The following is a 144,179-nucleotide window of genomic DNA, read 5'->3' as shown; positions in this document are numbered from 1 at the left end:
CAGCTGAAGAACTGCAGAGCAAGGGGGAGAAGAAAATCTTCTAGATATTAAAGACAGACACATTTATATCTATATATGCATATATGTGTATGTGTGTACACGCACATCTAGTCTCCAGCCATCCCAGTCAGCCACCATTAAATGGCCAGAAGGTGCTGCAATTTCTGGGAGAAACGGCATCTTCCTGGTGTGGCTTTTGCTATAAGCTTGTACAGTAGGAGGTAGCCACTTGTTAGGACACGCTAGCCATGGAAAGCCAACACGTGTTCTGGAAATATAGAAGTCATCTGATGTGCCCAAAGAGACTGGTTCTTCAAGCTAAATCCTAATGAACAACAGTTTGATTGGCAGTATTTTGCACTGTAAACATTTGGTTTAGAGCAACAGTGATGTATTTGTGTTTTTAACTGGCAAAAAAACCCCTTGAGGGCATAGTTATGTCATTCCAAAGTCTGAATCTATTAATCTAACAGCAGATGCAACGAGTTCCCACAAGCCACTCTCCAAGCTCTGAAATCTTCCCTCTCCAAGAAGTTGGCAGGGGGGGTGTAAACGTAGATCGATCTCTTATTTAGACTGCACTGACACAGCTATCAGCATGACAGATTAGCTGTTATTTGAACAACTCACACCAACATTCTGCTTTCCTGAAATAAGGAAAAAGCAGAACAAGGTCTGAACCCCCAAGGTTGCTACTGCCCCTATCCAGAAAGCCATCGGAAGCCCGGGAGACCCAATATTCCTGATACACCAAAAATCCTGCTCTGCCCAGGTGTTAGGTGGATGGCAGCGAAGGTCAGAGCAAATATCAATGCATAAACCAAAACGCCTTCTTTTTGAGCTGCGTGAACAGAGAAGGTGTAGCTGTGCAGATGGTAAATCCCAATACCAAATGATGAGTCAATCCACTGAACAGGGTAGTAGCGAGGGGCATATTTTAGACCCCGCGGGGTGCAATAAAGCCAACGTGAGGTTGCCTTGAGGGATCTACTTGCCTTCTGGGGGATGCTGCTCTTGCACTCTTTCCTCTACATCATTCACACCCACACGGCTCCTCTTAGTTTCTGTCTTTGGGATCCAAACAGTAATGCAATCCTGTGATAGGCTAATCACACCATGTCATTAATCATTTATTTCATCAATCATTTCGAGCCATTTCCCTAGGGCCACCCAGCCTTGCCTACAGCTGCCAAACTGCAGGCTCGTTTCATCTCTAACCTAGTTTTAGAGCTGTCTTGTCTCCCTGCCTTTCATGTTTTCAGCTTGTGTTTTACTTGCACATTTGAACTGGCTGTCCCTGATCAGCGACGAGCATGATGAGGGGGGAGAAAAAAGGGGAGCCAGTCTTTTATTATTGTTTTTGCTAAACTCAGTGTCTTGGAACCAGATGGTAACTGACTTGTTTAATTCTACTCTAAAAGTGGACTCCGAAGAGCAAGTAACCACAAACCAGGCAGCACTCCACGCTAGCAAGTATCTACGAGTCTCTAATAATTGCAAAGCATTTGTTCACTGCATCTTCGTGCAACGGCATGTCCTGTGGTTACATTATATGGGATTAGTGCAAGGGAAACTGGCAAAGAGTATTGGCCCATGCTAGGCTCAGCCATTCAGAACATCGTTTACCAACTCTGTAACGAGCAGCTGCAATATTTTTTAACACGTTAGGGGCTGGGGAGGTGTATTTTCAGGACACCAGCAGCACAGCAGTCACATCATACTCTGCACTCACAGGGACAGTAGGTAAGAGATAAGACATTTAGAGAAGGACAAGAGAAAGTGCTTACAAGACTTTCAGCTTAGCCTTTACTGAGCTCTGCCATATGCCATGGGCTGCTAAAGAGTAAATTTCCCATTCTTGGCAAATCACACATATGGGCAAAGAAAGCCTTCGTGCCTGCTTTAGTTGGGAACTGAAAAGCAGCTCTTCCATGTAAACACAGATCTCTTCTGTTTCTCCTTCTCTCTAGAAATAAAGAGGAGGCACAAGCACAAGGAAACCCCCTCCTCTGCCAAATAAGGTCTTGGCTCTGACAGCTCCTAGATGGAAGAAGCCCAGTTCCCTCCACCACTTCACGTACCGGAGCTGCATAAAGGGTGGCACATCTGAGAGCGCTCAAGGTTGGAAAAAACCACTAACACCAGGTCTCGCAGATGTCTTATCCTTAAATTAATAGCAGGACTTGATGCCCTGGCATCAAGTACCCTAGACAAAGAGTCTAGACATGAGTCTTGCAGTTTCTAGACTAGACTCTAGTCTACCCTAGACCTCAGTCTTGCAGTTTCTCTGGTTGCTCAGACGTGCACATTGTGAAGATCACACTCCACTCCTCCAAGCCAGGTTCTTGGGCACATTGGCTTTTGAAGCCCCTGCAAGGCCAGAGCATCATCAGAGCACGGATATAATCACAAAACAGATGGAGTCTCCTGCATTGCCAGCAGCATTCGCGTTCAAACCATGGCAGCCTACCAGCATGTCCCTGTGGAACTCCAGCCCTCTGCTCCAAGTTGCTCTTCTCCAGCAAAGCCAACACTGCAAATGTCAATCGATGACAAGCATGAGCACCACGCTCAGTATCTGTGCTTTTGTTCACAGTGGAACCATGCAACATTTTCAATAAATAGTAAGTTGTCCTAAAAATAGGATTTTTAGGGAAACTAGATTATTGGCAACTTTATGCAGATTTGTTTCAGCCAGAGAGCGATGAGAAATCCAGAAGTGTCAGAATGTAGCCTGTTGTGAACAGGCAGATAGCAACGAAAGTCATTTCATTACGAAATAGTCATAATGAATAGTAATATTAAAGAAGATTCAGTCATGTAATTGGGCAAAAAGCCAAGGCCTAATATTTCAGCTTCAGGCTTTTGTTCCATCCTCTTTCAGTAAGAGAACTAAATCTGTGACACTCTGAACCACGGGCAAACAGCAACAGCACCCAACTGTTCACTTCTGGTCTTTCCCCAAACAGCCCCACTTCAGCAGGTATATTTTCAGGCTTTGGCATGTAAGCTTTCTGGAGAAAAGGCTGTGTTCTGGTTCACTGAATACATTGCAGATGCACACACCCTTTGAAAGAGGCAGGATTCGAATGCTGCTCCTGTTCTTGTGTCAGTCTTTCTCGGTGCAATAACCTCATCTATTTGGAACATTTTCTTTCTGCTAGGAAAAATGGTGTGGGGCCTGGGTTATCTTTTGATACTACCTGTTCCAGAAAACTCACTATCAGGAACCTGTGAATCCTTTAAAAGCATTTAGGAGCTCAAGAAACTGAAAACAGTTCCATGGACAAGTGTTTATTTTGGTTCCTTTCAAGGTGATAAAAAGTTTGCAATGAATAAACCAACAGTTTTTAACCAGCGTAGAAAACCAAACAAGTCAAAGGCTCTTGCAATCAGTTCTAGCATTTCCTATAGCCAGTGCTTCTTCCCCTCAAAATACTCTGCAAGACCATTCCACTAAGCAGGAAAGGTATAAAAATATTCTTTATTAGTCCCTGCATCAGAGACCGTCCCAAGGTTTTCTGTTTTTTTTTTTTTTCCTTCTAGATCTCACAAAGTACCAGGCAAACCTGCTTAATGGAAATTTCTCACTGTTGAACAAGACTGCCTTCAGATTCAAATACCAAAGAAAATCAAAGAGCTTTAAAACACGCACAGAAAAACCAGTTGGGCCTTTGCTGCCCCATCCCAGTAACACACAGGTGTCATGTAGCCCTTTTCTAGAAGCACGATGCTTGCGAGGGCCTCAACAAAACTGTTCACCGCAGTCTCAGAGGTTGTCTGCAACAACCAGCTCTGCACCAGCTGCACTTGTTGAGTGCCGTGCACTCAGCTTGTAATTTTGTCCGTGCCAGTTTTTAAGCTGTGACACTTCTCCACCTTGCATCATGCCTATTTCACTTCTCTACTATTCTCTTCAGGAAGGCCTGTTGGAAGGCTTTAGGGAAGTCTAGATCAAGCCTCTACTTCCCTGAAGCATCCCAAACACCTCTGAGCTTTCCTCTGCAGGAACAGCACTGGCAAGACTCCACTACATTGCTATACTCCAAGCACACTTTCAAAATCATATCAATTGATCTGTTTGGTGTGGACACGAGGCTTACTGCTTTAATATTTCCAGGTTTTAATGCTTCTGACCCCCAGTCCTCTGCATAGCGCCTATTTTTTTATACAGGCTTTTTTTCATTTAAATCAACAGCCTTCAATTTGGGATGCTGTTATTTTTTTCTCCATTATTCATTCCAGATCAGGAGGCTCAGCCAGCAGCAGCACCTCCCCACTGCTCAGCAAAAGAGTCAGTCTCCAAAAGCACATAAGATTCTTTTTAAGTTCTCATTAATCATGGCCTGTAATCTCTGGGATGCTGCCAGGCTCTGAGGTTTTCCTGGTGGTCTCCTTCTTCAACTCCAAGTCTCACAGACAGCTAATGCCCTAAACCAGTTTGGTCTCTAGAGGCCAACAAGAAATCCCAATTTCCTTCTTGCTCTCCGTTTTCTTCCAGCTTCACCTCCCCCTGACTTAATCTGCAATGAACATCTAGACCACTTCCAGGAGCCTGACGCCCTTGAAAGAGTCGAGACCCGTGTTTTAAGCTCCCCTTTCTAATACCAGTCTAACACTGGTTTTCTAGCACAGACCCCCTGCTTGTCACAGAGAACAAGCAATGCCCATGGACACATCACCACCATCTTTTCAGAAGCCTTCGCCACAGGGAGGATTGCCATCTGATGTTACCTGGATTGAAGCTGCTGCCACACGTGTTGACAATCAAGGCAGATGATACACACAGCTGGATCTGGCTTCAATATCAAACTCTGAAAAACAAGCAGTGTCTTGGAAGACAGGGAGGGGCACGTGCCTAGGTACTCCATGATCAACGAATCTGATAGGTCCCCAAGCATTACAGTGCTTGAGGAATCAAACAGGACTAGAGCAATAAACTGAGAAAAAAAAAATAATGGAAAAGTGTTCTCCTAATTCTATTAGCATCCCAGCCTCTCGGTAAAGGATCAACTCCTGGATTGCTTCTTCCTCATGTTAGGAAAAATGTTGTTTGGCTGCTCCTAAAGATTCAGACTTACAGTTCAGTGAGAATGTAGTAACAAAAGATGACTGATGGTACCTTCTTGTTTCACCAAGAAAGCAACACAGAGACAGTATGAAGAAAACCCAAGGTAAGTGGGAAAGGAACGTCACATTCTGGGAAGAGAAGAACCAGCTAAGCCAGAACAAGCACATTCAACAAGTCACCCCACATAGTGCTTTCTTCCATGAGAGATGTTTTGAGCCACCCTTGACTGAGACCATCAGCCAGGAAGACATGTGAGAACATGATAAAGGAGAATGAGCTTTCCCCACCAATGCCACAGGAAGAAAACCACAAGAACATGTCACTTTGGCCAAGAGCCGGCTGGGAGACCTTCTTGGGTCTTCACATGGCAGCTCTGATTGCTGAATTGCCAAATCGCACCAGCAATGTGCATAGGCGCTCGTTCAAGAAAACTGGTCTGAGGTTCCAGTGATCCAATGGTGCTCTGTTCCCTGCAGAGAGTCCCCACTGCACCATGAGACTGAGGCAACAATTTGTCCTGGGAAGAGGGGAAAAAAATAGGATTTTAAAGCCAGCAAAAGGACTGAAAGGAGAAAATGCAGTGACAGCTGTGAAGTGTCAGACAGCAGCAAATTTCATCCTGGTTGTGCAAGCATTAATGAGTGCACCTAATCTTTAGAGCCATTATGATGCCCTTGCTAACGTTAATCACCTGCAGTGAATGAGCTGAGCTCTTGAATAAGAGGAGAAATGGGAGCTAGGAGCAGGGGTGAGAGGAACAGGTAGAAAACTTCAACTATAAAATTAAACCCTCTCTGCAACCAGCATTTCTCTAGTTTTTCTTTTACCAAAGGCACCTTACAGCCTGTAGTCCAAGGCAAGGGGTGACTGGGAAATATGATTAAAAGCCATTTTATCAAAAAGGGTAAGTTTGCCATGCAAGAGGGAGAAAACTCTTCTGTCCCTAGGAGTAAAAAGCAAAACCATCTTTGTGCCTGGAGGAGAATTTGAGCTCTGGGCTCCCACGTGCAAAACAAGCACTCTAACCCGGCCAGGATTTTTTGTCTCAGTCATTTCTCCTCCTCGTCCCCTGTACTCTTCACCATTTAAACAAACAGATCCCCCTTCCCCAAAAGTAATTTTATCGCACAACAGTAGGCCAGAAATCAGAAAGAAAAAAAGAAGAAAAAAAATCAGAATTATTTGAAAACTGGGATCCTGTCTCCCCTGTGCCAGCCCTGCATTTATTCAGTTCTGACACCTAGTGGGCATCACCACCAGCGGGAAGCAGGAGCAGAAGTGACCAGCCACGCTCACGAACGGCCCCAGCAGTAATGCTGATGCTCAGCATTCGCTGCTGACTAACTCTGCCATGAGGGATGTGCTCCGTCCTTAGCACAGCTGTGTCTCCTTACACCCTCCCAAGCCTCCGTGTTGAACTTGCACGTGCCGACGTACTGACAAATGCATGTTCTGCGGTAGAGTCAAGACTGGAAAATGCTCGGGTCCTGATCCCAGCATCTCACTACTCTGAATTAGGACACGGGCTCAGCAATTAAGGCCTATCCTTCATGTCAGAGAGATCATCCAGGAGTCAGTCTGGTTTGTCACCCACCTGAGATTAGGTTGCTGACAGTAGAGTGTATGCCAGGAAATCTTCACATTCCTTCAGGATGAGCAATAACCTTCTTTATAACATGGGCTAGGCTCCATCCAGCTTTCACTCGAGATGATCGCTGCCCTTTGAGAAATTTTTTAGACTAGTTTCACGTAGCACCCTCTTAGTTGCTGATAATTCTACCTGTTCCCAGCCAGCCCACATGAACAATTGCCGTGAGGCTACCAACGCACCAGCACACTTCCCATGGTGGCACAAACCATACCGGTGTCAAGCAATATACGCAACAATTATCACTGAGCATCTACGGCATGATGGCAAAGAGAGGGTTTGGGAAATGAAATACTGTGCCACCCTGGAGCCCAAATACCACCGTGTTTCCCCAAGTGTTGACTGAAGGGCAAGAAGGGAACTGAGCACAGTTTTTCTGCAACACCACGGTATAGTGTTGTCCTTCATCCATACCACATCATGGGAATTCCTGCTCAGACGCTGTCAGCACAAAAAGTACAGAAAAAAAAGAGAAAATGCATATAAAAGGACCGATTCTGCCATGAATGCAGGTTTTACTACCTTTTCACAGAGAATAAAAAGTCAGCAGTTTCCCTGCTTCCACAGGGACAAAGTGAGGTGCTGGAGGTCTGTGTCAGACACGCTCGGTGTGTGCAGGGACGGATCTCCTGACACTGACCCCACCGCAGCAGGCAGTCGCGATTGCTCCTACTCAAATTATTGCATGATTCTCAGACCACAAGCTAAGACTTCTTCTGACTTCAGGTTTAGCACTCCAAGCAAATTAAACAACAAAGCAACTTAAGATGTATTTGGGAAGGGAGAAAAGTCCAAACCAATGCAAGTCCTCGCTTCTTTCCTCATCCTACAATTACTGCAGATGCTCTGCGTTGAAAGGGTGACTGTATTTTTACCTTCTGCTGAGGCAAGGCTCAAACAAACTGCCACAAAATCCCTGTATGGAGCAAGCCCCAGTCTAATACCTCATGGTTTTGCTGTCTCCCTTCAGACATAGCTCCCTTTTTTGCTGTCTCAGAGCTTCTGAACAAACTCAAAGTCCGCAAGAGGAGAATTTCTACTCTGCACATTCCTTCCACTGCAAGTAGTGTCTCTAAGCAGTGCGGGGAAAGCTCCCTCCCTGTCCCTGCTGCTGCATAAATCTTCACTCTCCAAGCAAAACCCAACAACAATACTAGTGCACTGCTTACACAGAGCCTGTCTCCTCCTTGGTGTACTTTGCTCTGCACCTTGCCCTTTGCAGCATTCCTCCTTCCTATGCTAAGCACAGAATGCTGATGTCCCTTGTACAACATAGAAGAAAGGCAGTATCTTATCTAACAAACCTCTTGTTCTCACTTAGCAAAGCTACTGTAAGTAATAGCTTGGGGAGGGTGGCCATGGAGAACATAGCATGCAAATGGACAAGTCAAAATATTCCTTGGTGCGGGAGTGCAGAAAGACCTGGATGATAAAGTTCTCCATTTGAGCTTGCTTCCTCCGAGGGAGGTAGTTTTGGAGCCTACCAGTGTACTTGGAAGCTGGGAGTCCACAAGCGTGAGGACGTGGCTGAATACAAACAGAACCAGTACCCCGGTAGGATTTCAGGCTTCAGTCACGGCGAGGAGAGATTCACTTTTGGACGCGGTGGCGGTAATTCAGCCAAACACTCAGACATGGGAGTTGGGAGGGAACATCCGTAGCAACTATCTTCAGTATGTTGGAGCAACAAGTGCTTGAATCAGTGATTTGAGACCATGAAAGACTTGAGTAATGCAGACAAAGAAAACATTACTCCCCAGCGCCAGATAAACATCTGCACAGCAGATGCCACATCAGCTTCTAGGTGTGAAGGTATTTGCATACACGCAGTAAGGAGCTTAAAGTATGTAATCCATTTTGCTGGGGGAGGGGGAAAGTGTTTTCTTTCCTTTTTTTTTTAGAGAAGCGCACATATGATTAGCATATAGGTGTTCCATGCACATTGGAGAGGGCTGTCCTTTCATTGCATCTATCAAACGGAGATGTTTCAGCCCATGCGTGTGCTACAATGGTGCTTGCCTGCAGACAAGCTCCTGCCCTTGTTCCCAAGGGACATGACTGCAAAGCGCTGCCTTCTGAGAAGATTTTGCTCATGGGACACCTGTGTTAGCAATGCTAAGAAATCAGAAGCCCTTTTCTATACAAGAGTCACATCTGGAGGTCAGAGGCAACCTCAGTTTTTGTTCTTTAACAGTAGCAAGATTTTTTAGCTCAGACAATAACTGTGTGTATATAATAATCTAAATGTCCAGACGTTGCCAGTGACAATGTAATGGCAGTGTATCCCATGGGTGATGGAAATCACTGCCACTGAGGCATCTCCGCAGAGGGCAGATAAGGTAAATCAATGATGCTGAAAGTAGCTTCACGAGAAGACAAAGGCCACAATCACTTGAGCTCAGGAGTTTCAGAAAGGAGCTAAGCTGTTTCTTTCCACCAGCTTTTAAATGAAGAGTCATGGTTCTACCCAAAATCAGCACAAAGGCGTGAGGTCACCCCTATCAGAAAGAAAATGCTTAGCAAAAATGACTCAACTGCAGCAGAGAAACAGATTATGCAAGGACTCTGGAGCTGTACGTTCACAACGAAGGAAGGGGTGATGTTCCCAATCCTGTTGACACGGGCAAAGCAAAACCACCACAAGGAAGGAAAACAGCCCTTCCTCTGCTGGGCCTCTACTCTACACCTCATCAGCGCCTTCCACTCCCTTCTACTCCCTGTTGCTGCTACGGGTAATTATCAAGAGCTCCCCTGACTACGTGTTGTCATGTTCATGAGAGAGAAAGCCCTACAAATCAGGCTGCAATCAGCAGCATTAACTGAGAGTCAAACTGGACGGGAGAGTTTCTTTAGAGAGAAAAATCAGTTTATATTGAAAGGAGGAACAGTTGCATAACTGATAAGGAGCCAACGATCAATTCTGCAGCTCCCATGACTGCCACTTACTGAGAAAGACAGCTGAGTACTAGGGACTGCAGCAGCAAAACTGCAAACCAAGCCAATACGCTGCGCGATGGGAGTGAACAGGGATGGAAGTAGATCTTAAAACCCAGCTGATACTTTCTCCTGAAGAAGACAGCTTTATTATATCCACATGTTTTAAAGATTTCTTCGGCACTAAATGGCACTGTTGTATTCCACCAGATATCCAACTAATTTGACTGTTTCTGTCTCAGAAAATTCACCTGTTACTTCGATCTGGTTTGGCACAAAGCCATCCATGAGCATGATAGAAAACACCTAGCTGGATCTCCAGTGCTCAGGCCTCTTCCCTCCCTTACCAGAAAAACAGAGCTGGAAACAGGGAAGGAAAGACATAAAGACAGGGAGAAAAGCACATTCGGTCCCCAAACTGCAAATTCCTCACCTAGTGTATTTCTACTGCAGCCAGGAGCAGTGGAAAGCCACGCTTCACAGAGTACTCGGCAAGCGGAAAAATATTTCACTGGGATCTCGGCATCAGGTAACGCTCATGCAGGGAAGCAAATCGCCCAAAGAGGTTGGCTGCAACAAGTCTCTGGTGTGGTTTGAAGCAGGGTCTGCAGCTTAGTCTGGAGACACTCCCCGCACCGCAGGGCTGCTCAGTCCTTATAATCCTGCATGACCAACCCAGCGCATGGATGAACCTTTGCTGTTACCCCAACGACATATGAAACACCTCTTCAGTACCTTCACTACGCACCAATGACTGCCCTACATGACTGCTTCTGTAGGAACAGCTCCTGTTGCCTATTTACAGACGACTTTCGTATGTCCAGTGCGGTCACACCTGCACTAGGTGAACTGGGTGTGTGTAGAAGCACAGCCCTAATACCAGGCTACACCATAACCAAAGACCAAACTTGGTAGTAAAGCCTTAAAAAACAAAGAAAAACACCCACCCCAAAACTGCACAGCAACCTTTCCCTTCCCAAAGAGCTGGGGATCTGTTGCATGGAGTGGAGAGAAAGGGACAAGACTAAAGACCTGTTTTCCAGGAGAGGAACACATCAAAGGCCTGTTCTAACCTGGCCTTGTTCCAAAAGCCATTGGTACCCAACAGTCACTGTCCTTAGCATCCCTCAGCCCCCCACATTAGTGGTCATTAAAGCTAGATTACTGGACTCTACACTCAACTCACTGCCTTTGGAGTTGTAGCAAGACACCTTGTCCACAACTGTTGTACTCCAGAGAAAAAGGAATTAAGTGCCTTTATTAGTTTGAATGAATCAATAATTAGCTACAAGCACTACAGATAATTACAAGCAACCAGAGAGCAACGCAGAACAAGCAGATGGAATAATGATCTTTTAATAGCACCGTTATGAGATGGTACAACACATACTGGACACAGTTACACTAGGTGTCTGAGGCAGTCCTCCCAGTGAGCTCTAATACATCCGAAGGCAGCTATCGACTGACAAATGCAGGCTTTTAGCATCTCACGAGCTCATCCAATGGTTATTTGACATTACAGCAGAAAGTGAGGTTAGGGAAAGACTGTCACTTCATTGCAGGATAGTTTTCCAGGAAAAAGAAAAGGAAAGGGTATCAGGTTCTTTCTTCACGTGCTGCATCTTTGATTCTTGATTCTTCTCATTCTCCAATCTACTTTAAAAAAAGGGTGGGGGGAGAAATGTTATAACTCAAAATTTGTCTCATACTTCACAGAACTAGCCAAACATCCATAGCCTCGGAAAAAATGCATTCAGCTTCACTGAGTTGTTTATTAATTTGTTTAGCATCAGAATCACACCATGAGGAATCTGTAAAAAGAAACCTGCATATGCAAAACACTTCATGTGCAAAAAATGTCATGTCAATTGCTAATTAGTGAAAAAAAGAGGAAAAAAAAAGAACCAGACTGCTAGAAAAATTAACAGCAGTGAAATAAGTAACACGGGACACAAACCAACACATATTGTAAAGTCTCAAAAGCAGAGATGGTTGAGGCTATAAGCTGGTGTATGGTCTGAGAAATGTATCTGAATTAAGAGCTACAATATGCACAAGAAATTTAGGATATGTTTTTCTAAGAGAGCATGTGACTGCTTCTACAGCAGTGTGTAGCCTACGCTGTATCTTCAGCAAGTTTGTCACCATGGCAACCTGATATTTTTCTGTAAGACAATTTTGTTAGTAGAATTTTAGGGATAGATTTGTTCCAGAAAGGAGTGTCCACACATGTGGTAGTGACAGATATAGTGACCTTCTGAGAGTGGCTTGTCCAGGAGTGCCTGGGTCCTGCCCAGCCCTGGAGATGGGGGATGCAGGCCAAAGACCTGGGACCAGCTGCTATATTCATCACTGGGGACCATGCAACAAGAGAAGAAACAGGAACAAGGGGGAACATGGAAGTTCCAGTGGGTCTAATCCTTCAAAACAGATCTAGAAGGGCAAAGGTAAAAATCGCTGCTGTTCAGAATAGCAACAAGAGATTGCCACAGCGATTCTCTCTGCTGTAACACCTCTGCTTCATTCCCGCACCCTGATCTGACCTGAGCATCAGGAAAGGTCCTGCCTGGGTCTGTTTGAATTCCAGTCCTTCACCTCTGAACAGATGAAAGCCTGCTCTCTTCTCCGCTACAGCATATCACAGATGCCAAGTGACATCAAGGACTTAGCTATCACAGACAGGCTCCAAGGCAGGAGGAATGTAAGGCTAGCCTGTCACTGCCTCCACGTTGCCTAAGCGATAAATTGCTCGAGCTCTCACTCTCAAAGCTGATCCGATACGGAGCTCATGCACTGTGCAACAGATCCCGTTCTGCAGGGATTTTCCTTCCCTCTGATGCTTCAACTTTTTTTTCCCCGGAAAGCAATAAGCTGCTTTCTGAGAACTGTAGAAAGTGGGGTGGGTAAATGGAGAGGAAAAAACAAAGACAGAATATATGAAGCCATAAGAATACAAAATTTGAACTAAAATCAAGCAGCTTCTTAATGAGGACACTGGGGATAAAAGCTCTTCTTTCCATGCCCCAGGAGGGTTATGCACCCTGCTCTGTTATTATTTTTCTCGAAGACAGACAAACAAGCATGCATTTCACTCTGAAGGCTGGATCCTGGATTTCTTGGGTATGAGCAGAAGAGGCTCAATGTTGCCAGGTATTCTTCCAGTGAAAAAACCACAACCCTAATATTCAAGGATGCCAGCCTATTCACTTCCGCTTCTGCAAGGCTCCTAATCAGCTTGTAACAACTGCCATCCCCGCACTCCCCCCAGCAGTGAGCTATGCCAGGCGAGAACTCAGCCAGAGACATTTTAAGAAAATGTAGAAAACTCAATGAGGACATCACAGCCCCTTGCCTTGATGCAGAAGGAATCTGATTGTTGAAAAACCACTTTCCTTGTGTGATTAATGACAGTAAGAGAAAATCAGTGTTCACAATCTACACGTGTATTACAAGCAAAGGCAGGGCCTTTCTTCTTAATTTTCCTGTTCAAGGAAATGAAGCATTGCTGGTGAGACTCCAGACCTAAGTCATAGGTCGGACTCCACCCTGCACAAAAGACAACTGCCTTAAGCAGTTGATTTTGGAAGAGCAGAGTGTTGGGGCCCTTTCCTTTTGCCTTCTGGGGTTCAAGGTATTAGGTGAGCCATTTTTTAGGCTCCTCATTGCGATTCAGAGCCACAAACACCATTAAGAAGATTCCAGCTTAATGGGACCCATAATTCCACATACCTGTGCATGCTCAAAAAGCCTTTCATCATTGTGTGTGCTAAACAGCATCCTTTCAGAGCAGGACTTCCCTCCTCCCCAAGAATTTCAGCAGGGGATTGACTGCATCACTGACATGCCCTTTGCTGACGCTGTGGCAACTGACACAGCTCCAACAAGCTCTGCACATACCTGTCAGGCCAAGCTAACTAATGACCTTAACGCTTGGTGCAGGCTAAGGTTGTTAACCGGTGATCAGCTGTTGTACAGCAGCTGGCTCTCCTGCTGTCACTCGCTCATGTGCCCGAGCTATTTGTTGGAAAGACCGGTCCACAGCATGGCATGTGAATTTTACAATCTCCCCAGTTCCCGAGATGCACTAGGAAACAAATCCAGAAAATCTGATTAGGACGTGTCACTGAAGTAAGCTCATTAATCATTGATGTGGTTCTTTCATATGCAGTTTGCTAACTCCTGCAGGCATCAGCAGACTGGTGCGTCTGAAGACTGCAGACTTGAAAAAGTTCTTCTTTATGTAACAATTGCACTGATTTTTTGCTCTTGAATATTTAGCACATTCTAATAAATAAAAAGAGCCAGAAAGCACCAGTGAGATCATTTAGCCTAGCGTCTTGCATAGAGTCAGGCACAGGATTCCCTTGAAATAATTCCTGTAGCCAAAAAGATAAGAAGATCTAGTTCAGAAAATGTAAAATCCAGCCCGAAAAAACTCTGTCAGCCACTTGCCTTAGTAATTTTTGCGGTAGTCAGTTACCCATACTGTTGGGTAAAAAAAAAGAACCACATTTCATTTCTCACCTGGATTTGTCTAGCTTTGCCTGTCAACAACAGGTTCTTTGAGTAAGAGATGAAAGTCTTCTATTATTAAATTGCTGTTTCACCAGCCTCCCCAAAATATTCTCATCTAAGCTAAGCCAGCTGAGCTACTGCCATCTCAAAACAAAGCACGTATTTCTCATGCCCCACCAAACACTGCCATCACAGTACGGCTTGTAATAGTGCCAGGCATGATCACACGGGTGCCAAAACACAGGGGAAAAAAGCCATGAATAACTTTAGTTGGCCTCAAACACATGAAAGAATTTGGATACATGTGGCTTCAAATTAAACCCACGGATGAAACCCTCTAACTCTGGATACAAGTGAAATTGAGAAGTAAGACTTCCCTCCAGACTTTACAGCTAGTAAGTCAAATCAATTAAAAAAAAAAAAAAAAAGATAAACAAGGAGTTTTGGGGTACTTTGAAAATCTCCCTTAATCTCATGATGTGTCTGCCTCTGAGATGTCCAAAACCTAGGACACTGGTATGAAACATGACTGACACTTGCAACCTATCTTCAAGAGCAAGCAGAAAGTATTAAAACTCAAACTGCGTAAGATTTCAGGAACCATATATTTCTTTCCATTTGTTTCATATTCTCTTTCAAGAAGATTCTACAGCTTGCTTCTGGTTTAGAGATTTATTAGACATTACATCCAGGAACACAAAATATTTGTGATTACTGTATAATGGGGATAGCTCCTCTTAAGAATTAATTTAAGATGCCTGGCATTTTCCAAATGCAAAGAAAAGGACGTCCACCATTTCCAGCACATAGACCTCCTTTCCCACAACTTTTTGGGAAGATGGGTTGAAGAAGGTTCAATTCGTATTCAGCCAGCCAGACTGAGAGAGTTTGGTTCTCAGAAGCCAACCATAGTCAGGCATTTACAAAATTTGTCCCTCTCTTCTCTGGAACAGAAAGTCAACTTTATGCTACCCTTCGGTAAGCCTGTCTTTCCACACCATCTCCTCGGATTAAAGCTACCCAGAAGGACACAGAGCACACACCAGAATGCCACTGCAATATGCTCAAGGAAATTCAAAGATATTTAGAAAAGTTAAGAGACTCTTATGAGGGGAAAGGCAGTGATTAAAACAGCATATCACCTTTACCGGCTCACGGATAAACTAAAATAGCATATGGGTTTAATGAAAGCATTTTTACAAACAAAGACCTGATAGCAGAATGACTGGGCTTTCTTTTCATATCTAGTTTCTAGGAGAGCAGGGAGTATGTCTCCTTCAGCACATATAGGTTTACCACGCATATGCTTATGAGTAACATGTGTTAGCTTTTGGTGAGTCATCGGTACTAAATTACATCTAAAACTGTCTCGTTTCCAATGCAGCAGGCCTGAACTGAGCTCCACACACATGGAGCATTCAGTTCTGGCACTCTCTACAGGGACAGAGACCTGCTAATGATATGTACCCAAGCAAGTGTGGAAACCTTTTTCATCACAAAGACATAGTGCTAAGTAATTTCCTCTTCCCGTTCCCAACTACTTTAAAACTGTTTAGTGTGCCAAAGAATGATCTCTATTCTGTGTTGCTAAAACTCTTTCAGAAACACTTCAGATTAACTCCTAAAATGGCAGGTAAAATATCAGCAGCAGCTAGAGCTGCTCCCACATGGAGCCTCAGAGGTAGGTCAGCAAAGGTGGTTTGTGTAGGATAGGCCTTGCCAGCTCCAATGAATCATCATTGATTTCATTATCATTCCCATTAATTGGGCTCCCAACATCTCCTTCGCCGCTTCTCTGCAACAAACACTCGCCTGGGTAAACTGCATCTCGGTTCTCCCGGATGCCTTACTACCATGTTCTTTTTTTGTTTGCTGAACCGTGCGGCCTCGGGCCCCTGTTGCATTAGATTCATCACAAAGACATGGCCATTCCTCCAAGATTTTGCTATGTAAGTAGACACAACAAGCCATGGGTGGGAGGAGAGCCCCAGCGCAAAGATGGCAGGTGACGTGCTGAAGGACTGGGGCAGAATGGGGCACTCAACAACTCATCTGTGACTTTGCCAATACAGAGCCAGGGCATGTTCCAGATCCCACAGCCAATTAATAAATCCCTGCTAAGGGCAACCACTTTGGATAAGATCCAAAGTATCCGTGAAACGTTAGACAGAAACATGTCTCTGCCAGCCAAGAGAGATGGAGGGAAAAAGGCAGAACTGCAGCTCAACGCTTGAGCCCTATGTTAAACTCAGGCCAGCAGATTGATTTTCTTGCACACCGTGCACACTACCTGCACACCAGGACACTGGTGTTTGCGTGAGCCCATCCAAAATGGGCTCACGCCCAAAAAGTGAGTCCATCCAAATCAGATGGAGTACTCAAGAGTGAGTGAAAGCCTTGAGCTCTGTAGTTGGGATGTCTTCCTAGGAGTGAAGCAACAAGAGGAAAATCAAAAACGTCTTCTGCTGCCTTGACAACGGCTCAGACCCTTGTTCTGTGAGCCCACCCTTAGACACCAGAGATTGCCACCCCATCCACATTTGTCGAGGGTGCTGATAGTGCTGTTTGTACTCCATGTCACTGAATTTCCCCATAAGCAAGTCCTACAAATGCCTAGAGTAACATGGCTTTTAACATGCTCGCAGCCAAGAACCACATTCCCAAAGAGGTCCTTTATCCTGAGCAGTCACTTTCCCACTCTGCTGCAAAACCTGCAGACCTAGGGTGCGTAAAAGTTATGCTTTTGATTGTACTCACCCAATCCATATTATTCAATCTTGTCAGAGCTGAAATAGCTGGGTTTATGCCAGCCTCCACGGATGCCGCCTCTTCCCCTTAAAGGGAAGGCTTCAGGAGCAAATACATCTTTTAAAAAAAACCAAACATGGAGACATACGTGAGTGTTATATGGTTTCAAATACGTGTTCGTTCAGCATTCTGCACAACGTCAGGATAACCTCAAGGATGCCCAAAAGTCCTGGTTATGAGAGCACAAATCTGGCAGTCCAGGAGATGCTTACACAAACCTCAGCGTTGCCCTACTTTGCAGCCTAATGCCCTCACCGCTTTCTCAATGAGACACCCCTCTGCACAGGAAAAAACAGCTGGCCGTGACCTGAGCAAACTACTGGTCTTCCGTACTTTCTTCTCCCTCAGATGGATGACCTTGAGATGGCCTGAACAGATGATCCAAAAGGCAAACCAACATGGGCCAGGACAGTCCAGCATGGCAGAACTGGCTTACCTTCTCTGCGACTGCTGCCTCGCCTGTTGGGGTTCATTATTGGCATACGCATCATCTGTAAATTAAAGACATTTCTTTCAAAAGCTCATCTGTCAAGAAGTCTGCCTCTCCTTCATTTCCTCAGGTACTATGTAATCACTGAAGTAATTCCAAACTTCATTATTAATGTCTCCGAAAACAAGATTTCTGCTGATACTGCTGCAAAGCAGCGATGTTGCTAAGGAAGTCTGCAGTTGCAGGTAGGCTCTCAGATCAACATCTTTCATACTCCATACCTTGCCTGACCTTACCGTGGTGCAGATGCAGCCAGGAGAGCAGAGCCTGGAGAGCAGAGTTAGTCTGTTGCAGTCACACAGAACACCCCTTTGACTCATTTATCCCAAATTACTCTTTTAAAAGCTCTCTATACTCTTCTTTTGTTGGTCTCTATCCCAGTAGTACAATCCCAGCCTCAGCCAGTCACAATTCCTCCTCCTATCCAAATGCCACCAGCAGTATGGGAGCTATACCAACACCATCCATAGTGAACCAGTCTAAGAACCCTTGAACTGAGTTACAGCTCTAGAACAAGAGCTGCCATGCACCTGCTGCAGCCCTCTGCAAAAAGAAATACTTCCCTTTTCATGTGCAATAATTCCTTTTGGCATTTATTCCTTATTAACATTGCAGGAAATATATTCCCCAGCAGGAATATTGGCAGCAGTACTGAATTTTAAGTGATGGTTAAAGAAGACTTGCAGGAAGATCTCTGCTTGTAAAAGCAAGTGTTTACACTGAGTGCCCTATTAAACAAGAGTTATGCTTAACCCACAGAGGACAGACTGAACATCCAAGACTACGTTACATATTTCAGTACTTCACATACAGTCTTTCTGCTCTGCAAATCAAGACTTCCTGTGGTGCATTCATAGCTAGCTCTGAATAGAGATTCTGAACAAAAAATATAAATTACAAGCTAATTTGGCAATTCAAACCAAGAGAAGGTGACACAGAATCCTATTTGCTTTAAGTTATCTATTTAGTCACTTGCACTTCCCAAAAATAAAAACTGTCCATATCCTCTGGCACTTTGCTTGTGAAACTATCTTTGTTCCCTGTATATAACTCTCAAGCACAACACCCACTGTAGATCTGTGTTGTAAGCGCAGGCTCCCAGTTTCAAACGTCAGTTCATGGAAAAAGTGGACACTGGCATGATTTGAAAATAGCTAGCAGGAATGCACAGGTTGAGTCAGCATTTAATCACACCTTAAAAACCAAATAAGAGCTCAAAAAGGGAACACATCTCAGGAGAGCAAATGTTCTTCAGCTATACTGTGATTACATGCTCAGCTGAGAGCTGGGTTTGGTAACAGAGCCAGTCATCGGTATTTGTTTCTGTCTATAAGACGTGCCAATCACTGTTCTCCAGGCACAGGCGTACTCTATATGTCAATGAAGAAAGAGCGCCGGAGTCGGCGGATGTGCCAGACTGCCGCAGAGATTCACGCTCTCCCCAGGCATCCATCAAGCAAGGTCAAACCTCTCAGCTGATGGAAAGTGGAGCATTACAGGAGACAGATGGATTTCAAACCACATTCAGTTTTCTGATCAAAACCTCCAACTGCTACAGGAGTTGCAGTTCACATGATATACACCTGACTTCTCCTTAAAAGAGAACAAGCAGAATTTTCGCTCCCCCAGGCAACAAAAATTGGTTTTCCCCTTCCTTACCTCTTCGCTGCTCATCGATTCAGAGCTGGATGTGCCTCGGTGGCACTGCACAATAACGTTCGAGATCAGCTCACCGGAGACTTCCACAACACTTCTGCAGAACGCAGTTGGCTGTAACGGATCAAAATAGAGCAAATCTCATAGAGCAAAGCTATAGTGCAAACCCTCTCATGGGAGTTTCACTGGGGGGGAAGGAACCTGTACAGGGATTTTAAAATCAAATTCCAAAAGGAAAAAACTCAAGGAAGACTAGGCACCTAACAAATTATTGGAGCAGACTGCGGCCAGCCCAATGCATCCTGGCAGCGTACGACTACAAAAAAGTTGTTGCCCCATTTGCTAATATGCAAGTTACTGCCTATTAGCTGTATGAAGTCTTGAGCCTACTAGAGGCAGAAGAAAATCTCCCAATCCTTTTCATGGCTCTGGCATCACCAATGACAAACAGAAGAGCTGTGCAGGACTATGCTGATGGCAGCTCCAGCTCTAGAAGTTAAACTACCTTTAAAGACGTTATCTCTATGGTTTGACAGAAGCTCCAGCAAAACCTGCCACCCAAGTTTGGAAAACAGAGATCCTCACGCTATCTTTCATACTGTATTGCCTCAGTGAGAAAAGAAAAGGGGTGATGTCTGTTTAGAATACAGTGATAACTTCGCAGCAGCCAACCCTTGTGTCTTTAAAGAAACACTAGCAACAGCCATCAGTTTCATGTTGTCCCATCTACACGCACACACAAGCTGTTAGCTCAAGAGTAGCGATACTCAAAGAGACGATTACCCTCATCTTCACGGAGTAAACTACCTCCTGAGGTAGTAGCATGACTCATGAGGAAAGCCTTTCTGACATCTGTTCAGTGCCTTCCCAGAATCCCTCGTCTTCCCTGTGGAAGACTGTGCTTCAAGGTATTAAAGACTGTGCCCAGGAAGGACAGATAAGTTTGGCAGCCATTCACAGAGGAAAAAGAGGTGAGAAGAGCTCAGCTTGGAGTAGCACGAAGAACCAGAGATAATCTCTGTGGAAGTCTGACACACAGGATGGCATCATTGCACACAGGGACTCAAAAGCTACTCCACGTGCCTTGTAAGATTTGTACAAGGGGTTAGGACACAACCACTCAAAAGCTTGCAAAGGGAGCCATGTTTTGCCAAAAATAACCATGCACAGAGAAGTCCAGATTCAAAGATGATGTATTTACACCAAAGCTGGTCATCTAAGAATCAGAGGGCAGCAAAAGCGATCTCAAGAGCCTGATCCATGTTTATTTCAGGCAGAAAAGAGAGTTGAAAATCTGAAAAAAATAAGCACTGTCAGCACGGAGTGGAAATCTGCACTACATAGGAAGATAAGCCTTTATGTGGTGCCTAGATACGCGATAGACAAAAGCAGGTCAAATGTCAGGTTTTCTACCTTCTTATCTTAGAAAAGAAGCCAATTCCTTCCAGGATTTGGTGCCAAAGCACACACTTTCACTACATGCTGCTCCAAGACACGCACCCTCTCTTTTCAGCTCAGAGCAGTTCCTGTATTCCCCACTGACCAGGCAGAAGAGTTTCCCACTGACCCTTCCCACCTAACACCCACTCCATGCTGTAGGTTGTATTTGTTTGGGTTTGTTTTCGTTGTCAGAAGGCCAGTCATTCTTCCTTCTTCAGCACCAGTAGTGTTTCAACACATCCTGACAACACCCTGCATGGAGCGGAGGGGTTCACATTCACACCAGAGGCACTTACCACAAATGGCCCTATTTTGAAGTCGCACGTGAACGGGTCTCTCCCTGAAACTTTCGTGCACACAGTTTCACGAATGCTGAACTGCAGCTCTAGTCTATAAGCATCACTGTTCCACATGTCAACCTGGTAAAAGGAAGGTCAACACAACATCTAATTAGTGCCTGTCCTTCTATGCCCACTACATGGCAACCTTGCTTCTTTGTCAAGCAGAAGCAAGACATAAGGGCGTTATGGGTCAGTGCCCCGCTTAGAGCAGATTACTGTGTGTGAGAAAGGCTATTTTATTGCACTCAGGAGTTACTCTCTCAGGCAGATTTGGTGACAGCAACGTAGAACAGCTTTCCACAGGGATTTCACTTGAAACTCCACAGCCCATTGCAGGATCCTCCTATTGCTCAGAGTCGGCTGGGGGACTGTCAAAGGTAGATAAGCATAGCATTACCCCTGCATGCTACCCCTTCTTCTGTGGGAACCAGGGTGCTGACAGCTCTGCTTTGGATATCTAGACTGCTGGGAAGTCTATTGCAAATACATGACTTGGAAAGAAAATCACACAACTGCTAGCAATTAAATTAATGCAATTTATAGGGTTGCTCCTTCTCAGGTCAGGTGCCTCAATGGGCAGTGGACATACAACACCACAAGCTTTAGAAAGTTTGGTTGCTTTTGTTGACACACTAGGATTTTCTTTTCTCCTTCTCACAGCCTAATGAACGTTTTAGCTCAAGATGAGAGATTAAAAAAAACCCCAAAACCAAAAACCCAACAAACAACAAAACCCCCACTGCTTTCACCCACTTTTTTTTTTTTTTTTTCCAAACTAGATCAATCCAAAAGTCATCTTGTCATTCATTCTTGCAAAAGACTTGATACATACCATCTATAGAAACAGAACGGTTCTGAGGATGTTCAGGAACATGGATGTGCTAACTTTAAATTAGGAAGCTTTAACTTCTTAACTCTGGGTATCCAATTAGTTCTTCGCAACACAAATTAAAACAGATAAGTGTTTCCTGCCGTTCCCTGCCTGTGTTTAGACACTAGTAGATTTAAACCAGCATTGGTGCATAGAGACAGATGATGTAAACACAGATTGGAGAAAAAAATCCTAAATGTGTTTGTGGTGGCATTTAATTAGCAGTGCAGACGTTCAGCTAAGACCTTCAGATGAATGAGGTTAATTTATGCCCAAAGCAAAGCAGTTAGCTGGAGATATTTAAAAACACCACTTTTGAACAAAATCTTACAAGAGATCCCTCAAAGATTTCTATTCTAGGGGTGGAAAATTTGAACTCCTAATGTATTTTTAGTTACAAACCAACACACAAAGAATATTTAGGTTCCTAAAGCCATAGCTTCAGAAAATAGCTCAAACCCTTCCAAGCAACATCAGAAAACACCAACTAAACCTGTGTTTCCAGGATTGGGTGAAAAAGAGTTTTCCACCACAGCAAAGCATATTCCGGGTAAAGGATCTCCATTGTCTGTGCACTTACTCTTGTGACATGGCTCCTGACAACACCATACAGGTTTGTCCCCCAAGACTGAGAATTGATCCTGGCAATGGAAGCATTGAGAGCCTCTTCTGTGACAGGGAGTTCATAGTCGTACACTGGAAACCCTGAGACAGAGGCAAAGTTCCATTAAAAGTTCAGTGTGGTCTTGTACTTTACCTCCCTAAACCACCATAAGGAAGAGGACGTCGTTCCGTTCTGAGCGACTTACCTGAACATGAGAAAACACTCACTGTGAGGACAAAAATTAAGATTCTCATAGCGTGCCTTTCAAAATCCTCTGGTCCTTTCCCTTTCTGAGCAAGGGTTTCCAGTGCATGTTCCTCTGTCTTTATATAAATGCAGCCTTGATTCTACACATGACCTTCCGGCGTCCAAGCTCTGCTACAAACATTGCACTTTAAACAGGATTGATCCAAGAGTAAATATTTGCTGTCAGCTTTTCTCCATTTAGCAGTAGTTCTCAGATAAGAGTTGGACTGCAGTGCCTCTTTCCCAGGACTGCGAATAAAAGGGGGCACTGAATTCCTGATATCTCCATAGCCAAAGGCAAAACCTAGTTATTTCTTTCACTGTTAGCCATTAGTTATCCATTTAAAGCTGGTGAGTCAACTCACTGACACTGGACCCAGCATCTTTGTGTCTCGGAAGCAACTGACTGCACTCACAAGCTGGCATTCCCCAAGGAGGGGATGATTCCCCAGCACAGAATGGGAGTCCACCTCCATGGACCCGTCCGACACCACCACCCTACAGGCCAAAGCATCCAACAGAAGCCTCCCAGGCACACGGCAGACCCTTGGGAACCCCCAGGTCTGTTCGCCTTGCAAGTTCCTGGGACCTCTGCTATTTGGCACGTGCCAGAAGAGCTCCCACATTGCTCTCACTCACTGAGCCCAGCTAACCAAAAAGTGAGTGGCTGTGGACACTTGGTTTCCCTGTCAGATCCCCCTGATGCACAGGCTTCAGTTTCAGCAAAGAAATTAATGGGATTTTTGGAAAATTATGGCCTGACTTCAGGACTGAAAACACCATAAGGAATTACAGGGATGAGCTGGACACGACATCTCAGCTTTTAGCTAACTGGAGCCAGACTGCAACGGGGCAAGGTGTTCGCTATACCCCCTCCAACACACAGCACTTGCTAGTCTTGCTTTCCAGATACAGGCAACGTATCTTATCCCTCTACCACAACTACCCCACAACAGAGCCTCTGAAACACTTCTAGTAAGATTCAGAGACGCACCTGGGTTTTAAGTGCTTGAAAGCTGTCCATGGGAGTTGGGAGGGAAGCGGCTGCCTTCAAACAAGTTCACCCATTGCTGACTGTTCACAAGGCAGAGATGTGTCTAACCATGTTCCTTTTGAAGATCCCATGTGTGAAATTCCTCCATTAACCTTCAAATCACAGTTCCGCTTGAATTATGCGGCACAGGGTCATTTTTAAAACTTCTCAAGTGACAAGCGCTCAAGGGAAGACAAGGGAGCATGCAAAGTACCAAGGCTCAGATTTAATAAGGAAAAGGATGAAGTTGCTTCTGGTTGTTAGGTTTGTCAGACTGCAGGATGGCAGCCGATCACAAGGTTGCACACTGGGGGGATCTGACTCCTCGGGTGACAGATGGAGTCTGGTAAGCATCACTCACGCTGAAAGTACTTGAAGGCAAAGACCCATAAAGGCAATGCACTTCTAAGACACAATAGGAACCACTGCCCAGGTGCGGACCTTGATGGTCACTGGATTCATTCCCCATCGTTGCTGTGAGATTCTAGAAAAGGAACCCGTTGAGCTGTGGTACACCCCAGGAAAGAGTTTTTGTGCCGGTTGCTAGAGCTGCACATGAGCACAGAGACTGCGCTAGGAACAAGCCGTGCCTGGGGGGGGGGACAAGCAGACACAGCACCAAACAGAAGCCTCACCGGGGCCACGTAACTGGCTAGTGCCACATCATGTGTGTGCCATCCCACCCAAGCACTGCTTTGAGAGAGGTGGGCGTGGGCACATATTCCAAAAAGGGGTGGGCATTTTTTACCAGCCAACTTGGATTTCAGCATTGGGAACAGGATCAAAAACACCGATTGAAACTTTGCCCAGTCAAAAGCCAGAGTCTCTTCTGTACATCCATTCTCCTTGTTCACTGCAGCTGAAGACGCTCTCTCCCAGCTCTTGGACACGCTCATCTGTAGCAGGGTCTGCCCTTCCTGCTTCCCAGTTCTCCTTAACTGCTGGCCGTGCCACGGGGAGGCAGGTAATATTCTTCTGTGGCTGCAGCCATGCCAGAGCACCATGACGCAGAGGATTTAAACTGAGCTGGAGATTCTCAAGAACAGAGTCTGTTGCTCTATGCTCAAAACTTTTCTGCAACCAGAGCCAAGACCACGCTCCGTCAGATCAAGGAGGAAACCTTCCCATACACTCTTTGACCTGCTTCTGCAGTGGTTCCTCTGCAATCGGTCATGCTGCTGCCGCGGTAATGAAACACAAGAACGAGATAGCTCCAGCCACTTGAATGGAAAGAGCTTGGCATTCAGAGCCCCAGCGTCCTTAATCTTTTCCAGCACGCTTCACCACCAACTTGCTGCGGTAGTTTGGATAACGTTTAGCTTTCAACTTCATCCCTAAAAAAAGGAACCACCTGCCTTTTGTATGCCGGGACCGGTTAATATTCCGCCAGAACCTGAATACGTAAAACTGCTTCCTAACTGCCGAGCCACAGCATTGTTAGCCAGTCCAGTAGTAATTTAACTATTGAACAGGGTTTAAAGATCTTCCTCTTAGAGTACCTACTAGGAAATGCTGCCAGCAGGATTGTAGTAATGCTGAGTGTGGCTCGAAAATAAAATTGTTTAATGAAACGAATGTTCTTCTGTAGAGCTCTGGCTTTGCTTTGCAGCATACAGAGAATGGCAATGTTTGCTATTCCACGTCTCTGAATCCTGGCTCATTAAGTCTGTAATGAACTTGGTAAATATTTCTCCTATCTCTCCACAGATACATTATACACTCCAGTAGATTCATATTACAGCAAAATTGGTTTCATCCACTGTCCGTGTCAGAGGCGCATTTGAGTTGAGGATGCTCAACCCAAACAGAGATAGGAGCTGGAGAAGAGGGGGAAACTGGGGGTGGGCAGGATGGGAATGGGGAGAAGAGGAAGTCTGTGGGGAGAACAGGCTCAGGCATGTGCTGGTGGGAGGGAAGGCAAGTCTGAGCAGGGCGCAGCATTGTCCCCACTCACAGGTGGGGGGCATCTCCACAGATACCACCTGCCTAGTGCTGATGGGCCAGGCACAGCCAACAGGAGAAGGATGGGGTATTTTCCTTTGGGGCAGGGGGTTGAAAAGAAGCGTTCTTGGGAAACCTCTGCTTTCAGTAGATTTAAGCAATGGAACCAATTTTACATTTTCAGACTCGAAGTGCCCCAAGTTCTGGGTTTCTGAGGAGGTCTGAGGTTTTCACTTTGGACTGAAGACTGTAACTGAAGCTTCAGGTTAGGAAACACCACTAAATTTGTGAAGAGAAACTGGAATTCAACACTTCGTAGAAGGCCTCCAAGGTCAAATTCCTGAACCCAAGAGACTCTTACATTTACTGGCACATTCAGAACAGAAAGTTGTTGTTTCACTTATACTAAGGAAACAACAGGCATGGCCACGCAGACCAAGGACGACATGCTCTTGAAAGAGCAAAGCATCATTCCCTTCCTCTAGAGACCGGCTCCTGGCATTTGCCAATAAGGACCCTGTCACGAATTACTAGGTACTACAAGCCGTTTTGGTGAACGGTGCTGTGGCACATGGAGAAATGATGAAAGATGAAGCCTTTGCCTCTAACCAAAACCAGGGCAGAACAAAATGAAGAAGGCGCAAAAAATGAGACAATAAGTGTTTCCGATGTGTTGCCTGCTGCCTTCCACATACCCGGGACTTATATAGGCTTTCACGGGAAGACGACCCAGACACCACACAGCACTGGGGAGAAGCCACAAATTTCGTTTGTAGCTTTATGAAGGCCTTATGAAGGCTTCTGGCTGCAGCAGCAGCAACAGATAACGTCTCTGATCAGGATAACACTTTTTTCCCCTGATTAACCAGACTGAAGAAGTTTGAGAAGACTTTTAGAGAGGGCTTGCAGAGCAGACAGAAAAAGCATATGGACACATGCATCTGCATCTTTTTAGAAAGGACAGATGTTACAGTTAAAGCCCCAAAAATGCAAAACTTCTTGAAACTTGAGAAGGGGAGAGATGGAGAAAGACTCTTCAGAATTTAAGGACTAAACTTTGACTCTACTACCAGCAAGTTCCACATGCCAAGCACCTTGGGGCAGAGGGAGGGGGTTGTATCCAATTTAATCTACACAGCGAACAGATATGCACTATTTAAGAAGAGAGGAAATTAAAGAGCTTCTCTTAGATGACTATTTTCAGACCACTTTCACTCCCAGCAATCAAGTCAGCTCTGTTCCCAGACAACTGGGAGAACAATAATTTCTCTTTGTGAGTGAAATTTCGATAATTACAAGATGCGCTTTCATTTAAAATGTAAGTCATCCAGCATCATCACATGCCTGTAGGCTGAAAACAGTCTAAACAGCATCCCAGGCACTGAGAAGCTATTCCTGACCGCTTGTTTCCTGGACATTCAGATGACAGATGAAAGTTCATGATGTCCCTTCAGATAAAAGAAAACCTGACTAAATGCAAAACAACATGTTGGTCGTCGTCCCCCCCCCCCCCCCAATAGCTCTCGCATCATGGCATTAGCAAAACCAAAAGGCTCCCTGAAATTTCTTTTCCGTGAGTAACTTCTTCCTCACACATGCAGAAGACTGTTGTGTTGACATCAGCTAATAGAGATAGGAGAAAGGCTTCTAGATTTTGCTCACACTAACAGAAGCTCTGAGCCCTGATCCGTAATTCGTAGACACCAACAGAGACTCAGCTTTGATTCCCTCCAGATCTTGTCTGCACGTCCCTTGAGAAACTAGCATTCGATCGTACAGCCAGTGCAGACGCTGCCTGTGGGCTGCTGAACGTTCTCCAGCCTTTGACCACCTGGGATGGAGAATAAGTGTTTGTTCTTCCGATTTCTCTAGTTGCTTTCACGCTCTCATAAGACGGCAGCCTCTGCCATGCCGGCTGCATTTCTCAACCCCACATACAGCTTTCCACTGTAAAGCACTTGAAGATTTGGTGCTCAAAAGGAGAGTAAAGGGAAGACGAGTGAATATAGTGACACCTCAGCTTCCCACACCTACAGTATCAAGGATGAAACCAGATGCATTTCATAAGTTTGGAGTTTATACCATGGCAGTCTGATACTCTGCAAGGGTGGCTGACGCACCGGGAGAACTCACTGAGTTGCACTATGTCAAGACTGAAAACCACTGGAAGTAACGTCTTCACAGTAATTTTACAAAGATGAAAGGAAACATTTCAGTAAGCGTGTAGAGGCAGTGCCTAACCCCTTTTGAGGAGTAACCCCTCCAAGGTGCCCCACACATGCTGGTCTAACGAATGCAACCTAAACCTACAGAGTTTCAACTGCTGTTGCTGGAAGCGGACTTTGAGAGTGAAGCAACAGAAAACACACATTACAGCAAACGAAGCCCCAATCACACACACTGGATGACTGTTCCAAAACATCACAGGCTGCAGCAGAATCTCAGAGGTCTCACTTCGTTACTTTGAGCCTTTGAAACTTTAAATATTTATATTTCCTGTGCCTGCCAGGTCAGCAGTAATAGCTCTTACGGGGTCACTGGCACAACGTTGTAGCTGATGCAAGGCAAACATTACCTCCAGACCTAAAGATTGTTACCTGAAAAGCCAAAGAGCTATATCTGGTTTTAATTTATTTTTATTTTTAAACTTCTGCTGACAGTACCGATAATTTTCAAGGTTTTCTCCCTATCCCTAGGGCACGTTCTCAGATAGTTCTGCTGTTTCATCCTTTTGCATTCTTAGTGAAAGCTACTTGCAAGCACCGCTCAAACCAAGCCCTGGTAAAACTTGAAATCCTAGGTGAAACCAGGCAAAACATTCACCTCCAAATTCTGAAGCCCTTGACTTCCAAGTCCAGCCACCCAGACACCCAGTGTCATACCCTGTCCCTTGTGAGCCTCATGCTGCCATTTATCGAAAGTGGTTTGCACTGCTGAACACCTTTCTGGTATTTCAGTCCATTACCAGCATTTCCTTTTAATGTTATTTCAACCTCAGCCCTCAGCATCGGTGTAATTCAACACACAAAGGGTTGTTTCGGGCTGCAAGTCATGAGAAGGTATGTATTCAGAGGAACACGAGTCATTAATTTTTAGCGTGAATTAAAAAAAAAATGTTATTTCTTCAAATCACAATCTTTCGATAAAAAAATTCAGTATATTTTTGTAATTTCCCAGAGGCGTTAAGATCTATAATCAGAAAAATCCCAAGTCCAAACAAACTTCTATGATTCTTAAATACTAAAGCTGTCATTTTCACCTCTGATTTTTAGAGTCTCTCAGCAGTTACACAAGGTTTTAGACATTAGATAAAAAGTCACTGGCGGTGAGCTCAAGCTTTAAATCAGCATATATTTTAGATAATTACTTTAGTCATGAGCAGCAAAACCAAGAATTAGCCAAACAGGCAATTCCAGGCACTGTTTTGTCTCATGTCCTGCACAGCAGCAGCCTGGCATTTAGCAGGGGATGCAAAAGTCTCAGGGTACACATGAAACCAGAAGGACTTTCAGATGCTGAAAGGGACCAGTCTGGTTCCTGAGGTTGGACTGTACGAGGGTACGCTCAAAATACATGGGCTTCTAAAGGCTGGATGGACGTGCCACATCCCACTGGAAACTCCTAGTCTTAGTTCTGGGAGACTAGAAAATTCAACTTTAACCGGCTGATATTTTCAAGTTAGCTTGAAATCTGGGGAGTAAAGGTGGATTAGTCCAATTCTTCCCCAAGCTGAGAACAAAACTATGATTCTACTCAAGTTCTCAGCTGCTGTGCCAACATCGCAGCATCACAGGAGGTTTAAGACTCCAATTTAGCCTTATATAGCCATAACACCAACTGCTCAAACCCAAGGTCAGCATCTTTATGCCACTGGACGCCCTGGAATTGGTGCAAGTTCCTGGTTCTGACATTAGACAGTCCATAAGCAGTAAAACTGGCACTGTCAGAGCCAGAGGCTCTCTCTTTTGCTGAAGGAAGCCACGGATAAAGGCATGACTGCGACAAGTAGCGTCTTCTGTGGGCACCTCAGCACAGAGCGAGCCTAAGACAAGGAGTTCTTAGCAATTCCGTGCTGCAGAAAATGCTGCCATTACAAAGCAACCTTTGGCCACAGCTGTCCCAGGGCTGCTGCTGTGTCCTGGCAGCTTAAAGCCTTCATCCAGAACTGCTGCATACCCATGATTTCCAGGACGGGTGATCCATACCACAGGATCTTCACTACCTCTTCAGACCAAACCCTGGCTGTGAGGTTGGAGCCCCCTACAACAGGGAAGGAAATCAAACTCTACAAAGTTCAATTTCCATGAAGTACACATCTGGAGTGCTGTGTCCAGTTCTGGGCTCCCCAGTTCAAGAAGGACAGGGAACTGCTGGAAAGAGTACAGCAAAGGGCTATGAAGATGATTAGGGGACTGGAACATCTTTCTTAGGAGGCAAGGCTGAGGGACTCGGGTCTTTTTAGTCTGGAGAAGAGAAAACTATGGGGGGATCTTACCAATGCTTATCAATACTTCAGGGGTGGGTGCCAGGAGGATGGGGCCCGTCTTTTTTCAGTGGTGCCCAGTGACAGGACGAGAGGTAACGGGCACAAACTCGGTCATAGGAAGTTCCACCTAAACATGAGGAGGAGCTTCTTTCCTTTGAGGGTGGCAGAGCCCTGGAACAGGCTGCCCGGAGAGGTTGTGGAGTCTCCTTCTCTGGAGATACTCAGAACTCTCCTGGACACATCCCTGTGCAACCTGCTCTGGGTGACCCTGCTCTGGTGGGGGGGTTGGACTAGATGCTCTCCAGAGGTCCCTTCCAACCTCTCTCTTGCTGCGATTCTGTGAAAGGCCTGGCATTTACCCTGATGTGAGCACAGCTGGAATCCAAAATTTGACTGATGCTGCTATAGTCTCTGTGACACCAGAGCTTCTGTCTACAGAGAACATGTGGGACACCCTGCGGATCCAACATACCACCAGGAAAATAAATCCTTTCTGCAGCTGTGAATACCTCTTGGCATTACAGTGATGGATGCAGCAAGAGGAGGACCACAGAATACACTGGGGCAAGCTGCAAATGTATGATAATGAAGCAAAGAAAAACCCAAGAAATCGGTTCTGGTCCTGGTTCAACAGATGGTGCGTAGCCACAGTTAGGGTAAAAAAAACCCAACACCAAAACCAGGGATGCAGGCAGCCCTTACGCTCATTAGAGATACTCCTAGAGACAACTCAGTTGTGATCACACTATGAAACAGAGGCACTGACTGCAGAAGTTGTTTACCTGAGACCACAGAGAACAACTAAATGCACATAATAGAAGGAGGATTGGAAAAAAACATACAAGGACAGCGCACCGCAGCATGCCAGCCCCTTGGTGCATGCACCCGCACGATAGAGGCCCTCTGCAAACCCTCCTTTTGAGGGGAAGCCCTGAAACACAAAAATCAGGTCCCTGACCCTCCTCCTCCAGCTGCGCTTATGCACATCCCTCCAGGCAACCACTCAGCACAAGCACAGTTAGGAGTGGACAGGAAACTCAGGAACAGTTTGGTAGCTCCTTCTACACTATCTGACCTACTCTGGATCTCACCACCAAGCCTTGTCCTAATCACCCCTTTCCCCCAGCACTGAGAACAGCACAGACCCTGCTCTCCTAGATTAGACATGGCATGAGCACCTGTGTCCACTGTGGAAAAGATACAGCTAAGTGGTGTATTTGTTTAAGTAAGACTCATTTAATTACTTGGAGCAATTAGTTTTATGAATTTATTCAAGAGCTGTGCTTGGGCATCTGACAACTGCTTAAATGAAACAGCCTAAAAGGGACTTGTCTTGCACATCTGCTGACACTTTTCCCTACAAATTGCTGAGGGCCACGCAAGTGAATCAACTCTGATTCCAAGCACACTGCTCTCAGAAGAGGTATTATCAGCCCAATCTCATTATTCAAGCCAGGCTACCTAAGCTCACATTTTACAACCAACAGTATTAAAGCCCAAAGCTAGGATAAGGCCTCTCCTTTCTCAGACACACCCCAAACCCAGACTCCTCAGGACATGGTCCATGGTTGGTCATGTTCTCCTTACAAAGGTGGATCCCAAGCGGCCTAAAATTTACTTCTCATTTTTGCATTACATTTTCTTCACCAGGAGCACGCCTCAGCTCTGGTAAATTGGGGAGACCTCATCGCTCTCTACAACTACCTGAAAGGGGGTTGCAGCGAGGTGGGTGTTGGCCTCTTCCCCCAAGTGACAAGTGACAGGACAAGAGGAAATGGCTTCAAGTTGTGCCAGGGGAGGTTCAGGCTGGATATTAGGAAAAATTTCTTTACTGAGAGAGTGGTGAGACACTGGAACAGGCTGCCCAGGGAACTGGTGGAGTCACCATCCCTGGAGGTTTTCAAGGAACATGGGGACGTGGCACTGCGGGACATGGTTTAGTGGGCTTGGTGGTGTTGGTTGATGGTTGGACTTGAAGATCTTACAGGTCTTTTCTAACCGTAGTGATTCTGTGAAATCTTCTTCATTGAGGGATTCCCTGTTGGCGTCAATACACGCCCGTCCCAGCTGCCATCTTCTACCTGTGCTATAGCCTCCTCCTGCCCACCCAATACTGAGATAGCCACAGTGGGGAACAAGTGTCCTAGCTGCTAGCCCGTTGGCAGCTGGAGCATAGAGCACTAATCCTATGCACTACCTGTGCAAAAGTGACAAGATAAGGAGGGATGGTATGATGCAGACAGACCACAGTGCTGGCCAGCTGCTCCCTGCATCTCACGTCCTCCTTTCTGATAGACTCCCTGGACCACTTGGCCCCAGTGGGCGTTGGTCCTTTCTGCAACAAGGATAATAGTGCTTCTTGGTTACAGCTATTGGAGGAACCTCAGCTACTCAGCAAGTACAGCAAAGGAAGGCAAGACAAGGTATTCTAGAGTCCAAACATCCAGTAGTGATTACCTACACCCACACAGAAGAAAGCAACAGTACAAAGAACAGCTGCTGAAGCTCTTATGTGCCTCTCGTTACAGATATACAGAGCAAATCAGTTCCAGGATTAAATCACAGCAAAGGCCTGAGAAGAAAAGCCATGGGGCACCTGCTGCAGCCCTCTCCGCTACCAGTCTGCCCTAATTCTGTCTGTACCGTGCAAGCAAAACCCATCCAAACTAGACACAGCCTGATGGCCTGCAGGGGAGGGGGTACAGATCAGGCTCTCTGCGAGCCCAGGCAACAGGTTCACAGCAACGGGGACCACTCCTGATGAACCCCTGGGAACCCCAAGGAGATCCTGGTTGATCATAGTCAGCAGGCACTTTGCTCAATCACCTCTCTTCTGAGACAGAGACTTTGCAGCCTACCTTAACTTCTTGTAGTTGTACTGTTTCCATCAACCCCGCCTGTGTGTGCATGTACACAAAGCTTAAAACCCCACCTCCTGCGGCAGCACTACAGGACAGGAATCGAATCTGGGTTCCCTATCATGCAACACAGCTTTTGCACCCAGCCTGCAAAAGCTAACTGATCCTCCACGGTTCACAGAGTTACTGCAACACTTCTTCCTCCACTTACACTTGGAGGAAACCCTTGAAATCCTTATTTTGGTTTCACAATAAACTCACAAAGGTTTACCCGCAAGCATCTGCCAGCATCTTCAAGCATCATTCACCACCCTCTTCCACTCTGCTTCCAGCCAAACTGAGCAACCATTTACAAGTGAATTCTCTGTTTCATCACTTGCAGTCTCTTCCTAGGTATATATTTTGTCAAGTTTCTTTAAATGTGCAGCTTGCTGTTCCAAATCACCCTTCGCTTATCAAACTGTCTTTATCTCAATCCAGAAGGGGGTTTTTTCCTTGCTTTTGCCCTTCCCATTCTCTCCTCCATCCCACTGGGAGTGGGGGCTGAGCTGCCAGCTGGGGTCAACCTGCCACACTCGCATTCATTGCAATCCATCACCAGCTGTGTGGTACTGCCCCTGTTCTCTGAGTGGCTGCATTCAGCAGAGAAACCTGATTGCAATGGCCAGCCCTAAGAAAAAAAAAACAACATACAATTACTTTCCTGATGTACTAAGCACGCGAACAAATATCCTAAGGGCATTTCACACTAGCCAAATGCGATCACATGGCACTGGCAGAAAGCACAAAGATATACATTAACATGGATAAGCCAACTCCAACGGTGACATGAGTGGTGCTCCTGAAGCATTTTCTGCAGCATTAAGTACTCCCTGGTTCTACAGTCTAGTAGTGTCGGAGTCCCTCTGCCTCTTGAGGCTTCAGTGCCTGAAACAGCAAAGCCATCCCCAACACCAGTGATTCTTAGCTTTCAAGTATTTGAGCATCAAACCCCAGAAAGTTAAAAGATTGAAGAAAATTATAGAATGAGTAAAGACTATTGTCTTCAGGTTTGTGGATTTTATAGTTTGAGTTTATGTCTCTCATTTTAAGGGCTCGCAGCAAGCTTTTGGGTTTTTTCTTGCTTTAAAGTGAAGATTCCCAAACTGCAAGAGGCAGAGCCTTAAGGGAAATATGCTGTCACAGGTCTTAGGGCAAAAGTCATCCAAAGCAACTAATGCTATACAAGTACAGCTCCAGCAAGGTAGGAACACTTCATGTGTTCAGGTTGCCCTGAAAAAAACATCTGCGGGAGTCAGCTATCGAGTGTTCCCAATCTAAGCCCATCGGCAAGTATTTACAGAGATAAAGTCTTACAGTTACACTCCAGCGTAAGCACTAGGACCCCCTCAGCACACCTATGCCAGCCAAGTACAGAACGCCGCAGAAACATCCTGAATACTTCTTTGCTCAAATTCTCCGCCGATACCAGGCACAAAACAAAAAACCATTTCTACTATCCCAACAAAACCTCCTAGGAGTAATGACTATTTGCTCGCTATTTTGTGAGCAGAAAAAGAAAGAAAGATGAAATTTGTGAATAAATTATCCGTTACGAATTAGCCCTTTCTTTTAGCAACTGGGTGCACTCCAGCTGAAAGGGGGCAAAAGGCTTTCTTGTAGAAACCAAGGAACTCTTCACCTCTAGCAGTTCTGCTGCAGGGAACACAGCCACGTGGTTACAACCTCATTCGGCATTTTTGCTCCTACTGAAACCACCCTGTATTTATGAACCTGAGATTTCACAGAAAGCAAATTTATTGCAATCAAGGTTTAATTACAGCCCATGATTAATTTCTAAATTACATAAATCCTTTTTCACAATAGCTGCATTCCAGTTACCAGCCTAGGCAAGCAGAATGCTTTCAGCCTTCACTTACTCATATATCCTTGCTTGAGCCAATATTTTTAACTGTATGTCATTTTAGTGTCTCCCAGACCAAGCCCACATTGCAGACAAAACACAATGTTTTTCAGCTATTTATCATGAAGAGCAAATCTACATCTCTTAAGCTAAGTAAATACCTCTTAAAAAAAAGAAAAAGCATTTTATATTATCTCGTTAATATTCCTTTTCACAAGAAAGATTTCTTGATAGCAGAAAACTCATCTCATAAATTAACAGAGAGATTATTAGATTTACATGTTTCTTAGATGACAGTTTTACAATGTAGTTATTGGAAATACATTAACATCCTACACAAAAAAATAATAGGAATGGCAGAAAGCAAGAGCTACTACCCACTTATACTGGGAATGCAGGAAAACAACTTGACACAAAGTTGCCTTGAGACAGTATCATATCAATGTTTTAAATCAAATTAATAATGGAAAAGCAGGAGACAGCCAAGGGCAAAAACATGTAATCCACCTCCTCTGTGAGGAAATATAGACTGACTTATTTACAACACCCAGGCGCTGCTTTCATGCCGAGATTCCTATGGCAGGCTCCAGCAGCACGCACGTCCCTCCTGACCGAGGGGCACAGTCTCAGGCATTACCCACTCCCCCAGGAGCCTCGAAAATCAGCAGTGGGCCGTGACACATCCTCCCATCCCTGCGGTTCTCCATCCCACACCAGGGCCCCCACACCTGCAGACAGATGTAGGACATTTCCGCAGGAAAGCAGCTTGTACCACAAGACGTGGAAGGCATCCATCAGGTCAGGGGAGACCCGTCAGGACAGGTATATCCTGAAGGATAGCTGAAGGAACATCATTGCGCTTGACGTGTAGATACCCCATGCAAGCTTAAGATCAGCTACCTCAATTTCCAGGACAGTGCAGTCTTGACCAGCGTCCACACGTGGATGGAGGACAGCTAGGAGGTTTTGCTGGGACCCAGGGGGACCGGACCGGTTGTCTAAAGGCCAACTTGTGCACGCGTAGTACCCCCTCACAGCAGTCTAGCGTCATCCCGAAACCAGACAAACCCTCACACATCAGCACAGAAGGGCAAACAGCATCCAGCTTCTTTCAAGATGTCTAAGCTGTGCTTGTTCAAGAACATGCCCTGATTTTAAGGTCTGCTAATGTCCAGCAGTAACAGCTGCCAAAAACACCTGCCTCATTCTCTCCAAGATGCGCAGAAAGGGACAAGTAGCAGGAAGCTTTGGGAGCCAAACCTTCCAACCCTTTCCTGAGGCCAAGGACACATCAAGATCAGCGGGCACCATACGGAGGAGGACTCTCCAAGGTGCATGGCCCATGTATCTCAAGCTCTGTGCTGGCTCTGGGCCAGAGCAGCTTCCACCAAGGGAGAAGCTGTGACTAACTCTCCATCTGCCTGCAACCATCTCCATCTGCAGAGAAGAGGCAGCACAGGCCTAGAGAGATCAGGCACTAGAATATCACGACACTAAATTTATGCATCCCCACCTTAGATTATTGTGTTGGGGAAAGCAAAAAGCAGGATAGATCCATCACCTCTTGGGGCACAGCAGCAAAACCAGACAAATACATATTGCCGTGGATTAAAAAAGCCTGAAGAGAGAAGATGTGCGCGTGTGCGTAAAGGCCTTTTAATTCACAGGTCTCACTGCTGTGCTGAACTGACCATGTCCCAGGAGCTAGCCAGCCACCACGACAGTGTATTTGATGTTGAACGATTCACTGACAACAAAGCAGTCATTTCATCTGGCAGGATTTCTTTTGCTGTGGCAGGGGTTGTGTGCCCCCCTTGCTTCGGGGCTCTCAGCTGGACAGAGGTGCCCCGGCTCAGACCTCGGCTGAAAGGTGAGTAACATGGCGGGAGCTTGGCATGGACCATGTTTAGAGTTCGTCTCTGCAGCTGCAGGGAGAACCCACGCTTGCTTTTTACAGCAGCAGCTATGAAAAGCCTTCTCCCTTCCCCTGCCCCTCTCTGAAGAGCAATGGGCCAGGAGGAGTGGAAGGACCACAGTGAGACCCAAAAGAGACATTTGGGACTTACTAACTCACTGGGAACATTTTGGGAAGCACTTTCCTTGGGAAGCAACCGTCTTTCCTCCAAAGGGAACTACCCAACTTAGTAGTTTTCTTGGGGAAAACAAATGCACACTTAAGAAACCCTGGCAAGACTGGATTACTTACAGGCCTTTCAGAACAGGCATTCAAGCTCTTACTTCTCCACATGTGTTTCCAGGTGTAGGTTCAGACTTAAAGCCCCAGGCCCCCTGCAAACACAAGCTGGCTGCTGTCTTCTTCACATCTCTGAACTCCTGCCTCCAGCCACGAGAGCAGAACCAGTCTGTTCTCAGCAAGAGATCCCTGTTCCCACAGGATGCTCTTTAAGCAGTATCCAGGACTCTCTGCTGTGCCTATAGCATTTTTCATGCCTGATCTGAACAGTCTTCGAACAATGGAGCACAACCTGGCTCACATCTGGTGTCAGCAAACCCCAAATACTGGTAGAGGAAGAAGCAGCAGCTGCATCTTCAGCTGTTTTGCAGGGATGTCCAAGACAGACTAGAAGGGTCCCCTACCTCTAGTCTCATTTTGTTTGATTTTGGACTGCGGCTTATGCAGGGGCTGAGATTCTTGAACTGTAAGGACCAGAACTGGACACAGTACCCCAGGCGCTGCCTGACAAGCGCAACTAGAGCAGGATGACCACGCATCTGTATCTGCTAGTAACACCCCTGTGGATACAGCCCAGGACCTGATTTGCCGTTGTTGCTGCAGCGGCGCGCTGCTGACTCACGTTCGGCTGGGTGTCCACCAGGACCCCCAGGTCCCTCTCAGCAAGGCTGCTCCCCAACCACACAGATCCCAGCCTGTACTGGGCTCTTCGGTTATTCTGTCCCAGGTGCTGGACTTTGCACTTGCCTTTGTTCAACTTCACCCTGTTCTTGCTAGCCCACTCTTCCAGCCTGCCCAGCTCTCTCTCTAAGATGGCTCTCCCTTCTGACATGTTCACCTCACCACCCAGTTTGGTGATATCCTGGTCCCACAGGTCACCAGAGACCATGGCACCTCCTCCAAGGCGCTGTCTGTTCAATGTTGAAACTCTTTGTCTGTCGGTCCTTGGATGTCGGTGCCAAAGGGCCCTAGTATTTCTTCCTGCAAAGCCTTGAATAATACTCTCTTTCTTGTTCATCCCCCCAGCACAGTGTCCCCTGTTAAATTCCTCCTGCAACTCCTCCACCCACTGCCCGAGCAACCACCAGAGCACACCTTGCAGAGGTGGAGCTTCCACCCTCCTCCACGCAGGAGGCAGGGTGCAGTCTTTGCAGCCCTCCACCCAGATGGCAGCTTCCCTGACAGCAAGCTCTGTCTGCATGGCCACCTCCACCCATCCCAGGCTAGCCCGGCCAGGTAGCTGATTCCTGTCTGCTGCAGAGCACAGCCCTCACCGGGTCTCTACCACAATGCTGCTAACAACCCTAAAGCACACAGCCTAATATGCCTTTCTAATTCCCTGGAGACTTCTGGGCAGGCTTGCACAGCCACCAGCTAGCTGGGGTGCCCATTGGCACCTGCAAAAGAACCTGCCCCATGAGGAAAGACTGAAGGAATTAGGGCTCTTCTCCCTGGAGATGAGAAGGCTCAGGGGGACCTCATCATGGTACACCATACTGCAAAGAGAATGCAGGCTCTTTGCAAGGAGCCATGTGGAGAAGACAAGGAGCAATGGGTAGAAGTTGCGTTGGGAGAGGTTTCATCTCTGTGGTGCTGCCCTGGGGAGCTGGGGTGGCCGCTGCTCAAGGGGAGATCCTGTCTCCTGAGAATTGTCCTTGGACACCCTTTTGAGAGTGCCCTGCCCTCTGCCGATCCCTGCAGCAGCAAGGCAGGAGCTGAGAAGGCCAGAAGCTAGCAGCCTAGCTGGGCTCCTGGGCAATGAATGCTCTCTGCAGCTCCAGCTGCCATCTGAGATGGTGGCCCCAACCAGCTGGCAGAGGGGTGGCCAGAAGATGAAATAGCAGTTATTCTCAGCAACAAACACCTAGGAAATATGGAGGGAATAGCAGGAATAAAGCTTCTGGAGTTCCAAGGCCAGAATCCCCTTGATTAGCACCCCAACCCACCTGCCTGTGGGTGGAGAAGGCCATTCCCCCAAAATCTGTTACCAGCCGTCTCCTCCTCTGCAGCGTTGAGACACAGGCCAGATGGAGAAAGATCCTCTTGTGTCTGTGAAGGTGACGGGACCTTCAGAACAGGGACCGACCCTACTAGAGGACCTTTCCACGGTGAACTGCCGTTGTTCCTCTCCACCTCTGCACATAGGGCAAAAGAAAGGCAGGACCAGGGCCCGTGTGCTTCAGAGACCAAGTTTTCTGCTGTTTCATTGCCACAAAGACACACAGATAATGTGAAGAAGCAGGACTATTTATTCAAGAAGGCCAAGTGCAGCGATGAGCTGGGAGCAGGTGAAAGGGACGGGCAGAGCCTGAGGGCTGGAGCTATGCCGCGGGCAGGGAGAGGCCAGGAGTCACCCAGCCTTCCACGCACGCTCAGCTGTGCCCGGGATCAGCTCTATGCAGAGCTCCAGTGGCATAGAAAGCTGATGCACAGGAGAGAAGGCCTTCTCCTCCTCCGTGTCCTCCAGAGCTGTTCTTGGAGCACTGCTAGTCTGAAACCAGAAGTTGTCTTTTTCTCTGCAGCTCTTAGGATGAACAGGATTTGAGCTGCCAGGTTTGAGACCCAGTAGCTGGTGTCATCCTTCATGCCTTGAGGGGCTGGGACAGAGCGGAACAGAGACGAGGTCAGAGCCCAGGTCTATGGGCATCCCAGGAAGCCCTCTGGCCATGGCCACCCAACCCCACAGACAGAACGGAGCAGTGGCCAACAGGATCAGCTGGAAGGTGCTGGCCACGAATATCCCACATGCTCCTGAAATCTCTCTCTGCTCTGCCCACACTGCCCCTCGTCTGTGCAGGGAGCAGAGCCCTCCCCAGCTAAGGCAGAGATTGTACTTCCCTGCCCAGGGTCTTTCCTCCTCCCCACCAGTCCCCACTGACACCCCGCTGCCCTCACTCACCCTCATAGATGACCTGGAGCTTCTCCTGCTGTCCCCTCACGTGCCGCCTGGAGAGCCTGAGGCACACACAAGCCCGTTGCAAATCCCACCGGTCCCAGCGGCACTCCCCCCTCTTGGCAGGGCTGAGCCCGGGGTCTGCCCCACGCATGACGCCCAAGGCCAGGGGTGGAGAGGGCAGCAGGGAGCCCCGTGGGCCCCTTGTTGGGTAGTCGGGGCTCCACAGCCACTGGCTGATTCCTGCTGCAGGTGCAGCAGCCACGGCTATAGCCAAGCTGCAGTGGGGCAGGGAGGGACCCCAGGGGATTGTGGCTCACCAATGAACCTGACGGCCGCCTCTCGCACAGTCTCCTGTGGGCTTTGCAGGTACACCAGCAACTGGTGCAGGTACTTGTCTCCTCTGTGGATGTACTCTGCCAGCTGGAGAGAGCGCAAGGGGATAGAGGGTGGGGTTGGCACAGACTCTCTGCCTTGGTCGGGCACTCCCTGCACCCAGGACTGGCCTCCCCTGCCAGGACACCCACGACGCCCAGTCAGCAGCCGTCTGGTGCCGAGGTTTGGAGGGAGTAGAGGCCTGGGTGCTCCCCAGGGAGCTGCGGTGCCACCGTGCTGCCAACGCCCAGCTGGGCTGGGGCTCCGTTGGCACCCCTGCGCTCGGGGAGGGAGAGGAGCCTGGAGAAGAGGTTGCGTGGCCACATACCCAAGGGAAAGGAGTGTGCGCGGGGTGCGGGCGGTGATGGGCTGTAGCGGTGCGCAGGGACAGACTGAGGGGTTTTGACTTTTCAGAACGTGGGTGAAAGTTACATTCACCATTTTGCAAGAGAACAGATCACTAAAGCTGCTGGCAAGTACACTGCAGGTTTTATATATGAAAGGAATGAACTAAAAGCATGATTTTCACTTTCAAGGCATACAAATGACATAGGAAAAAATAATTTCTAGAAAGGAAACTTATCTCAACAATTTACGATGCAAGCTAACTGCCACAGAAGTCAATGAAAGCCTGAGTCCTTTGTAAATTTTTTAACAGGAAAACACAAGTATTTCCACATGTAAACAAGTAACACTGCTATTGGTAGTGCTGTATCCACCAAGATCATGTAATGCATGGCATACGGTAAAGTTAGGTAACGTGAAGCAGCAAGAAAAGAGCAGTAACCTTTCTGATAAGGCCTCATCACAGTTTTCCCTGCAAAACTTCCATTTTCAGCTACAGAGACAAGCAGAGCAGCAGCTCCAGTAAACGAGGCATGCACGTGCTGGCCTCCTCAGCCAGTAAGATGCACCTCAATCAGCTGCATCCTAAAGTAGAAGCATTCCCCACGTACAAGAGCGCTTCGTACACCTGTAATGAAGCAAACACCAAAACACACAAAATGGTCTTGTCTTCACCATCTTGGACCAAAGCCTTTCCACAGCAGACACAGACTGGAACACACTGTCGTGCACAGAAGCAGGGCTTGCGCACAGGCTTTGGTTTCTAGCTAGGCAGCAGACAGCTGTATTTGCACTGGTCATGGTGACTCAACTGGGGAGTGTTCTGCTTCAGCGGAAAGTCCTTCTCCACCCACCTAACTACTCATCTGGAGACCTCACGTGGCACCCATGTAAGTACCCGTATATTCTGCCTGACAGCCCTCAGACTAGCTGCAAGTCATGAAGTGTATGGACTATGATAGCCATTCCCAGCAAAAGGAAAACACCTAAACCGTCAGAATCAAACATCTTGGGAGATTGTTCCTAGACACTGGCATGAAGATGGATACAATTCTTTGCAAGGTAAATAAATGCCATTTGTAGTGGTTTCCCTTCAGCTGGTAATGCATCCAGTTATAGCACACAAAATGCCACAAAATTCAGCTGCTATTTTAGACAGAAAGCAGAAGGAACAACCTCACCATAGCAAGCATCACAATATTGAAAGCTGGCCAACAATCTCTCTTCCATTTCAAAATGCAAACATCTGCAAACAGATGTTTGAAAGAGTTAAACAAATTGCAATGATCCAAGTATACAAATTATCACTAAAGAAACAAGCAAGGTTTGCACACGAGGCCTTTGGAAACACTTTCTAGATGAATTAAGTCTCTCCCATCCGGGGTTGTAATAGTTGAGCTTCTGCATTGCTGCACAGTTCCAGGTAGAGCGGGAAGAAGTCCACGCTATTCATGCGGAGTCTGAGATGTGAGTGCATGGTTGGACCAAAGGCCGTCTTTCCTCCGGGAGCTGATGCTGAAACACGTTGCATTCTGAAACATGTTGCATTCTGGCATGCCAGCGTTACAGACTTCAGCAGGTCTGACAGACAGACCATGCAAGTAACAAGCTAGATCTGGCTACTACATGAAGGAAAGGGAAGGGAGATTGATTCATTAAGACAAGCAATTAGCAGCTAAAGGAAACCCATGAACAGGCCCCTTTGAGTGAAATTGAAAAGCAAAGTGATTTTGGCAGCAGCAGAACTCTTGGAATTAGGAGTGCTTTTTAACAGCAGCTGACGAGGACTAATTGCTGCCATTGAACATCAGGGGAGATGAGGAAAAAGGAGAGCCTGGGTAATGTGGGAGTCCTGCCAGGAGATAAACAGTCATCTTAATGTTTTACCATCATCTTGCAACAAGCAGAAAGGGCTGTTTTATCAAAAAATTAAAAAATGAAAAAAATCCTAGTAACTCCTGCTGAGACACTGCCGCTGTGGTGGATCAGTTACCATTTGCTTGGTGGTTACTGCCAGCTCTGAGAAATTATTCTTGATGAATCGATACCTGTGCGAGCAAAAGAAAAAATTTTAGAGTAGAGCTCCCGGCCCACCTCAACATTTTGCTTTCACCCTCGTGACATCAGCTGGGAAAATTAGACGTCTTGTGCAACACTTGGGATCAAGGCACTCTTTGCAGCACCCATCCAGAACACGGCGTCTTAGCGGAGTAGCAGAGATAGTTGTTGTCAGGAAATGAAAGCAAAAGAAACACCTGCGTGCAAAGTACCTGGAATGGCCAATCCAGCATCTCATATTGAAGATGGTCAGTGCAGATACAAGCACTCCCTTTCAGATGAGATAGCATAATACACACATCTGCTTCCTGCGAGACACTAACCCCTGTGTTCACACCATGACGTTAGTACTGTGGACTGCCAAGGCTCAGCTTCAAAATCAGGACAGCTCACATGCAAAACAGTTTGGTCACAACCGGGATGCCATCTAGATAGTTTACCAGGCATAAACTGGAAAGGGAGTCCATCTTTTCAAGGCACTGATTATCTATAATGAGAGGTCGTTTCCACAAGCTCCATCATAAACATGTATCATCTTTCCCAGGCTGGCTAACCGTAATTCATTCACTCCTTTCTACAGATTATTTGTTAAGACTTCCAGTTCCTCTTGTCACTGTTCCAAACACTCTCCAATCTTCCTTGAAGGTTAATGCTAACACTGGATGCTGTACCCAATAGAGGATTCACTGCACTATAAGCAGCAGGAGGATTATTTCATACATCTCATAGACAGCAAGACACCAGCTATTTAATATTCCATTTCAGACACTTCCCTGCAGAACTGCTGTCTCATCAGATTTCCCCCCATTTTGTGCCCATGTAGCCAGTAACTCCCAGGGAACTGTAAAATTTGCATTTGTTCTTACTGAATCGCAACCTATTTTTCAGCCAAACTGCAGCTACCTTTGATCTGAGCTGGTGCTGTTTTGAGCGGCGTTGGACTACATGACCTCCAGAGTCCCATTATTCTACAACCTGTTCTCTAGGTGACTTGGAGTTTACTGCATCCAAGAAAATGCCCAAGAACTGGCTATCCTTGTAGATTTTATTAGGTGATTGCAAGTCATTCATAACTAAACTGAACTTTAGGTCAAGTGAATATGAAGTTATCCCTGAAAAATGGTCAAACAACTGATTCAGGAACATTTGGCACAAGTATAAGCTATCTTGCAGAAAAACCCTCTATGGGAGAAGGAGCCAGGCTCTAATGTTCAGGCTGATCAAGTTGTTCCAGATTATCCATGTCAACAGCTAAACTTCTTAACCTGCTGTCTTTAAAGAAGACAGGAGTTCTCTGCGTTCATCAATATTCTGCCTGGCTTTCACATCCACTGGTACCTGTGGCTCCAAGCCAGTTCTTCTGCAGAACTTGATGAAAATGGACACAAGGTTCATGACTAGACATTGAACTGCAGCTCTGGAGACTCTGGGTCAAGTCTTCACTCTGCACTTTATCGTATAGGACACAGGAAGTCTATAGTGATCCACCAAACGCCCCACTTTGACAGTGGGAAAATAAACCGTACTCCTACCCACAAGTCTGCCTTTTCTAGTTGGTTTTTATGTTCTTTGGTGTTAAAATGAACCAACTGTAAAGGATCCAGCACAGCAGCTCTTAATTTTCCAGAGGGCCTCCAGCACAAAGACACCTAAAATAACCTTGGGTTATTCAGTTTTTCAAAGGCAAGGGAGCAAAACAAGATATTTTAAACCATGCCAAAAACCATTAGAAACACCAAATGGAAAATTCTATTTTTCAGAAAAAAACAAATGAGGAAGAGAATTGAGCTCTTATTCCTTTTCCAAAATTAGACAACATCAATACAAGCATCAATAATTAATACTAACTCTTCTTCCAGAGACATACTGAATTTCACATCACAAATGCTGACAACTTATTCAAGTCAGAGAATGGATTTAAAGAGGGCTTACCCTGCTCAGGTAGTTGCTCTTGGATTTCAGCTGCATTCATTTGATTTTGCTGGAAATCTCTTTCAGAAGGCCTTTCAAATCAGAGAGCTTAAAAATTAAAAAAAAAAAAAAAAAAAAAAACAAGCTTTGTTTGTGTAAAGTCAATCTAACTCATTCCTAACACTTGATCGCAGCTTAGGATGAAGGGAAAGGAAAAGAACAAAGCAAGCAAGCAGTAGTAAGTACCTTAACCTACCCTAGGATGTACATACCCTAGAAAATACCGTACAACATCAGCAACAACGGGCGTAAAACCCCTGATCTGAACTCCTGCCTCCCTGTGGACACCAGCCACTACTTGGAAAGCAATAACTGACTGCTTTTTGTATTCAGTAGTCACACTGTGGCGGCAAATGAAGCAGTGTTAACATCGCTTTTCACAGGAAAGCAATGCTAATAAGTAGTATGACTAACAAGTAATTGCCTCTTCAAATATTATACCAAATGCAACAGCGCTTGAAAGGACACTCCCAATTACAGTTTTCACCAATGCAATTAATGCAGTGAGCCCTAATGCATATGTATTTCACCTAGTTAACAAGCAGGCATCATGACAGCTACAAGCTCCCATCTATACTCCATCTCCTTGTGCTCCTTCAAAGCAGAGATTGCAGATCAGTGGAGTTTTGTGGAGCACTCATTCTGACACGTGGAGCTGCCTTCAAACCCGCTTCGTGCCGTAACTGAAGTCCATTATTCCTCGGGACATCCACATCAAGTTTAAAGAGAAGTTTACCCCATGATCAAAGCTCATGCCTAGGACTCAGTTACATCCTTAGACTTGTTTTTAGGACATCATCTCAAGCAAGAGCCAGTGAGATATCCCTGGAGTGCCTTGCGCTCAAGGGCACTACTCCCGAGCACTGGCCTCAGTACATTTCTGTCACAAAAGCTGAAGGCACGAAGAGGCAAAACAGCTTGCTGTAAGGTATTCCCTCACAGAGCAAGAGGCACAATTCGGGTATTCGTATTCCCTGGCAGCTTCAAGAGGAGCATCGCCAGACACATACTTGGTCATTCACCATTTCCATTTCAGTCTTGAAAGCAAGCTATTATTTTGCAATCTCAATTATTTGACAGCAATCAAAAGAAGTATTTTGAAGCATATGTGGGCCTTTCCACCCTTGGACTTCTAAAAAGTCTGTTCTTCACATCAAAGCAACTCCCCACTTCAGAGGCAAAATGCATCATTCAACCAAGCCTCAAAAAATACCCATTGTGAAGGTCTTTTCAGTATCACAGTCATAAAAGGTACGCTTGTATAACAATTTGATAATGATGTGCTCTCTAGTAGGTTGGTAGCTTTATATTGCTTTAACGTAGGACGTTTCTGTGAATCAGATGAGAATCGGTCATTTTAATCATAATTAAAGGTATTCCTACCCTGCAATATGTATGGAGCATCCTTTGTTTACCTAGCAAGTGTTGCCTGTGCTATCTGAAGCACCACCAGGCTTGCCACAATATATCTGAACTGCTACTTCATTTTTATAAGCAGAAGTTAAACAACAACAAAAAGTAGGATTAATTACCTCGTGCCTTCAGCACTAGAAGCTAAACTAGACAGAACATGTGTTTGAGAGGGGTATACTCTAAGTTTGTAATGCCCCTTCTTCCCATTGGTGTTTCATGGGTCTGTTACACAGCAGAATATTGCAGTTTTATGAAAGATAAGTTATTTTTACTTCTATTGCATCCAATAAGGAATACCGAGAAAATCTTCTTCAATGCTAAGCAAGTATCTTTCTACTTCATTTTCCAGCACAATATGAAGCTACATATGGAATCAAAGGTGCAAAGGAGCACATTAAAAAAGCCCAACTAAAATGGGGTCCTGGCAACAGTGACAAAGTCTGCACATGACTCTCGGTGATGCTCATTTTCCTCACGGACCACTACCTGCTTTACCAGACAGAAGCACATTCCCCAGAACAATCTGAAACACAAGTACCTTTGCATCCAGTTGTCTAAATCGATGCACCATCCTGAAAACAGAAAGAGGACACAGAAGAGAGGACTGAGTCCCGGTATTAGAGAAGCTTTGGCTAACCACCCCGTCTTTCCAAACCTGCACAGCAGAAGCCTATCCGGAGCCCAGAGACTTAGTCGTCATCTTTGGCCAAGGAGTGGAGCTAAGGCAACTGCAGAGTCTGAAGCTGTCAGAAGACTCCCCTCTTTGCAGGTAGTCAGAGGTCAGTTACAAAACAGACTGTCTGCAGACACCCCTGCTTGGGAACACCAGTCTTTTATCCTTCCAAAAAGGCAGGGCTGCAGGCGGTTTGGTACTGTTTTTATCACAAGTGTATCAACTAACATATGACTTACTGTTAGTGCTGCACTATTCCATTTTCCTTGTCAAGATCTTTCTGCTTTGAGTATAAAAGCTTTTTTTTTTTTTGTATTTGTTTGCCTTCTTATCCAATGCTGAGTGCCTCTACGTAGCCTCAACATAAACGCTTACTTGTGGATAGCAACATCCACAGCAGGGGCAGAGGGGCATGGAAGAGTCTAGTCTTTCCTATCCATTCTTATCAGCTCTTACCTTACCTTTGATTTAGGGAAATACTCAAGGTGCTGGAAGCTAGCTACAAAACTACACCATCGTACACAACAGGTTACTGTTGCTGATTTCTAGCTTTCTTTACCTTTCTCTTTTCTCTTATACTATTACTCTGAAAACACTGAGACAGATTCCAAAGACAAAGTGTCATGATCTGGCAGTCAAAGAAGAGTAGTCCAAGTCACCAACCTTCAAATGCCATCATTCCCAATAGCATCTTCCCCTCTCCAGAGGTCTTTCTTACTCATGCGATTAAGTACAGACCTCTGTGTAGATTGATGCTGTGAGAATGCTCGATATTCCGGGTCTAACACTAAATATTCTCTGCTAACTGCATAATGTTACAAAACTAGTCAGCTACAGCACTGCTTTCCACGATGAGATCTCAAAACACTATAGGAAGACAACATTTTCTTCTCTGGGGGTAAAATAGAAAGACTCAAGTACAGAAAGGTGAAATCGAGAAATATCGTGACAGGCATTTGGAACAAGTGTGTTTAATACATCTACCCGGCTACTGTGCATGTAATACACCATGATAACCCTTGCAATATTGCCATTAGCATTTTACCAGCCCAATCAATTATTTCTGAAGACAGTCTGCATCAGCTGACAAAAAAGCCGTCACAGAATCACAGAATCACTAAGGTTGGAAAAGACCTGTAAGATCATCAAGTCCAACCATCAACCAAAAAAACCCAACCAAACCCCCAAAAAACCACCACCATGGTCGTTTCACTTAAAAAGAAAAGGCACCTTTATGCTGAGTTTATTTATCTACCTATTAGTTTGTAAACATTTAGAGCTGCTGAAAACTTGACTTCTCTAAAAATATTCAACAGAAAGTTAAGAGAGTGAAGACAAAGAAGGGCAGACGTACTCTTCTGATGAATCATTTGCCTTGGTATTGATTTTGACGAGGTAATTTTCCTTCATGACAGCTTCCCATGCCAGAATTTCATTGTCCTCATTTTTTGAGCCTGGAAAATATATGTGAAGAAAAACAACACCACTAGATTCAGTTAATTTGTCTTTCAAATGCTAAAATGCAAAAAGGCTGGGTTAGTGTTTGCATTCAGAGGCTCATGATTCCCTTCTCTGCATCTAAAGCATTCGCAGCCCCACTTCCCACCTGTGACACAGCTCTGATAAACATGCCATTAATGCATTTTCCTGCATGCTCCTGGCAACCAGAGTTGGTTAAAAAAAGAAAATATGAACCAAAAAACCCAACAAGCTCCAAAAGTCTTTCCGGAATTTTTTGAGTCTTGGTTAATGCGAGTGCTTTGTGAAATGGCAGCCGCTTCAACTGGTACAGGACATCCCAGAAAATTCCTATCTGGATTTAAGCTTTCCATTTGTTTCTACATTATCCCATGTTGGATCATTAAGAGTAACATGTGTTAAGAACCATGTTGTATGACTTGGACTAAAACATTTCGAAATAATGAAGCATTGTCTTCTCTAGAAAGCACCTCCTGTTGATGCTGTAAATTAAAGAGTGACACAGAGCAAACCTCTTTGAGGCATCAAAATCCTCCAGGATAATACTTCTGCCTTTTGTCCTGTTCCAACAGAACAGCACAAACCACATGGGTTTTCACAAAAAAAAGTTAGCCAAGACAAAAGAAGCCCAGAGCTGGCAAATGACTGAAGTCCCATTTCCTCCGCTCAGTGCTCGTCTGACCTCACACAGCCTCAGTTGTTCTCCCAGATACCAACAGGCATTTAAGCACCTGAATCCCAACCATTTCCATAAGACTTAAGTGGGGAAGCCAGGATTTTGCAATAGTCAATATATTAGCGTGCTTTCTCCATGCAGTTTTCAGTTCCTGTCACCAGCTCAACCACAATTCTGGCTCTAATTAATTCTTTCACTTGCTTTTAGAACTGCAACATCAACTGTGCATCACTTGGGCAGAAATATCTGCAGTTAAACAACCTCCTCAGCAAGGAAACCAAACAGGGATTTGGACAGCCAAAATGATTTAGTCAGCGCTAAGGAATTTTAGACCCCAAAGCAGGCATCTTTCTCCTAAGCTAATAACAAATCCAGCCTACGCTGCAGGGCAACAGTCAGGTTGCTGATGGATGGGAATAAGTCTGTCAATTAACTCAACTTACCCTCTTCTCATCTGCTTCTGAATGGCACTTAAAAAAAAAAAGAGAAAACACTCCATTTGTTGGGGGGGGGAAAGCTTGTTAAAACCATTCATATCTGTGCCTTCTGACAGAGTGAATAAGGGGGAAATAGCTAGAGGACTGACTCAGCCACTCCTGCATTTTTGAGGCAGGTTGCCCATTTGGCCATGCCCAGAGGGCCAGGAGACTGCATTCTCTTTCAGTCACCCAGCAGGCAGAAGAGCCTCTGAAGATGATTGTGCTCTACCAGGCTGCCCTAGCAGCTACCAGCTGTCTTAGCTAGGAGACTAGTGGAAGGACAAAAAGAAATGCAATTCCAGAAGGTGGAGTGGCAAGCACAGACTAAGAACACCTCTTGTACAATTTACCTAAACGTTCAGAGCATGCAAGATGAGGGTTCTCTGCCACTTGGGAGCAGTGCAGGAGGGATGCACGATCAGATGCTAACGACAAATGGGATGGTTTACATTTTTCATGCAGACCACGGAGATGACTTTCAGCTGCTGCAGGCTCTGGATGAATTTATTCAGTGCTCTAATACAAAAAAAAACCAAAAACCCTTTCAAAGCTAGGAAGCAGCATAGGCAGCCCTAAACTGATAAGATTAATTTGAAGACTTAATTGATTTACATACATGAGGTAATTCTGCCTCAAAATGGCTTGGACAAGAAAGCACTGCACAGTACTCAAGTGGAACAGGTCTCATGGTAGAACACAAAAGCTCTCTAACCAGACCAAACCCAAAGCTATTGGAAGGTGGGGATCACAACAATGCTCAATTGGAGTTTTAGCATAAGGAGTCAGGAATATAATTCCCCATATATCCCAGAGAGCACGCATCTTGAGTGCTGAAGGAAGGTTATGGCTGAGAAGCAGCCAGGGGCTTTGATTTGAATCTTATCGAAGAGATTTCCAGCAACACGATGGTTTTGCATTTGATGGAGAACGTGAATGAGCTATTCCTTATTTCCAGTACAACCACCTCCTCCAAGGCCTACATTGCCCTTGAAAATTTCCCAAAACACTAACTGCCCGGTTTAAGCACACCATGAAGGAGTTGCGATACACATGCCACAGACCTGACTTCTAGGCAGAAAGGAATAATCCTACTCACAACAAATAGATGGCTCTTTACTTTCTTTCTTACAGCAGCATTTGAAACATTTCCTCATCACCATGAATATGTAGGCAAAGATGACGAAAGGGAAAGGGATAGTCAAGCGACTGCAGTATTCTTGGACCAAGAAGTAACGCTGGAACTTCCACACCTGGTCGTTGTTCTCTTGTACTGATCCAACGGTGTAACTAACAGGCGAAGAAAGAGAAAATACATACAGCATTAGTTATTCACCAAAGAACTCCATCAGAGCCAAGTAACACAGCATTTCACTTTATTATACCAGGGCATGTTTTCATAAAGTCATCCTGGAGCTGGTAATTTTTACTGATTAGGAGGTTATTGAGTTTGTCCTCCTTTTTAGAGAGAAATTTGAAAATGGGAGGAATTAAGACTGTAGGAAAGAAACAACCTGAAGTTACAAGTAAACTGGAAAAAATAGGAACAGGGAGAAAATGCACCACATACTTTCACTACCTTAGCTCTAGGCAATTTTCTTCTAGCCTAGACACATGAGAACAGGATGCTTCTTTGCAAGATACCATGTCTCATTAATTCATCAGCTAACCTCTTTCTAAGCGAAAAAAACCCACCTAAAAATAGAATATTTACAAAAAAATGAAAAGCTCCTGAGATTTTCAGTAAGGGCATTAAGAATGCTCCAGGCATGGATCAAACCTACTGGAGTAAGCACTGTACGAACCCAGCAAAGCAACAACCACAAGAGCAAGCAACTCACAGACTGCCTGACCTTTCATTTCTGACATTAAATGGCAGATGGATACTTCCAAAACGTCTGTGTTGAGATCCTAACGGACCCTCACATGACACAAGCTAAAACCTTCACCTGGTGGAAATTATCTTTTGTTTTATAAGAAAAATACAATCCTGAATTTCAGAAGTATCTAATATTCATCCTTTTCAGCTAGTGCATACTGGATGCAAAGAAAAAGTTGGATTCTCTGTTGTTAAAATTAATATATAATTCTAATTACAACATATAGAGATGCTGATTGTACTGGTGTCTAACAGACATCAGCATTATTAAAGATTGACCAGTACTAGGTACACACTGGTCTGAGGAGGAGCTATCACAGATTCACACATTTCTAACTGCATCAAAAAAACCCCACATCTGTGATTGCTGTTTGCCCACCGGGCTTCCCAAGTGCAGTACAATACAGCACTCCTGTTTGATTAAGTTGTTCGGCCTATTGTTGAAATGAACTATGCAAAGCTCTGAAAGTGTCATTAGGGAATTCATGCTGGGTCCTCCCACAAAATAAGCTGAACTGACAAAAACTAGGTTTTCACTGGCATAAACCAGAACTTTTACCATTAGATGCTGTTAAAATAAGTATTTTAACAAATACCAAATGCTTCTAGCGTAGAGCTGGCTTACTGCTGTACTTTCCCCTTCATTAATGTGAATTGCTCTCACCCTTTCTAAGGAGTATAAGCATTGTCTTCTGTCCCCAGGTCCTGTGCAGGTTAGGCAAACACATGTACAATAAATAGATAGGCTGCACCAGTCCTAGCTGCCTTGCCAAAAATCACATTTCTGACTGTCTTTGAAGTCCAGGTCAGCATGGGAAGAAAGGTTCAGAGCAGAACCCAAAGCTGAGGCATTCTCAACTCATCACACTAATAGATCTTATCTCAGGCCAGGAAAAATTGGCACTGTCATTCGGAAAGGAGATCCTCTTGAGGCAGACCAAGAGTCCTTAGGAGTTCTTGTAAATACTCTTGTTGCCAAAGCAAATTCCTGCCAAGCTTGTCACTGCCAAGGTACCATCAAAATACGCAAAAATAAGCATAGCAGACCTCAAGAATTATGCCCAGGGGTTTTAAGTATTTTTATTAGACTGCAAGGGAGTGTAAAGCAGAAGAGAAGCAGGGCTGGGAAGGAGAACAGAGCCACAGCACCGATCCAACTGCATTCCCAAGTCAGAAGTAGGAAGGAGGGCAACACACTCCTGAAGTCTTATATGAAGGACTTCCCATTATTAACTCAACTCTGTGTCAGAGCTTGCAGTGTAAACAATAAATATACATGGAAGAAGCTGAGGAGACTTTTCCCTTCTCTTGCTAGTCCCAATGCAGTCAACATATATTTGATAATGTGCACAACAGCCACCATTCTTATTTGGCAATTCAGTGCCCACTATGTGGTAAGGTCAGCAGTCACCAGTACCACATTTTAGGTGTCTGATCCATCTGCATGGTGTAACACCTCACAAGATACCATAATAAGCCTCCTGCCTGGTAGACCCACAGACAGATAAATTACAATACAAAACCAGGGGTGATGGCATTTTTCAAGACAAAGTCCTTTTGTATGTCCCAAGGAGATGCGGCCCATTGCCTGTGGTGTAAGTCAGAACAATAAATAGCAGGTCCACCAGAGCAGTAACACACCCATCATCACCACACAGAAGTTCTGGTTAATAAAACCATAGTGTCATAAAAAGACTGCAACAACAACTCGTTTATTCAATCTAGCAAGATCAGTTGTGCAGTAACTCATACTTGGTAAAGCACCGACCTAGGTGTCACCCCCCTGTGCGAACCACTGGGGTTTGTACTAAGCCCACTGTGCAAAGGATGCTTAGAGAAGTAGTAAAAGGACAGGCAGCAATCCATCCCCAGGATGTTGTACCAGTTTTGACCAGACTGCTGTGAGAAATACTGAATAACCTTATCTTTGTTCACCTTCCCATGCCACCCTTCACTTGAGAGGTCTCTGTCAAGCTGGGAACCCAATCCAGACTATTCACAGCAATTCCTCTGCAAAAGACACTGGCAGAGTCCAAGGCCTGGTTGGCTTCCTGCTGTTTTCCAGGACTTCATTCCCTTTCTCAGAGGGGTATTGGCACAAAGATCACAGGCAAGTGATCACTCCCTTTTTACGTACCCGAACATGGCCACGAGCAGGTTCACAAGGAGGATGTTAGTTGAGAGCATGTAAATGCAAACAAGGGGAATGGTAATCCACTCCGGGAAGCGGGGTTGGTTGTTGGCATCCAGCTCCACGCACAAGGGCTTGGATTCATTCCCAGAAAAGGTGCAGCGGTCGAAGTTGTAGGTGGTACCTCAGAGGGCGAGAGTGGAGAGCAAACAGTGAGCTCTCTCCCCCTCTTTCTGTTGGGTCTAGCCCCAGGTACCACCACTGACCACAATAGGTGTGGTCTCCTCCTTCCCCACCTCCCCATCAGACATAAAACCTTGCCTTATTGCTGCTTGGAAGAAAGGGATCAACACAGGACTGGACAACCACTGAAAGGACAGAGCCTTCCACCCGCCCAGGAGACATTCCCACAGAGGATAGCTACCGTCAACATCATCAGGGTACTGGCCAAACATAGCCAGGTATGGCTCGTAGATGACGGATCGAAATATCCACTCCCAGCGGTGCTCATTCTTCCTCAGGATGCCTTGCCTGGCCACACCAAAGGCCACCATCCACACAGCAAAGAGGAAGAGGAAGAAGAAGACATCTATCATCTGAAAGAGGACAACAAGCAAACGCATCAGTGCCCCACTGCATGCCTGTTGCAAACCACACATGGCTTGCTTTCCTCCCTGATTTGATATTAGGGTGGAGAACAAATATTAGGAAAGTCTACACAAGTTAGCAACATTTTAATGCAAGTTTTCAGATCGCTGCTCTGTAAATTTACAGTCACCAACACAGACACACGAATAATTGACCATTCCCACTCAGGGAACTTCAAAAATGTTTACGCAACCATAAAAACTAAGGCATGTTTCAGAATATAGAATATCTCCCTGGCATCAGACAGGTTTCAGCCACAAAAGCCAGATCCATGTATAAAGAGTATTTATGCAACAACTGTAGCAGCACACGCTGCAGGCGAGTGTCAGGTGAAAGCAGCCACCACATCTGAAAATGCCACTCTAGATGGCTTCAAACCAGCATTTATAGTCCAGACACTCTGGCTAACAGTTTCATCAATTTCTGGCTCTTAACAATATACTGATAACCAAAGACTGGTATTATCCCAGCTGAGCTTTCCCATTTCTTGCGGAGCCACCTCCACCAAGATCTTCCCTTCCACTAGCCCCAGGCATCTTCGCTATTAGACTTACTTAAAAACTCATCCCTTTTGAAGAAGGCCAAACAAGAGAAAGATGTACAGGAAACAATCCTGTGCTGTTGTTTCCATATCATAAGGCACTCTAGGACCAGGTAATCTCTAGACTGCAGCTTTGCAGCAGCGGTTCAAGACAAAATAAAGGCTTTCTGGGTAAGCTGCAGACCATGCTGTTACTCCCATTGTCACCAGACAGATGGTTTTTAAATTCCATATACACCAATCCTTTGCTATGGCACAAGACAACCCAACCACTGCAGAAATGCAGAAAGACAGGGAAAACCTCTCCTAAGGACATGTAGCAATACTCACTTCACGTGCCCTTTGAGTGCCATTCCTCAAACACTCCCCATGTTGAATGCACTTCAAATCTCGTTTCTTTGGAGTATATGTGTGTGTGCATGCAGAGGTATCACTGGAGGGAAGAGCAGCTCCAGGTGACACGCACAGATTCAAGCAGATATACTCCAGCTCTCCAATGCTCCTCATTCCTACACCTACAGCAAGCCATAGCTGTATTATATAGAACTCCACTCTCTTCCTACTACCTTTCCAGCCTGCTAGCAAACATCCCCTCCAGCTACAAAGGACAGAATTAGCCTGGCCACTCCATGAGAGGCTCCTCACCAGCTGCTTCTCCAGTTCCTTGTGTGATGGATGCAATGGAAGACAGAAATCCTCCTCCTATAGCATTTATCATCACTGTCTTGTTTGGGGAATGCTCGCGTGAGCAACAAGAGTGATGGAATATACCACCAAAACATTTGAGACATGTACGACAAAAGCTACTGGAAAACAAATTTCCTCTTCTGTTCTTCAGCCTGATCTTTATTCTCTCCCTGTGCAGAGGGAGAGAAAAAGGTCCTGCTCTTAATTAGGTCCTATTTAAATCTTAATTAATCCTGTTTAGCAGATTGAAGAGGAGAGACCATCATCAGAACGGTGGTGATTTTCACTCTTGAGGAAAAACAAGGCGTCACATCATTTATTTAGACTCTTTTGAATAGCTGCCAGAATCTTACCATCCTCTGCAACATAATAATTTTGGGTCCTAGATTCCTGCTAACTGTGAAAATATGGATCAGCCTCAGAGTAAAAACTATGTAGTCCAAACAGAAAATGACTCTCCCAGAATACCAAGAGTTTTCATCAGATGAGTGAAGCCTGATGGAGACAGTAAAAGAAAATGAAGAGAGGCATTGAGTAAAGCATGCAGAAGTCAGGTAAAAATACACTGAAACAATTGAAATGGGGAGTGGGAAGTGAGTAACTGGAAAACAGAGCACAGCTATCCAGGGCTCATGCCCTCTCCCACCCATTCCTGCCTGATGATAGGTGGTAGAACTGGTTAATGCATGCCTTGTTTATACACTTCCTATCTTAGCTACATCATCCTGTGTCTCCTCTTCCCCTCTAAAACCATTAACAGCAAAGAAATCTTGTACTTTCAGCTTCTCCCACAGCCCTCTAAAAACACCATAGTGCAATGACCACTCTGCTGCACTGAGGCAGCAAGAACTAAGTTACAGCTGACCAAACGACTACACTGTAAAATGTGTTTCTGTCATTTCTTTGACATGGTTGTTAACTCACCCGTTCATGTAAAACGGTTTATGTGAGCTAATGACATTCTGTTAGACTATTGCAGGTACAATTACAGTCCCCTTAACTACAACACACTAAAGCTCAAAGAGCCCAGATTACCATGCTAAATAGTCAATAATAGGAGCCAGGGAAAATCCCAAAGAACTTCTTACTCTCTGAGATAATAACCATCTTACCTGCAACTTTGTCTCATGTGCTCTATATAGCCAGTCTTAAAGGCACTGTCATGAAACCTAAGCCTATTTCAATCATCTTCTAAACAAGCTCATCCAAACTTAAGCATTAAGAAGGGCTGTCCTGCTGGCCTAGAAAGATCTGAGTTTAGGAAAGCCACCTTTGACTCCAGGGATAGAATTCCATTAAACAAAAAAAGAGAAAATATTGCATGCAGATGTTCCCTAATCACTTTTTTTCATTTCTTGCTTTTACAGATTTAGAGTCAAGGCTTGGCAGTATTTGGGCCCTTCGTAAAGAACAGGGAGTTTCATGAACACATCGTTTCCCAAAATCTCATTACAGGTTGTAGTCAAAACCCAGAAAGGAAGCAAAGCTGTAACATGGCCACAAGAAAAGATACTACTCACCTGAACACAATCCCTGCTATGAAGTAGAAGATTGCTAGCGTATCCATAACATTCCACAGATCTGTGAAATACTTACTGCCATTCATGTACCACTGGGAAGGAAAAAGAGCAGAAAGTAACCACCACACAGCACTGGCCAGTGACATGGGGAGCTCATCCATCCTCCCCTCTTTTCACCCCACTGGATGTCCTCATGGATAAATATTCCACCCACTGTAATAGTAAGGATTGTTTCCTTGCCCAATTAATTTTTTGTCACGCGTAATAGGTACATCAGAGTTCAGATTGTTTTTAATTTTCCCAAAAAGAGGGTTTTTAATATAACCAGCAATGTCAGAAATTACCGGCAACATGTTTTTACCGTTAACTTCTAATAGGACTATGGGTCAAGATTGTCTATGTTGAGGGCTCCTTAACACATGTCCTCCTGCCGCCCGGATGTCCTAGGTGGATGCTCTTGCACTGGGACCAGTTAAGCACACAGGTGACACAAACATAGCACCGCAGTGAGGGTTACTGTGCTCAAAGGACATAACCCAACCACACAGGTACTTGTGCGTGGGGAGAGGAAGGAACAGTCCTGATAAGAGCAGAGAATGATGTACTTAGTGCTCACATGTGTATACACACATGCTGCCAGGGGACCTCGGGGTAGATCACGGTATGCTCCAGCAGAACTGCTGCCAAATGGGTCAAAGGAGTCTTGGTTTGACCCACTAAGAGCAGGTGAAATACTGTGGGGAGGCAGGAGGGTCACTGTTTCAGGGCAGTTGAGGTATTCTGGCTTCTCCTTCTTCACAGAGCTCATTCAGTGATCTGTCCCTGGCTACATGCACATGGTTTTGAACAAAGATCCAGATTTAATTTATTCTTTTAATTACCTGGCTCTCTCTTTCTGAATTGCAAGTCTAATGAGAATCTCTGCCCATTCCCAGACTGAGTGGTACTGCGCCCTGGATCCAAAGGTTGTGCAAGAATCAACTTCTAGATCTAATTCAGAGGTGACTCATTAGGACAAGTAGCTTAACCAGGAGAAACCTCTGCCAGGCCTGAAGAAATAAGCTGAGTCCCTGATCATAATTCTTTATTTTCATTGAAATAGTCAAAGCTTAGTAGAGTACTGATCAGCGAATCTTTCTATAACTGGCATATCCAAGGAAAGCAATTCTGCTCTCAGTACTTTTACGGGAAACAGAGGTCGAGGGGAGTTTTCTTCTAAATGCAGAAGAAGCTCTAAGTAGAGAGGCCCGCTTTGCTATTCCAGTTGCACAACTGTTGCATTTTCTTCCCATGATGGGACGCATTGCTAAAGATGGACGGGTGTGGCACCTACCAGGGTGTCAGCCTCAAGGTATTACCAGACACTATTTCAGCATCTTGGGACCAATATACAGCTTTCTTACTATTTAAGGTACCAAAGGTTGAGCACTGAGTGGGGACAGCATGTCTGACACCCATGACATTGGGTTGTTTCTGTCTAGTAACACCTTAAGTCAAACATAAGTTGTCTTGCTACACGTGACAGTGAATTGGTGTTTCGTGTGAACAGCTAGATGCATAGGGTCGAAATGTTTTTCACAAGGCAATAAGCATATCCCTGCACTACAGCTGGATTAAATGCAGCAGGTTTAAGCTTCTCTTCTATTAAACGCACAATTATGGATGGAAGAAAGGAAACAGGTTTGGGTCTACAGCAGAAAGGGAGAAAACAGAGGCAGATGCACGCAAGCAAGCAAGAAAAACTGAGACTGTACTGCAGTTCAGTCCTTCAGGTTATCAAGTAGGGCTAAGAGTTAATGTGCATGGAGGGTCTGTCCAGAGTCCTTCTCTGAGAAAACGGGGCTTGCCTGCACACCCCACAAGTCTACCCAACTCACCTGGCTGGAGGCTACATCCGTGTGGCTAAGAAGATTGCAGGAAAAAGGCATCTCCGATTTCACTATTGCCATGACAGCTCTAAATAGGATATCAGAAAGTAGCTCCGGCTAGTTAAAAATCCCTAGGACCACCAGAAGTGAAAAAAGCCTGAGCCAGTGGCTCACGGTTCAGATACAATTCAGTTCTCCAGAACAGTGAAACAACCTGCTTTAAATTTGGAACAATGTCTAGTAGCTTTTACCTCCACAGACACACCACTCTCTAATCAGAGGGCTGATTTGTCCCCAGAACCAGTTATCTGACTGCAGCAGCTGCAGCGGGACCCCAGGCAACGTTACTCTTACTTTTCCTTTGATGTGAAAACAAAATTTGAGACAACCCTCTTTTTTTAAATATTAAGGACACAGGTACTATTTTGACTGCAGAGTTAGACCAATGCACACCCAGTCTATCTCAGAGGAAGCCAGGGAGAAAGTTCCCTGAGAAGCTCAGAGGACTGGGACACTGCTCTGTGGTTTGCTGCTTAGCAAAATAAGTTTGAAGCCAGGACACTGGCTTAAGATAAATTTAAATCTTCAATAAAGTCTCTGTTTTAGCTGCCTTCATGCCCACAATCAAACTGGTACAGTCGGGCCACCAGCTATTAATGGGATTACTGGGATCTGACGTTGTTCTACCTGCTCAGGGTAGCGAGAAATAGTGACATTGGTAGGAAAAAAGGTTTCTATCCCTAAGACTTTCCCCAGGACTTTTGCTGGGTACACACGGGAAGTGCAAGGACAGGTCCAGAAACACCAGAACCTAAATCAGCAGAAACAAACACTCCATTAGTGTTTTCATTGCAACAGAGTCTTTTACTTTTCCCCCATTTTCCTTAGCAAGTAAAGTTGCCTTAAACAGGGTACCACCTCGACTGTTAAAAAGGAAAAAGACCACACAGCATGTTCAGTACAGTAACATCAACACTCAGCCATGTCATTTGAGCTCATGTAAGAAATGTTGTTGCAGGGTGGTCTGATCCAGCAGATCACCCACAAACACTCATGTGGAGACTAATGCCTTAGAGGACAATCCGAAAGCAGTGCTGCACTGAAACCACACACCCATTTCTTTTCTAATTTCCCCAGAATCTCTAGACTCAAGTCCCCACTGACTGGTAGAGACCAGCTTGCCTGAAAACCAACTTATTTCATATGTCCCCTTATGTATGAAGTGAGAAGAATATCAACTATGCATCTGGCTACAAAGGCAGTCCCACACACCACTCCCACACCACACCAGCACAAGCAATGCAGGCAGTCCAAAGCTGGTCCTTGGGACTATGTGAAACTAGCAAAAACTGTATTTATGATCAAAAGATAAACAGACGTACATAATGATATGTTGCTCGTTGGTCAAAAAAAAAAGGGGGGGGGGGCGGGATGTGTGGAGAAGAGAGGCAGGAATCACTTGATCTGGAGGTATGCACACAGATAGATCTGTTAAATCTAACCTCTATATTCTCAACTGCTTTGGCAATTCAAGCCAAGCATTCCTGAGAAATATCTCCACTGGCATCAGCTTATCTACACAGCCTCAAAAAGTCAACACACATTCCCCTTGGCGCTTGGACACCGCAGATATTGGGGCACAAGGAGGAATTAAACATTGGGGGGAAAAAAAAGCCCAAAATATTGTGCCTTGAGTTGCCTGAACATATCTCCCAAGAAGTTGTTTCCCTGTAACTTAGAAGTGGCCTGCACTGCCTTACACTACTAGGAGGGCAAAAACCACAAGGCTTTAATCTAGCCCTAGACATTTTTGGTTTGCAAGCGCTGCCTACTTGTCTCACTTCATCACAAAGCAGAATGAAGACCAGCACGTAAAGGATCATCTCCAGGACGGTAGGTTCCTTCTGGAAATCCATAAGCAACACGTAGGCGAAGAGCAACAGGAAAGCGATGTAGAAGATGACATTCCAGGAGAAGACCACAAAGGGAGAGGTGAAGAAAGACACATAATACAAGAAGAGTTTCTTACTCTTCTCCACAGGTTTTTTCCTGAGGAATTAAAAGAGGGGAAAGGTCTCAAAACATAGCTTTTACGCCTGGAAACATTTGTGCTCTTCATCAAAGTGAAAATGAGAAAGGTGCAAAGTCTAGCACAGGACATTACTTTAAAGATAATGCCATTCTGCATCCACTGACTTCAGGCATGCAAGTAAACTGGCACAACTTAACTCCAGATCAGAATGAGGACACGATCTGTCAAAAGGTCATTCAGCCATTAAATCTCTTTCTTTGAGAGTGACTGAACAGTGGAACAGGTTCCCCAGAGTGGCTGTGGAGTCCTTGGAGATACTAAAAACCCAGTTGGACACAGTCCTGGGCACCCTGCTCTAGCTGACCCTGTTTTGAGCAGAGGGTTGGACTGGATGATCTCCAGAGGTCCCTTCCAGCCTGAATCGCCCTATGATTCTATGATTAATTGACTTGCATTGCTTCTACTAATGAAAAGCCGGCTGATTACCTGAATGAGATGAAACCACAGCCTATTAAAGGGAAAAAGAACAGACAGAGTATAATCTTCCAGTTCTTAGTATCTCTTGAAATCTCTCCATACCACTGCTTGGAAAGGAAATTCTGCAGGGAAGAAGAAAATATCCTCATTTGTTCTAACAGTAACAAAAGAACCTAGGAATGCTATTAGAGGACATTTGATTTAGTAAAAAACACCAAAAACTTTGAGATTTCAATCAAAATAACCGGGATTCCTGTTTCAACAATACAGAAAGCTTTCTGCATCCATACAGTGTGCTGGTTCCTTAGTCCAGCCATCCTCCACTCTACATGAGGAGGAGTTCAAAGTGAGGCTGAGCAGGACTTGACGCAAATTAGAAGGCACTTTACGCTGGGCAGTACATCCACACTGTGCATACACAGGAGTAGTGCCAAGGGAGAAGGCACTTCAGGCGGTCTTCATCATCCAGCTCATTCTAATTTACAGGTCTAAACCAAGCCTTCCCCTCTTGACTTAGCATTTGTGGGCAAATCGGCCACTTCCTATTTTAAGGAGAGGAGCCACACACCCTGTCCTCCGCCCGCCACAGTCGGTGCTCTCTGGGATGCATTTGGGAGCACGGCAGATGCTGGCCCTGTGAGCGTACTGCAGGACACGGCTAAACTGCTGCCTGCAAAGCTCAGTGTTCACAGGGCTGGGAAACCTCACCCGGCGGCTCTCGCTTCCACAGGGACAGTGTCCGAGCATTGGCCTTTCACAGACTGTTCATGTGGATGTAGCATTTTCACAGCAAGAACATTCACTTTTTTTTAAGCCACCTGGATCACAAAAGTTACAGCAACGCGTGCACCTTCTTTTCATTGACATTACCTGCACCCCTGGCTGTGCAATGAACTGCTGATCTTTAGCTTCCACTGCTAGTTCCAGGCAATTGCTCCCTCCCCAGGCTTCACAGGAATAAGTCAGCAGCTGCTCAGCTAGATCTTCGTCATTGCTGTAGCACTCGGTGAACAGCTCTGGAGGAAAGAGGCAGCCCCACACTGAGCTCCAACTTCAGACTCAATTTCCCACCAACTTGGGCGCAATTGTCTTCAGCGCCTTCCAAAGTATAATATTTCTAATATAAAAGCATGCAGATACCAGAACTCTTTCCACATTTTCAGCATGGTAAAACAACATGTGCATTGCTTTACGAATCCGCTTGCATGTATTAAGCTTTCATACAGAATTCGTGTCTGGATGGAAAATGTACATCAGCTGATACAGAGATAGCATTAAGTCGAATCCTGCACTAAAAAAAATGAGGAAAAATACAAACTTCTACTCAAATGACCCAGTACATCTGCTTGTTTCACCTTCTTTCCATTCATTTAACACTGATCTAATGACTTAGAGTCAGTCTCAATAATCCCATGTTAACCGTAGAGTTAGACAAGGGCAGAACCTGATGTTTTTCACTGGGAATCAAATTGCAAACATAGTTGTTCTAGAAGACCTACGAGCATCTTATTCCACCCATAGATTTTTGCCACTAATAATGCACATAGAGTGAAAAATTATTTCTCTTTTCAGCTGGACGTTTCCCACTCAAAGGCGGTTCTGTTGGTCTGTAACAGAGCGCAACACGGCAATGCCCTGAAGAGCAATCCAGCCTCTTATAAAACACACCAGCCTTCACTAGAAGCTCTTCTCCCCAACAGCACGTTTTCCCAGGCATTTCACAAACAGCTATGTCACCATGACTGCGAGGACGCACACAGCAATACTTTCGGCTGGCATTACCACATACGCTGCAATATGCAGATAGATCTTGACAGACTTCAGTGGGACCTGTTCACTTCTCAATGTCTTACTAAATAATCAGGCCTGAGGGATGTAGATACCTTTAAGAAAGTCTATTTAAGCACTTTTCACCTTGTGAAGCAGGAGATACTTTCTGGTAACAAGCAAGATATCTTCAGCATGGCCTTGTGCCACTCCTTAGCAGATAGTGAAATAGCTTTGTAATCATTCTGATACACGCACAAATAAAAATAAAGCTACAAGTTCAACAGGTCAATCTAGTCTCCACAAGCCCCAGAAAAGGAACAAACATGGTCTGCATTTAGGAGCAATAAAACAATATCCATCTGTGGGCATTTTCATGTTTTGGCTAAAAATGAAGCCACGACTGAACTGATTTAGTCCTGGTGGTAACACTACCTCAAGGAGAAGATTGAACTAGAGGCCTCCAGAAGCCCTTTCCGGCAACATTTCTACGGTTTATCCAACCTCTGCATGTAACTGTCACTCACGGTGATGACAGCAGATTGCTGGGCAGCAATGCAGTGACAGATCCACTGTTTTCCGCATCAGGCAAGAAAACAAGGCTATAACCTGTAACAAAGCCCCAGAGGCAACACCGTAATGTATTTCCTTCCAAGTTTAGGAACCAAGGTCCTGCTCCACAGGGTGCAGCACAGGTAAGCTTGAATTTGTAAGTTGTGGGTGCTACAAATTAATCCCTGCCCTGGTATCTGCCAGCTGTGCTGGCTTTCATTTCCATGTTCCTCCGAATAATTTGCAGGATAACTGGTCTCTGAGGAAACATCAGCATTATTGCTCAGGAAATGGAAGTTCTAAAAAAAAAAAAAAGAACATCCTTCTGCTCTCCTGTCACCCATTACCCTCGTTAAATAAGAAACTGTTGGTCACTTCAGCCCATGAGATGCAGGGCTCAGTTCTGAATTATTCACAGTCCTTGCAATAGGAGAAACTGAAGTTCATACAAAGGAAGAAAAATAACTGAACTAGATCTGCATTCTCAATGAGCGACAGTATTGCTTGTCATCTTAGAGTAAGGAAGGTATATGATTTTGCAGTTCAGAATTTAGGAATTCAATTCACTTTTTATATTGAATTTATTCTCATGCCCCAGAAGTACTCCTGCAAATTTGAAGGGTGGCTTTTCTCAACCTGAATATTACCAGCACTCATGCACAAAACTTCTCTTACTCTAGATTCTCCTTTCTATTTCTGGGCACCCTTCTTCTTCAGCCTTGCCATTAGAGCTAGGTAGCTTTTCTTCCCAATGAAAGGAATTCTCTACCCAAAAAAACCTCCCACAACACCCACTTTTGGAGGCAAGCTGTTCAGGCAGGACACACAGTTTCTACTGGGAACAGATGGTGTGGAAGAGATTTCCAAGCAGTAAAACCGCATTTTGACATTAAAGGGAAGCATTTAACGTCAGATATCTGGTTTTCTAAATAAACCTTTCTTTCTACTTGCTTTTGAGATGTCATTTCTCTTCTTTAAAATTCAGGCTGGATTTCTGGGCAGCATTTCAGGCAAATTGAATGAATTATCTTGCCTTGCATTTTGCTGAACAAAACCAGCAGGGTTATCAGTTTTGCTTTGCACAAAGTAAAAACATCACTAGGCAATCATTGGTACACACGAGACCTGGAGATTGTTAAAACAAGTAACATTCCAAGAAAGGAAACAATCTCCTGATCTCTGGCCCCTCCTATTAAATTTCTTAAGGACTTAAAGAACGCACTTACCTACTGCTCTTGTCTCATATTCATTAGCGAGTTCCTCAGACTCACCAGCAGCATTTATATCATTCTTCACCTTTGCATGCTTTTCAGGAGCTTACTGGCCCCGAGGGCTGCCAAAGTACAACCTCTGGTCTACGGAGAGAGAGTTAAGTCATGCAAAGCCCTCTGCAAAGGGAATGTGACATATTCTTTAAAAATCATCCCCCTCTTTTTGCAGCTGCTCAGTTCCCAGTCAAGACTGTCAAATGAAGATCCAGTTCCACAAAAAGAATGGTAACCCTCAGTATACTGGTTTGATAACAACTTTGTGACCAGTCTGAAAAGGTCTTCTGTTTAATAGTTATACATCGGCTTTGCATCTCTGGCTGAAGATTCACAAAAGAGGGTCTTGCTCTGTCACGAGCTACACTACCATTTTTACTGTCCACCAGTCCGGACCAGTTGGGTGCACCCAGAACCCAGACTAGGTTAGTCCGTTCCATTCAAAACATCTACACATTGAGGGAAAGAAGCACCCTGTTTCAGACACAAAGACCCACGTGAGCAGGAGCATCCATTAGCTTTGCTTGCATTAGCCCCATATTTACTGCCTGCGAATTATGTATTTGATACAATCATCACTAAATGTATTGTCTAATCAAAATTAGAAATGGATTTCAGTCAAATACCTGGGATCAGAAGACATCCATATTGCGGAATGGATGGGAACTCAGCATCCAAGCTTGAACACAGATGAGAACATACAACTGTAGATAAATGCTAGCTTGGACTGCTGACTCACACATGACTTCAGGAAAGAAAAGTATGAAATCCACACCCAAACACAAAATGGGTAATATTAAACTTACTTACAGAGTCATCTAGCAATTATCTCTTGTGGTTTTGTGTTTGAAGATGGATCCGGAGCCTTCAAAGGCCTACAAACCAAAGACGAGGAACACCACCATACTGTTTGCAAAGAGGAATAAAGGAGAAATCAACTTACTTGCTCCCAAATGACTTTAGACAACTCTTTCTTGTTCTGAAGAACTGACCAAATAAACAGAGCTTGCAACGGGTGCCTTGTGATAGGACACTCATCCTGAAAGAAAGAGCGACAACTCCTCAGACCTAAGGTCACCAAACTGTTTTCAACTGGAACAAATCCTAGCCTGCCACTCTCCTGTTTTCATATTTTCTTCCTTTTACAGCCAGCCCAGCGATCCTCTCTCTCGGCTATCTGGCACTTGTCACACACTAATGTAAGTTAGGTTGTATTTTATATTTATATTAAAGCCTTATATTTTCCTATTTGACATGGAGGAATCAGCATCTCTGTTTTTCCTAAAGCTGGCATTAAAGGACATTTGGGTCAAAGTCACCTTCTGCTTTAACCCATGCAGTTCAGATAGCCTCATTCACAGCTTGACTTTGTGTTTAGAGAACACACATTAACATCCTCTAAAAGAAATACTAACTTTATACAAATATGCCTTTTGTGTTTAGGCAAGACCCTGAACTTCACAAAAACTTAACCAGAGAGGAATTTCTACATCGTCATCTTCTTTGCATTAGAGTGATTACCACCTGGGGATGGCAAAACCATCACAAAATGACTCCTGAGCAACAAAACTTTTCAGAACAACAAGCTTTGGTGGAAACTCTCAAAACTAACCAGCATTTTCAAACCAAGCTTCCCCCCAATGTCACAAGTATTGTATTGCATCTCTGAAGTCAACAGCTGATTTCAAAAGTTTCCTATCTGATCCCCGAACTCCAGTTGTGAAACTCAGATCAGGATGTGACGTTTGGACCTACTGAGCTGTGATAACTAAGAAGTCTGGTTCTACCTGACAAGGAAATGAAGTCCAGAAGGTGCTTGACACCCTTGCAACAGGCAAGGTTTAAGATACAAGAGTGTGTACCAAAATATAAGAGTCCAAATTCCTCATGCCCAGCTGACACCTCTGTACCAGACTCTGAATTTATATTGGTATAAATTACAAGCATAACTAGAGCATTGACTGCCTTAATAGAAAATATTTTAACTCAACACCCAAACAAACTCACCTAATTTTCTTGTAGTTAAATGACCCTTACATGCGTTTGTAAAATGAGGCAGTATGTTAAATGTAAAACAAGGCTGCGATTGTTCAAGCAAATCCTGCTATGCCAAAAAGGAAACATAGTTTTTGTTCTTTTCCTTTCAGGGGTTGCGCAGTGTAATCAGAATGTTCATCACTTACTGAAAGATGTATTTCCATCTCATCTTTGCTATTCTTGTCATCTCTTTTGAGACCTCTTCGGAAGTCTTCAACCATCTTCCACACAAATGTGAGAAGTGCATCATTATAGGAGTTCTTTGCGATCTGCAGGTTCTTGAACACCAGGCTGCTGAAGTTGTTCGTGTACAGCTCTCTAAGGACCTCTGTGGTAAGGAACTTCCTCAGATTCAAGCCATTTTCCAGGAAAAGACGGACAAATTTGGGCCTGTCTTTCACTAGGGCTGTGAACATGACATCCTGTAGGTCAGCAGACTAGGAAGAAATGGAAAAGCAAGTATTAGGGAGCATGTGAGACGTAAAGCTTACCTAAGGGCCTGACACATGTGGCTAACTGCCACATTTCCCTTCATGCTGCCACATCTTCATCAGAATCAGTTTTTTCTGTATGCAATTGCCTTTGTTGGATGGCCTAGAGTACTTCTGGCACAGGCAGATAACCTTTGCAATCAGTGAAGTCAGTGCAAGGAGGAATAGACACTCTTACATATCACAGAGGTTGGGGTGCTGAGATAACGGCTGCTGTTACGATGTTTCTCTTCCCACTGCTCCCCTGTCCCTGTACTCAGACAGAAGTGGTCTGTACCTCCCAGTTTCGGTCATTGGTGAAGATCTCGTCACTGGCCAGGTCCAACTGGTTCCACTCCAGCAGCAGCTTCAGCTGCCCGTTCCAGTTATCTCTGTCATGTTCATTGGTGCTGAAAGCTGCAGAGGAGGAACAATCCTCTAGGTAAAAGACCAGAGACAGAATTGCTTCTTGGCATACTTGCTCATCTCTGCTTTTCACACTCTACCTGACAAGACCCCTATCAAGTGCCTTTCCCCAGACTCATGTGCATCTTCCTGATTGGGTTTTAGAGGATGCTGGAGACTTAGAGGCATATTTATGGTCCAATATAGGCCACAAAGGAGCTGCTAGGAGCACCTCATCAACCAAATCAGCACAACATTTCTTTCAGGTTCCTCAGTGTCCTGCATCTTCTACACAAAAGAAATGCTGTGGGATTCCCAATGGAGCCCTACACAAGAAGTGTCATGAGAAACTGTAACATTCATAGGCTTTCTCCACACGCAGACAGGAAAATGAGGTCAGCCCAGCAACCTTCACTAAGCACCAGTTCTGCTCTGCTGGAGTAGTAGAGAGCCCAGGTCTGAACTACTCATGGCAGCAAGTCACTGAGATTTGAAAGAGTTGGGAACCAGCCCTGCACATTGACTGTTAATTAACTGAAAACTTCTCTCCCCGCTGAATGCTGATTAAACATCTTCAATCCACATATACCAAAGACACTAGATTTTACATTGCAGGATGCTGAGTAATCCACTTCTGCAGTATAACTAGGAAAGATCCTTCGCTTGGCTTCCTGACTCCCTGTTGTGTTGCACACTTGTGTGCTACTCTCAGAGATGCTACCTCAGCATCCCCAAAGCTCTGCTGAATGCCTTCCTGATTATCTGGACTGAGTTTTGATCTCACCCATGCTAACAGATCCCATAATGCTGCTTGCAGGCTGTCCACACCACCTCAGATGAAGACAAGCTCCAGTCTGTGGCAGGAGCTCAACTCTAGAGAGATGGTACTGCTCGAGGGAAGGCTGTTCTAGAAAATAAATAGCCATCTTTTTCTATCTATTAAAAAAAAAAAAAACACAAAACCACAAAACAGAAAAACAATTACTTGCCTTTGTACAGAGCAAAAGAAATGGCATTGCTCACGATTTCATCTCCAGCTTCTTCTATTTTGATAACTGTCAGTAAATGAGGGTTCTCAAGGACTTCTTTGATCTACAAAAAGAAAAAGTTCCATTTCAAAGCAATCTAGGTTGTTTAGTAGTTTATGTCCTAAAGCATCTTTAAGGGAAATTTCTCCTCACATTGCAGCAAAGTTGTTTCTCATCAATCCTATTTCCACGTACAGTTAAAATTTAATCAAGTCCAGATAGAAGTAGATAATGAGATTTATTTTAAAGTCACCAAAGTACGAGATTAATTATCCTCTGAACGTACAGCAAATAACTGTGATTCCCTCTATGCAGAACACCATAACCAAAAAGATATGATCTCAGTAATTAGAAGCTACTCATAAAGAAAAAACAGATTGTGACAGCGCAAGTTTCAACAAACGTCTAGCAGTCTATTAGAGAACAGTTTCTACCTCCTTGTGCTTTGTCAAAAACAGAGGTAATGTCTCACATAACCAAGCCTTATAAAGTTACTTTCATTCTAGCACATAGAAAACAAATAATCTTAGCCATTCTTGACTGCAGGAGGAGGTGCACTCCAAGGCAGCTCAGCGGAAGCTACAAGAAGTGTGGCCAAGTGACCAAACAGGGAAAACCGCCTTCAGCAGCTCCACGCTCCCCCAGTGCAGAGCTTCTTCTGGAAACCAGAGGCTCGTGGTCTTCTCAGAGGGCAGGTCTTCCTTTTCAGGTTTGGACGCCCCAGGCTCAAAGTGCGCATTCAGGCTCTGCTTCTGCAGGACTGTTTCTGCAAAAGGCCATGCCCTATTCCTGCCCTTTTTCCTGTAAGCTTCTTATTACAGAAACAGAAAATTGTTGATGGTGGAAGACAGCTCTGGAGACCTGGAGACCTAGCTCAAGCCCGCTGCTCAAAACAGGGTCAAGTGGAGCAGGTTGCCCAGTGGAACTTGAAGGTTGTCCCATGGACTCACTCTGCCAAGCTCTGACCAAGAGTTTTGACTCAGCCCTTGCCAGAAACAATAGCTGCTTAAACTTCAATACCAGAGGCATTGTTTGGCTTATATCAAAGAAAATGCACACAGGAGTTTGAGTGTCTGAATTCCTCTCCAGGGCCTGCAAACAACTTGCAATGGTACATTCACAAAAAAATAAAAACTAAAATATTAAGGGGGGGGCAGAAAGCAGAGAGAGGGGCCTGAGGGAAGCAATATAACATTTTCCATCCCCCATTATGAACTTTGACTGAGGTTTGAATACGCAATCACTCCCCACTCCCTGCTCCCCACTGTGAGCGTGGGCAGGAGATAATTAACCAAGAGAGGAAAACAGAATCAGACCCCAGGATAAAGCATTGGGCAGTTAATGGAGAAAGTCAATTAGCTCAAGTTAATGGATTGTTCAGTGAGCGGAAGTGTTGTTGGAACTAAGACTTCTGAAAAATAACAGAACATTAAGATTTTTCTGGAGCTCCATTTTCTTCTGTCCCTATTAAGAACAAAAGTATATCTAAACCCAAGGCTATCCGAAGGTCAGGTAACCAGAGAGTTACAAGAGTTTCCTGAGACTGGCCCAAGCAACCCAGGACAGCAGGTGCTCTCCCTACTTCTCCAGTTTCCCCAGTCCGCAAAAACCACTCTTGTAACCAACAGTTACATATGGGATCACAATGGTGATCCTGAAGGCTCTACCTCTGGTCAAAGAGGCAAAGAAAAGCAAAAGAAGAATTTGCTGGTGTATGTGCGGTGTTGTACCTTCAACTGCATCCCAAGTACACAGTACTGGCAAGTCAACGCTAACAGAGTCCCAGTGGAGATGGTGTAGGGATGCCGCTGTGGCGAAATGCTAACCAAGTAAGCCTCTAGTCCTAAAGGTCCCACTCCTAGTCTGCAAGGGAAATCTGTCCGGCCCAATATCTTAAGGGCTGCAGGAAGACAGACAAGAACTTATGGAACAAATGAGAGAATCTTGAAGTAGAATTGCTACAATCTGAAAGTCCATGGGGTGGCAGCGATAACCCTTTGTCTCCGAGCAACTCAGCAGGATTTAGCAGTGTGAGGCCTGATTCAGCAAATATCCAATTTCTCCACCTTCACAAAGGAATTGCAACACCAACCAACACATCAGCCAAGAGACACATCCAGCAGCCAGTGCTCCGGAGGAATCGCAAGCATCCAGGGAGCAGACAGTTACAAAACGTCTGGCCTTAGCTCTCCTGTGCCTAGACATGTGCTGCCTTTCCAAAAAGACTGCAACCCCCCACTCCTTTTGTTCCAGCCCCTGTAAGTTATAAGAGTTTGGAATTCTTTTTTAAATCCTCATGGATATGTCATGACAAGGAGGCCTGTACACCCCATAGGTATCACCAGATAGCAACATCCCCGATTTGGAAGTCACTAGCTGCTCCTGATCTCCTCTTTCCTCTACCCTTCTCCCACTTTCAGCCTTGCTAGGTCCCTGCAGTAGCACACACTTACCCATTTGATCCAGCTTTCGGTCTCTTCTTCCGAGAGCCTTGAAATGGTGCGAGGCAAATACCTAAGCAAGCTCTCCTTGACACACGAAGAAGCAAGAGCGCCTTCTGCCTCCACCAAGCTAGCAATAACATCAGCGATACGGCCAGAGCCTTCCACCACAACACAGGGAATCTTACTCTTGATGGCCACGTTGATAGACTAGGAAGCCAAAGAGGGAGAGGTGATCACTTGAAGCACAACTGTGTTATTAGAGCCTACTATTCATTACAATAGCCTAGAGATTTTAGGTTTGACTTAAGTGAGCAAAACCAGAAACCCATGGTCCAGAGCAGTATTTTCATTACTACCCACTGATACATCACCAATGCCAACTCTTCAAAACAGCATTCATCTAATGACAGAGAGCTGTGAAGAGCCCCACAGAAACCGAGGGACAGAAATCACCATCTGCCAAATTTTAGAGTTGATTAGCAGATCAGGAAAATTGTCAAGTGGAAATGTCATTCAGGACACATTACAACACTGTCTAGCTACAGTCACTACTGTTTTATGGCACAGCACTGCTCAAGTACCACCACAGCTGAGTACAAGGGTTCTGGCTTTATTTGCTGGAGATGCAAGCGGCAGTCTTTTACACAGAAATCGCTTGTGTAGCATCATGAGAATATTGAACTCCAACATTACTGAATGTCTCCAAGTAGCTACTCAAGTAATTTCTCACATAGCAATGTTGTATGCCGCTTACCAGCAAGAAAGAAAGAGGTGTTGAAATAATGATGGAAGGACCATTAGCCCTCCTGTTGCAAAGACCACAACAGGAGACAATTATTTAATTTGCTTCACTACCATTGAGAACACAGTCACCAGAATAGAAGCTGTCTGCCAGTAAGTTGTACAAAGGGAGTCAATGCAAGTTATGATAAACCACTGCAAAGACAGAACATCTACTAGCTACCTGAAGAGATGGTTTCATGAGAACAAAAAAAAAATATCAACTTAGAGTCATCAAAACTATGAGCACATTACTGCTGTCAATTGGACAATGGGACCAAGACAAAAGCAAGGTATTTTTTCTTGCCAACTAGATCAAAGTGGTTTTCTTAAGAAGGGCCCAGCTAAAGCAGATGGTTTTCATCCCAGGGGGTTTAAAACAGAAGATTGAAACAAGTTTTATTTCTCCTCTGCTAAAGCGGATTCCTGTCACCATGCACCACTCACAGAAGCTGAGAAAGAGGGAGTCTTTCCTGGCCAACACTGCTAAGATTAAGGCATGGCAAGGGCAGACGTCCACAGCATGGAACCTGCCATGTCACTTTGGGCTGATCAGAGACTCAATTTACTTCTTGAAAAATGGCATCACCTACAAACGAGCAAGAAGGCAGACACAAACGTCTCTGTGTACTAGTGACACCAATAAATAGCCAAGAGACTGGCATGAACCCTTAATTGAACTATTATCCAGTTACTTTTCAGAGGAACCTCTTGCTAGGAATTATGCATTTGATTTAACAAGGCTTTATTCATTCTGATTAGATAGCTAGTGAGTCTGTGTCACGTATCATTTCTTAACAGCGGGTTTGAGGTCTCTCCATAATATACCTGTAATCACAAGGCTGCCCAAGTAACTACACTCCATGGCGTATAGAAACAGCTCCTTCAGCGATGGCCAAATCCTCTCTTAAACATTGGTAATTTGGAACTACAAGGAGAAGCGGGCATATTCAACATGTCACTTTCAGTAAAGCTTTGCTCTAAAACCTGAATGGATGCTTTCATTTCATCTTAGGACCTCCAATTAACACAATGAACTCAGCATCTGTATTCACCTACAATCTACCTGTAGGCAAAGCTAAAATTAATCATGGGACTGGAAACAAAACACCCAGAAAATATACAGGGAGGCTGGGATAACGATCTGAAATTTCACAGAGTGGTTCAGACTAATTGATGAATGTTATCAATGAAGTAGCAACAGAGAGTGTGCTTTGAATTCACATTGTTTGTCATCCTGACAGGCAAAGCTTCAATTAGCCTCAGTATTAACAGCATAGCTCTGGTCAGAACAGGTAGTACCAAGATCACCTCTTCAAAAGAGATAATTATAAATACCACCCTGCTTCAGTTTTACTGACTCAAACACTGACAAACCCCCTTCAGCGTATCCTACCCTCTTGCAAAACCCAGCCCCTTTCCCAGCTCCTTCATCCCAGGCTGTGTCCCCTCTTCTTGCTGCTAGTCAGAGCCAGCTGGTCCTCACTGTTGCCGTTCCCTTCCCATGCAGCCTGACTGCACATCCCCACACTTTGAATTCCCTGCTGCCAGGTCCCTTTGCTCCCTCAGTCCCACTCTCCTCACTCAGGCCACTCACCTTCACTCTTGCAAGGTGGAGGGGGAAGTAACAATCCTGTTTGTTTTTTTTTTTTTAACAGAGACAGATCTAGAACTTATCTCTTTTTCCCCCTTCCCTAAGTGTTACCTAGACATCCTGTTTCAAGAATTTCTTTCTGCCTTCTTTGTTCTGTTCATCCTCTTCCTACCTGTTGGCTATTTGAAGATGATGCCTGCTCCCTCCCCTTCTAGGATTAGAAGCGTCAGAGTCAGCAGAACCCTCCTGCCTTGCTCGGCTGCCTAGATTTAAATTAGGTGCAGCCCACCGTTCTCAGGAGCAGCAATCGAAAGTCAGTTTAAGCAAGCTCTGAGCTGGAGTATCTCCAGCACAAGCTGATCTTCCCTGTGTATTACAAGAAAGCACTAATGTCCACTGAGCATGGGCAAGCCAAGCTTTCCCATACCAAAGTTTAGGCAAATTTGTATAAAAAGGATCAAGAGCTACAAGGCTACAAAGACTTTTCTGATTGCTGCTCAAATAAACACAAGAAACAAACATTTTTGTGCTGGATTTGTTATGGAAGAATTGAGACGACCAATCGGTCTCAGCCAAAAGTTTTCCAGGTTGTCAGCTTGAGGTAAAAACTTTGCACAGAAAATTTTAACTGAAACAAACTTCATAAGCTTAAATGGAACTGCAATAAGGTCTTTTTATAGCAATTGCTGGGCAAGCTTCAGTAAATAATAGGACTGAGTACTTTATCATGTTGCTTGTGGAGTAATCTGTCTTAAATATTAGAGCAATGTCCCTACTGTCGCTCCTGGAAATAAGTAAAAGAAATAAACTTACTTTCAAAGTCTCTTTCCCTCCACCTTGGGCAAAACACACAATTGGAATCTTCCCACCATAATTAGATTCTGTGAAACATGCCAAAAGAAAAAGGCAAAAAGATGAAACCCATTAATGCAGTTTGAACAACTTATTTTTCCTGAGTACAATGAAAGATTTTCAAGCAGTTCATGCAGACACTCCAATACTAGTTTACTGTTGATTTTGCCAAATCTATTAACAGCTTTTCCTGTTTTCAGTGAAAACTCAGTTTTGCCTAATGTTCCGCACAGCTGGCTTCAGACACCACCAGATGCTTTTTTCCTCCTCCCCATTAATAATTTTTACTAGCTCCAAACTCCCCAAAACACATGATTTTATTCTATTTACCTACTGCTTTGACCATTTTGAGTCTAGGCACAAGGTTCTTATCACAAGTTGAAGATTCAGAACCTCTGACTTCACATTTGCAATTATAAAGGAAAGCTAAGAATTCCATAAATCTAGGAACTAGTGTTTAAGAGGCATATCAGGTTTCATAACGATTCTGGGTGCTTCATCATGACTAACAGCAAATACGCTTCAGCTGAGGCACACAGTAAAAAAACCCAAACTCTTTAACTAAGAATTTCCTGACAAGGCTTCTGATTTTTTTCCTTTTTGGCAAAGAAGAGGCTGAAGGAGGAATTACTGAGGAGCAGGTTTCAGATGGATCAATCACCCTCACAAATGAATGTTTTGGAAAAAGCCTAATTTCAGCTCCTGTGTAGTTGTGCTTCAGCTACCTGGAATTCAGTGCCAGGTGGGAAATATGTAGATGGGGCAGCTTCCAACAGATAGCCCAGCAGGAAGGGAGGGAAGGGCTGTACGGCTGAAATGGATCATTTGCTGTGTCCCACAAAGGACTACTGTCACATACAGAAAGGAAGATTGCTCAAGAAGCCTGATTGTTCCTGAAAGTGCTCAAGATGCAATGCTGTTAACACATCCCTTCCAGCTCAGCATCCAAGGGATGCTACCACTACTCTTTTGTTCCCAGAAAATGACTTTGCATCAGTCCCAACACAGGGAAGGGCTAAAGAGGAGGAGGTCTGCAACCTGATGCCCACACCTACCTGGGATGACCCGCTCCGAAATGTACTTTTCTAACTGAGTTCGTACTTTCGCCTCTATCGTCGGATGCCCATGAGTGCCATTATCGACCAGTAAGAGATGGGTGTGATTATTATCCAGGCAATACAGGGGGTCTCTTTTGAGATCATCCATTATGTAGTGGGCCAGGTAGTACCCCTAGAAGCACAAGCACAGCGTTTAACCGGGATCCAAGGGCAGAGCATGCACAAGTCTCCAAGGACAAGCCAGTGACAGCTGAACCCCTAGCCACCAACTATTCCTCACTAGTTAGGAGTCTGGATTTCCTGACTCAAGACAGTGCACAGGGCAGTCCCAACAGCAACAAAAGACAGTGAGAGAAACCCCGTACAAAAGCACAGCATAAATATTTGCAGAGAAAGTTTTTCTTTAGAAGAGAGGTCTGATTTACGATGATCCTCTCGTAACTTCACCTCAGCCAATGGAAGAGCGGGAGTTATTTGCAACAGTTTAGCCCTTTCAGAGATCCTGTTAAGTGGCGCATGTTTCCTTCAGCCACCAGGAACATTAAATCTGTGGCAAACTTACTTTCAACACCTGAAAGAATCAGAGCATTTTTTAGGTTGGAAGGGACCACTTGAGATCATCTAGTTCAACCCCCAAGCCTCCTTAGAGCCCTCGGTAAACTAAACAGCTTTTATTTATCTAAGAGGATGTTTTTTAGACACGTTCTATAACACCTAGCGCACAAAAGACAAGGGTATCTGACAGATAGGACAGTAGTATCGATGAGCAAGATTTCTAACAGCAGCAGCAGGTACAACATGTCTTAGCTCATGGGAATCCCCGCTACAGACTACTGTGTAGGGATTCCGCAGCAGCTAGAATAACCGTGGAAGAGGTTATTCCCTAATACTCTGCCAGACATGAAATTAGAGCAGCTGAACTTCCACACAGTCATGCTAAGCCCACAGCTGAAATCCTCCCCACCAGGCCTGATGTGTGCAACCATCTTGAACATGAGAACACTTTAGTTTCCTCCTGTTCTGGGAAGAGCACCTGATGTTTCGTCTCACTGCTATGTACGTTGAAGAAAAGCTGGTCCCAGGTTGAATTGTCTAGGACACAGTAGCTCAGGCTAAGTTGACAGACATGCTTCTACACAAACATTGCACTGGAAAGCATTCTGCTGCGCTCTGCTTTACCAGAACGTACAAGCAGAGCTTGACTGACCGCTCAATTCAGTCATCACACGGCTGAGAGCATCAGCCTAGCAGACGTTGTTAAGAGCAGTGGTCAGTCAGGGACATCATTTGTATAATTTACAGCCCAGCCTTCTCTCCGTTTCCCCACCAACCACACACATTTCTTACGTCATTATCACCACTGCGAATCAGACTTTCTCGGTTGGAAATCATGCCCCAGGCTGCTATGCCAATAGCCACCACGTTCTCCTCCGAGCTCCGACTGATGGTGTTGTCTCTGACCACTTCCCCAATGTACTTCATCAGCCCGTAATGCGTGCCTCCTGTGAAAATCCAGGCCCCTGGAGACAACATGCAATAATCTGGGAGAATGTAGTGGAATATCCACCCTCCTAATGCATTACCTTTAAGATGCCACAAACCAATCCCCTCTCAAGACCTTACCTCAGAAGAGGCATTTATTCTTCAGTTAAACACAAACAATATGCTACACAATCTACCTTACGTTATCATGGGCATCCTGATGATTAGCTCTCAACCCTGTTACTTCCAAACTGTTAGGTCACATGTGCCCCAAGTGCACCAGCCAAGAAGAAACAAATCAAATGCTCCGCTTCCCTGCTGACCCTTTGAGCTGCTACCTCTCCAATGGTATTATGCAGCAATAAAATAATACAGACACAGATGCAGGTCTTTACCTTTGGACTGGGCAATGTAGATCAGCCTGCTGAATATCTTGCGCATCCGCGGCTTGAGCGCGAAGTTCTTTGCGCCCCCAGTGACAGAGATGACAAGGTTAGGGGTTTTCAGGTGCCAATGCTGAGTCATGAGATCATAGAGTGTTTCGGAGTCTGTGTCGCATGACAAACGGAGGTACTTGGATGAGAGAAAGGAGGAGAAACAAATAAGCAAGAGAAAAGTAATGATAGCTGGGAACAGACCAGGAATTGCATTTTCTTCCTTAATGTACACTCTTATTCCAACAGCCAGTAGACAAAGGGTAAAATGATGATGAACCTGAGCTTAAGTCTTTGCTTCTTTCTCTAAAGCATCTTTATCCTCCCCCTACAACCAGACCCCCATATTACTAGGACTTGCAAGGTGATCTCCTCTCTTGACAAATCAGTGCTCAGGTCTGGAAATAAGGCACAGCCTTACTGGAAGCAGAACAAAAGTGCTGGTGTCAGACCAGTGGCATAGTGAAGAACATAACTGCTGGTCCTAAGATCTCCCAGCTCCACCATTTCCAGGTTCAGCCCCAAACCTCCAGCACCCTGCTCAGTGGGGTGTGCTCAGGTTACACTACCACGTTCTGCCACGTACATCTTTAATTCAGCAGAGGCTAAATTGTGTAGCCCCGGAAATGTGATTTTTGTCATTACTAGTAAAAGTCCACAGGCTTTGTACTGAACTGAGAGTGCAGGTTATCAGGATCTCTTCGAGCAACCTGGTCTAGTAGAAGGTGTCCCTGCCCATGGCAGGGGGCTTGGAACTAGATGATCTTTAAGGTCCCTTCCAACCCAAACCATTCTACGATTCTGTGACGTCTTCGGCCTGAGCTGAGTATAGTTGTGATAGCAGTTGTCTAGCAGTGTAATAACTATTGTCTACATTTGATTTGCTTTAGGTTATAATAGTAACAACTAGTTATTCTGTGGGGATTGAACAATTTATGACCAGAATAAAAGGTGGCATGGAGGAATGCAGACACCAAATGACAATGGTCCCAGTCTATAAAAACAAAGCACAATGGCCAATAATGGTGACTATTTGAGTGCAACCTTGTGAATCAGGTAAAACTATTTTTAGAAATAACAAATACAACCAAAAGGAACTGTATAATTCAGAACCACTGAGAAGAAAGAGCATAAGCAGACTGTCTGGAGAGAAGTCTACAGAAAGCACTCCAAGCACACCAGGACTAAAGAGGATGGGACCCCCGTGATCAGTACTGAAATCGTCCCTTCAAAGACTTCAGGAGTCAGCATAAAGCCTCCAAACCCTCCTTCCACCAGAGGAAGGCAAGAGCACTGACCTTGGGATTCAGAGAAACATTGGAAGGAATGCAACACCAAGGAAGTTTACGGTATAGCAATTTTAACTGTAACAAAGCTATTTATAGCTTGGATTACAGATTAGTGGTAGCATTGTTGTAAGTGAACTATTGATAATTACAGTCTTATTTTCGTTACGCTATTAAAGCCTTAATGTGACAAGGTACGAATTCCAGGCTCCATGAGCATGATGTCCCTATCATAAGACATATCCATAACAATGTTTTAAGTTAACATATCACAACTTTATCAAACTTGTAGTAAAGCTTGAACACTGTATGAGGATGCCATAAAACACACTAGATAGATAAACCGGCTTCAGACGGACCTACCATCTCTCCGTTTATGTAAAAGGCTCTCTGGCTTTTTTGCTACACTGTTTAAGAGCCCCTTTGCAATTTTGTCGCTGTTAGTAGTTTAGTGTGATGGACTTTTGGAAGCCAGTCATGGCTATACAACCCATACCAGGGGATGAAAAGGAGTAACTTGGACCTGAATCACAGTGGATTTTGTATAGATTGCTGAGCATTCACAGGAGCGCAAAAACAAGGATTAGTTTGAGGAAGAAATGTCCTATCTTGAGAGGCATTTAACTTGAACTAAAGAACATACTCATCCGTTCCAGGTCCGGTTCCCAGGAGTTATTGCATCTGGCTCAGGACAACCCATCACAGAGGAAGCCTTGCAGGCTCCAGCAGCTACACAGGAGAGCTAAGGGACTCCCACAGCTTCTGCTCTCAGAAACATCAGCCACATTGGGTATTTTTCAGGAGAGGGTCCCCCATAAGAGGGGCGAGCCCGCCAGAAACATTAACTGCTCCACAGAGCCAGTAAGCCACCCCCACAGCAAATCTTGTTAGCTGTGTAGTTAGAAGGCATTTCTCCTAAACCCTACTCATAACACAAAGTACCTTGTATCTGTATGACTACCTTTGTTCCACCAACAGTTAAGGTTTCCAGCTGAATGACTTGTTTTCATCCATACAAGTCGTTTTCATCTATATAAAGCAAGCACCAAATAAAAGATGCTGAAGCTGACTTGCCCGTACCGCTTATCTCGTTCTCTCATACATCAACACGGTGTATAGCTGCGAACACACTTCAGTTAGGTACACCTAAGTTTCACTCAGTGTACCAGCAGCTATACACTTGCCACCTCCGGAGTCCTTTGCAAGCTCTGCTCAAGCAGGGGACCCACTCTGTTCAGCCACTTTCTTTCTCCGAGGTACAACGGTGCCATCTCCTGGTACAGCCGGCTGGTGCACCCCAACCATCACTGATCCATCCCTCAAACACAGGCGATGCCAAGCGTTTCTGTAGCTGAACTCAGAAGGCTATTCAAGAGAAGCATTTTTTTTTTCAGATTGAGGGCTACCACAACATAAAATACAGCACCTGCAATGTCCTTGGATGTTACAGGATCTGAGCAGCACTGCAAAAATAAGAGAGTGCAAGCAGGACTTATCAAATGTAGAGATTTTATTGGTCTGTTCGCATCTAATATTTCTGCTCGGGACTTTTTAGGACTCATGCATCCCAAAAAGTACAATGCGGGGTATAAAACTTCCCATCCCTCATTGATAATAGTCTGCAACTCTTAGGTTACCTTGGGTTTGAAGTTCTCCCCACTGTGCACAAGATCAAGAGAAAACATTTTGCAATATTTAAGACTGGCAGGTGCCTTGCAATATAGGGAATAAGAATGTGGAATCGAGACATAACTCCAGCCAACGTGCCGATGGGATGAATTAGAAGACTTTTACATACAGCATTTGTACAAAGGATGCCCTGAAAAATGCACAGTGGCCTTGAGAGCCCTCGTGAAACAACTATGGGCACGCAAACCAATTTCCAGGGTGGGAAGGGGGACACAACATGCAGAAAGAACATTTAAGCTTTGAGAACTCGGAAATTCTGCAACAGAGCAAATAATTTCTTCTTTCAGTAAAAGTACACAGCAGCTTACAACACAGTAGTATTAAGCCAAAATATGCATATCAACAATATGTGAAGTACTTGGATCAGTTTAAGCGCAATTCAAAACCTTCAGTCTTACTTCCCACCCAAATACCTCTCGTTTCTGCTACTTTGCATAAAACAAATGAAATTAATTTACATAGTGTGCTCTGATTTTCCTCATTTATTTTGATTGTCTCAAGCAAGCTGCACTGGCAGTAAATATCAGTCATTTAGAAGAGGCAGATGAGCTCAGCCACATGTGACTCCTCACACAGTATCAGTATAAATCATCAGAAACAGCAATACCAGCTATTTTCTTCTTTCCACCCCTCCACTGTCCCCACACCAAGGAAAAACACAGGGGGAAAAAATAACAACAAAAAACCAGAATAAAAACTCTAAGGTTCCACTGATATCTTACATCCCCATTGAATTTACCATCATTGTAGGTTCTCTACCCTGGGAAATACTCAATATTCAATTGGTTATGGGCCTGAGCAAGCTGGTCTATGCAGATATGCTTTGAGCAAGAGTTTTGGCTAGAAAACTCTGGAGAGCACTTCCAAACAAAATTACTCTATGAGGGTGTGGGGCACACAAGCCTCATTCCAACAGCTCACAACATCCTTCAGAGTATCCAGTCCAAGGCATAAGATACGACTGTATGGAAAGGAGCTCTGCATATCCACAGACTGTGATGATCTACACGTAGAACAGCTAGGGAGGAAGGGAATATAGGTCATCAAGCTCTGTAGGCAGGCGTTGGATGACACGCCGTGCAATGTTAAAGCTATTACAAAGCATGAGTGATGATTTTATGGAGTAGCAAGCAGGTACATGCAGCTTCTGCACTGAAGAGCACAGATCCTCCAAAGAAAGGTCTTACATCCCTACAGATATGAAATCCCTATGGTCATCACCTCATGGATCTTGCTGCACCTTCAAAGGCAAAGCATGTTACACACGCTTCTGTCCCAAGAGTTGCACTGGTGTATACCCTCACACCATTTCCTTTCTAAAGCATAAGTTAGTCCACACTAGAAAGGTGCAATGTTCCAAAAAACAGCCTTGTCTTGGTGTTAAAGTCAGACAGTCAGGAACAAAGTACCTTTATCAGGAGCTTGATCATTCAGGCGCTTAAGCTTATCACATTGGCTTCGCCACTACAGAGCGGTAAAAGGGTACCAAGTTGCTCCTCAACACCATGACATTTCAGTATAGACGGGGACTAAAACGGCCACTGTAACTACACACTGATATAGTCAGGGTACAGAGTCACAGGGAGAGACATCACAGATCTAGTTTAAAATTATTTCCTCCTAACCCAAGACCTCCAGAATTTTATTACACAGCAATTACAATTAAAAAAAAATACATGAAAAAAGAAAAATAATAATTGAGCATCACCCTCATTCACCCATTCTTCTGCCATGCCTGGAAACAGACAACCTTTTCATTCCCATCATTGGCCTACGAAACAAACAACACAGAAGAAATTATTCTCGGTTACCTGTTAACAGGCCTTGAGATATCAGCTTGTCTCCTTTGTAGCCTAACTCCTTCCATGCCCATTAGAATAAAATCGACTTTAGCATCACCTTTCCTGCTTTGCAGGGGCTTCCACTGGTGTTGGATTCAGGACTCTGAATATGGCTTAGCCAACAGGGGCCTGACACATACCCTTAATACAATCACTTACCTTTCCTCTTTTTCCCATGTTTTCAAACTGAATGTCCCCAAAGGCATCGGTTGGAAGTTCCTTAGTGTGCTTCTTGTAATTCCATTTTTCATTGGTATTAATCTGCGTACCCTCTATGTGTTGATTTTCAGGGTATCCACATTTACATAAGTTGCCCCTGAAAGAAGAGCGAATAGGCACAAAACCCCACAGTTATCATGCTGAGCACAGAAAAGTCAGCTCTTGTACATTTATTAACAAGAAACAGAAATTTTTCATAGCTGAAACCACCTTGAAAACTTCTGCTCAATCAGGACGTTTCCAAGAAATGGTATTCTGCAGCAACCCTGGAGCCAATAGAATACACGGTGCCTAGCGTAGCAGTCGCATCAAGTGCAAAGTCTGGGAGCAGGGTTGTACAAACACAACTCAAGAAGGCAAGCAGCAGGTGGAGCTATGGAACCAATTGTGCATGGGACTCTACTTGGATTTGCTACCTGACAAATTAACAGCTAAGGGGAACCAACTCTCAGCTGAAACCAGATCCTAATCGTGCTTCCTTCTTCTATAATCTGCTTCTGTCTAGCACTGGGCAATGGAGTGGAGTACACCTCAGGAACCAGTCTGTCCCAAGAGATGAGCTGACACTTCTGGATGGGCCTTACCTACCTGTCCTCTTTCATTATCACAAACCAAGTTAGGTCACCAGCAGCTTAACTTGAAACCCTACAACTGTACGCAGAAATGAAGAAAATGAACCAGAACTTGGCATCAGATGCCACCAGAAGCGACCTCATCTGCTGCTAACCTGATGTGTACAAATGGTTTCTTTCCCTTTTTGTGCTCTCAACCAGATAAGAAGAGTTCACTAAGACGATTACTAAGTGTAATCACTTTCCATGCAAACCCAGAGCTTGACTGATGTCTAAGCACGCCTAAGACATATTCATCTCAAGAGGGAATGGACGTCTGGCCTCTGAGCAGATTTTGCAGGCAGTTTGCTGCGTCCTAGCACACTTCCCCCACCACCCCTCTCGTCCACTGCACGGCATGGTGTGCAGTCACTACCAATACCCTCCTCGCCAACATGAAATTGCATCAAGGGAAGGAAGAATCTGCACTTTGGTTGTGCAGAACTACCTGGGAAAGCTAGGAACACTCTTTTCCTAGGAAAAGCTGCAGCACAGACCATGAAATCTTCTGCATAGCCTATATCCCTTCTTCCTCAGAGGGCATGGAGAAAGGGTCCTTGCTTATGAAAAGACAGGGTTGACTGACAACTGTAGTCAGCCAAGTACACTAAGCAATGTCAACAGCAATAGGAGGGAGCAGGTGAGGTCCCCACAGTCTAAGCTCACAAGCAACATCAGGTAAACACTTGTACATTGTTAATTTTGCTAAGAGCACAAAACAAGTAAATGGAGAGACAAAGCAAGAGGAACAGCTATTGACAGCACTGTGCAAGTTGGCAATATACAGGGAGGGGAAAAAATAAAAATGCATCAGCCCCAAAGTATTAAGATAAGGACATTAATTTGTGTGCTTACAGTCACCTTGCAGACTGCAAACATGAGATTGAGTAATGCTCTCCTGTGAAGACTGCTGTAAAGGTAATTCACAGCATGCCCCTCTGAAGGAGAGAAAACTTACACAGTTTCTTCTACTCTGCTACAGCGTGCAAACAGAACCAGCTTACCTTAAAAATAGATAGCCAAAAAGCCCCAGCAGGTTATTAAGTATGACTTGCGATCCTTTCCCAGTGGGCTTGTAGGAAGAGAAGCTGATAAGAACCAGCTCTTCATCTTTTGTTGGTCCTTTGCCAGACATCCCATTTTAGATGGCAGAATAGAACCCTAAGTAAGACTTTCTGAAATAAGACTAATTTGCCTCCCTCTCTCTCTCGAAAGCATTTTTCCTCCCAGCTTCAGAGGAGAATGGAGTTACTGAGAGCCCTCGGACCTCTGTATCAGGACTTCCGCAGCTGCATTAGTTTGATCACTTTTCTCCTGAGATTACGAAAAAACCCAAAAAACCCAAAAGCAATGTTATGGTCCTCAAACTTACATTGCGTAAGTACTTGTGCCTGAATATGGAGCAAGTATAATATCCTATTTTAACAGAACACCAGCCTGACCAAACTATAGCAGCTGTATCTCTCTGCTGTAAAGGCTTGTGCAGGGAATTTGTGATTTAGCTCTTTAATAGGAAAATTTAAATTATGCAAAGCTCTGATACACACATACATTATTATACACCAATACCAGTGCTGGCACTGAATCCCTAAAAGCACCTATATATTGCTACAATTATGCTTCAAATAGGGAATTTGATATTAAAGTTCTTTAACAGAGCTGCTGGAAGGTATGCTGACAGAGTCAGCGTAAAGGTCAGGCCCCTCATTTTCCATCAAGTTAGTTGTGGAGTAACTCAAAACGATATTATTCCAGTTTTTACACAAAATCCTGACAGTCTAGAGCAGCGGTCTCCAAAGTAGGGGGCACATTAAATGAACTTTAAAAAAAATTAAAATAGTGTTTATTTCATCTTTAGCTAATCCTTTTTTAATTGCTATATTTGAGTATGTTTTATAATGTACATAATATCAATAGAGTAGTAGATGTATACAGTTGGTAAATAAACATATATTGGGGGTCATGCTCAAAATTTTTTTATTGATGGCGTGTGCAGTCAAAATAGTTTGGAGAGCACTGGTCTAGAGCTGGGAGAAGCACTCCAGGGTACCTGTCCGACCATCACACTACCAGCTTTTTTTGACCATGACTGCAGAATACCCCAGGCATTTGCAAACAAGCAGTGACAGTGAAAGGAACTGTACAAGTGAGACTGAGGTGAGGTTGCACTACTAGATTCAGACTCCTAACAAAAAAACCCCAAAAAGTTTGCTCCCCGCCCAACCCCTTGGCACATGGCTTCGCAGGCAGAAATACCCTCAGCTCCCCGCGCTTGTAAAACAAGAGAAAAATGTCTTACGTTGACTTGGTGTCTTTTGTAAAAAAGACACATTCTCTCTTCTTAAAGTTTTCTTGAATGAAGTTGACCAAATCCTTGAAAAAGAAAAAAAAATTGCTTCCAATAACTCATAAAACAGGAGAAACCTCAGAAATAGCATAGTCAGTTTAAACATAAAAACTGATGCAAATTCCTAAGTCTCCTTTCTCAAAGTAGATGGTGGGAGGTAACTAGAAAGTACTGATGGGAGTCAACAGGACACAAAAGTCTACTAAAAATCACAAGCAGGCATTCCAAAAGACATGTGATATCAATCATTTTATACTTATCAAGCACAATATATACTAAAGAGGCAAAAGGTATGGCTTCCCCCTCAAAAAAAAAAAATCTTGAACACCAAAACAGATTTGATATCCTAAGAGTTGCTGGAGATCCTATTTTAATTACAGCTTTTAATCCAAAAGACCCCCATAGAAAACATCTTCCTTGAATTCAATGGCACAATACGGTTGACTGTAGACTATAGAGCATTTCTATTTGCATACGTTGCCATGTTTCCAAAATAACTTGCCGCACTGATGATATTTTTCGAACAGTGGTTAACTCTGATCTAGATACTGCTTGAAAGACTAGGGCAAACACTGTTTCTTCCCAAGTTAAAAAAAAAAAAAAAGACCTTAACATCCTCTTGTGTTCGGCCTATTTTAATTCAACCCAAAAAGACCCCAGCAGGAGACTCGAACAACTAAAGTCATGCTTTATGCGAGCTCAGTGGAATGCAAAGTCTCTCCAGCTTGTTTAACCATTAACTCTGGTATTAACCTTGAAACTCCACAAGTGCAGGGGAAGCTTTGAAACTTGAGAGATGCAAATTCACTCCTAATCTGCCTCTGCAAGCTAGGAAAGCAGGGGAAAAAAGCTTCTCAATTGCTGATAAAGGTTTGGAAGTTTGGGGGTTTTGTTTGTTTTTAAGCACAGCTTGGATTTGCAAGACTGAGCTTGGGATGAAAAGGGAAGACGTACAGCTATAGTTTAGTTTACCATTTTGACAGAACGCTTGTAGCTAAACAGCAGTTAAAGGAAGTTATTCCAAGTAGAAAAACATTCTTTTAAAAGGACTACAATATCCAAAAGAAAGAAAATGGAAGAGAATATAATTAGCCAGTAAAAAACCACAATGATATAAGACCAAAAAAAAAGGGGGGGAGGGGAAGGGAGGGGGAAGCACTTGCTAAAGCCCTAAGAGCTAGTTATTAGCCTCTTGCAAGCCCATGAGAAGCAAGAAATCTGCCAGACAATCGCTGTGATCAGCAAACGATTGAAGCTTTTCAAGGGATGTTCAACATAATTATATGTTGTCTGCCTTTGCCATCAAGTTGCATGAAGAGGTTGGGATTCCTCTTTATATAAAGATAGAGGATTTGTCTCTAACTGAAATGTGAAAAGGGATATAAAACAGAAGTGACTAAGAAAGTACAATAAAGAGTTATAGGGATCAAAAGGAAAGCAACACATCCTTAGACTTTCCCCATGTCAACAAAGCACCGCTACTGCTTGAGGGGTCACTGGCTAGAAAACTTCTCCACAAAGGGAAAACTGACAAATCAATCATCCTTCTCCTGACACGATCTCATTCGTAACCACTGTGGCCCAATCCCAAGACAACACCCAAGTTTACCAAGGATGTACCAGATACTCACAGCGTCACTGCAGGACACGTCTATGCTGCGAGACATGCTGGAATAGAGGAGTCTGGAACTCTCAAAATTGCCATTTCTTCGGTGCCGCATGGTGCCCATGGAAACCTGAAAGAGCATGGCAGAAGGGGAGATGAAGGAGCAATGGTCATTTCTTTCACTAGATAAAAACCAGCAAGGATGCTCCGTGCAAGGGAGAGGTTATTCGAATCCAGCATAAAGAATTAGGAAGTGCATTGATTCCTAAAATGTGAAACTAACATTGAGAGAAATTTTTTTCTCTTATTTCATGCCACAAAGAGACTTTCTTCTTTCTTTCCTCACTCCAAAAAGAACTCCAAGTCAACATGCGTTCAGAAAGGAAGATACCTTACATGCCATTGCATAACTGCCATACCTTAATTCTTTCCCTTCCCATCTCTGATGGGCGTGCTGAGGAACTTGTGCTACGCAGTGTTTATATACCATGAGCAGTCCCTAACCCAGTGTATTTACAAATTAAAGGGCATATTAAGAAGAAACATTTCAATCACACTGAAAACAAACTGCAGTGTAAAAAGAAATCAGTCTGACAGTACACCAGAAGCTTAGAGTGGACACAGCACCTGAACACCAATCCCTCCGGTCTCTGTCCACTCCTGTAACAAGGAGAGTCAACATGTGCGATCTGAAGAGTAAGTGGGTTTTAAGTTTGTCGGATCCAAAAAGTTAACGTCACCCTCGGAAGCGAACACACTTCAGTTGCCCTCTAGAGCAGATACCTGTATTGACCTCACTGTCTTTGAAGGAGCAACACTTCACCTGCACCAAGGCACAAAACAAAATTTTATTTATCCTAACAGCAAATACTTCAATTCCCTTTATGTTACTTGGCAAAATAATATTGGAAAAGGTCTTTTCCCTGAAAAGAAGGCTGGCAGCCAGCTAATGTGGTGACCTCAAATTCTACTTCTCCTTCCAACACTCTTTTCTCTCCTGCCTTTTCCTCTCTCTGAGTACATTGGGCTTGCCTCTCAGGTGGTATTGCCACCATATGGCAAAAAGCATCCCTCCCAGACACAGGAACATTCATTCTCCAGCTCTGATGAAGCATCCCTGTGTAATTATATCATTTCTGAGATCCAAAAACTAGCAAGTGGGAAACAATTTACTGGGGGCACTCCATAAAGTAGGAATGGCACAGGCAGCGGGAAGCTGTAGTCGTAAATAGAACGATGGAGCAACTCCCAAAGCAGGAACGAAAAGGTAAGTTTCCACAAAAACATGTATATTTATACTTCACGGTTATTTTAAAAATACTTTGAAAAACATTTCATGTTGCGGGGGAACATGAATGACTCAGTGTTGTTTACTGTGCATGGTAGAAGTCCGCAGTGACTTCCCCCAGATTCCTCGGCATGCCTGGGATCTCGATCGCTCTCTTTATCACTGTTAGGTGATGGAAGAGTGCGGAAAAAGCCTCCTGCCTCCTTTCCACCTTCTGCATGTAATAGGAATGATTTAAACACAAGAAAAGGCAAAAGGCTGGAAAGGGCATTTCATCATATTGCAACCTGATTAATTGGCACACTGGAGTTTTCCCCAGGTTTTGAGATCATTTAAGTCTCATTTATTCCGCACTGATTTAGTGTTGTATGAAAGTAGGATGCCTAAAAAGGTACCTGCACTCAATCCAGGCACAGGTTTTAATTTGACCAGACAGAACCACTACCTATGGCAAGCCGGTGTTCACCAAAACCTTGGAGGAGCAAAGGGGTGTAACGAGGGAACAGCAATGCCCGTCTCTCCACGTACGGCCAAGACCACAGTGTTTCAAACAGGGCTGGCATTATTGTTCGAGAGAGAAGACCCTATTCCAAATGCATGGATGCCTCCAGAAAAAGGAGAAAAGCAGGCTATATACCCTCTGCAAAACACAAAACCAAACAGTTAAAAATCTCATCTCAGGCCTCCCAAGACAACACTGAGCTATCTTACACACCACGTGAGAATCATGTAATACCACGATTCAGGCACAAACCTGAAAACCTGGTACATGTGTCTGGCAGTTTGGTTACATTTCACATAGGCTGCACAGGCACCTGAGCTTCTAAGCACTGTACCACCTTCCATAGACACCCACCAGGAGGATTCAGGATTCTCAGCCCAGAGGAATAACAACAACAACAAAAAACCCTTTCATTGGAAACACAATGGTGTATAATCCCTTCACCTCCCATCATAATGTTTCCCTCAAATTTCAACTTCAAAATACTGATCCAAAAGTGACTTCTCAAAACATGCGCCATTGAGAGCTACAGTTGTGCTGGCCCAAGCCTTCCACATGGGATCTCTTTTCAGCTGCAGATAAATGTCAGGCTCTGCACACTTGCTCAAGGTTTCAGACAGTGGATCTGCCTCAGACCAATTTATTCCCTTTCAGCACTGCAGAAAGGTGTTACCCTGTTTCCCAAGTAGAAGCTGCAGAAGAAAATAGAGCACGCTCCTGCTTTGAAGGTCTTCATCTCCTTTGCATTAATAATTCTAGCGCTTCTCATCTTCAGAGCGAGGGTAGAAATCTGGCAAGCTTTGCACCAGGTTCAGGAAAAGACTTTGTAGCAAACTTACTTAAACAGCTCATAACAACAAAACTCTAGAAGAAACTGACCTCCGAAGAGGCCACCGGTCTGGTCATGCCCCACTTCAGATCTCCAGGAGAGAAGCATGGCCTTATTTGCCCAGGAACTGCAAGTGTCTGTGGAAGGAGAGAGCATCTGTTCCTTTAAGGGTATGTGCTCAAGGGCCTTTTCCATGCAAAAAAGGGTAGGAAAAGGAGGAAGCCATAAACAAGAACAAATAGAGAGGAAAGCCTGACTGACAGAGAGTAAGGGAGGGAGTGACCCAAGCCTAGTCAACCACACTAATTGATAAGGGTATGTGGAATGTGGGAATGTTCCTTCCAGGGAGGTTATCTGATGGGCCAGGCTTGTCAAATGGGATACTAAAGGAAAAGAGAAAGCCATACACAAAATATACAGAGGCTCAAACGGAGCAGGCAAATGTAATGGAGACAAAAAACCCCATACCTTGTCAGTCATACTAGTTGATAGTTCTATCAAGAAACTGCGTGGGAACTGGGACTTTGCAGCTGATAAGGATGCAAACCTGAGGTTCAAGGATGTTGGAAGGGGGCCGGTAGAACCCTGCCAGCTGATGAGGGGAAGGCAGATGGGGAGGAACAAAGGAGGAACAGGAAGAAAGGAGTATAAAAGGGGCTCTTTGCATGCGCAACAGGGCCAGTCAGTGGGCTTGTCTGGCCGAGCCCTGCACCTGATCACTGCAGTCTCTCCTGTTTTCTTAACAAACTATTTTTTGACCATCCAGGCAGGGGTGCTGGGCAGACAGAGGGGCTGTGCTGGTGCTTGAGGGATCTGCGAGTATGTGTGCAAGCTCATGAACCCCAAGAGCGTCACGTGTGTGTGCCTGCACTAGTGACCTCCCGTCTCCCCTGACCCAACGGGAAGGGCTCCATTAAAGGAATACGAAGCACTAGGAGCTTGCCAAGAGCAGTCAAACTACCATTTCTGCTCATTACTTTCCCAAGACTGTTTCAGGACCAGTGGAGCCTTGTGCTGGGCACCTATGAAGGTGGTCCAAGGAACCACCTGCGAATCATTTAGGGACTTGGCTAGCCTCACTCATTCACTGGCAGATGCAAGACCAAACACAGTGGTTCTGGCTTTATAGTGGTGCTATACAGTCTGGTCAAATACAGTCTGGCTTTACCTTCCCTGAGTATGGGACCATCCGTTGTCCATCTACAAGCCTGCCTGGCTTTTCACAAACCCTCGAAACACCAAACAAGTCCAGGGTCCCCCGGGTAATGGCCCCCTTCCCTGCATGACCCCAACTTCAGAGCAGATCAAGAAGAGCCTGGTAAACAAGAATCATAGAATTGTTTAGGTTTGAAAAGACCTTTAAGATCATCAAGTCCACCAATAAAAGATTAGTAGCTCTCACACTGCGGTTCCAAACAGGGCACGCTACAAGAATACAGCTGACCTTGGTGTTGGGCTATGACAGGTTTCACTCAGCACCCCAAACATTTTAGGATTCCTCCTTCCCCCCCCAGGCAGCACACGAGCTTTGCATTTTTCATCTCACACCGAGGATGGTTTCCAGGCATAAGCTAGAAGCAAAGAAGCAGCTATCAATGCTCTAGCAGTTCCTCTTCTACAAAGGCACGCTGCCAGAGGAATTTAGAGGCTACAGCCCCAAAGCAATCATCCTGCCCTTGTGAAGTGCCGACTTTGGTAACAACCAAGACAATGATGCCAGAGAGAGTATTGTCACTAAAAATACTACCTTGCTTAAAACAAAGCAAACGCACACTGCCCCCCACCACATCACTTAAACTGCGTAAGAATGGCAACTGTGCATTGGGAGACGTATTTCCTAGTCACCCAGTATGCAATCCTTATCATTTCGTACTACTGATGATTGGTGTAAAGATGTTTTTAAAGCTGTAATTCAACATAAAAGTTCCACAGGGAGAAATACTTTTTAGTCTGGATCTATGCAACAGGCTTATTGGCAGAGTTTTACTTTACTTGTCGATTTGTTTGATAAGTTAACACCACAAAAGTGACTATGGACTTAACTGTACAGAGAGAAGATTAAAAGGAAATAAGGGCATTAAATAATTCATTCAAAACACTAAAAGATTTCAAGTTTGTCTCACTGCATTTGTAATTAATTGGTAAGAACGAACGTGCTGCAAACTGAAAAAAGTCAGCGAGAGTGCAAAGGAACCCTAAAAACCTTGGACTTATCTGTAAATTTAAGTTTTGAAGAGCTGCATTGATGCCACAGTGTTTAGCTGATATTTGTGACTGAGGTTTATTAACTCCATGAGTATTAGAAATAACACAGCAATCATACATACTTTAAAAGATGTGACACAGCTGCAGTCTACGTAAAAGGCAAATGCAGTTAATTTTCTATCGCATTTCCAACCCATTAAATATATAAGATGCCATTTTTAAAGCACAGACTAGTGCATTAAAGCATACCCTTCTTAAACTAACACATTTTGAGAGTAATAACCATTAGATAAACACCAGAATAACCCTCTAAATATAAGATTATTACTATGACTTCCACAGCACTTGAAAGAGCATATTCCAAGGAAACCTTCAGCCTGGAAGTGACTAATAAAAAAAAGGAAAGTGACAAAAACAACTAGTTCTGCAGAGACTTTAATAAACAGGCTTTTAAAAACTTGTCTGCAACGGAAAAAGCAAGACCAGCTTCCATTTTCAGAAAGGTTTCAGATAAATCTAACCACTATTTGCATTAACATAATTCTAGCAACCGGCTTTATATGAAAGCTTCCAAAAAGAAAAAGATGTTGCCAAACTTCAGATGCACAGCTGCCTTGATTTCAGCATATTGAAAGTCTATACTTTTAATAAGTAGAGAAAAAACACTGCCTAAGCACGTACCAGTGTGGAGCACTTACCAAAGTCTCTAGAATATGCCCCAGCAATCCTACTGAAATCATTACTCAGAGAGGAAGGTTTTGATATACTTCAGCTTGCAAAGCCCCACCTTTTTTAATCCGTGTCATGCTTTCCTTTTAAGGGAGGGCACAGATGAAGAGAGAATGCACAGGAGCAAGCGACAGCAGGATTATTCCCCAATTAATAATGAAGATAGGCATAATTGCAGCAGGGCGCAGGAAATAACCATTGCAGGTTATTTGTAAGAGAACAGCAATGCTTCTGTCCCACCTGCTGCCCATGTACTGCTGAAACTGATAGCAATACTGCAGCTAAATTCATGCAATCGACAGCACTAGTAAAAAGCCAGAAGTATAAGAAAAAGTTTGTGGGAATAAATAAATAGATTTTAATGTATTAAAATATAATGAAACACGGTTCTAAAATTAACACCTATTCATCTAATTTACTACAAGGTCGTTGAAACACTGGTGAGTACAACAGAGGATTTTACAACAACTGGTATTTTCACCCAACAAAAAACTTCCTCTCAATTCCTTCTTTTTTTTTTTGACACCCATTGGTGTAAAGCAATCTGGTTTCCTTCTGCCTTTAACTTAAAGCTTTTCACTTTGGTAAGAGTCATTTCTATTGCTGCGATACTCATAGTGACTCTTCGGAAAGCCAGATTCTTCCCAGTCCCCTCACAGAATCACAGAATCATAAAGGTTGGAAAAGACCTGTAAGATCATCAAGTCCAACCATCAACCCAACCCCACCATGCCCACTAAACCATGTCCCACAGTGCCACGGCCACACGTTCCTTGAACACCTCCAGGGATGGTGACTCCACCACCTCCCTGGGCAGCTTCTTCAAATGCTTCACCACTCTCTCACTAAAGACATTTTTCCTAATATCCAGCCTGAACCTCCCCTGGCGCAACTTGAGGCCATTTCCTCTTGTCCTGTCACTTGTCACTTAGGAGAAGAGACCGACACCCACCTCACTACAACCCCCTTTTCAGGTAGTTGTAGAGAGCGATGAGGTCTCCCCTCAGCCTCCTCTTCTCCAGACTGAACACCCCCAGTTCCCTCAGCCGCTCCTCATCAGACTTGTGCTCCAGACCCCTCACCAGCTTCGTCGCCCTTCTCTGGACACGCTCCAGCACCTCAATGTCCTTCTTGGAGTGAGGGGCCCAAAACTGAACACAGGATTCGAGGTGCAGGCAGAAAGCAGAGCTACCCCCTGTGCTGCTGGAGAACCTTCTACATCCTTCTAATCACCCCCTTTGGATGGATGTCAACACCCCACCAGCTCAAGCACTCCCCCCACAATCATATTTTACTTTGCGCTGCAGTGGATGAGCATGCAAGGAGAAAACGCATCCAGCTCTGGATCCATAAGCAATCCCAGAGCAGCAGAGGGAAAGAACAAAGGCCATACTGCTCAAAAGGCCCAAGACAAAAGAAGTATATATTGTAATTAAAGGTCTGCTGATGAAAACACAACCATTAAAAACAAGCTGAGGTGTTTTGGGTTTGTGTTGATGATCAAAATCTCACAGTGCTGTTTCCTGGTAATCAGGGGTGTCTCTAAACTGTGCAAAAGTGCATTCCGAAGCATGATCCCAGAGCATCCAGACTAAAGAACCTGCTGCCATGCACTGGGCTCCTCCGCTCCCCCAGCTCCAGGCTCTTCTCCCCTTGGAAGCCAAATAGAGGGAATGATGCACATAGGAATCTGTTCCCAGCATGCAGTCAGCAAGCTAGGACATATAACTGGATAACCACCAAAAAAAACCTCAGCAGAAGTACTTCCGTAGCTTTTGCAAGAGCAGGAGTGAGAAGTCTCAGAGTCTCTCCAGTCATGGTGAGGCAGGTACTGCTACTCTGCAAGGACCCGCAGCACGCGGAGGCTAACCAACTCAGCCAAGTCATTCTGCCAAGAGGCACTGGCAGAAGAGGGAACGGAGGTGGACTTTTCCAGCCGACAGCCTGGCCACAGAGCAATCTTTCCTTCCACGATGGAGATGGCTTTAGTTACCTTAAATCTCACATTACCTTGGCATATACACATCTGCATCGGCAGGAGTTTTCACTTAGGAGCTTAAGTTTACACTGCAGCATCTAACGGCTCTGTGTCTGCTATACAATACTGCACACCAGCACTTAATGACTTACAGACAGGCAGCTGCCATGCACTTCATTGCTCCAATTTCTTTCCTTCTTGGCTTGGTTATACAATTGGTTCAACTATGAAGTAAATACCAAATGGACTGAAGAAGCTTAGACATAAAACATTACTAGGACCACAAAATGATAACCACACAAAACTAAGTCTTAACTAAAGCCATAACGCCTGTAATGTCACACACGTCTCTGCACTTCCCCGTCGCGTCAGAGCTATTATCACACAAAGCCTACCTTAAGCTGATAGTAAAAAGCGGTTAAAAGTTTAAACCATTGGAGGTTATTGCAGTTTGCATTTTATTTGCTGTGCGCTGCCAAACTGATGCAAAAAGTTTTCTTTCATTTCCTCACTCAACCCAGACCCAACAATGTAGGATGCAGGTTCACCATCCACGAGAGAAACTTTTCCTATGCCAGGGACCTTTTATTTAAGTCAGGAGGGACCACCATCCTGCTCGCGTCTACCACATGTGTGTTCAGCCCAAAGACATAACTCCTCCAAGTGATCCACTACTCCTAAGAAACACACAGAAACATATCAAAGACTTGCAGCTAATCCTGAGAGGGAGCTAAATCGCTTCTGTACATCTTCTGTCATCATATTTCACAAGAACGGAGTTTTTGGGGCAGACAGTAGCAATATGGTCGTGCATCAACACTACTGAAGTACTGAACGTGAATCTTTATTGAGGTTTATACCTGCATTCAGTCTCGTAGTCACTGCCCTGTGAAACCAGTCTGGCTGATAACGCTCAAGAAGAGAAACTAATGAGTACATAAACAGGGAGCTCAATCACCCAGAAACAGCTGCAGAGTTGGGGAACAAACCCTTCTGCCTCGTTCTATTACGCATAGTAAACCTGGAGAGCAGCCAGATTTTGGGGCCACTTTATGGTTCTCCAGTGTAGCAAATCCCCCCATACCTCAAGTAAGAAACTGGGTGTCCCAAGCATAAGTCAGAGATGCTCTCTGAATGTGTCAGGACATTTTTAGTCTACCTGGGCAAAGATGATCAATATTTCCAAAGACAAGAGCTTCTCCATTGGCAATAATTCACACTTCCCAGCATTCCTGCATTCTTGGTCTGAGAATACACATGCAAGTATTTCAAGCCTACAGTAATTATACCAAGTGATAGCAAATACACTAATATTTACTATATTCCAGCAAAACCAGGTCTGTCTCCAGATTCAGTGAGAATCTGCCAAACTGCACAGAATACGCTGTCTTTCCTAATTCACAGGAAGTATATAACTCCAGCTTTGGACTAAATAGAGGTGAATATTTGTGAACAACAGAAAAGACGTTACCATGGATCCTGGCCAAAGAGCTACGTTTCTCTGACCCATGAAGAGACCTCATCCTCAGGATCAGCATTCAGACCACCAGTGTCGTTACCTATGCAGGAATCAAAATATAGCAAGCACTTGAACTACTAAGAAACGGAAATTCACATAGATATGAAAACGTTTTCCATTGTACTGAGAGCAGAGACTGTAAGGAAGATGTTTCTGCACATGAATAAACCTTATAATCCTTTAAAAAAATGAAAGTATAAAGCAAGAGAGCAGGTTTAAGGCAAATAGTGCCTGAGGAGCTACACGAATCGCTGAACCCTGCAGCCTCCGCTATGCAGAAAGCCAGGTACTATGGGGTTCATTTCAGTGGCTGGCAGTAAAAGGGGCTTTTCATTGGTGAAGGCAGAATTGACAGTGCACCTGTGAAGTTCACCAATATATTAATTGTCTTGTAAAGTTTGTTTGGTGGCATTTTTTGTTTGGTTGGTTTTTGTTTGGTTCGTTTTTTAACTAAGTTAGTCTCACTTCACCACACCAAGTGCAATTTTTACTGCCAAGGAGACTGTTATGAACTGACAGCATTAAAATCACCAACTACTGCCCATGAAATCCTTCTTAGGAATAAGGTTGTTTTAGCTAAGCTTTGAGCCACACATTATTAGCACACTATTTAAAGACACTATCTCACTGGAGGTTTGTATATGGGGTTTCACAGCAAAGCCACCACAGAATTCAATGGCTGAAAGTATTCTTGGGTCATCTGCTGAAACTCACAGAAGAGCCCAAGCAAAACTACAGACGGGTTTTGCAGCACTATTGAAGTAGATCAAATGGGCAAAAAGGTGAAATACTTAGTCTGTTGAGTGCTAATCACCATCCTTCCCTCATCTAAATTCTCCCCGTGGATCACCAGAGAGAACAAAATGCCAAATACTGTCGTAGAACAGCCAGGGTACTTACTAATTACAGAAGCTAAAACAAAGTGTTACATGGAGATTCACAAAGAACATTTCTATCGCAGAAATCCCTCTGGATTTCTTTTGCTTTGCCTACAATCTGTTCACACTGTTCCTGTTTCTGAGCAGGAAACAGACGCTGATGCAGTTGCACACAGAAGCTCATTTACTGTGTACGACCTGCCTTCTGTACCCCCTTTTATTGCTTGCTATAACGACCCACTTTTCCCCTTTTTATCCAAACTGCAGAAACTCACCTTGAGCAGGGGTAACAGCTCGTGTGGCTCCTCGCCCTTTTTATGTTGTGATTTTTGGAGAGGGAGAAAGCAATGAAAATTCTTAAATGTGAACTATGAGATAATACTTTAGCACTTCTCATCCTCAAAAACACCTTGAACGTAATTAGCATGAGCACAACAAACCTGGGGAGAAATAAAGATAACTCTCGGCCATTTCAGCTCCATGCCCTTTGTCTCCCTACCTCACCTGGCTCCTCAAATGTCCAGCTGTTTTTGGCAAAGGTGAGAAGTTCCCTGTTTGCGTCTTTTACCATTTCCCAGCTCTGGCTCAGGAAAACATCTGAAGCTGTCACATGGATAGCAGGTCAATACTCTAGCAACAGGCACCCCGCAAAAGCATTGAAATAAAGCAGAGGAAACTCTTCAAATCAAGCAAAAGGAGAAGGATAGACTTTCCCTCCCATTTTTTTAGCAGAGAGATCTGACTCCTGTTTCTGCTTGTGTGGACCACTGGGATGCACCTACCAGCCACTACAATAAGTCTCTTTCCTTTCAGATAATACAGGCAATTTGTTGGCTTAACTTCTGGGTTATATTAAAGCTCAGTAAAATGAGGAGCTGTGGAAGGTATTCTTCATTGCAAGAAAGGTCAGCAAAACTGTTCAAGCTATATCAGAGTCCTGCCTGAAGCATAGGTGTGATAAGTCCTATTACAGTACAACTTTGGCAACAAAAACACAGACAGAAGAGCTTCTTTGGGGTTTGAGTCTCTAAGGATCTTGGAAAAGCCTAACGAGGACTTCTCTGTGGAGACAACTGCTCAAGAGACATGGTTCTGTGAACAGGTAACACTTTCTGGTTCCTCATTTCTTCCTGTGTTCAGGAAGGCAGGTGCACTGCTGGAGATAAATGAAGTTGCATAAAACATACCTAGGTCCAGTAATTCGTACTCATTTTGAATGGAAAACCTTCTAGAATGGCTTATTTCCGGCTGGCTGCTCAAGTCACAAGGATTTAATATTAATTACTGAAAGCAATTTTGGGGTTTTTAGCTATTTGCCTTTCCAAGGTATGTAACAGAATATTCTATGAAGTCTATAATAACACACTAAACGGCACACTGAAGAGAACATAGCCTAGTGCGAAATGGCAGTATTGTGGCAATTACAGACATTTGAACCATTCAAAAAGGGATTATTGACAGTGTCCAAATCTGTTAGGAGGCACCTCTTATTAGTCTGAGCATCCAGCTAGTCTCAAAGAGAACAGTCTCCTAGACAAATGTAAGCAAAGATACAGAGACCTAGTGTTATGGGACCTTGACAGCTGGCTTATGACAGAGCAGAAAGCTGTGGTCTTATCCTCTCTTATTACCTATCCTGCTGTTTCACAAGCATTTAAAATCCTTTTTAACAATTTAGATTCCTAAATGCAGACACTTGCATTTACTTTAAGTGTGAGAGTGCATTGCATTTGGAGAACAACGGGTGAAATCATTCTGATATGCATGTTAGCCCAGAAAGCTTTAAAAGTGCATTTTGGTGTGAAATATTAATAGGTATGAACAGAATACTGTCAGATTCTTTCTGTAAAAGCCTTAAAAATAAAAGAAATCCACCAAAAATAATTATGTAATTTTCAGCTTATGAATGTTCAGAGCGACTAGCAATTGTGCACCTCAGGCTTTTATGCACTTAATTTGATGGAAATGTTCTGAGAAAGTGTTCATCAAGCTTCAAAAATGAGGGGAGAATGGAGAAGAGGAGAGGAGAGGACGGAGAAGAGGAGAGGACACTTTAGATCAGCTAAAAAAACCAAACCAACAAAAAATCCCCAAGCAAGCCCCTAGCCTCAAACACACTAGTCAGCTGAAGACTCATTCCCACCAGTTTCAACGCAGGAGGCTCACAAGCTTGCTACAGCTACATGAGTTTCTTTGAATTTAACTAGGATCAAAATAAAAACATGCATTAATCCAGAATAACACAGTTGATGACTATGGCAGGGAAGTCTACTGCATTTACACAGCAGCTCTTTAAGATACAGACTCAGCAATGAAAGCTTTCAAAACGGAAACACAAAAAATTGAAAGTAGTAATAAATTCCCTTCACATTTGCATCAAAACTAAATCAAAACCACCTTCTTCGAATGGAAGCACACATACTTCAATAAGAAAGTATATTTGAATATACCCAGAATGTATAAGGTTAATTCATTCTTCAGTCAATTCATTCAAGTTAATTCATTCTTTTAAGGCTCATTGTAACATTTTTGCAAGATTCAGAAAATGATCCTTAGTAATAACTGATGTCACTCACTGTTGTAAAGTTCATAACCCACACTAAACAATGTAGTTTTCTATTTTGAGGGGGTTTAGGCATAATATTCATATGCCTATTTTGCATGCAGTGAGATCGTATACATAAATCAAAGCTATATGGCACAAAGACAAGTGGTAACACTGGAGAAAAAGCTTTCACAGGTTTTAATTTCATCAAAAGGAACTGCTCCAGTGAAGAAGTACATCTGTTTTTACGGAGACATATTACTAAAATATGCTGTCAAATTCAACTAATCACATTCAGTCAAAATGAACGTACACTTGCAACTATTTCAGTCTCCATTCTCTGGAAACTGGATGTAACATGCAAACCTTGTACATCTATTCAGATTTCACAGCACTATGCAGATAATAGTGCGCGTCAGCAGCAGGCATTTGATTATCCCCCATATAAAAGGTACACTTAATCAAATATCCAAATACAGGATCTTGGGTAAAATGCCTTTAATCCATGGAAATCACAGAATCAGAGTCAAATAAGTGGGAAGGTACCTCTAGATGTCCAGGTAAATCAGAACTGAACTACACATGGCTCAATACCTCAAAGAACATAAATCCCACAACCCCTCAAGACCCTTTTTTCTAGTGTTTGACCACTCTCAGGCTGATTTTTTTTGCCTACTATCTACTTGCAATTTCCTTTGTTCCAGCTGAGAAGTCTGGATCCATTTTCTCTACACCCTCCCGTGTTAGGCAGTTGCAGATACCATGGTTGGAAATACAGGTCATCCAAAGTGATAAATTTAGGGTGCCCAACTTTGTGAGAACTGCACTTCTGGCAGCAGATACTGGACTATTGCTCTAACAGCACAGAACAGATGTGGGCACAGACTAAATTCACTTACCACTCTGAAGCGCCTGTTGGAAATATCCTGGGTGCAAATGCAGCTGTTGTAAAAGAGTAGAACTGTCAAAGGCACTGGTATTTCTTATTCATTTTTCCTCAATTCAGCCGCTGTCTGGAGGAACCCTAGGAACTGTAGGGAGGAACCCTAAATTGCATCCTTCACAAGCCCTTCTGTAAAATAACACAATTCCGTGGTACATTTTGTGGGAAGCTGTAACTTGCCCCAAGATGCTCTAAGATTCCAATAATCAGAGAGACAACTTGAGCAAGAAGCTGGATTTATAGTTAACCTGAGGCTAATACGCATAGGAGAGAGAGAACAACATGAGGCTTTCTGAGACAGAGAAACCAATTTCTTAGATGCTGGCAGGCACCTGGTTAAGGCTGTCCATGTAACCACAGACAGCAGCCACCTCTGCATTGCAACGGCCTGACCACAGCATTGCACACTCCGCCTGTCCCATTTCATCGAACCGTTTAGGTTGGAAAGATCATCTAAGAGAATACCTTTAAAATCATCAACTCCAACCGTAAACCTAACCCTGCTAAGTCCACCACTAAACCACGTCCATGAGCACCTCATCCACAGGTCTTTTAAATACCTCCAGGGATGGTGACTCCACCACCTCCCTGGGCAGCCTGTTCCAGTGTCTGACAACCCTTCCAGTGAAGAAATTTTTCCTAATATCCAGTCTAAACCTCCCCTGGCGCAACTTGAGGCCATTTCCTCTTGTCCTGTCACTTGGGAGAAGAGACCAACACCCACCTCACCACAACCCCCTTTCAGGTAGTTGTAGAGAGCGATGAGGTCTCCCCTCAGCCTCCTCTTCTCCAGACTGAACAACCCCAGCTCCCTCAGCCGCTCCTCAGCAGACTTGTGCTCCAGACCCCTCACCAGCTCCGTTGCCCTTCTCCGGACATGCTCCAGCACCTCAATGTCCTTCTTGGAGTGAGGGGCCCAAAACTGAACACAGCATTTGAGGTGCGGCCTCACCAGCGCCGAGTACAGGGGCACGATCCCTTCCCTGCTCCTGCTGGCCACACTGTTTCTGATCCAGGCCAGGATGCCGTTGGCCTTCGTGGCCACCTGGGCACACTGCTGGCTCATATTCAGCCAGCTCTCAATCAACATCCCCAGGTCCTTTTCTCCAGGCAGCTTTCCAGCCACTTGTCCCCAAGCCTGTAGCGTTGCATGGGGTTGTTGTGACCCAAGTGCAGGACCCGGGACTTGGTCTTCTTGAACGTCATACAATTGGCCTCGGCCCATCGATCCAGCCTGTCCAGATCCCTCTGTAGAGCCTTCTTACCCTCAAGCAGATTTCCTTACAGACCTCTCCATGACACTTCCCAGTATGTAGCCCAAGTACACGCAGTAAACACACGTCTTTTAAGGTACTCTATAGTGACAAGAGCGCATTGTGTGTTGACACCTCACTTGCCAGTGGCTCTATTTACAACGTGGTGACTCCTGAGCACACCTGATGAATGAAAAAAAAATCACATGAACTCCTGGCTCATCAGCCTGCCAAGCCCTGCATGTTTCACAAGCAAAACTAGGAAAGGGATGACTTGACAAACCACCCTTCACTCTTGCTTTGGGTTAGTCAGCTCCTGTTTTAGCAAGCACTGTACCTGGTATCTACAGTGGCCTTTTGTTTATGGAATTGGACTTCAGAGCTACAAGCATCTCAAATCAGCTGTGTCATTCACCCCAGATCACTCCAAACAACTTGTTTTCTAAAAACAATGTAGTGCTGAGATGCCAAGGACACCTTTATGTTTTGCAATAGAAAAGCTGGATTCAATCAAACTTGCTGAAGTAAGAAGTAATGAAAAAGTAGGTGGGAGGGAATGCAGGGAAGACAAACAGAATACAACAACCCTTGCCAAGTCCACAGAAAAAAAAATAATAGCCACACTCCAGACTTGAGGTGGGAAAACCTCACTGAATTATCCAATTTAAGTTGTCTTCACAGAGAAGATCTAACTCCTCGAGCCCTCCAAATGCATTACTTAGTATTTTCTTCTCAGCACAGCTGCTGCTGGAAAGTTAGTTTGAAAAAAGTAGGAGGATGGGAGGAAGCTGCTTCCAAGAAATTTAGCTCAGGTCAAAATCAGCAAGAACTGCCGACCAAGATGGGAATGTTCAGAAAAGTTTTGAGCTAAAAAGAGTCTTAAAATAAGAAACACTAAAGGCAACATTAATAGACAGAGCTAGCAGCTCTGACAAGAATTTCAGCACACAGGGAGAGGCAAGGAGGAAGAGATACAGTCAATGGAAAAAAATCCCCCGGAGGCTGAGGTCAGACTGATTAAGACACTGTTTCAGTCAATATCCGCTGAAAACCATAGTTGAAAGCAAACAAACACTAAATATACTTTTTGAGTCTTACAAGGAAAAGACTCTCATGGAAAATGTATGAAGAAGCTTCCAAGTAATTATAGATTAGCAAAGGTATATTTCTCTCATTGACCATTATTTTAATTATTCATCAGCTGTGGCTGTCAAGCCTATGTGCTTAAAAACACTAAGCAGTCTGTTCTTTATAGAGGTAGCTTATAAATTTGAGTTTATGTCCATCATGCAGCATTATAATGAAAGATAAGCATTTTAGGGTAATCCATGAATTTGATCCACTCACTTATACATTTCATTGTTTTCCAAAGATCATAAGGAGATTGGTGTCTGGGGAGGTGGGTGGCTTTGACAAACTTTAAGGGGAACAGCAGCATAAGTCTAAGGTCAGGCACAACGGTGAAGTGCATTACTTGTCTGTAGTTACACTTCTGGAGAGCTGCTTCTGTAGATGGTGCTGCTTCTGAGACATCCCCTGGCCTTCACATGCAAGAGTGGAGAAGAATATAAAGCATCACTCCACCAAAAGCAGTTTCTAGCTGCAGTCACAACCAGCAGCAAAAAGGGGACCAGAAACAACCCCTCTTACTCCCCCTAGTCTGAACAGATACCACCGATTCTGACAATAAATGACTCTCTAGAACACACTGGTATAGCACACAGAGTACACATTTCTGTTAGGGTTTGGAATTTCTCCAAGTCTGGTCACACCTGCCTTTCTTCCAGTATGCCTTTAGCAAGTCAGCAGTAGAAAGCATTCACTCATTCTTTCTCCAATATGCTATATGCACAAGCTTAAAGATGACTCAGAGTCCCAGGACTGGAAGTTTCCTATTAAGGACAGCAAGTAAGTTTAAGCGTGCTATAGTTTGATGCTATATTTATTCCGTGCTATATCTGTCTTGGTCCATCAGTAACCTGCAGTGAAGCTAGGAACAGGTCTCCGACTTCTGTGCTCAACCTTGGTCCCAGCTGGAAGCATTCCCTGAAGAAAGAAGTTTCACAATACAGCGACAATACTGAAGAAGATATCACCTTAGGGAGATCAAGAGGGCTGAAAAAAGGCAAATATCTCCACAGTTTAAAAAAACCCACAGCCACTTGTCAGCTACGTTCTTGGGGGCAATGTAGTTCCCTTCGATGCTCTCCTGATGTTTCTTGTCATCGTAATTACTTCTACAACTAGAACAGACTTTAACAGAAAAGGTTCACCACCCTCAAACCTGAAAAGGAGCCAAATGTGCCTTCAAGCCAAGGATCTGGGCCACCTGACTGGCTACAGAGCTCTGGGGGCAGCAGTCAGGGCCATGGGGACCCAGGCGGTGTTCTTCTCAGTCCTGCTGGTAAGGAGAAAGGGCAGGAGGAGGGGGGCACTGATATGCTGGTCAACAATTGGTTGCAGACATGGTGTTGGCTGGTGTTGGTTTTGGTTTCTGTGACCACCGGACACCATCTTCAGATCAGCTTCTGCATGGGAGGGATGGGATCCACCACTAAGTGGGGCAATAGTATTTTTGCCAGTAGGGTGGTGGAATTGGTAAAGAGGGCTTTAAACTAGGAATGAACAGGGAGGGAGAGAATTATCAGCAGCCCTGTGAAGGAGTGACGGACAGGGTTGATGAGCAAAGGCAAAAAAAAACCCCAAACAAAACAATTTTAAAGAACGAGCAAACCTGGTCAGTCACACCAAATGATGAGGGCACGTGAGAGTGTGAGAATGTTTAGTCCAGTGAGGTTATCTGGTTGGGGAGCCTGTCAACTGGGAAACCAAGTTGGAAACCAAGGGGAAAACGGGGAAACCTGAAACAAAATATACAGACACAGACCTGGCAAAACCACCATGGAGTCAAGGACAAGAACAAACCTCACCAGTCCCGCTAATTGATGGGCTGGCAAGAAACCACAGGCACCACTTCCAGCAAGATCAGCATGAGGCAGGAACAACGCGTGTCCCAAAAAACAGCTACTGGGGAGGACCTGTGTGAGTGAGGAGAGTCAGAAAACTGGTGGAGACGAACAGGCTATGAATAAAAACAAAACATGGGGGAAAAGTTTGCTGGGATTAACCCCCCTGCTTGCAATACCAAGCATCAAGACCTTTAGGTCTGTCCTTGGTCTGCTTGAGGGCAGATTTGGCCTATCAGTAAGTAAGCCGTTTGATTTAGTTAGCTTCCAGGCCATTAAAACCTACAGTAAGTCTGCAAACTAAAAAAATACTTTAAAATGTAGGTAGGACAAGGCCGACGTTCTCTGGGCTCTTTAAGCCAGAGAGATATTTTAAATGGGCGTTTACAGAATTCTGCAGAAATCACTGTGCTTACTAACACATAGCAAATATCAAGAACTGCAAAATTACATAATATGGGTTCTGGACTAATGTTAGACAAGTATTTCTGAAGAATAGTAAGAGTATTAAAATGGACCCTTTTTACAATTGCAAATCTTTCAAAGATTGCTAAATTTTCCAAGGCTCAACAGATTCCTGCCATTACACCCAGGCATCTCACCCTCCCATTGCCCTGTGGACGCTTAAGGCCAAATCTGTTCTTCGGCTGTTTCACTGCAGTTACCACCAAACACCCCGGCTTTGTGATTCTCACCCCCATTATACAAAGTTTGAACAGTCCAGTTCTACATTGATTAAAGCCTGAGGACCTCAAAATGGTTGTGGAGTCTTTGTCTGGTTCATGCCAAGAGCTGCGTGCTGTGAAAACTTTTTAAAGACAAAGCACGCAACTGGGCATTATAGATTATTTGGGAAAGCCTAGGTCAGGTAGCCATTCCACACAGATCTCATGGTGAACAGAGCTTTATAGCAACCCTCCACAAAATGCTGAATTAAGGACAAAACATCCTGATCTATGTTGCATAGATAACAATAATCTGAGCACAGAAAACAGCAGGATGGCTCCATTTATTCAACCTCCAAAGGTAACTGGGAGTATCACAAAATCTGCTAGCTGTATCAAAGTGCAGCAACCACCCAATCTGTCACTGGAGTGTCCTGATCCACCAAGGCACCAACAAGCCTAGCAGTCTCTACTGAAACTTACTCATACCTGCTACAGGACAAAGGTGATCACCAATAAGCAAAACCTTCTGTCCAGTCTCAAAATGGAGAATCTGCAAATGAGTGAAGAACCACCCAGCTGCGGCAGTGAATGTCTATCACCTTCTTTTCCTCCTCCCCTCCATTTATCTACTTGCTTGCCACCAATGCTGTGGGCTCTAAGGGGAAGGGAGTAATTGTGCTAGTTCCTCGTTCCTCCCTGTTCGCAAAGTGGCATCTTGCAGCAGATGTTAAGATGGCGTCAAGTCAAACATAGCCCTGAATCAAACTCTTGTGCGTATGAACTCTTATACTTCTCTAAGTGAGCAGGGCTAAGTCTTGGAGCGAGCAATAATAGCAGTAATTTTTCAAAGATTTGCAAGCCTTCAAGCTATTGGCACTGGTAACATTTTTTGGTCTCAGGAGACACACCCCAGAGACATGGCCCCGAATTTGATGAGCGACTGCAATTATTGGTAATTAATAGGCCTTTAGGAATCATAGAAAAAGAAAGGCTGCAAGTACACCGGCAGACAAGGATCACTGAAACATTCCATACAGAGCCGTAGAAGGAAGTGAGAAGGGTAAGAAATACCGTTAAAAAAGATATTAAAGACGACTTCAAATACCTAGATTATAAATGCATATACCATCTGCTAGCAATTTTTTGCATCTCAAAAAGAGTCTCAATCAAGTCAGCATCATTCAGCTTTTCACACTGCAAGTGGCAATATTAGAAAGATCCGTTCGAAACTTTCACAGCATCTTCAACTCTGCAGCTTCTCCAGCCTACCAGATGGCTGAAACCACAAAAATAAAGCATGTGTTTGGAGCTGCCGCTCCTTAATTTGTGAGAGAATACATTCTTGATCAATTGAAAAAATAATGAAAACATTTACGACTTCCAGCTTCTCTGAAACTGCACAGAAAGGTTTTTCACTCTAACAACTTGTATTAGCTAGCCTGGAATCTGCAACCAGCAACATTTAAAAAGTAATTTGAAACTGAAAGAGTACTTTTGGGGAAAGTGTCTCAAATGTCAGACAGATCTATTAAAACAGCTCTTGACAGACTAATCTATAAGCCCTTCTTTTTTAGTGTGATATTTGTATCGATTTTTAAAATAGCAATCCCATTACTACACATTAACAGCATGGATAAGCATCTCTCTGAGTGTATTTAGTATTACAACAGGACGAAGAGAGAACATGAGGGCAGTAATTTTCCATCACATAGAAGGCGAGGTTAAATGGCAAAAGGACCAGCTTAACACTTGGTATCTGAAAATCAAGTCCATCTCTAAAGCAAGTTTTCAGCAGCTGTACTGACCTTTTTTGTTATCCAGATCCACTCCATACATGCTACTCTGCTCCCATCCCAGCAGTCAGCTCCAATGTCCCTCTTACGTGCTGTACTGCCTCTCCCGCTGTCAGTCATGGAAATTCCCCTTCTAACATGTCCAACTGTCACGGTTTTGGGGGCAATGGAGAAAAACCAGGACCAAGTGTATGTATACATGGGGCTGAATCAGCATGAAGGTAGGAAGAGAGACATCCTGGCAGAAGAGAAATAAGAGAGGCAGGCATTTCTCTTTGCAGGAGTTTGGATTTCCAGGGCCAGAAAGACCGGTTCCTCCTCTCACAGAGCCCATATAAGCTGCTCTACAGACTTGTCCCAGTCATCAGAACTGTAAGGCTGACCAGATTCCCAGCAGCACCATTATTACAGCCCAAATAAATGTATGCTGTTGCATTAAATCCTGCCGTTCTCTAACCCAGAGGTTTTTTTGAGCTCAGCAGGCTTGTGCATGCATTAGCCTCACAGTAGATCCACACTTGTCTCCACCAGTTGCCAAAGTTGTGTGAGGACAAGTTACCTTACTCAGCCTGCATTCCAGAGATTTTTTGTGTGATATGACCTGTCATGTGGACAATTGGCAAAATCAGTCCAATTAATATGACAAAATTGAAGAACTCAACCTTTGAGGTTCTAGTGCAGAAACATTCGCCTAAGTTCTGCAACAGAAAAAAGATCAAGCATGCCAATGAAAACTATCCAAGGCAGCTCAGTTACCACTCTCACCCCAGAAAGTCACTTCAGTTACTAATTATTCTTCTCTAATCAAGTAAGAAAACACGTGAGTCCACTACAGCCTCCATCTGAGTGCTCCCTCCTCCCTATACTTTTACAGCCTTGTACAAACCTGAGGCATAAGCAAGGGAGCTGCATAAGTGACAGTGACATATTAGCAACATTAGGAGAGTGCTTAAGGTTTCATGGGACTAGACTCCAATGTCGAAGAAGATTCAGTAGACCAAACAAGAGCTGCTAGTCAGAACTGCACTTCAAATACAACTTCCATCTGAATGCTGTCAGATGGCAAGAAAGAGATACTGCTACCAGAAATATGCATGGCTAGGGTGGATAAGCTACCAAAATTTCAAGGTTCCCCTCTCAAAAACCAGTGTTCAAGTTATGTCATCACTCATACAGGCTATCCCCAATACACATGCATCTAGAGCCCATTTTCAAACGAGGCTTTATAACTATAGTTTGGATGATCTTAAAAAACAACTCGCAGACTTACAGGTGTTCCTGGATATCAGCACATCAGACAACAGGAGGATGTTCAGAGGGGCACAACACATCTTAAACTCATTCAAGTCTTTGGCCTTTTCAACCTCCAGAAACGTGCCATACCAGAATCACATGCAGAACACGAACCTGCAATCCACTACCATCTTTTATTGTGCACCATCTTAATGGGGAGGTGCAGTCATGGGCTATTATCCGTTTGGACTGATAAACTATTGGATGGAAGGGATTATCTAGGTACAAAAAGAGAGACAGCTGATGACAGTTTCCGCATGACATCTGTTTCCAACTCAGTCACCTTGAACGGTCGTGGTCTCACAAGCAAACGGCAAACGACAACTATAAGAAGGATCTGAACGGCATCAAGAAGCAGTTTAATGAAGTCCTTTTGATGGACTTTTCAAAAACAAAGAACAGCCTAGCAAAAGTGTAAGGAGCAGGCCTGAAAGAATAGGGAAAAAAGTGCAATCTGCCAGACTGCACGGGATTTCCTCTATAGAAAGGTGACTACTGAGAGATGGACAACCTGGCAATCATGGAGATCTACAGGAGGCTTCTAGCAGACACTTCTGCAGAGAAAGTCCATGGAGGTCTGTAGAGGAGGAATGCTGCTTTATCCAAGCAATTGCGTGACAAGATTGCCTCTGAAACATGAAAACAGAAGACAACTCAACCCCTTCGGGTAGGCAGAAAGCTGCTGTTTTCCTACTTTTGCTATAGATGACACAGAGGCAACAGTCCACTACAGGCTTACAAAAAGAAGAAATACTTGCTCCAAAGGGGTTTCCATGAAAAGCGTTCCCTCCTCTTGTCAGAAGATGCCACAGTACCATGCAGTTTACGTTTGTATGTGCACAACTGGATACAAGGGGGGATTACAAGGTGGAAAACATGGAGAAGCAGCTAGACTGGCTATAGAGAAGACTACCCAGTACATCCAAAGCCAAGCATGTCTCCGGACATGAGAAAATGAAATTAAAGACTTGAACAATGCCTGAAGCTAGTCTACAGTAATTTGCTGTTCATGTCAACAAGTCTTAAACTTCCTAGAGCAAGAAAGGACATACATTCACAGTGCTAATTAAAAAACCTCATATTCTAAGTGCCTCAAAGTCTCTTACTTCAAGAGAGAAAGGTGCCTGCTGACCACATGCTGTTAACAGCAGCACTGCCCTGAACCCTGTAAGACTAGAGATTCATTTGTAGGACCAAGAGTTTCTCCCATCTGCCTACTTTTCCCCTTTGCTGGTAATACAGGAATAACCCTAAAGACTGGAGCTCAAGAAACCTCAGCTGTATAAAACTTGTGGCAACATGGCTGAACCTGAGACAGGTCAGGTGCCATAACTTTGGATGCAAAAGAATTGAGCTAGAGATCCACGGTAGGACTGCCTGGATTATTCTTTGGTTTGAATATGGAATTAATCTAAAACATCTGAAGAGATTTTAAGTCAGAAAAATTAGATATTACCAAAGTATGATCTAGAATTTCCACCTGATCAACTGGAGGAGACAGGGTAAGTTGGAATAGAAAGAAGGGTTGCAGCGAAGTCTCTCTCCTGACTCGCAGAGGGGGTTACCACCTCTCCAACCCCAGCATTCTGAGTAATAACAAACTCCACAGCCTTCTCAGTCTCTCCAAAACATCTTGTGGTGTTGGAAACCCAGGTGGATGCCTCTGAAGCCCCCGGCCTTCCCTCCTGAAGCTTTCCCACCCCATGGGAAGGAAGCCCCATGTCTGCCCCCTCTGTGCTTTGGGAGTTCCTCTCCCACACGTGCTCCATGGCTCCATCCTGGAGAGCCACACCACCTCTGCAGGGGGCTGAGACAGGATGGCCTTCCTCCCTGGTGTCTAAACGAAAACAGTAAATGGTACCACACGGAGCCACAAAACACGCAGACAGACTCGGTGGCTCCATGGCACAGACTGGGAGGTGGGAATACACCTTGGGGGCCTGCATAAGTGCAGCAGAAGAGGGGCTGGGAAGAGAAACGCCAGCTCCCAGGTACATGCAAGCCATGTGCAGCAACTGCGTCAAGGAGAGGGTTGCCTGCCTTTTTTAGGTACTACCTAAAGTGCAGGATACCGTGAAAGCCCAGAGCTGCTAAATCAGAAGATTCCTCTCAGTAGGAAAGATGTCTTGGCTCTGCTTTCACGTGACAAATCTGAATTCAAGGCCAGCTGCCCTGGTATGGGACCATAAAGGTTCAGAACAACACGCAGAAAAATTCTCCGCTCCTCGGGCTCCCAAGTATGGCCTGTAGGACTTCACACCACCTGGAAATAAGAGCAGATGATTCGTAGGGTGCACCACAGCCATGCAGTTTGGAGCTCACATCTCACAACAGCGGGCACGCAAGCTCGCCAGCCAGGCACGGAGCAGAATAGCTGTGCTGCAGCAGGACCGGGCCACCCAGAGGCAGCATGCTGCACATACGCCTTTCCACCACCAATTACACGGACTGCAAGTCAACATTTTACCCCCAGGATGAAAAAAGCTGCCGTTCCCTATGTGCTTTCCCAGCTGAGCATGGAGCACCAAACTGTGCAAGTACCAGGAAGGCACCTAAGGAGGTAGTATTGTCCACTGGGCTTCAGCCACTCCCGCTCCTACAAGCCTGCTGCCTTCCAGGCACTCCTCTTTCCTACATACAGTTCCCTCCCTTTCCCCTCAGATGACCTCTGCTCATGTCCTGCAATTGTTTTTTCGAAGTCCCCTCTTACAGAACTGGAAAAGAGTAACAAGGATGGACCTAATTGCTGCTTCAGCTACTCTTGGGTGGCAAATACCCTTGAATATCAAGCTGGAGACAGACAGCATCACACACGCACATCCTGCCTTGCACGGCTCCAGCACCTCCCACCTTGTTCCTGCACAGGTTAGCAACCAGTGATACTAGCTCTGCGGAACGCGGCTGGAGCAATCACCTCAGAGCCTGCACCAGGTCTGACTGGGACAGAGTTCATTTTCTTCATAGCAGCCCGTATGCTGCTGTCTTTTAATTTTGTGACTGTAACAGCGTTGACAACGCACCGGCGTTTTCGGTATTGCTGAGCAGTGCTTGCACAGCATCAAGGCTTTCTCTTTTTCCAACGCTGCCCCCACCATGAGTAGGTTGGACAAGCACAAGAAACTGGGAGGAGATGCAACCAGTACAACTGCCCTGAACTGACCAAAGGGATAGTCCACGCCACGTAGCATCATGCTCAGCCAAGAAAAAGAAGGGGAATCTTTTGCTCTTCTTATTTTGTTTCCCATTCTGCTTGGCGGGAGAGGGAGTGAGCATGTGTCTGTGTGGTGCTTAGATGCCTACTGGGGTTAAGCCACCAGAGCGCCTCACTGGGCTCCCAGGTCTTCCATCCTCTCTGAAGATGCTACCTAGCATCTAAGTGCACATCAGCCCAAATCAGTGGTGTTACGCGGCATGTGCTGGTTGCAAGGGGAAGAGCCATGACCTTCTTCAGAATTTGAAGTGCAGAGACCTACTGATAGAGCTCAGAAATGCCCGGAGATTTTTCAGCTAATCTTTCCATTAAGGCCCTGTTACATAAAACCCAAAAACTTAGGGTCAGAAGAATATCAATTTGCTTTCTAAATGGATTCTGTGCCCTTAAGGCTACAGAACATAATGGAAAAAAAGAAGAAACTCTCAAACAGGTCATGTACTAGAAAGGTGATAAAAACCACACCATTAAAGCAGAGATTTAAAGGCAGTTATATTATTCTACAGATCTGATTCTGCTATGAAATATCTGAGGCCGTTACGGAAGTTCAGATTAGCCCTTCCAACTCCATCAAAGAAGATGATTTGCACAAGCTGTGCCAAGAAGAGTGAAGAATTAGAAAAATAAAAAAAAAGAAAAAGAAAAAAAGGAGGAAGAACATTCCACTGTTTTCACAATTATACTTACAGAGCCATAGGAAAGAAGTGGAGCAGCCAAATGATGCCCAGGAAACGTCTTGCTGTACAAGCTCAGTGCCGTGCAGAACCCAGGGCTGCTGTCTTTTAGAAGACACCTCTCGTATCCATTATTTGGGTTCGCCACACGTCTCCCAAGCCTGGAAAGAGGAAAACAGAATGGAAAAGGGAGCTGTCCCATCCCATATGACATATCCGTTAAGAGTCTGAGCTGCTTTCTGCCAAGCATTTCCAGCAGAGGCTATCCAGCAATACATTGAATATCCTGCAGGTACAGCAAGACTTGTGAACAAAACACCTTTTCCTGCCCCCCGCCTCGTTACTTCACCCGTGTTCCCACACTGCTTACAGCCCTGCTGGAGTCTTCTCCAGCCCCTGAGGCGCCCCACATCTGCTCTTAGAACCTTATGGCCAACAGGATACACCGGAGAAAGAAACAGCACCAACGTAAAGTAAAAGGTATAAAAGGCTTCTGAAAGGAGTGGTTGGGTGTCATAAATGAGACAGAGGTAAGCTGGGACAAAGAGCTATCTTATTCGGGTAAAACCGTTTCAGTAAGTCTTGAAGCTATTTCGCAACAGAGCAGTGCTAACAAAAGCAAGTTGCAGTTTGTCCTTGCTGCTTCCACACCAACCGCTTTCATGACTGAGAGCCAAAACTGTTTTCAAACATCAATATTTAAACCCCATACAATTCTTTCAACCTTGTAAACCAACATGCAGAGAAAAATAAGGTTTTGATGCCCTTTTTTAAAACAGGAATCACTTTTCTAAACACCATTTTGACTCCCAAGATTCAGCCTCCTTTCTGCCACTAGATGTCCCAGAAGTAAGAGGAGAGCCCAGATGGGGAGCAGTGGGAGCGTGCGTGCTCAAACCTTACCTACAGCCATAATAACCACGCAGGGAAACATAGAATCATAGAATCATCTAGGTTGGAAAAGACTTTTAAGATCATCAAGTCCAACCGTAAAACACGCTGCTGTGTTTGCATTACTTGAATAATCAGCGGCTCAGACGCTGCAGTAACGGTATGGATATAGAATAGGTGACGCGAAATTCTTGCTCTGGAAAACCTCCCAGACATACTGCTGGAGGTTGTCAAACATGTAGCAAACTCCAACCAGCAGCATCCCTTAAAAACACAGCCTGTTGTGGGGTTTGGTTGGTTGGTTGTTGGTTTGGGCGGTTTTTTGTTTGTTTTTAAAAAGCCCTGTATCTGCACTGAATGCAATGCATATATACTTTTAAGAAGCTATTCTACAGGAACATCAGAACTGCTGAGCAGTACGCTAATTGTAATTTGGATTTTCAGGCGAGCTGCTTTGTACTCCGAGTCATTATTTAGCTCAGTAAAAGCTTCCTCAAATTTTGGGAAATACAACAAAACAAGAAATATGCGAAGATTCTTGCCATATTGATATATTCATTTGACATTCATTTTGGTGGTGTAATATTAGATATTAATCCCATATTCAGGTTGTTTCTACTCTTCCATTATGTAAGTTTTAAATATAATACAATTCTAGCAGGGAAGCATTATAATGAAGGTACTTCCCCCGTAGGAACACTGTACCTTGTTGATGTTTGCTTTAACGTTAAAATAAATTGTCAGGGGCTAGAACTGTAAGGTATCATTTAAAAAGCTATTTATTAGAGCTAACAATTATCTATACTATTCTCTCCTTATAGTGTATGGGAACTGCAGGTGGTGGAGCATCAAACAGGCCTCCCAGCAACGTGCGGAATGCTGAGCAGACCCCATCCATAGAAGATATGCTCCCATTGCAGTTATTCGAGGTTGTATAAGATTTTCTTACAGGAAAACAACTCTATTCATCGTTTTGACAATCAGACAGAAATGACAGTCGCACCAGAACTTCTTGCTGCACTGTGAGATAAAGGCAAGGCCAGGCAGATGGTATTGTCACCAATACTGGGTAGCAGCTGCCCGCAGGCTCCTCTCTTACAAGGAGGTGGCAATTACAATACGGCCAAGGGATCTGCAGGGCACAACATAGGCTTGAAGACCACGCTGTATGTGCAGCATAGCGCAGCACAGGCCTGGGCTGATGCAGGTTAAATATTACGTGGATCGCTAGCTCCTCCATGTCTTCAGGTTGGGATTGCCGCAGAAAGTCTGTTCAAAAGACACAAAACAAGCTAAGAGCGAAGAAAACGACCCTTCTCCTCCACTGTGACTGCAGCTGTTCTAGCCTTCCTTAAGAAGCCTCTCCCATACTCCGTGGCCCTGACAACATGCATAGAATTGGCTCTTTTGGGGTCCTTTTCTAGACCACGCTTTGAAAGAGAAACCCTGCACTGCCACGTATCTCGCACCTCATTCCCCGCAAGGTGCCAGCCCCTTCCAACCTCTGTGAAAAATCTGGGGAGAAAGAAGAGATGCATTTTTAACATATTATCTTTTAACATATTGCCTGTATGGGAGTTGCTTCTGACCGCAAGGTATGTAGATGAGATGGTTCTATGCCTAATTTCGCCACTCTGATATGACTGGGTGGAGCCTCCTTCTTCTTGATGTGATGGGTTTCAGAGGTCACACTAATCAAAGACCTGAAAGAGCTCTTTGTTCTGCAAGAACAACGAGAACAAGAAAACCCAGATCAGAGCGCTGGGAATCCACCCTGTGTGAGTAGTGAGCAGTATCTCCTTGTGGACTTCAGTGGAGCTGCACCTCCCGGAACTGTGCAACAGCATTTACTTCTAGCACAGAGACCTTGCTCCACACTCACTGCCTTCCACACACCCTCCCTGCCAACCGGGGCCACAAGACTAACTCCAAATTTAAAAGCAAATGATTGCCCAAGCAGACTTCAGAGATTAGGACTACAGCTTAGTCAGAACAGACACTAAAACAGATCCACCAAGCTTTCTGTGATATACAAAATGTGGTTTTGCACCGAGGAATAAGCAGCTCCCCAGCATTTCAAAAGGACTTTTGTGCTCTTCCATCTTTTCAAAAAGCAGAGAAATATTAAATTTTGCATCTTGCCAAATCCACAGAGTTATTTTTTATTTATTCTTAATTATACAGAAAGACTTTATAGATATGTAGCTTTGGCTACATTAAAGTTCCTAAAGAAAACACCACTGTTTTCACAGGCAACCCCAAGTCAGTTTAAAGATAGCCTTAGTAAATGTCACAGTACTGTAAATTAAAAAAAAAAACGGATGTGGGAGTGGGGGGACAGTCTCTGGCACAGATGTCTACAAGTACCCTTGGCACAGCCAAGGTCTGGGCCCCAGGAGCTCCCAGGAAAGAGGACGATGCTGCCCAGGCCTGGGATTGCAGGGTGGATTGTCCTAAAGGGGCAAGCTGGAAGCTTGTGACTTCTGGCAACAGGAAAGGTTCCCACCCCATCTGCAGATCTGCAGCTGCAGAGTAGGCACAGTGCCCTGGGTACTAGTAAGGATCAGCAAGACACGTCCCCACTGCAGCTGGGGAACTGCTGGTTTGCTCCAACAGCAAGAGATGGCCCCTCCGCTGGTAGCTTTATCCTGTCCCATTACTGGGGCTTTTCATTGTGGCTTAGTAAGGTCAAGATCCAAGGTTAGTAGAAGGTTTGCAGAGGGACACAAGTGGTCTACGCAGTCATTCCTACTGCTTTTGTTGCCCCTTAGAGTCCCCGTTTTACCCATCAGCCTTATCCACAGCAACCAGCTCCTTTCTCATGTGCCCCAGGTCCCTCCTTGTGCCTTTTGGTGCCTCCATAGCAATCCTTTTGCCCCCCGGGCTCCCTCAGTGCCTTCCCAGTTTCAATGTAAAGCACAGGGGTTTTGGGTTCCTCTCAGAGCCTTGCAGTCACAGGCAGGAGAGGGATCCGCCATTCTGCCCTGCCTGAGTCCTCTCCCTCACTTTCAGGCTGGCAGAACCCTGCAGCTCTGACAGCAGCATCACCTTTTTGTGGTGCAAGGGCACATTGCTGGCTCATGATCGGCTTGCTGTCCGGCAGGACCCCCAGGTGCTCCTCTGCAGAGCTGCTTTCCAGCCAGTCAGCCCCCAGTGAGTACTGCTGCATTGCATTATTCCTCCCCAGGGGCAGGACTCCGCATGTCCTTTGTGGAACTTCACAAGACTCCTCTCTGCCCAATTCCCCAGCCTGTCAAGGTCCCTCTGAATGACAGCAAACTCATCTGGTATACCAGTCATTCCTCACAGTTTTTTGTCATCTGCAAATATGCTAAGGATATGCTGTGTCCCATCATCTAGGTAATTAATGACGCTGTTGAACAGCATAGGACCCGGTATCCATGCCTGGGGTACCTCAGTAGTGACTAGCTTCCAGCTGGCCTTTGTGCCACCGTTCAGCACCCTCTGGGCCTGGCCATTCGGCCAGTTTTCAGTCTACCTCACTGGCCACTTACCTAACCTGTACTTCATCGGCCTGTCTAGAAGAATGTTGTGGGAGACAGCATCAAAGGCTTTATTAAAGTCGAGGTAAACAACATCCACTGTTCTCCCTTCATCCACCACCTAGTCACCCCATTGTGGAAAGCTATCAGATTGGTTAAACACAATTTTCCCTTCATAAATATTAGGTAGACTACTCCCAACCACTTTCTTGTCCTTCACATACCTGGAAATGGTTTCCAGAATTAGTTCCATCACCTTCCCAAGGATTGATGTGAAGCTGATCAGCCTGTAGTTCTCCATATACTCCTTCCTGAAGATGGGAATGATGATTACTCTCTCTTCCAGTCCTCAGGAACTTCTCCCAGTCACCATGACCTTCCAAAGGCAACCAAGAGTGGCCTCGCAATGACATCAGCCAGCTCCCTCAGCACTCCTAGGTGCATCCCATCAAACGCCATAGATTTATGTATATCCAGTTTAAGTACTCCCTAACCCAATCTTCTTCCCTGGAGGGAATGGCCGTGCCCCTGTCCAGGCAAGAAGCTCCTCACCCCTGCCTGACTAGCATCCCGGGGGCCTCTGCGTGTCTTTCAGGGGCCACATGCAAGAGAAAAGACGGAAAAGATAGCCCAAGTGACAGCAGAAAGCTCAACCCCAACTCAATCCACAGAAGACTAGAAACCATCGAAGCTTGACTTGAACTGATCAGCCTGTCATAAGGCAACAGCATTACATCCCAGCACTTCCACAGCCCTGCACGCAACAGATATTTTCTGATACCAAGCGTGCATAATTTCAGTCCAGCGTGGACACCAAACATCTGACAGCCATAGAAATAAAACCTATTTTTATTTCACAGAACAGTCTCCTGATTTTGCTTCTGTCACCACTCATGTCTCAGCACACAAAAGGCATAAATAAAACAAGGGAGGAAATATTTTATTCATGAGCACAAAGCCCAGCTGAATTCTGAGAAAGCTTACTCGTGCTTTTAAGGTGTCTCATCTCAAGGCATTGAGCTGTGCAGTACATCAAATGGAAAGTGTCAGAAGACCCCAGCATAGTAAAATTTAGCAGAAGATACACAGCCAAGCACCAGTGTTTGAGAAGAGGCTTCTGTGATCTATTGTCAGGCTAGAATTTTGTCTCAGCTCTATTTTGTGTGTTCTAGCTGTTTGATCCAATTATAAGAGATGACCAGCTAAGGATTAGATGAGAAAGTAGCCAAGGAAGTGAGCTTTGGGCCAGGACTCAGCTGACAGATGCCAAATTACACAGTACAATTCACTTGGTAAACCTGGATTTAGTTCTGCAACAATTATCTTCGGTTGAGAGTCCTAGCCATAGCAGATAAACAACTCAAAAGCATCTTCAGCTGAGGAGCCCTGCCCTCAAATGACTGTCTACTGTCAAAACACAGTTAAGCTCAGAGAAATCTCAGACTTCATTAAGCTGGGGTGCTGACCTATGTAAGCAACAGAAAAGGCTGCTGTTACATTTTGCCCTTGCTTTTCCAAGTGATACTGAGAACATCGCTTCAGTGTGGAAAGTCAGAAACCAGGACTTCATTGCCTAATCAATATTTATGCGTGAAAACATTTCCCATTTTTACAAGCTTGGGGAGCAGCAAGCTTTCCAGGTAGCATCAGCATACAGAAAAATCAATGAAGATACCGCTGGAAGGAAGAGGGGATGGCTGAGCGCAGAACCACAAAAATCAGCACACTACGCACTAGCAGGACCCCGATGGTACCAATAGACCTTAATGGCCCTGAGCAGCCTCACCAGAGGCCTCTACCCACAGTCCTGCCCAGGGACTCCCTTTCAGCTCAGTGCTGGGCGTCCATTCTTGGCCTGAGCGATATGGTAGGTGGGCTTGTCTCCAGCCCTGCCCGTGGCCCCATCTCTCAGGTGACCCCTTGGACCCATGCTGCAACCTTGCCTACAGCCCCAACTCCTGCCTGACCCCCCAGATGAATCCTGGCCCTGGTCCACCCCCTCACTTTATCTGGGGCTTTCCATAGACCCTTCTACCCGCACCCAGCTCTGCTGCTGCCTCCCCATGGGCCTGTGCCCCACTCATGAGGGCAGTGCCTGTACTTGGGTCCCTCCCAGCTCATCCCATCACACAGAGGAGCCCTGCTCTTGTGACACCAACCACCTACAGAGAACATAAATGAATCCATTTGGAGAGCAAAAGGTTTTCAAATGCCAAAACCCCTAAAAAAACCCACCATTTCCACTTTGTTCACAGCCAGTGCTGGCTACCGTCATGGTGGTGTTTAAGGCATTTAGCAGTTGTCCCCACGGCTGGATTGCATGACACTTTGGCAGCTGTATTTAACAGGCTAAGTCTGTCTTGACTGCACGGAAGTTTCACATAGTTGATAGACACAACACCTATAGAGACAGCCTTCGAGGAAGTCAGGCTTCCACAGGAAAGAGGTTTCACTTCCCAGCAGCACTAACAGAAGCCCCTCAAGCATTAATTTCTTGTACATTCCCCCTAAAAGCTTTTGGCATCCCACTGCCTCCTTTTCCTGATACTTCGGCTCTTTGGAGAGCCACAGCAATTCCCTCATCAGGACTCAGCTGGATGCAGGATTTGGGCCCATTTCACACTCACAGCTCCAGTAACTCTGCCTGCTGCAGGCACCACCCAGGTGACTGCAGCAGCTTCCCACTGACATGCAAGCCTGTTCACAGAATTGCAGCAAGAGAGAGGTTGGAAGGGACCTCCGGAGATCATCTAGTCCAACCCCCCGCCAGAGCAGGGTCACCCAGAGCAGGTTGCACAGGAATGCGTCCAGGTGAGTTCTGAATATCTCCAGAGAAGGAGACTCCACAACCTCTCCGGGCAACTTGTTCCAGGGCTCTGCCACCCTCAAAGGAAAGAAGTTCCTCCTCACCTTTAGGTGGAACTTCCTATGACCGAGTTTGTGCCCGTTACCTCTCGTCCTGTCGCTGGGCACCACTGAAAAAAGACGGGCCCCATCCTCCTGGCACCCACCCCTGAAGTATTTAGAAGCATTGATAAGATCCCCCCTCAGTCTTCTCTTCTCCAGACTCAAAAGACCCGAGTCCCTCAGCCTTGCCTCCTAAGAAAGACGTTCCAGTCCTCTAACCATCTTCCTAGCCCTTTGCTGTACCCTCTCCAGCAGCTCCCTGTCCTTCTTGAACTGGGGAGCCCAGAACTGGACACAGTACTCCAGATGCCCCTCCCCAGGGCAGAGTAGAGGGGGAGGATAACCTCCCTCAACCTGCTAGCCACACTCTTCTTGATGCACCCCAGGATGCCACTGGCCTTCTTGGCCCCAAGGGCACATTGCTGGCTCATGGTCATCCTGTTGTCCCCCAGGACTCCCAGGTCCCTTTCCACAGAGCTGCTCTCCAGCAGGTTCACTGACTATTACCAAAATGTCACTCCTGAGAGTCTGCACAGGCATCACTAGCCACTGCCTTTGGAAACACACCTTTGCTCATGGTTCAGACAGGACTGTTTAATCTTGCCCTATACACGCTGCTTCTTGCCTGGTAGGCAGCCGTTTATTACATCCAGAATCCATTGCATTTGCACAACCCATGCCTGACGTGACTTCCAAGTGCAAGTGTGCTTCTGTCACCTCTAACACTAAACCCCTCCACTCTCCCCCCCGCCAGGGCACAGGGAGGACAGCAGTTTGGGATGGAGCGAGCAGTACTTCGTCAAGCGGGGTGTGGAAGTGTAGTAGGATGAGCCTGCTCACGGGCTCCCACAGCCCACAGGAGAAAGGCACAACAGGACAGGGAAGGTCACTGTGCATTTGCTGTTCCAAAGGCAATGCATCTGCGACAGCCAGACACAAACCCAGCTCCTGTTGATCCATATTCCCCCCATGCTCACGTACGAGCAAGTAACAGGACTGGACAACAGCTAGAGCTCCAACACCGTGCTGCAGTACAGCTCCTTATGTGCTATACAAAAACTGGCTGGGTTTGTTTGCACTGCACATGGTAGTGTATGGAAGTACTAGATCAATGCCTTACAGACAGAATAAAACCACTGTATTTGGAAATCAGAGGAGATTGAATACATATTTCAGTTTCTTGCCTAGATATATGCCACCTCTACAAGCTGAATGGAGAAGCAGGCAATGAATGTTTTGATAAATATTCTAAAGGTTGTACCAAAACAACCTGGAGTATGTTTAAGCAGGAAAAAAATATGTATTTTGCATTATCGCTTCCTTATGAATTCATACAATAAGAGGACCACAGATTTGCTAGTTGAACTCTTGAGTAGTGTGATTCAAATTAAGTGCTTCAGTTACAGTTCCAAAAGCTTGATGGTTTTACATACATTTAACTTTTTCCCCACATACAGTTTGTATTTTAACAAATAACTCATTTCTTCAGTGGATTATTTTCCCTTCAAAAGGTAGCACTGTGTGTCAGGGAAGGTCGCTGGTTTGGCAGGCCTCAAGCTTAATTCAATTTAAGCCACAAGCGCAAAACCTTATTTTTCCGATTTGTTCAACATCTGATTTGGCTGAAGGTGGAGCTATTTGGGTACATGTGCAAACTCGCCTGTGAAGCAGATGGCATTTTTCTTCCCCAGCTGAGACAAAAGGCATTTCCCTTCCCAGAACAGTAAATGCAAACCCTTTCACGCTGCCACCCTCCGGCAAAAAATGCATTTGCAATATTAATGACAGCTATTTTTGTCCTGTGGCACCTTCAGTCCTAGAAGAATAGTGTCAATCTTTTCTAGTTGTTGAAAAATGTTCTCTCAAAAAAAGTGCTGTAAGCTAAGGAAAAGATCCATTAAATTTGACCAAGATAGAAAGAAAAGGGGTGTTCCCCCCTTCCGAGGTGCACGTTTCTTGTATGGTGATCTTTGTTAATACAGTTATCTATACAGATGTAACACACATTTATAACAGGATTTTTAAGGTCAACACTATCAGAACGTATGTTTTGCAAGCTCAGAAGTTACAGAAAAACTGGTCAAAGCAGAAAGTTCATTCGGTAAGGAGTTCCCCTTGGGGATGTCCGAGAGGGCCAGACACAGCATGTACATATATGACTGATCCTGTCTGGGGGTCTCTGTCCTGCAGAAGGAGGAGAAGCAACTCAGTCGGGACCAGCTTGAATTTGCTATAAACTTCGGCACTTGTGTGGTTACCTAAATTACCTGGACTAAAACGAGATCCTGTGGCTAGGTGGCATGGCTGAAGTTGCAGCTTTAATCCAGGTTGCCAGCAGAAACACTAGCAGGTCTCGTCTGTAGTGAACAAGGAAAGCATTTCCTCACAAACAACTAAGCAACAGGGTTTTCTGTAAAGCCAGCTACAGCAAACGTACTTTAAGCAATACTACACCATCACTCTCAACTGCTCCACTTGCTTTTAAGAAACCAAAACATGAGCTTAAATATATAAACCAGCAGTGGAGCTAACAGCTGACAAGCATGACACCGCACAGACATTATGTCAGCAGAAAACCAGTCTTCTCCTCCCAGCTGAAGAGCCACTGGGGGAAAATAAGAGCTTCATATGAAACCAATTACAGTGAGCCCCCCCAGCTGAGAGCTCCCGTGTTCAGTCTCAGGCAATCACTAGCCCTACCACACTACATCATGTCTAGCCCAGTGGCATGCCCATATTTCAGAGCCATATGCTCAGCTGCCCCATCTAGAAGCACTCCCCAAGAAGCTGTCTGAGGGTAAAGAAAGGAGAAGAGAAGGAAGCAAGCTAAAATGCAGAGTGATTTATTTGCACTAAAAGGAGGAAATCCACAGCTTTGCCGAAGCAGCTCCACAAACTGCAGGAGACATCAGTTCAGAAAGCACCAGTTTCCGTCTCGACATCGCCTATCATTTTGTGCGGGGAGATATCGCACTGGATCTCGCCCAGCAGCCATGAAAATCTTGCAGGCACTTCAGCCTCCTCCCTCCCGAACCTGTTACCTACCCACCGAGGAAAACACAAAGCTTGCGGCAACTGCTAGAAGTCCATCTCTTTCAGCTCAGAAGCTATTCCAGAGAGGTTTCAGGAAGACGGCCCAGCAGGTCACATAAGGAAAGCAGGTAGGTTTCACAACTTGCTTCACCTCATAGATATTGGCAGCTCACACACTTCCAAGGTCATGGGAGATTCCTATTTCTTAACGCTATGCAGTCTTCCTGAAGAGCTGCACAAAGCCATTCATGCTGAACGAGGAGCAGCAGTGACAAACACCCCCTCCAAGTAGGAAAAAAGGCAACATAATAGACATACAGGTGCCAAAAAAGCATGGTTTTTTTCCTGTAGGAAACTCAGGCTGAAGCAAAGTTTAGCTTTGTCCCACAGGCAGCTGTGGCTTGGGCAATAAATGATCTGTGTCCCTATGGAGCTATTATTCAGTCCCTTTAATTCTCCCAGTGTCCCCCACAAGAAAGTGCTTCTTGAAATACCAGGCCTTATGGTCATATATAAGGCTTTGAAAACACAAGGTCCTTTCTGAGCTAGTCTAACAAGTACCCTGATGGAGATGCTTTTCCAAAGCACAAAACGCAGTTGACAACTGCCTCCCATCTGCACTGCTTTAATAGGAGGGAATTTCCATGCACATAGAGCAGTGATAGCAATAACTAAGCAGGGAAAAAATACATGGAAAGAAGCTTAATAATTACGTCTTTCTGTTTCATGCTCTCCCTTTGGATCTAAAACGATACACTTTCCAGGCCACTTCTAAAGGGCAAAAGGGATTTCTGCAGAGTTTTCTTGTTCCACGTGGTGAGGGATTTTCAGCTTTTCAATTCTTTTTATTCCCTCTGCCCAGAAGGAGGAAGAAAATTTAAGTATACACAGCCATATTATTTTCTTAGGCGTATTTTAAAAATCCAACAGTAATATGATGTTATCAGAGGACAGACTAGAAACCAGATGCCAGCTGCACCTACTTTCTTTGAAACTGATGTTACGGCTACTCACAGTAGGAACCTAATGGTCCGCAATAAAAATGAAACCAGATCTCAGAGCCAGAAGCCTACACCCAGCGTTAGGGGCAGCTTCAGTCCCATGGACTAGGGTAAACCCACCCTGCGTAACCAGAAGCAAAGCCATTTTCATCCACCCTTCATGAGATACCGTTGAATTGGGTCTCTCCGAATCAGCATTTTCTGGCCAGCTTGGGAGGAATTAAGCAGGTGTACAGTTACCTTCAGAGAGACTTCAGGCGTCTCAAAGACAGATCACACTTGAGCAATATAGTGTTTCTGATTTGAAAAATAAGGCTTTCTTTCCAGAGGGAATCCTCTCGCACATACCTGGGCGCAGAGCTCCTCTCTGACAAAGGAAGCCTTGCGCAATCAGTAGAAAATAATCCAGTCAGCTGAGCTAGTAATTGCACACAAAAGGCACACTGTTCAAGACTGAACCCAGCAACAAATTTCATCTCAATTATACGAACCTGCACATAGGTCCCTGCCAGTAGCCAAAGATAAACTTAGAAATATCTCCTAGATTTATAAGGACAAGAGAGGCAGTAAAATTAGCTGTCATTGCTAGCCTGCTTTGTAGCATTCTTTCCACTGCTTTTTTTCTTTTTCCACAGATAACCCACAAATATATGAGTGTATACTCTGACTTAACCAAAACACAAGCAAGCTATGTCTGCCTTTTCACTTGCGTTGAAGACAAATCTTTTTTCAGGATTTGGACTACCACCTGATGCCAGCTTCCAGTTACCTGGATTACATCCACTGCATCCAGTGCAGCAGGAGTAGGGAGGTGATTGTGCCCGTGTACTCGGCGCTGGTGAGGCCGCACCTCGAATCCTGTGTTCCGTTTTGGGCCCCTCACTCCAAGAAGGACATTGAGGTGCTGGAGCGTGTCCAGAGAAGGGCAACAAAGCTGGTGAGGGGTCTGGAGCACAAGTCTTATGAGGAGCGGCTGAGGGAGCTGGGGTTGTTCAGTCTGGAGAAGAGGAGGCTGAGGGGAGACCTCATCGCTCTCTACAACTGCCTGAAAGGGGGTTGTGGTGAGGTGGGTGTTGGTCTCTTCTCCCAAGTGACAAGCGACAGGAGAAGAGGAAATGGCCTCAACTTGTGCTAGGGGAGGTTCAGGCTGGATATTAGGAAAAGTTTCTTCACTAAGAGAGTGGTGAGACACTGGAATAAACTGCCCAGGGAAGTGGTGGAGTCACCATCACTGGAGGTGTTCAAGGAACATATGGACAAGGCATTGGGGGATGTGGTTTAATGGGCATCATGGTGTTGTTGGTTGATGGTTGGACGGGATGGTCTTACAGGTCTTTTCCAACCTTAGTGATTCTGTGATCCAAAGCCCACAAGGGCCTGTAATGATACATGAACCCTGGTACCTACAGAAAAGCAATCTGGGCATTCAGGATTAGAGTTCATTTCTTCAAATGGGAAGTTGCTTCATGTTTTCCATTCGCAGTCTTGGTGCCTGTGCCCAGCTGCATGTAGAGACATATGCGCCTCAATTCAAACACATCTTCTCCCGTTAGCGTGCCATGAGACATTTCAGCAATTAAAGTTCTATTTCATTCATACTTTAAGTCTCATTACAGATATGTAATGCAGAAAGTACATTCCACTGCGGAGCCCTCATGCTAAGAAATCCTGGCAGGCACTGCTGTAATGAAAATAAATTTACTCCAGGACTACGTCCAGGCAATACTGTCTGCTATGGACCTCGGCCACAAAATGAAAACGGAGCCTACACCAGTGAATGAGAAAATTGAACAGTGCCAATGATTGTGCAGTGAGAATTGTAGAAGTGGCTACGTTAGTGCCATAAGCCAAATAATCCTCAACAGACAATAACAAGCACACACTCAGACCTCATTCTGGAATTAAAAGCTCCAACACCTGCCAGGCGTTAAGTAACATGTAGTAAGTAATAACCCAGGTATTACAGGAAGAACAAACCTGCACAAATCAGAAATTATGTCGTGCAAATGGCTTGCGCAAAGGTACTGTGTAGCGATTGCTTTCTCATTAACTCTTGGGTCTCACACTCTGCCAAGATTCAGGAGCAGTCTGTTGGCACTCCCCTCCTGACATCTCAAGGCCATGAACCTTGGTAAGCTGCACAAACAGGCTGACAAAGAGCAACTCCAGGAGCCTGGACCAGTTTAAAACCACAAGATGTATAATTAACAAGCCAGATCACATTGTGACAGCAATGCGTAGATCCACTTCTGCACAGGTCTGGTGCAAGAGAAGCAACTCACATTCTTCTTGGGGGAGAACAGAAATCCAGAAGCGTGCCACCAAATCTCAACGCAGAGTCTAATTATTCCCCTGGCTTCTAGGTTGTATATGAAGCCAATTGCAAATATAGTTTTCATCCTAGTATTGCATGCACTAGATAAAGCTAGGGGACTATTCAGGAAAGCGTGGACCCCCACGCTTATAGTGTACAGTGTCAACTTGCAAATTGAGTTACATTCGAGAGCTGAGACCTTAAGTTGGCATTTAAGTCTGCTGCATTTGCTTTGGTAGTTTTCCTATTGCTGTTGTGAATAGCGTCTGTGCTCCTACATAATTAAGGGCAGCATAATGCCTACAGAGGGTTTCTAATTTGCTAGGCTGCTTTTTCATGCAAGTGAAAAAACATAACCAGACATTAGCAAGCAAGAGGCAGCACACCACACACTGCTGGTGCTAGGAATCTTTAGTTTCTGCTTCGAGCAAAGACCTGAAATGATTAGCAAACTGCTTCACTGTTCAGCTGTGAAGTACCTTCAGTAATCTCAACTCAAATTACACTTTGTCTCTTACACATTTCCAGTGCAGCATCAAGAAAAAACCCACTAGCTGGTTCAACATACAAAGTTTCAACACACACACCCTCCTCTCCACTAAAACAGTCTATGAAGCAAGAGCCAAGTGATACCAAGCTCAGAGAAACATGTACATGGAAAGTATATATTTTCTCCCTATATTTTTGATGAAAATTGCTTAAATCAAGGGATTTCTTTGCATTGAAAGATGAGTCCATCCTCCTATGGTATGAGACCATGAGTGTGGTCCAGCCTTCAGTTTTGAGACTGAGACACAGAGCGGAACCATTTATAACAAAATGAGTTACAGACAGATGTCCCATCTGTCCCCTTTTGCCCCACAAAGGTCTCCCTGGCACTGTCCAGTGTCTAATGCTGGTCCAGCCACTGTAGCAATCCCTGCTTCCCCAAGTTAATCAAAAAAAATGAACAGATTCCACCTCCCAGTCCTGGGGCTGCTCTTTCCTTTCAGATGGCTATGCCAAGCCCAAGTACTACACTCCTCATACAAACTCTCCCATGAGGCAATCTCTTCTTACTCTTTCCTGCTTGAACCTCTTTAGTAAGCCATTCCCTTTGATGAGAATCCTTTCTTCACTTTTTTGTCCACCTCTTCTCCCCTCCCCTCTCTTTTTCCTATCAGAAATAAGTTTTCACCTGAAGTTAAGGCTTCACTAGTGCAGCTGCATTTAACTTAGGAGTTTGAATGCTGCAAAGATGCTCTGGGTTGCTGCAGACAGCATACCAAACCAAGCTTTAAAAGAAGCTAGAAGCAGGATGCTGACGATACTATAAATTCAGAACCATGCACGCAGACCCCATATACACACTGCCTCAAATAATTCACATGTACTAGCTAATATAGCTGATGTTTTGATGCAGCAGTGAGATTTTTCTCTTAGTCTAGGAATGGAAAGCAGCTACCGCTGTGTGTTTATCTTTTGGCAAATGTTCATTCCCTTCAGTATCAAGCATGCCTCTTTTTTAACTTCCCTGATAACAAGTACATTGTTTACAGCAAACACTTGCACAGAAGAATTTAGCTTGCATCCGAGGTCAGACTCTGGTAGATGTTTGTTAGCACAACTAAAAACAGCTGAAGGGATGTACAGCAGGTTAATTCTGGCTCTGTTTTTCTCTGGTGTGAAGCAAGAAATACAGAACTATATGGATTCTTAGATGCAAGGTTTCATGTCCTTCCCTATGACAGTGAGTTTTACATGTAAAAAATTAAGCAGAATGACTGCTCAAATGCTTCCAGCTTCATCTGTTTTACCAGGGAAACAGATCTTCAAGGAATCAAAGAGATTCCTGAGATGTAAACACTGAGTTCAGCAATAGAAGAACCCCAGGGGGGTCGGACAAGATGACCTCTGCAGGTCCCTTCCAACCTCAACCAGTCTGCGATGGCTCGTGTATAGCGATAAAAGCACTGTAACAGGCAAAGCAAACACCACATGCTCAAGGGAAGTAAAACAAGGAATTTATTCACCACTCCCGGGCATCATGCAGATGTTTAGCCACTTCCTGGGAAGCAAGGCCTCAGCATGTGTAGCGTACTTGGTAAGGCAATCATCATAACCATGAACATCCCCCCTTCCTCCTACTTCCCTTTAGCTTTTACTGCTAAGCACAACAGCATAGAGCATGGAATATCCCTTTGGTTGGCTCAGGTCATCCTGGCTGAATCCAGTCCCAGTTTCTCACCCACCCTCAGCTTACTCCATGGCAGGGGCAGAGTGAGAAAAAGAAATCTTTGACACTGTGCAAGCACAGCTCAGCAATAGCCAAAACGCTGCCGTCTTATCAAGACTGCATTAGTCACAAATCCAAAATACAGCACCATACAGGCTGCTGTGAAGAAAACTAACTCTACCCCTTTACACTTTTTTAAAGAAAGACAGTCTAGTCTCACCATTACTTTTATATTTAATCCCTGAGCTTTCCAAATGAATATTGGTAACAGGCTCTGAAAAAATTCCAGCCCAGAAAAAATATATTTAAAAGTCACTAAATACCTTTACACTGATTTTGCAAGATCACTGCAGCTGCAATAGGGATTCCCCTGCATGTCAGTGCTTTTGTGCTGCCCCTTTAGCAATTAGCCTGTTCCTAAAGAATTAACACAGCAGTAAGTACCAGCAACAGCCACCTTCCTCACTTGGCAGAGGTCCCTTAACCTCAAAAGGATGAGCATTTGGTTCAGTGTCAGTCCTTGATTGCCCTGAGCAGCCCCACCCAGGACCTCCACCCACAGCCCCTCTGCCCCCAGGCCAGGTTCTCCGCTCAAACCAGGGCACACAGACCCAGCCTGAGTTATAGCAAAGGCATGTGCCTGTCTCCAGCACATCTGGAAGAACCTCTTGGACCCACACTGTCTCTTTGTCTCCAGCCTTGGCTCTGACCCCATACCCTGCTGCTCATGGCTTGACGCAGTTCATCCCCTCACCTTGTCTGAGGCTGTCAATGGACCCTGTTTCAGCAGGTAGTACCCTGCCATGTTCAGAGGCTGCAGGACTACAGCCTGGAGGTGAAGGCACTGCCTCGATGGGGTTCCCCCCTGGCTCATCCCCTGCTCTCACTACTCACCGACACAAAGTTTTTCAACTTCGCCATGCTTCAGTTAGACTTTTAGTTGAAGCTGCAGTTTAGTATAGAGGAATTGCCTCAGACCATGCCTAAATTAAACCCTTCTGTTTGCCAAAGGCAGTCACGCTTGGACTAAAGCACGACAAAAGCATCATTTCCATCTGAGAAACACCGGTCCCTGCTGCCACCATTTCCACACACGTTGTTCATAGGCTGATGGGGCCAAAAGCTCAGGATTGCTTCTTAAACTCTTCCCAGGAAGTGCTTTAGCTCCTGAAGGGAGTGCAGAGTGAGGCTACGTTAGCACGCCTTCATGGGACAATCTTACAGGATGAACTGCTGAACTCTCTCATTCACAGTGATCGATCTCGCCTGACAGCCACACCGGTGCAACAAGCCAATTAAACCCCCAGGGCAGAGCTCCTTCTGGGCAGGGTCAGCTGTCAGGCAACCTGCCAGCCTAGCAGGGATTTGCCTTAATATCTTCCCATCCCACTAATGTAACAGTTGTGAAGCAAGAGGGGATGTGCCAGGGACGGTTCCAACAGATTCAGTGCAAAGCTTGTCAAAGTACATCTGACAGCAGGCAACAGAAGAAGTCCTTTCAGCCGCTAGAGTGAAATAGAGCCCACTTCAATGTGATTTTTTCAGCCACCCCAAAATCTTATTATAATCGCTCTTTAACTATAAACTCAACTATACACCCCCTCCTTTTCTGGCAGGCTGAATTCTCCTCTGCACCGCAGAAGAAATCTAAGGAAAATTAAATTCTGTCGAAGTAGCCACAAAACTATCCTCCTCCAGCAAACAGCATCACCATTCAATATGTCCATCGCAGTTCTGAGAGCAGCTTTGTCTTCAGACAAACATGCATTTCTGTAACCCTACTGTCTTCAACAAATGTATAAAGGCATGCACATTTGAAACAAGGCCACCGCACAACACTCACCCATGGAAAGAGGATGGAGGGACAAACAGCATGTGACAGATGTTACTCACATCACCTAACACATTGCTGGGATGGCGCTGGGATACCGCAGCAGCGAGCACAGCCCAGGAATGCATGAAACAAGCAGTTTTGCCATTTCGCATTTCGTTTCCTTCCCACGCTGCGGAAAAGGCATCGGGATCCCCAGGACTTGAATGTTTCCCTGCAGCAAAACGTGACAAGATCAGGTACTTTGCTCGCCAAGCAATTACAATGATCCCCCAAAGTGAAATTACATCTTCAGCCACTGCATTCAGTCACTCAGCATGCATGACACCAAATGTTCAACTAGGTAATTAGGACTCAATCTTTCACATTACAGGGAAAACAACCCCTCTCCCCTGCCAAGCTAACAAGCTTCCTCAGCCAAACATGCCTGAACTCTTAATTATCATTTGAAAGTGCTGAGGGCACAGATTTAGACACCCCTCTTCAGGCTCCGAAGTGATGGCATACCTTTTTTCACCATTAAGTGTCTACATTTACAAACAAATCCAGTGCAGAGCTTTGGAGCCTGCTGTTTTAAGCCTTTCACTGTAGTCAAACAGATGAATCAAAGGGTATTAGCACCTTGGTTTAACAAAGCTGGACTACAAACCAGCTGACAACGCTGCTGTCAGCAGACTCATCACACTTAAGAGCGGAGGAAGAGAGTCTATTTTTGTAGAATACAGCAACATACTACAGATAGGCTTGAGTGAGGACTGTAGGAAGATAAAAAGAGGATTGCAAGTTAAGGGAAACTGCCACTCCAGCTAGAGAGCAGCCTGGTACTTCCCGTGATGCTCCATCACAAAAAGACAGCTCTGTCTCAAGAATGTTGTATTTGCCTGGATGATCTTGTGTCCACTCTGGAAACACTAAAAGTTGAGACCTGCTATTTTAGTACATTCTAAGAACAAATGCAGCTTGCAAAAAAGGCTTTTAAGCCCAGATTTGGTGCCACTGGATGTCTGTAGAAATGGGGATTTTAAACCTGTACTGTTAGCCATCCTTCCCGAGAGCTTCCTCCACAGGGCAAGACACAGCACACTGCAATGGCATCTCAGAAGCCCAGGCCCCTCCAGGTGTGTCAGACCTGCTCTTTGATTTCTGCCCTCATTTTCTACTACCTGGCAAGTCATTGGCATTCTCCCTTTAACTTGCTCAGTAGCTTAGACTCAACCTAAAGAGCCTACATCTACAGAGTACTCGTGCTCTCCTGGGATCATGAAGCTTCCTATGCCATTGACCCCACCAAAGTTAAGAGGCAGAGGACATTCCCAGCAGAAGATGGTCTTTCAGTCTGGAAAGGAGGGCTTTTAGGCTCAGAGATATTCAACATTGCCATCTCTGTCAGTGGGTCACATCTTCAGAGCCTGTCTCTGCTCCGAGGCAGTAACAGAGCCCAGCACGTTCTGGGCAGCTCTTTGCTCACATACCATCACACTCCAGTGCCAGGCAGGCAGGCCTGGACTCCTCACACGGATCAGTCTGTGCTTGTTCTTACCTTGTTTGCTCCACACAGTTGCCATTATCTTTGTTTTCCTCCACTGAGTCCCTGCTATTTCAGCCAGTCTTTTCAATGCTTTTGGTAAACTGTGTCACATGCCTGCCTTGAGGAGGAGCAAGTCATCATCACTTACGCCAACATGCCTACTGCTTGGATTAAGAACATGCCAATGAAGCATTGCCAGAAGCCACTTCAGAAAGTTCTTAAGATGTTTTATTCTCCACTGAGAACAGTCTAAGCTTTCTGATCCAAAACAATAATTCCCACCTAGAAAGGTGCTTACCTTCTAGGTCCCAAATCCCAAGTCAAGGCTGTTTAATAATCCTAAAAGAACTAACCCCTTTGTCTCTTCACCTAGACTGCCTCCTGTATCCCCTTGCAATATAACACTGGAGTAGAATCTCCCAGATAGGCAGAGGATAAGGGAAGCAAAGGAAGCCTTTCTCAGAAATCCAATTACATTTTTCTTTGGAAATGCCAGGAACACCAAATGAAAAGTCACAACAAATCTGTATGAGAAACCATGTGGATTTCTTTCCAATCCTCTATTTTATTCTTAGCCTTTTGGAGGACATGCCTAACAGATTGCTACATGTTTCACTAGATGCACACGACTCTAGCCAAACAGCTCAGCTTATCTAGTTGGCAGCAGAGTCCTCCTTCTCACAGTTTTCCAAGACTGAAATACCCATGCTTCATTACTGCACAGTTTCTTGATGGTGTAAAGCCTTCCAGCCGCTTAGGATACACACTGCAAGGAAGGCACTCGCAGAGGCATTGGCTGAGCAGACTTTCCTTATAGACAGTCCAGAGATTTTTGGACAGTCTGTAGTAAGCCACAAGAGTCATACTCCTCACAGCTGCAAATGTATAGCTCTACATGAAGCATGTTACTACATCCTCGTCCTATTTAAACTGCCTCAGTAGGCAAGAGTAGAAACATTTCAAGTCCCTTCCACTGCAGCATGTTTCAGCTTCCTGCTTTAACTAAGCATTTACACTCGTTAAGAGATGGGAATCACCCAAATGCAGAACAGCAAGTTCCTGAGCATTTCAGCTATGAGCTCAAGAAGTATCTCACATGAAAAAGCAAGACCAAGAGGCAGAGAGCCCAGCAAGCTGGAGGAGAGTTGTCACACTTCGTCACTCAGTCACTAAAAACTAACACTGGTGGAAGACAACGCAGCAGACCAGTGCCCCAGGTCCCCCAGTATGCCACATCTGCACAGTGCAAGTAAAAAATCCCTGACCTACTTAACTCTTTACCTAAAAAAAAGGGTGGAAAACTAATGAGAAAAGGAGTTTACCGCCATCTTACAAACAAGAATGCAGTACCAGGCAGTGGCACAAGCAGTGCTTCCCACCATGATTTAGCCACTAGAGTTCTTCCTTACACCCAGGCTCCCAGTTGCCTTAGCCTGTAAGACCTGGCAAAGGTCAAACCTCGCAACTGTGAGTCCAGTTTGCACAGTGATTACACAGAGCTACTACATCAAAAGCAGTTATTTGTGCTTAGGCACACTACAGGAGTATGCCACAGCAGACTAAAGAGTTTGGTATAGTTGTCATATCACAGAATCAGAATCACTACGGTTGGAAAAGACCTGTAAGATCATCAAGTCCAACCATCAACTAAAACCACCATGCCCATTAAACTATGTCCCACAGTGCCTTGTCCCCATGTTCCTCGAACACCTCCAGTGATGGTGACTCCACCACCTCCCTGGGCAGCCTGTTCCAATGCTTCACCACTCTCTCAGGAAAGACATTTTTCCTAATATCCAGCCTAAACCTCCCCTGGCGAAACTTGAGGCCATTTCCATGTGCTCTGGCCAAAGTGAGGAGTTAAACTCAGTCTCTCCTCCTGTCCAGTAGGACAGACAGTTCATTCACATTTGCAGGAGAAAGATCCACCTTAAACACCAGGAACTGAATTAATTGACAGAGGCTACAATAGATCCAGCTAAGCTATTGCCTGTGCTCAAATACAACAAACTCCACTGGGCATGACCAGTGCTGAGCACAGGATGGCTGGGCAGTGCTCAATGGAGCTTTTTCCTATAGCCACATATTAGAGTCACACTGAATACCCCACTCCCTGTCTGCAGGCTAAAGGATTGTGGCCAATGTATACCAGGGAAAAAAGGTAAGCAACTGTAGTAGGGTTTTTTTTCAGCTGTGCCCCGAAACTGTAACGTAGAAAAGACAAACTAGCATCTGCTTTTCATGTTTAAAAGCAGATTAGAAGTCTCTTCTTCCCTCTGGCTTGGGCATAGCACTACTCAGAGCTCACTCCCCCCACCTCCTTTATTACCCATTAGAGCATGTAAAAGAAAAAATGCCTAGCTTGGCCACCGTTATTTATAACAATTGAGGCCCATGAAAGATAAAGAGGATTTATGCTTGCCTGGGTACAGAGGTTAAGTGACATAGTACTGAGCCCTACTCAAAACACATCTGACACAAGGCTTAAGATATTTCTTAGTACCCAACTCCAAATCCGAGCTGTGCCAGCGTTGTCAAAATCCTCCTAAGCCAGCTGGCCCTCAGTAGAAGTCAGTCTCTAGGTTTAGCACAGGGACAAAAAGCTGACCCAGTAAGGAATTTCAGATACACTGGGCTGCAGAAGTACCTTTGTCTAACTTGGTTAGACATTGTTAAAACAAGATCTGGTCAAATATCAGATGCACATTTAAATCCTCAAGCAACACCGTGCTGGAAGATGAGAGCTAGGCAGAGAGGGTTAGTCAGTGCCCTCACCTCTGCGACCTGGGGCACGCGCTCCCCTGTCCGCTTTGCTTTACAAGTAGCACTCTGACCTCAAACTCAGCATATATACCTTGAGATGAGAATATTCAGACCTCATGATAGGTAGCTTCCTCCTTCAATGTGCAGCACTCAAGGCAGTTTCTCATTTCAGCTGTTCACCAAGCTAGGTTTTCTGTTACGAGAAAACATAAGCAAAATCTCCAAACACCATGCACTCACAACAGACCATAGGAGTTCACAAACTTGCAGCTACAGGTTTAAGTGAACAACCCATATGGATTTAAAAAAAAGGCACAAAATAATCAAATAATTACATCCCAACAGGGAAAGCTGATGTAGTTTAGTACTGCTTGTGCTGCTGAGCAATGAAAGCCTCAGCCTTTCCCGTTGATCTGATGATTCTGATTTAAAATCCACTTAAATGAATACAATTCTAATGAGACTACTGAGCAGACTGTATGAAGTTTGGTCAATACTTGCAACTTGTATATAAATAAAACACTCGTATCCATTTATCCGAACAGCTTGTTCAAGCTGATTAATTGATATGCCTGTTATCACACTGTCAGCTAAGCTACATTATATTGGCTTTTTAAAAACCCTACTAGGTGGCTGTTTTGTGGGGTGTACTGCAATGGAGCGGCTTCTCTTGTCGGGTTTATACTGCTCACTGCACAGTTACGGGCATGTATCACTAATGGCGTAAAGGCCTGCTCAGAGCCTGTGAACCTACCAGTGAGATGGTCGTGCTTCAGAGAGACTTGCTTAAAAACCCTGGCCCAGTACCTGGTCCAACCCAGAAGTACAGTAACTGCATGCTGTGCAATCCGATTGAAGTACAGCTACTTTTGTGAAAAATCCTATACATCGGCTCATAAATTCTGCAGATTTTTTGTTTTTATAAATCACTTGTCTAGTTATATAGCTTAACGATAATGCTTTTTGTTAAAGGATCTATTTTGAGCTCATCTTTCTCATTCTTGGGTAAAGAAAAAGTATTTCCAGAAGCCTAATTGAACTGCATTAACCTCAAATTTTGAACCGCTTCACATCATTATTTTTCTACAGGCATGTCATCAACAAAGAGCTACCATCAAGATGTTTCTGTTTTCTGCCAGCCTGAAAAAAGCCCTACTCAAACTAGATTGTCAGTGCTTCCTGAGGTTTAAACTAATTATTTGCGAAGGCAAGGGGAAACAAAAACCAAAACTATCGTATTTTAGCATCAAATGCATACACATCCTGCTTTAAAACCAACTCACCTCCAGGGACCAAATCCCTGTGAATGTGGCAAGACCTGGTTTTCAAATTCACTCAATCAGCAGCTGCTGTTCTGAGCTTGTAAAACAGAAATGGTTTTGGGGCAAAATAGATACCCAAGCTCTCTTTTAGTATTTTCAATGATTTCTGAATAACACTTGCAGACTCATCAGCTGGGTGCCATACAAATTGCAAATGACTGGAGAAGGGTGAGAGGGGGTGCAATATAAAGCCTAGCTAACTGTTTCAAAGGTGTACAGCTTCAATTCACATTGAAGGTTTATAAAAATGTTTGATTCAGCCACACATGACCCATTTGGCATACTTAATTTTCATATCTGGGACTGGAAAGATGGCATCAGAGCCGATCCCAAATATGAAGATGCTCAAAACAAAGTTTATATTCTATACAGTATTTTAGATCAAGCAAAAGCAGCAATTACAGCAGAAAGAGGCCAGGTTGTTCTCTCTGGCTCAATCTCCCATAGGATGAGCTGATGCAAGGGTACTCCCCAGGTGCCAAAGGAGCTCTGGGCCAAATCAATCCCCTGTGTGCTTCCTGGAAAAATGACCATGCAGTAAAAAAATGCATTTGCATTTTCTAGCTGCAGAGATGCAGCTAGACAAGTCTGTTGTGAGCACCACAGAGCACACACCAGGAAACGGAGACAGAGACCTGACTCTGAAAGGTGCTCTTCACCCGGCAGGTAGGTAACTATGTGCAAACAAGGACCTGGAAAAGTCATTCCAGACCACAGTGAAACATCTGTCTGGGCAACAGCTAGGGAAGACTTGTAGAAGCAGCATCTCCACAGCAAATACAACAGGTAAGGACAGGTCTAGGACACCCATGAGAATCAAGCCACCCCTGTCTGGCTGCTGCTAAAATTCCACACAGAGCCTTATCCTCCCCAATTATTTCACTGTGAAGCAACCACACTCAGTTTCCAAGGGTTAGCTACTTAAGGCATGCCAACGCAGATCATATTGGACCACCATCATCTTCCTACAATATTCTTGTAGGAACTTTTAGATACTAAGAAAGCCATCAAGCCAGACAAGCAACCTTGCAACTGTGGAGATACAATTGCATCGCTTACCATATGGAAGACATCTAAGAATAATTTCACAAGGTTGGAAAGGTGCAATTCATAGAATCAAAGAATCTTTTAGGTTGGAAAAGACCTTAAGATCATCAAGTCCAACCGTTAACCTAACACTGCCAAGACCAGCACTAAACAATGTCCCTAAGTGCCTCATCCCCACGTCTTTTATATACCTCCAGGGATGGCGACCCAACCACCTCCCTGGGCAGCCTCTTCCAATGCCTGACAACCCTTCCAATGAAGAGATTTCTCCTAATATCCAGTCTAAACGTCCCCCCTGGAGCATCCTGAGGCCATTTCCTCTTGTCCTATCTCATACTATTACATCAATATAAACTACAAGAACCAGAAACTGCCACTTGCAATTCAGAGGAGTACAGGTAAAAAACCCAGCTTAATAGGTTCACTCCAACATGAACAAATATTTACAAGCTATGTGGGAAGGTTATTGAAATAACCTGTATAAGGAAACTGAGAAAGCTTGATACTTGTATTGGAGGCAGGGGGTTGAATCGTGATGAACAGCAGGATGCAAGGATCAAAATGAGCACAAGTGTAAAGCCAGCAGCTGTTTCTTTCTTGCTCCTCTCATCTTTATTTTTATTTCCCTGACTGAAGATTGAGGTCATACTGTAAACAGAAGATTAAGACTGCTAGCAAGGAGCACCACGGGCTGGAGTCTGATTTAAGGACAGCTGACCAGAACAGTCAAGTCCCTGCAGTCACACTCATCTCTGAAGGCATTACTTTTCATGGCATAGTATTTAACACAGCAAATATGTTGTGGGAAGGATGCTATTTAAACAAAGTCTTTGATTTCTAGAGGGAACAGACAAATGATTATTTGGAAAATGCTATCTACCCCCTCTTCCCACCAGTTTCACCTCTGTGTGAAAACCCCCTTTTTCATCAACTTGAGCCCACCACTAAGACTTCCTGACACTGCAGCTGAATGGATTGTCTCACATTAAATAGCTGCTATTTTCTACCACTCCTACACAAACTGACATAATCACAGCACAGAAAGCAGTCATTAGAGAATCTACAACTGTCCCGCCACTGGCAGAACATCCAGTCCCCAAAGATACCGAGATGACTATAGAAGAGACAATCACTTCTCAGACAGAAGAGTACGTGGACATACAGGTGCACGGTGCTTGTGCCAGTAGAAGCTCAGAGTGCTCTTCACCTTAAAGATGTCATTTTAAAGCCACTTATGGTGTCCAGCCACAGTTAACTGTGGCCAATGCAGACGCCAGTTGAGTGTAAATGAGCCTTCTTAGCAGCTTTTCGCACTCTTCAGACTACTACTGGCTTAGCATCAGCAGTAGACAAGGAGTAAAATACTGGATGTGGAGATTAGTGGTTTATTGAGGTCTTAGGGGAAAGCTTCATGTTTTCTGATTGTTAGTAAGGGGAAAAAAAGGAAAAAAATTTTCCCCATAGCTTCTGAAGGGGGAGCAGGAAAAGGTGGTTTTAGTTTTGAGGTCTTGTTTCTTATGATGCTACCCTATTTTTAATTGGCAATAAATTAATCTTCCCCAAGTCAAGTCTGGTTTGCCCATGACTAACCGGTGAGTGACCTCCCTGTCCTTATCTAGACCCACAAGCTTTTTTATCTTATTTTCTCCCCCATCCTATTGAGGAGGTGGAGTGAGAGAGTGGCTTGGAGGGCACAGGGTGGCCAGCCAAGGTTAATCCATCCCAGGTGGAAATGATGTTCTAGCCAGAAATGGAGAAAGCAGGTATTTTGCTTGAAGAACAGCATGGAAGAAAGCTGTTCTCCCCAGGGAAGAAGGCTTGCTAAAGGCCTTAAAAAGTGAGATGTGCCAGAAGCAGCTACCAGTCTGGGGTTTTATTCTGGAATCCACCCAGGAGAGGAGCAGTGATACCGCATATATAGAACTGAGCACAAAAGGTAGCGGTACATTGGCTTATCAGTGAAATGGGCATTGCTCCCACATCTGTAAGGGGCTACCTGCTCTTGTCCCCTAAGGGCAGCACATTGAACAAGGGAATAGTTTGGCTAAACATAAAAAAGCAGCTACTTCCCCAGCCTTGGGGAAAGTACTTGGCTACATTGGCAGCTCAGCATCCTAGAAGGCTCGGTTCATCTCTTCTGCAAAACTTGTGCAAGAGATACTAGCTTAGCAAACTGCAGAGGCTGCTCTGTGCCAATGACAACAGACAAGCTGTGCACATGTGTCCTGGGGCAGAATCCTAGAGACCAGGAAACACAAGTCTCAAGAAAAAAAGGATTAAAATGGAAGTATAAAATTACTTAAATCAAGCCTTGCCATCTCATTTCCAACAAGAGACAAAATCTGGGTACAGGCAAGATGCAAAACAGCGAGTAGCTGGCCTGACAGGGTAAAAGGCATGAAAATAGTGACCATACTGGCAAGGATCCCTTGTTATAGTCTACCCTGCTCCAAACACAGCTGTGTGCAGTGCCAGGACAATGAGCATGGGACTTGCATGTCATTATCTGCCTGGTGTCTGAGCTGTGAATAAAAAACTATAAAAATAGCAGTCCAGCTACAAGAAGGCTTATAAAGAATTATATTAGTTGCATGTTTGCAGAAAAGCAAGCGATGCAGCTGTCTGGCCATGTTTCAGCAAAGCCATTGCCCTCCCTGTGTGGCATGTCAAAGCAATTGCATGTGTTTGATGAGCTCTTTGTCCTCTTCACAGCTAGTTTCACTCTTTGTGCATAGCAGTGATCCAAAGCCCACATACAAATTTAATTCAGGATAAAACTGTTTGTCTGCATGGTTTAGTCATACTTAATTTCATCATGTTTGGTTCCATTGGAAACAGACGGATGGAGTTGAGTTTTGTCCAGCCACTTCAGTTTTGCTAAATTTGGGAATATAGGGTAAGAGTAGCATTTGTGCATTAGCACAACCATGAAACCGGAGATTTGTTTTTCCTGGTAAAACTTTCATTTGCACAAGATGTGCCACAGAAATCCCAAAGGATGAAAATAATCTTAATTCCAGGAACATGCTGCTCAGAAAGCCTTTCCCAGGCAACTTACAATCAGCCATCATATAGCACTTGCTGCAAAAGGTCTTGCCAAGTGGGTCCTCTTTGCAACTTAATTTCATCAGCCATGGATCTCCGGGACTGTAATTTCTTCTGCAATCACCAGGGCAGCGAAGGCAAGCACTGCTGTTTCGATGGCTAGCATTTGGACATGGCCTACAGTTTTTAGTTGTCCCTGCGATGCAGTGGCCCAACACTTCTAAAAGCCCCTTAAAGAAATGCAAATCCTGTGATTAACTAGAGATTCTGTCCTTCCTGTTTTCTGTAATACCTTTCCCTTTGTGTTGCACTGAATAAAACTGTCTGGCGCCCTGTCCTCAGAAGAATCTTGCTGGTCTTATTGCCACTTCCCAACTGCTCACGTTCTTTCTTCTCGCAGGTACAGGGTGGCACAGGATTGCAGCACGGAGCCATATTAATGCATAAGCAAACAGGAGATGACAGTATGTACCTGCCTAAGGTGAAATAAGGATCACACCTGGTTCCACATCTGCACCAAGTGACATCCTGCCAAAGAGATACTGCAAAAGCAAATACACAGGCAAACTGGTGACCTGGTCACCAGAAACACAGTAAAATAGGGCAGACATGCAGAGCATGTTAACAGCAGAGAGTCACATAGCAAGTTATGAGTAAGCATGCTGGAGAAAAAACCCCCACCAAACACACCTTCTTTAAATCTCAAACCAAGGCTTGAGTTAGTAATGCACAAATTATTACGCTTTCAAATTTCCATCTGCAAGCAACTGGATGCTACACTCCCCAGCACACCCAACCATTCCTAGCTTTTAATCCACGTCGTCTCTGTACGTAACAGTTTCCAATGCTACAAAGCCACATGCATTTGTTACACTAAAGGATTCAAGACCTTTCCTGTTGCCCCTTTGGGGTCACCACCTATTTATCAAAGTAATTCATACAAAGGTAATCTCCAGAGGTACTTTGTCCTTTTAGGGTAAATTTAATTTTCAGAAGTGCCCTGGCAAAGCTATCATGTAAAGCTAACAGAAGGAAAGGATTACATAGAGAGTCACTACTCCTGTGTGCACAGGTGAGGTGCTAACATTTAATTGAACCCATATCTTTTCATCAATGGGATTACTAACCAGTCCTTTTTAACCAACAGACACCAAGCACCTTGAAGCACAGATCTATACCAAAATACTCCTAGTACGAGTCCTTCAACCTGTTTATTAGTATGCTTGATTTATTTCTGCACTAGCAAATTTATTTTGCAAGCACGATGAGGATCGTTAGATACCTCACCACAATCGGCTAATGTAATTTCCAGAATATTGATGGGATGATGAAGTAGTAGTATTACAGGAGACCTTAAACACAAGAAAATTAAAACACTGGGTAGCTGGGAAAGACCACTGTCATTAAAGGGCTTAGCAATCCTGTGTGAAGAACATATATAACACTTTTAAAATATGCTTACATTCCATAAATCACTGCCCCACAATAATACATGCACATTATATTCATAACCGTGTAATTACACAGCAATTACCATACAACAGTAATTAAGGGGAAACCCAGTGTGCTATCCAACACAGCTTCTTTGAAATGGACTAAATATACATGCAAAATATAATTAAGCAACAGAAGGTGAGTTGTTTCCTGATGATAATTATGTTACTGGCTGTATTTTCAAGTAGGTCACTTCTAAAACAGACTAGTTCAGGGAAAACTGAACTCGTTCAGGATTTTGATGTCCGTGTGAATCCTGCTGCACAATGTTTGTAGCAGTGGGAGCCCGGGTGGTCACGGACTTACCTACCAATCTCATTTGTTAAAAGCTTTAATGGCAAGAAGTTTTGCCCCTTGGCAGACTTTTGGGCAGCTGCCTAATTTCTATAATAGACTAACACAGACTTCAGCCAAAAGCAGGACTCGTTCTACATTTTGAAGAAAACGTTCAGCTTGGGAGAGCTGAAGAGTAAATGCGTTTTTTCAACTGAAGGAAAAGCTTGCAAAGGTGAGCTGTAGCTAGCTGAATTTCTATACGCCTTGGCAGAGCTTTGCCAAATAAAATGGCCCAAAAAGTAAACCGCAGGCAAGGTGAACAGCTACCAATAACACACCTAACCCACCAGCAGTTAGAGAAGGGAAGGTGTTTTTTTTGTGAGGGGTGTTTTTTGTGTGGGTTTTTTTGTGTAATGGTTGGACTTGATGATCTTACAGGTCTTTTCCAACCTTAGCGATTCTGTGAAGGAAAGGGTGTGCAGGGCTCACTGTCACCCCGTAGCCCCTGGAGCCAAAGACAGGTTTACACATACACAGCTCAAGCCACGAGGATCTGTGGGACACGAAACCAGCCTGGGAACCACAGCTGAGCTCTCCCACATTGGCATCAGAGCAGAATTTCAGGACTCCATTTAGGACAACTCATTTACATGCCTCAGACTCCAAGCATCAGCCTAATGGTGAGGGAATGCAGTAACGAACCCCATTTCACAGGTCACTTCCATTACAGAAGCATTTTAAATTCTCTGGAGAAGCTGCAGCAACTGGTGAACCTCAAAGCTGAGCTTACAGACACATGCTGTTATGACTGGGGAGTTGGCTGCTATTTTTGTGTTCCCGGAAAAAGCCATATTTTCGCAAACCAGTTCAACTAGAGGAAGCATTATATATTCATTCTTTGCTCCCTCAAAGGATACAACTTCTACGATCCTCCCTAAGAAAAGCTACAGCAAAGCACAGATGTATGAACCTGGATTCACCCTTCCCCAGGCTGTCTGAGGCAATAAGCTATCAAATGCTACTTGTTCTCATCACTATTCTTACCTAATAGGTCACAGATGGCACAAAACATTATTGCATCCTAAATTGTGCCCATTCACACTGCTGATTTTTTTTAAAAAATAATCTCAATGGCTGCAAAACCCTGCCTTTCTCAGAATCACCTTTTCACCTTCTCACCATCTGCTTTTTGAGACTTCATGGGCAAGTAAATGCAAGTCCCAGGCTCAGCTGCAACTTGCTGAATTGCATAAAATTTCAAATCCTCCAGCACAACATGGACCTCCTTGCTACTGACACCTCTAGAATAGGCAGCACTTCACTATGTCCTATCCAGCACTATCAAGACCACTGCAAAGAGAACAGGTTTTGGAGGTTTGTATCCTTGGCCTCGGTCCATCTCCCATAAAGCCTCATCCATCACAATCTTTTTTTCTAAAAATCAGCCAAGCCTGCTCATGTCCATTATCACCTCCATGCTCCACCCAGCCTACTCTTGTTTGCTTTTCACAGCATCATAGAAATACAAAGCCACAAGGAACATCACAAACATCCAATCCAGACTCACCTGGTCTACTGGCTCCTGAAACCTCATCAGGCAAGCTGATTTATTCCCTATTTCTCATTTCTTTGCTAGCAAGAATACTCTATCATCTTAAAAATCAAATAATCCCATTTATTTCAGGCCTCTGCAACTTTAAGAGTCACTTTCAATTCTCACCTGGCCTCCAAAAGTTTTTGCATGTCACTTAGGCCAAAAAGAGACATTTGTTGCATGCTAAATAAACAGAAAAAGGGGTGAAAGAGGAGGTCACAGTCCAGCTTTCAGCACAGAACATGCCATACACAGCCTTTTCTGTACAAAAAGCCCAGATAAAACCAAAAATCTGATTATGTAGATTATTCTCTCACATCACACTTTGATACTCTTATGCATTTTAAGGCTTCTAACGTGCCTTTCAGGGTGCAGGGCTTTCACAAGTCCCCCGAGAGAGCTAGGAAAGGAAAAAAAGTGGATTTATTCTATCATCCAGGAAAGCCACCACAACCACAGCAGGAAGCTGGGAGAGCCTGGCATTCTGCCAGAAGACAAAGCAGAAAGCTGTTCTGCTTTTAAGCCAGGCACATTGAAGTTAAGCCTACAATTTCAGTATGTTGAAAGCTGCTCTTATAGCTGAGTTGCCACACTCCTAGAGACCTACTATACACAGGCTCCAAGAGGCAAGAAAAGAGTAGTATGTGTGGGCTCACTGTGTCTGTCACCCGCCCAAACAGAGAAATCATGATAAACAGCAAGTTTTTCTAAAAATAGAGCTTATCAATCAAAAAGGAGAAAAATATAAAGCTGCAGCTAGACTAAGGAAGAGCTTCATCTCATTTTGATCATGCACAGCCCCATATATACGCTGTTTTCCATCCGGCAGCTTCACAGGTCTGGAGTCAAGCTCCCAGAACCAGCTCTTACACCCTTCTTGGGTCTTACCCACTGGTCATTAGTAGACTGGGGCACAGCTGAAATGCCAGGACCCTTCTTCCGAAATGATGTGACACTCAGCAGCTTCACAAAAACGGCATAGTTTAAGAAAACCGTACCTTTGACTTCTAAGGACCAACCTTACCTTTCTCCGCTCCTCAGTAAAAAACAGCAATACAGGACCAGACAACGAGTTTTAGCCCTTTCCTATTAACAGCTTAGCAGTACTTGGCTGGCAGAGCAAAATAATTCAGAGGCACACTAAATTCTGAAAATCCATAGAAGAAAGTTTTGTGTTTTTTCTAGTGAGTCAC

The 144,179-nt window shown here is 44.6% G+C and overlaps 2 protein-coding genes across 2 annotated transcripts; both read right to left on the bottom strand.

The window, feature by feature from the left end:
- Positions 1-11,293: 11,293 nt before the first annotated feature.
- SPP2 (secreted phosphoprotein 2) lies at positions 11,294-22,632 on the bottom strand. The gene is made up of 7 exons (XM_009817858.2): positions 22,584-22,632; positions 22,355-22,479; positions 20,859-20,981; positions 19,126-19,236; positions 17,413-17,467; positions 16,926-17,033; positions 11,294-11,309 (listed from the first exon to the last, which is right to left on the bottom strand). Exons 1-6 carry the CDS (start codon positions 22,630-22,632, stop codon positions 16,936-16,938), a joined length of 561 nt encoding a protein of 186 aa, XP_009816160.1. The 3' UTR covers positions 11,294-11,309; positions 16,926-16,935.
- Positions 22,633-41,721: 19,089 nt separating this feature from the next.
- On the bottom strand, positions 41,722-112,317 carry TRPM8 (transient receptor potential cation channel subfamily M member 8). Its single transcript, XM_059820052.1, is given in 27 exon segments — positions 41,722-42,700; positions 44,643-44,729; positions 46,633-46,666; positions 48,122-48,221; positions 50,498-50,688; positions 53,415-53,592; positions 53,833-54,004; positions 55,638-55,779; positions 56,805-56,896; positions 60,505-60,721; positions 61,191-61,303; positions 62,052-62,197; positions 64,727-64,804; positions 64,807-64,855; positions 65,709-65,804; positions 66,949-67,239; positions 67,571-67,689; positions 68,667-68,769; positions 71,159-71,356; positions 74,337-74,404; positions 75,431-75,605; positions 76,781-76,953; positions 77,311-77,488; positions 82,325-82,481; positions 85,295-85,368; positions 86,974-87,078; positions 112,236-112,317. Coding segments are annotated over 25 exon segments (3,294 nt in total). The 5' UTR covers positions 87,073-87,078; positions 112,236-112,317; the 3' UTR covers positions 41,722-42,700; positions 44,643-44,678.
- Positions 112,318-144,179: the final 31,862 nt, after the last annotated feature.

This window comes from Gavia stellata, chromosome 8, assembly GCF_030936135.1.
Source record: "Gavia stellata isolate bGavSte3 chromosome 8, bGavSte3.hap2, whole genome shotgun sequence".
Lineage (NCBI taxonomy): Eukaryota > Metazoa > Chordata > Aves > Gaviiformes > Gaviidae > Gavia > Gavia stellata.
The sequence above is the reverse complement of the archived record's forward strand: the minus strand, read 5'-3'. Positions and strand labels throughout refer to the sequence as shown.

Coding starts and splice junctions, on each gene's coding strand:
- SPP2 (XM_009817858.2), bottom strand. CDS start 22,632: ATGAGAATCTTAATTTTTGTCCTCACAGTGAGTGTTTTCTCATGTTCA. Junction 17,468..19,125: donor AATCGATGAGCAGCGAAGAG/GTAAGGAAGGGG, acceptor TTTAATTTACAG/ATGATGCGTATGCCAATAAT. Junction 17,034..17,412: donor AGGCAGCAGTCGCAGAGAAG/GTAAGCCAGTTC, acceptor TTTTTTTAAAAG/ATGTATTTGCTCCTGAAGCC.